The following is a 143148-nucleotide window of genomic DNA, read 5'->3' as shown; positions in this document are numbered from 1 at the left end:
CCATGAAAAAACCTCAACAAAAGGGTGTGTTTTTCTCTCAATGCTTTCTGTCTTTTCTATTTTTTTCAGAAGGCCAGCACACTAACAACTCAGCTAAGTGCAAGAAGTCCAAGAACATCCAATCTAGGACACAAAGCCTTTTGTATTTTGGGTATTTCAATGAAAAGCTCTGGCCCTCAGACCTTCATCATGGCAAATGTTTGACCAAGTGGAATCTCAGGGCTGTTAATGAGCACACAAACAGACCACACCTGTGCTGGATTACAGAAGCACACATGGGAAATGTGGTCCACGATTGTAGCTCCTGAAGGTATTACAACAAAAAATACATCAGTACAGAAAGAAGAAAACATATCAGAAGTCCTGCTCAGTGTTTTTGAACCTTGGGAACAACCCTGTGAACAACATTTCCCATGTAGCCTTGCATGAACACGCACAGGTGTGCTCTGTTTGGTGTCGTTAGCCTTGATGAACGTCTGAACACGGACACCTGGGCTTTTCTGATTGAACACCTGGTATTCGGACAAGGTTTCGGAGTCTTACTTATTAAATATTTGATGTTTTATTGTCCAAAAAACTAATAAAAACACATATATGAGCCATACTGTTAAGTATTTGCCTACGTTGAACACATCCATTGTAGTTTAATTTGATTCACTTCCACATACAGCCTGCCTTACATTGACCTATTACATTTAACAGTTCCGAACAAATTGACTATTTACTAATATTTTATCCTCTTTTGTTAGAACCTACAGCGTCCAGCTTTTATAGAATATTTCCAACCCTTTTTTAAATTGATATCTGAATAAAAATATAATTTACAACTATATGTACAGGCATGAATAAGCAAAGATGTGGACTATTTTATGGCATTTACAGTTAGAATATTGACTTGTAAGCAGGATATATGTCATGGCCATTTCTACTGATCATAATTCCATTGTTGAGGTATACTAAAATAGATTTATATTGTGCAATTTTTCAAACTCACATTGGTTTCTCATACAGCATCTCTGTAAAGTATGTGTATTCACCGGTATTCACTCTCTGTCCTAAACGGCTTGTTGGAGCTCCTGCCCCCCCCCCCTCGTGAGCCCAGTGTGCTCTGATTGGTCGTTGAGAGGCTCGTTGCTGTGATCTGCTGCGAGGAGCGGACAGGCTTCCGGGTCGGCGATACAGCGAGGACAAGCAAAACTCATCCTGAGCACACACAAACACTCACAGCCGAAGTAAAAACAATAAGTGTGGCTTGATATTGAGTAAGAAAAAGGTTTATAACGCTGTGAGAATGGGTCTGCGGAGAGTATTTCTCCACGATCCCAATGTAGCAGCCCGAAAAACGTTTACCCATTTAAACAGTCATGGTAGATACCTTGTTTGATTTAAACATCATAAATACACAAACAACAATGAATACTTACAGGTTGTGTACCCGAATCTCCCGCTGGTCCAAACAAAGTAGGAACAGCATCGTTCTTCAGTGCCCTACGCTGTACATATCCGGCATGAATCGCTGAAAGGTTTGGGAAGCTTTGTTACGTGAAATGCTGGCAGATGGTGTGGCCTCTGGGTATTCACACGTCACAGTACCCAGGAAGTAAACAATGGAAAATGAGAAATCTCCAACGAGGCGTTTTGGGGCAGCATAGACTGTGTTAGAGTTTTACTCGCTACAGGGTGTACTTTGAGGGTTTGTGACTCTGCAGACCGTTTACATGCAGAAAAACCTTCATAACACACAAGGGGACGGGTAATAACCGGAAAAGCATGACATGGGACCTTTAATGTTTTGCTTTGGTCTTTTCACAGGATGAATCTATAGCAAAATATATAATATTACCAATATTCCTGTACGAAAGCAGGAAATGGAGTCCTCCTTTCTATCTGGTTTTCCATTATTAAGTGACCTCTCAGTATCTGTCACTGCTGCTGTCATCCCAGTGACTCTCGGTCATCAATCCCCCTCACCCCGACTCCAGATAACAGCACAAAAGTTATTTTACAACAAGCTAATTTGTGGCACAACCTGCTGCGTGTTGAACGTGCACGGAGGCAAATAAAGAGCACTTGTGTGTCAGATTCCTCCGTGTTGTTTTATGAGGTCCATTAGGCAGCCGGCTGTAGAGTCCCCAAGGTGTGTGTGCACTCAGTTAACATGTTTGTTTTTCTCAAGGCTTTGTTGGAGTTAATGATGTCACGCTTAATTGTGGCACACACACACACTTCATCGTCTCAGAGGAATGGGTAGGACTGTATTTAATGAAGAAATATCCACCTTAAACAGGATTATGCTACTGATTCTTACTCTCTTAGACACATGAATCAGTGTGGTTATTAAACTGTACCTTTCCCCAAAAGAAAACTAAGTAGTCCACACTGTTTTTGAGAATTAGCTAATGTTTTCGCATTGGTTAAATATTAAAAATGTCTCCCAAGAAAGTGCATTTGATTCAGTGGTGAATGCTTAAATGACCTAGCCTAAAGAAAACACTAGTAGAGAATATCATTAGCTTAATATAGTAACATTTGTATAGCACTATCAATACAAAGTTACAAAGTGGCTCGCAGAAAAAGGTGAAATCATTAACAATGTCAAACCAAAAACAATAAAACCATAAATAAAAAGACCGGAATAAAGCAATCAATCGACTGTGAAAAAAACTTTGTATGAAATCTGTTTTGAGGCGTTATTTTAAAAAAGGTATTGCGTTTATTGTCCTAGTTTGTTCACACCAGACACAAAGCAATTTGTTCTCGAGCGAGTTTGACCACGCCCTTTTTTATGTTAGCATTAGCACTTATGCGTCACTCAAACAAAATAATTCCCTTGCTTGACTTTCTTTTCATCTCTTTTTGCTCAAAATACAAAGAAATGGCAAATTACACAAATGTCATATTATTTTCAAATTGGAAGAACGAAGTACTAAAACTTAAGCTACGTTTGCTTATGTCGAGAAGCTAGCAAGGGTGTGGTAAAAGTATCAAACATAAAAAAACAAGCCTAGTTTGGCCAGCCTATTCCTATTAAAGTAGCTAACAACACTAGCTCCTATTTCTGATACTTCTAGCAAGGAAGTTGCCAAGTAGCTACGCTAACAGCCCGTCCAAGGCTACGCTAACAGCCCGTCCAAGGCTACGCTAACAGCCCGTCCCATCAGGCCTCCCTTCACCAAAACCACACCCCCAAATTGATCAATTCGAACAGAGTTATCATAATTATGTGACAGCCTCAGATACTGCAGGTTTTTCTTTTTGTTGTCCTGAAGGAGAACTTCCACAAATATATATTAAAAAAAAAAAGAATATGACCCAGTAGTTACTTTTAGCCTATTGTACCGATTTTCTCTTCCGGGTTACCCTTTCCTTTACTTGACAGAAGCTCCACTATCACTGAAAACTCTACTCAGATTAGTGCATTGTGGCTTTTGGGAATTGTATTTTTCCCATTATAGAGGGAGCAAAAATAATCAAGGGTTTAAATCTTAACTAGCTAACTGTGCTCTTAATACCAGACCAACTAACTCCTGCTGTAACTGTGGTTAAGATATATTGTGTAAGCCGTTTTCCCTGGTGTAGACCATGTGATCAGAATGGAATAACACTGTTTGAGTTTAGGAAAGGTGGGCAGTGAGCCATTTGAGAAGGTCACTGCGTCTACAGGTCCTGTTGTAGTTCGAAAGGTGTTAAACATTGACTAGACTTCCTCCCTCTGGACCCAAATATTTCCCTTAAAAAAGAAAAAAAACTCTCCTCTGAGCCAGAGCTCCATCCTCCTGGCCGATATCCAGCGGCAAAGATAAGATGTAGGGCACTTAGCCTGGCATCGGCATGGGAACTGTCGCCTGGAGGCCTGAATAATTCACAGCCTCAGATAGATGTACTGCTTATGGAGTCATGCAAAAAGGACCGTACAGAGCTTTGTTATAATCTATGCCATTTCTTATGTGCATAGCTAATTTCCTCGTGGAATTCTTGTAGTCGCTCTAATGTAGTGTGAGAAACCTTTCATAGCACAGAGCAAGTAAACACGCAACTGGAACTGGAGTCAATATTTGCACCAGGTTATTTGTGCTGCCTATTCATGTCGTGCACTGTCAAGCGCCTCTGTTGGACAGGTTTAACACCCCAAAGCTATCCTGTGTGTGTGTGTGTGTAAAAGGCAGGTTTGCTTTGAGACTAAAGATATGGGTGGGGTCCATCACCTTGTGTGCTATCAGGGTTTATTTCCCACCGTATGTAAATGTTTCTTCCTCGCGTTCAACACTTCCCACCAGCAAGAAACCGCGTGTCACTCTTTTTTTAACACGTCACCCGAAATTAACCGATTTGTATCTTTTCTTGGACCGATCTATTGTCTCTTTAAGGTCAGAGACTTCCTGCTTGACTGATCTTGATAAGACTGAGAAGGTCAAGAAGAGACGAAAGTGTCAAGGATTGTTAATGCTGGAAACACCTCTCCGTCTCCGTCTCATCTCTATTACCTGAGAATAATATGATAGAGAGCCTGAGGTCGTCGGACTACCTACTCCAGATGAATAAGACAAATCATCTTTTTATTACGGCGGGGAAAAAGAAGGAGGGTGCAGAGATGAGGGAAGGAAATGAGAAAGAATAGAATATGAAGATGGATGGTTCGCTCAGGAGAGGGGGGGCTAGTGGTCAACAATAAAGAGACTTATTCCTTCATTGATATGTATTAGTCGTCTTTATTTTCTTCCTTATACAAAGATAAAAACACAGCAAACTGTCCCAAAATATGAATAACAACATGTATAAATATTTTTTTTTAAATGAGACACAATGAAATGACAATATGAAAGCATTCCTAAAATTATACTTTTTGATCATCTGTGAAAATTATATTGTTGGGTCCAAAAGGGCTTCTCTATTAATGTCATATCGTACTTCCATAAAGAACTCGTGTTTTAAAAAAGATTGATAAAACAGAAAGGCCGAGATTTACTGAACTTTGGTATCTTTTGTGGATTTAGTTTGCAAAAGACTTAATCCTACATTTACCATAATGCAGAAACTATTCCTGGTATTGTCGAGACCAAATCCAAGCTAAAAAAAAGTGCTGGACTTCCTCAGGGGGACATGCTCAATGTATGCTGTAAACAGGCACTCAGTCGCTAACACGTTAGCATAGACAACTTTATGAGCTGATAAAGAACACATAAATAAAAAAAACAATGGAGGTGGGTTTAAATCTTGAGTAATAGCTCTCTGACACATTCAAAAAATTACAAATGGAAAATCGAAACTGACCTGCCTGAGTATACAGACTTTAGGTTTTTTGGTAACGTAAACACACGCTGTCCCTTTAAGAAAAAAACACCAAGAAGGCAGCCATGTTGGATAAAGCTAATTTGTTGTTCAACACAGAATACTGCACTCTCTTCTTTAGTAGTAGAGTGTGTCACTACCCGATCTGTCCCCCTGCCCGATCTGTACTGCGCATGTGCGAGATGGTCCGCCATATTTGACAACTACATACGGCAACTCTAATAGGACACCTTACACAGTGGCTTTTGGCAAAGCAGAAAAAGAACCGAGAAAGATGAGTTATTGTTATTACAACGTGACTTCACTATTATTTAACAACTCTTTTTATTGGGTTCTTTTATTTGGGGTTAAATACATTGTCAGAATAATTGAGACATGGATTTAACTTCTGTTAGACAGCTATATGCCATACATTTTTGCATACATGCACAGTAAATGTTTATTCAGTATGATAGCTGTCTAACAGAAGTTAAATCCATGTCTCACTTATTCTGACAATGTATTTAACCCCAAATAAAAGAACCCAATAAAAAGAGTTCTTAAATAATAGTGAAGTCACGTTGTAATAACAATAACTCATCTCTCTCGGTTCTTTTTCTACTTTGCCAAAAGCCACTGTGTCAAGTGTCCTATTAGAGTTGCCGTATGTAGTTGTCAAATATGGCGGACCATCTCGCACATGCGCACTGCAGATAGGGCAGGGCTGCAGATCGGGTAGTGACAGCATGGAAGATAAGGCACGTCATGTTCACACCCGCTGCTAATCTACAGGCTACTTCCTGTTCCTGTGATGCTATCAGAGGTCGCTCCTACTTCCTGTTTGAGAATGGCGACCCGTAGTTAGGTCTTGGAATGGCTGTATCTGTTTTTTTGGGCTTATCCGTTATTTTCCTCCACTTACAACAACATAAGAACACACATGATCGGCGTATTGAGTCACCTTAGTTCATCGGGTTCATTCAGGGTCCCTTGACATTAAGCAGCCGCCCTGCTTAGACGCTCTTGCGCAAGGCACTATTTTGAAATCTTTTTTAAGAGGAAAGTGTATCACACATAGACACACCTTACCCCCTTTTCTCCTTGTAAAATGGGGCCACTCTTGCCACTGTGTCCACCATCAGCAGCTCTTTTGCCCCCCATGGAGCAGGAATGTGGGGGGGGGGACTCCCTGGTCCACTTGCCCCCCCCCCCAGCGCTGATGATTTATTGTTCTTTTTTAGGGTTTGGACCTGATGTTCTTCCTCCCCTGGATCCTGCTATCGGTTCTCTTTGTCCACGTCGTCCTTCTCCTCCTGTAGACGGTAATACGAGGGGGTTTAATACGGATAATAATCATGAATAATCTTCAGATTAGGCGTGTTCTGCCATCAGGTTTGTTTACTTTCTTGGGCTGAAGGCCGTTTTTCTTTCTCCCACAGTCAATACGGGAAAGCTAAGAGTCAATATGTGAGCTGAGAGCATGGAACGAGACAAACACGGATGTTAATGTGTTTTAAAGCTGTGATTGGATTCTTTGCATTTGTACCATCGATAGAACATGAGTGTTATGTTTCTCCAACTCAAGGTTGCCGAGTTCCTGTCTTGCTAAAAGGACTTGCTGAACAACAAAGCTTTGTGTTTTCTCCTAGATGTTTTGTTGTCCAAATTGTTCGAGCTGTTCTCATTTATGGAGTTTTGTTAAACATGTCATTTGAATATATTTGTCGAAGCCATGTTACAAAACTCATAAAATAAAGAAAGCGTCTAAATATGGTTTGAGAAAAAAAGACTTTCCTACGTTAACCAACTGTAGATATGTTTTATGTTTCCTTTCACAATAAAAGCCTAGCATGCTTTCACATTGTAACGGAGGTGATCTCTGGGGCCGTAGATCTCAGTCTCCGTTACGTAGGATATAGCTTCATTATTGGCGAAGCATATTAATTTGTTCCACGCTAAAACATTGCACAGGAAGCATGTGATTATATGTCATTTATGCATCTATTTGTCACGATCTGTCTGTTTTAGTTTGTCTGTCTGTTTCCTGTTTTAGTTTGAAAAGTGTTCCCCCTCCCGTCTTGTCTGTTGCTGGTGATTGCGTTCACCTGGGGCCCTGTGTTTTCTCCTCCCTCCCCACCTGTGTCTTGTTGGTTTGATTAGTCCTGTGTGTGTGTGTGTGTGTGTGAGAGAGTGTGAGTGTGAGTGTGAGTGTGAGTGTGTGTGTGTGTGTGTGTGTGTGTGTGTGTGTGTGAGAGAGAGATCCTTGTTGCTGGTGACTGTGTTCACATGAGACAGTAATATTGAGGCTGTGTCATGTACCACAAGGAGTAATAAATGCCCACACCGGGTTGTATTTGGACGTTCTGCCTCTGCCTCCTTGCTTGGTCGGGCCGCTCAATGGTCAGCTTCACAAGCATCATAGCATTCTCTACTGTATTTGATATAGTGTTATCTATAAAATAAGGTCATTAACCTCCAGCCAAAACTGTTTGTGTGAACATTAAACGTGATGAATATAAGTAAAGCACATCTGATGACTAATACTGAGGATATGTAAGCAATGAGAGCCTCATCTGTTTTTCAGTTTGGAGTGTTTAAAAGAACCTGAAAAGAAATCCTCCACAAGGACATTTTCATTGTTGTTCGATATCTGCGTCAACAGGAAGACACAACTCTTCGTCACGCTCTTATAAACGCTTTATAGTCACTGAGGGAAATTAAGCAAAGCTGTTCATGATCACCTTGAGAAGTTCCTGTGATGTAAAGTGCAAACAGAGAGGCTTATTATTTATGCGGTTTGATTTTACGTTACTCTTTAAAATGCTCTCTTTCTGATTTTAGGAGCCCATACAATACTAATATTAATCGATTGGTAGGCCAACAGAAAAGGACATTTTATTGATAATTGATTCATGTTTTTCATTTTTCAGGTAAATAAAATAATAATTTCCTTAAAATGTGAGGATTTGCTGCATTTCTTTTTCTTCAATGATAGTAAACTGAATGTTGGAGAGTTTTGTGTGAGAAAAACACATTTAAGGAATTCACATTGAGCTGTAGTATATTTCATAAAAGGCACTTTTCCGTAGTTTTTGGCATTTTATGGACTATTTAAATCAGCTGATTAAAAGATAATTGAGAAAGCATTTAGTTGCAGCTCTGACCCATTTAAACTATATTTCAAAAAGTTGTTTATGTGACGATTTATCCCAGAATGTCACCAAGAGCTTCTCACATCACCAAGAGAGCACAGAGAAGCGATGTACAGGAATAACTCTGCCTACATGAGCAACACTGGTGTAGAGCTCCATGGGAGAGAGAGAGAGAGAGCGGGTTGGGGAAGTTTCCCGGAACACACACCTGCTGGGACTCGGAGGTGGTCCGGCTCCTAGGCTCCGCCTCCGTTGGAGACGCAGGAAGGCTCCCGTTGGAGTCCGTGCTCAGCAGCGTCCGTCTCTCCCGGGGCGGCTTTTCACACTTCGTCACCCGGAACCTGAGAGGAGACAGGAAGGGGAAAAGGTTTTGAATGGTTTTTTTGACGTTTGGGGAAATGAGAAGTACGTTCTGCAGAGTTAGCTCATTAAGACGAACTCCTGGGAACCGCTGGAACAAATGTACAAAGACACATTTTTTCTAGGTCAAAATAAAATAAAACCTCTTTTTGCTAGTTGTTTTCTTTCATAGTGGGGTGGGGGGGGGGGTATATTTGATCTGCTTTTTGGCCGTCTGGTTGAAATGTGCACTGTTGCATCTACTGTATGTATCTGACTGCTAAATTAAATTCTGTATGATTTTTCTTTATAATGAAAACTGTCAAAAAAAAGAGTGTTAAAACAAATATATAACCTAGATGAAGTTGATTTGTTGTATATTCATAAAAGTAAATATAAATAACAAACAGAAAAAGGTCCTTTAATGGATAAACTCAGCGGGGATCGGCTATTCTCATTTGTGCCACAGCTGGTTTCCACACTTTTGCTAATAATACACACACAATTACACTCGCTGTGACCTCCGCTCTACTCCTCTTTCATCCTCCCACCCACTCAAAGGCACCTGTGCACACACACACACACACACACACACACACTCACACACACAAGCTTTAATTAAATCTGCAAATGAATATTCGTATCCAGGTCATGCTGACCCTGTGCGTACGCTGCCATTCATCTCGGAGTGTAAATGAAAAGCAAACCGCTCTGCATCCCGATCCATCGCAGCGGGAGGAGACTTTCCCGGTTCACTGGTGGACTCACAAATGTTCCTTTAAATTTGAATAAATCTGAGACACAGTTTGATAACTGTATAATATCACTATATGGCATAAGTATTGTATTTTCCTAAGTTTTAAAGGTGGCATGACGGTAAAGAGATGTACATTTGTATTGTTTCTTTACCCTCCAAGTCATTATATCCACATTACTGATGATTCTTTATGATTTTACTGTGTACATATTTTATATAAAAGAGATTTGAACAAAGAAAATATTGTAAGATTTGATTTTCTACATCTCATATCCATATTATATTGTAGTTTTTATTGTTAGAGGCCAAGTCCATGCCTCCCGTTTCTTTCGGTTTACTGTTATATCCCTTCTGCTGAATGAAGTCACTGCTAATGCAAACATCTTGGCAAACAACAACAACTGGCGAAACAGGCTTTTCTTTTGAAAATAAGGTAAAAAAGTAGGTACGTTTCAAATCTGTCAACAACAAGATGCTCCACTCTCACCTGACGCACATCACACACATTTATTTTCTGCTATCAGTCTGTTTTGGGAGAAATGTCCTATTGGCCTTGTTGCCATGGTGCAGCTCCACAACACAGGTTAACCACTGAGGCTTCTCCAAAAAAAAAACATAACCCAGGCTGAACCTGCCGCATCTATTTTCCCAGGGTTCCTCCTGACTGTCCACATGTTCCAGGTGGCTGGTCTGGGGTCAAAGTGCACAGGAATGTTAGTTGGTGTAATTAAGTGTGGACTTTTAAGGTTTAATGTTTGATGGCTAGTGTGTGAACTAAAACTGTGTTCATGTGTATCTATTCAGTAAAGCATTTTCTTTTAATAATTGAATACATGTAAAATAATCAATTTCTTCCAAAAAGGAAAAACCAAAGAATACAAAAATAAGTTAATGAAAAATAGTTGTCAACACATATGAATGCATCCCCACTCACACTAGCATGTACTTGCAAAACAACCCCACCTTCCGCAGAAATTCATCGTAACTCATCTAAAAGCAGCAAAACAACGCCCCCCCCCCCCCCCCTCTTCTACTTCCTGCCTCTCTGCCCCAGACACACACACACCTGCCCACCTGCCCACAGCGAGCACCGTGACCTCTCCTGATTGGCTGCGCCGCTGCTGCTCCGGCCTCCTCGCCGACAGCCTCCTCATCAGCGGCCACTTCTTCTGGCTGCAGCGGTTGCAGATGTTCTTGTGGCCCCCGAGGCCCCCGATGGTGTGCAGGTGGCTGCAGGTGTGCTTGGGGGCTCCTGGGGGGGCACCCGGGGATATGGGGGTCAGCGGGGGGGTGCCGGGAGAGGTTGGGGTGAGCGGAGGACTGGAAAACAGAGAATTTAGAAATTAAGAGAGAGGGTTTAAGGGTGATTTAACTACAGTAATGACCCAATTATTATGATAAATGATACATTACAGTACACAGTTGCACTTTAATTATGACGTGTGTAATCAAGATGATGCTGATTGGAAGCGGCACAGAATAAAACATAATTTAAATCAGTCCCAGAGCAGTTATTATGCAACAAAAGGGGAAAACAAGACATATTTAATAGGTCAGCAGATTGTTTAAGCACCATGCAACATATTAAGATGTAAAAAAAAGAAAATTAGGAGGGGGGGGTTCCAGTCAAAAGTGAGACCTTGCCCAGACGAACATCTGACCTACATTCAGTGCTACGTTTCCGTTTACAGGAATGAATTGTAGTGCGTCCTTTATGACACATTCATATCTTATGTCTTCAAACAAACACTGACCAGTCTTTGAGAATGATTTAAAAAGCAATAATGGAGTTTCTCTGTGACACGCTTCTCTCCACTTTCAGTGTTTATCTAGACGTGTGCGCACAAAGACTAATAAAAGGCGGATTAGGTGTTCGTTTGATCTCCACCCATCGTCTTCTTTGGTGAGAGGAACACGGTGTGCATGCTTCATCATGACCCTGGAGAGAAGCATTGTTTACACACAAAAGGGGAATACACAGTGTTTTCAGAACGTGTGTCGAGGGACGAAGGGAAAAATGAGTCACGTCTCCTTAATAAGGCGCGAGAGAAATGTACTTTTAATGTAAGAAAAAAGAAAAATAGTGATACTAAGTGGTGTGAGAAGAACTTTTACTTCAGTCAAAATAGTGATAACACAAAGTAGAAAATGCTGTACTGCAATTGAAAGGCTTGCAATCAAATTATTATTTAAAGGGGACCTATCATGCTAAATGCACTTTTGCACGTCTTTTATACATGAATATGTGTCCCCGGTGTTCCAGGGAACTCACCAAGTGTCAGAAAACACAACCCTCTCTATTTTCCTCCATACCCAAATCTCTAAAAAAGGGGCTGCAACGGATCTGATAAAGACTGATCCAGATTTGAACACTGTCCTGACGTCAGGACGGTGGCGCTACGGCTATTGGGCCAACTCCACCAATCAGGAGGAAACAGACACGGCCATTGCCGTTCGAAAGCGCTGGAGACGCTGTAGTACATATGCCAGGCCAGTAGATGGTGCTGTTCTCACTGAATCAGCCCAGAGCTAGAAATGGTCAAATTGAGCGAAATGAGGCATGACTGAAATGCATGATCTGTTTGGTATTTTGAAAAAAAAAAAAGTATAAATATGACTTGTATAGGTATGGTCCTACACTATATTATTCAAATATAGCATGATAGGTCCACTTTAAGTAAAAGTGTCATGAAAATACAATTAAAGCAATAATTACTGTTTGAGAATCTCGTACTATTGATGCATTAATGTGTTTATCTCCTAAATGTGTATACAGTACATGGACATCAGAAAATGACACCCATGAGATCCATTACAAAACCATGGGATTTATTGTGTTGCTACATCTTTTTGGAGGCTTTTCACCACACAACGCCAGAAACTACTTCCTAATATCCCCCGTAAGGTCACGCACATGTTGCTGTGTTTGTGTTTGACAAATGAATGACGCTCAGCAATGCAAATGGGTGGGGCAAACTGGAGAGCGGGAAGTTTTGTTGCTATCTGAGCTTAAATCAACTCAATTTGGTTCCTGGTTCCTCCATTTTTATCTTAACGACATATAAGGTAAAGTAATTCCAGTAGTGGCATTTTGTGGAGTGTAGTCACAGTAGCTCCATTACATTCTTCATTAATAAGTACTTCAACCTAGCGTCGGTGTTTATTAGAATAATAATAATAATGTGAATTGCAATAACGTCAAACCCCACATGAGTTGCAAGTTCAATTAGAATATACACATGATAGAAAAGGAGAATAATATTTCGGTTTTTGCTTCTTCTCTAATCTTTTACTGATCTTTTTAAGGCGGCACAGGATTTTTTTACTCCATAAAACAAAACAAGGGTGAAATAAATCCAGAAATAAGAACTGTTAGATGGGAAAGCACAAGGAGACATCGATTTGCTTTAAAGGTGGGGAACCAGTGGTGTAAACAATGTGTGACATGAATGTGAGAAGCAAAAATGGATGAGAAAATATGTATGTACAAGGTGAGGGTTCCTGAGGTATGAATCATGAGGGGGATAAACGCAGGACAGAGTGGAGATCAGCTGACGGAGGGATGGCGAGGGGAGGTTAAGCACTGAATCTGGAGCGGCAGATAGCGAGGCTTGGACACACTACAGTCACTCTCCTTCCTCTTCTTTTCTGCCTGTCTGTCTCTCTCTCCCCCGTTAAGTGTCCCATAAATTACCCCCGCCGATACCCCCCTTATTCCAGCATCTCTAAGTGATCCTCTGGCACTCTGCCCAACCTGGCTTCGGAGGAAGAAGAGCAACAGGAAGAAGAAGAGGGACAGAGAGCGATACCTAAACCTGTGCAGTATTAAAACCTACCCGTAACGCGTCTCCTCTCTTTATCTCGTTCCATTCCTTCCACGACAGCGGGAAGATGACAGGAGGAGAGACAGAGAGAAGGAAGCATACTCCGCTAACTCGATTTACTAACACTCCTCCTCTGTCACGGGCCCCTACTCCTCCAATCTGTCCCGTCAGCCCGTCTCCCTCTCTCCTTATCTCAGCGCTGAGGAAAGTGTAGACGTCTAATCTGGGCTCGTACCGTCAGCTCCTGCTCTTATGAAGGGGGGGGGGGTTGTATCCAAATGGCTAGCAGGCGGCCTTTGATTATAGATGTGAATGTCAAAATTGGAGGGAAATCAATTCGGAGGCAAATAGATGTTATGCTGGTAAAGGATGCTGGGCTTTAGATTCCTTTTAGGGCTGGAGCCAACTGCTAAAACTTCGCTAATGCACGTTAGCTTACTTAGCTTTCGGTTCTCACGATGTGCATATCTAACGATGTCTAAATGCATTTTCATTTCATTTCAAATGTAATTCTCCATCAATTCATCTTCAAATATTAAAGGTCACCTATTATGCAAAATCCACTTGTTCATGTATTTTCTACATAAACATGTGTCCCCTCTGTGGAAAGAGATTCTGAACGTTTCAGGAAAAAGATTCGCTCTCTTTTTGTCCTGATCCATTTATATAAAAACCTGTGCAATGCATGATCTGTTTGGTATTTCGAGCCAAACACTTCAGAGACATGTTTTGTATATAACTGAGAACTAGGGTAGGCGGCTGTGGCTCAGTGGGTAGAGTGCTGGACTTCGAATCAGGGGGTAGCAAGTTCGAGTCCCACTGCAGTCAGCATGTCGTTGTGTCCCTGGGCAAGACACTTCACCCCAAATTGCTCCTGTGGGGATTGTCCACAGTATTGAGTATGTAAGTTGCTTTGGATAAAAGCGTCTAACAAATGACATGTAATGTAACGTAATGTAACTATAATATATTGATGAAAAAGAGCACAATAGGGGACCTTTAAGTTCATATTTTGTTCTCTAAAATATCCAAAAATTATTCAATGTTGCAGAGAAGACGTATCAAAAGTAAACTGCTTGTTTTGTCTGACCAACAGTCTTATTGCCAAAGATTTGTAATTAACAACATATTTTATTTTAGAAGCTGGAACCAAAATATATTTGGTCTTTTTTCATGATAAAGCCTCTAGTGTTAAGCTTTTGTACCCCTACACTTACTTTCCTAAGTTGAGTCAGAGTCTGGCCAAAAATTCAAAAAAGTAAACAACTGTGCTCTTTAATAATCCAAAAACACTGATATATGGGGCAGTTGCATGGGGGAAATACCCCAGCTGTTTGCTCTAAATCAAACCGTGCCAATCTGGAAAGGTATCAGAGAGAATGTGGCCTGATTGGCTATCGGTCACTTCCTGCTCCTGGCCACTCTCACTTTTCAGCACCAACAGACTAACAGAGAGGCTTATGGTGCCATCTGCTGGTGGAGATGGGTAACACTCAACAGTTAAAAAAAGAACACACTCACCCATCAGAGTCGATGCTGGTTTCATGAACCATGGCTTTCAGCGCCTCTGAGTTTGCTGAAGAGGAAAACATAGACACGGTTATTTACACAGTTAGAACAAAGGAGAGAGAGAGAGGGGGGGGGGGGGTAAAAACACTGTTGGGGATTAGTGCAGAAAACGCTCCAGTGACTTCAAAAGCAAAGCGCTTATTGAAAGATAGCAGATAAACTCTCGAACACAATTAAATTGCAAATTAAATAAGCACAATGATCTCAGAGGAATTTAACAGATCAGAAAAAACCTTTATCAAAGCAACAAAAAACTCTGAATATGCCTTAAAGTTTTCTGGTTAATGGTCAGTAATTCGGCCTAAGGAAATGTCCTTACAGTGCACATGAACTATAAGTCTAACCAACTTCAGGCGAAGCAGCATCAACTCAAATATGGATTTACATAATTTCCTCCCAGAGACAGGATTCCCTAAGGCCTGGCTGTGATGCATTCACTGACTTCCCCTTGAGCATACGGATAAAGGAGGTTTTGCAGACCTTAGGATGAGCAGTACAGAGACACAGACATGACTCATGTTGGTAGACGGCGGTATTTTTAAGTTATGATTTCATATAAAGAAACCTCTGTCCTCCTGGTCACCCTGGATCATCCTCAGGAAATCTAGCACCGCAGGGGTTTTTACATCCTTAGTAGCTGCTAGATATGTTTAGCCTTTAAGTATTACAGACTTGCAAGTGTCATTTTATTGGTACAACGCTTCAAGACCTGTGTAACTGAGTGACTAAATGTAAGACCAGGTAGCAGTTTTGATTCATTACCAGCCGTGAGAATCAGTTAACTGTGACTTAACACATTTTACATGAGTTCTTCACCAGTTTTCTGTAAAAGTCAAAGTTACAACAGTTTAGTTTTTTTCACATGAGATACTTTTGTATTTTTGTCATTGCTTTTCTCAGTGGTTTGGTATAGACAGGGCTTAATTGCAAAAAGGCATTTTCACATGTTCTTGTGCGCCAATCAGACTTTAATCAATAATGTGGGATATGTAATTATTTAAAGAGGCCTCTTGTCAGTCGCAACTAAACAGACAAAACCGACACAATCACACAGTAAGACTTTGACCTTTTATTTTGGCTTGTTTTAGAACAAGAAAATATAACAACTATTTTTAACGTGCCATATATTTCTGGACACATTTAGTTATTTAAATTATTCCAACAGAAACCTGGCCAAATGCAGATTTAGCCAACTACATTAAACGTTCACTGCAGAAAATTGTTAACATTTTTAAATCTATTGCGTTTTTTCATCAGCTACAAAAAGTAAAATCACAAAATATATCCCTCCATCTATTGAGGGAATTACAAGAAAGCAAAAAGGGAGATGTCATTTATTCTTTAGGGGGATTTTATTTGCAGTTTTTAGTGTAATAATGCTACATGGACCTCCAATGAAAACAAGCAGCAGCACTGTGAGGCCTTTACTCTGAAGTCATCTGTAGATGGCAGCCTTCGCTCAACCATAGAGACGACTACTGCTCCTATAGACTTCTCCTTATATTTATTTATACACAAACTGCTGCTGAGAGTCACTTCCTGTTTTCCAGATAATGATTGCTATCGATCATTTTCTAGGTTGAATGTTGATTGGTTGAATAGATGTTTACTATATTAGCATAAGGACTATTTTTCGTTGTAGTTATTTTTAACCATGTCTTGCGGAGTGACGATGTGACGGTGAGTCACTCGCAGCTGACGGACAGATCTTCAAACACTGTCCTGATGAAAGCTGCGAGGAGTCCAAATCAACACAAGGTAATGATGGTCTGACACCAAAGCAGCACAATGCTGCCTTCAAGTGTCTCAAAGTAGGCTAGTCAGCTGGATAAGATGAAAGATGGATGGTAGTTCTTGTAGTTTAAAACATATTCAGGTAAATCATTTTAGCTCAACATGTGTATTACTGTTAATTAAATTGACGTCTATGATGATTTTTTTTTTAATTAAAGAAGACATTTAAACTGAAACAGCATGATGGTTTTTTGGGGGAATAACAAAATAAAAATCACCTTTAACAGAAAATACATGATTAATTGTTTATATAATATTTTTCAAAAATGTTTAGAGCAGAAATGTTTATTAATGTTGTTAAGGAAATTGTGCGATCAAATGTGTTAACTTTGCTAACCTCTGATTAGGTCATCGCTTTGGGAGTGAACCTTAAATGTATGTGTGATCAACAGACGTGTTTAGGGGGTGAGGTTTTGCATACTGTGTCTGAGGGGTATCTGTATATCCCATTGTCTTGTAGGGTGTGATGGTTTTGCATACAGTGCCAGAGGGGGTATCAGCTGGCCACCCAGAATGATGTTGTAATGTAAATCTGCTTTGATGTCCTCTTATAAAGAGAGCCTGTTTCACTCAGAACAGTACGTTCTCTTTGGAGGAGACGTCATACTTGCAAGTATAAAGATCCTTATTGCTTTTAATACGAATATTGTGTTGCTGTACGTTTGTTACCTAACTGATTATTCTCTCTAGACCACAGCTGATTTTAAAGCTGCCACGACATTGTGTATAGTTTCTCCTACGAAGACATATTTTATATTTTTACAATGGTTTATGATACCAAGAACTAAACACTTTAAAACACCTACAACATCTTTTAATTTAATGTTTATATACTGTGGAAAAACATGCTACACAGAGTGAAGGGGCGTTACTGTAAACATGCGTTCACTATGGTTGGAAAAGGGTGTTGCACTACACCACGTAACCTAAACAGGTGTGGCAGGGATAAAGTCGCAGTATAAACTTTTACAGTGTAATTGTTTCCCACTCCTTACAATGCTGTCTGTCTGCCTGCCTCTGAACCACAGACTGTATCAACTCTGGAAAGAAAAACGCTTTTTCTGCACAGCCAAAAAACCCACGTTCAGTCCGAGATCACCTGATGTCACATATTCAGACTTAAGTTCATCTCTAGGGCTGAAACTAACTATTATTTTCATTTAAATAAATCTTTTGACTCATTATTTTCTTTAATCAAAAGGTTTTCGCTCTATAAAATGTCAGAAAAAGTGAATCAGTGTCTCCAAAAGCCTCATTGTCTCGTTTTATCCAAGAACATTGAAAAACGATTAAATAAAGTAATACAAATTAATCTAATGCTTGAACCTGCAGGACATCTGATAACAAAACAAACTCTGTTCCTTTTTCAACAAAAGCATTGTTTACCTGAAACAGCAGTTCCTCTCTTTCACTAAAGTATCCATCAGCAAGGTGCCTACCTACTAACCGCATTAACAGCTGTTTCAATAGAACCGGTGTAATCTGCACTGCCAGTAAGGCATGTGTTCATTATGAAGCGGACACAATACTAGCATTGATCCTTATCTTTCCTGTCGCCACTTGTAAACTCAGCAGAACAAAGAACTACAATAACTTGCATTGAAGAGTTATTATGAATTCACCTTCATGTTTCACCTCAAGGAAATAGTTTCAATTTAGACGAATCATGCCATCAAATAGCAGCTTAGACATCGTGGGAATTCAATGGAAAACAGTGACGTTCCTGATAGTTAAAGGGGCCATATTATGCTCATTTTAAGGTCTCATAATTGTATGTTGTGCCTATACTGTGACATGTGTACATGCTTTAATGTTCAAAAAGCTCTTATTTTCTCTCATAGCCGATCTGATTGGTTAGCTGGCCGGATCTGTTATGATTCGTCAGACCTTTAAAGATGTCTCGCCCCTAAGCCTATCACGTACAATGTGTTGGAGCGCTAGCCAATGTGATGTCACTATGTTGAGGAAGTAAACAAAGGACTACGATCGAGGTGTTTTAGCCTTTGGGATTTAAGCTATTGCAGACCATTTACATGCACAAAAAAAAACCTATAAAACATATTACAGGAAAGGGAAAACCCCAAAAAGCATAAAAGGGCCTCTTTAACCACAGTCATTTTCCTTGAAATGCCTATGAATGACACACACACACACACACACACACACACACACACACACACACACACACACACACACACACACACACACACACACACACACACACACACACACACACACACACACACACACACACACACACACACACACACACACACCACACACACACACACACACACACACACACACACACACACACACACACACACACACACACACACACACACACACACACACACACACACACACACACACACACACACACACACACACACACACACACACCACACACACACACACACACACACACACACACACACACACACACACACACACACACACACACACACACACACACACACACACACACACACACACACACACACACACACACACACACACACACACACAATGTACTTCCTAATGATTTATGAGCTGCTGTAATGAGTTCATGGAAGAGGCGGAAACATCCAAACAAAGTCAAATGACAATGCGTTATCTACAGCCAGGTTTATACAAGTGGCAAAAGGGATTTATTTAGTGTTGTTGTTGGACACATACCTTCATTTTTCATGATGTAGTGGACAATCTGCCCCACTGTGTCGTTGTTTTCACTGAGGGTGTCATTCATGTCTGGAGGAAAAGCAGAAAAATACACCACATCAAATTTGAATTATAATGTATTTAGTAAGCATTTGAAATAACAGTATCCTCAAGCAGCATGTAAAAAGGAAGTCATAAATATTTAGGCAGCATATTTCCGAGTGCAGTACAGTTAAACAAACCGTATAGCCTCAAGTGTTTTGAGAGGCAGACCCTCCGGCGTAGCTTAAGGCCCCTTTAAAAAGGGTAAATGCTTAACATGCCACCCATAAATCAGAATTCAAGAGCCCTTGTTAGTATTACAACTTGACTGTACTCCCAAAGGCTGGACTGTTTAACTGGAGCAGGAATGCAGTTCATAATTAAAAATGGAAACTATGCTGCATGATGGTATGAGATAAATAAACAGAGATAAGTGAGCTAAGGTCTGCCTTTGGGCTGCTGTCAGTAGTCACTTAAATATAACAAATTGCTTCCAAAAAGAAAGACAACAATTTCCAGTGTTCACCATTATACTGAACACCAAAAAAATTATCAGCGCAGATGTAAGGCAAACAAATAATAAGTAGGCTGAGAAATTAAATAAAATAGGAAAGCACACGTGAAATAAAAACAAAAAAGGCAAAATAATGGTAGAAAATGAGTAGCAGTAGAATAAAAGTGAATCAACTTGCAGCCAGTTATACAATAATAAGCAGTAATATTGCACCTGGACAGAGTTATTGCATTAAAAAACATATTACACATATCGTAAAGTTATAGAGATATATTCAAGTATTTTGGGACTTGTCTACTGCGCACTTTTAAGTGGCATTTTTTGCAACCCTATTGTAATTCAACACATGCAACAGAAGCTTGTGTTTGTCTATTACCCAGATAAAACAAATCGCAATTATATATATCATTTAAATATTGTGACATGTTAGCAGGATCTTACCTAGTTGCCTAGGATCAATATAATATGGGATTGTTTGAGTCCTAAACTTGCAATAAGGGGCTACTTGGGGGCAGCTAATCAACCCATAAACACACACATTCTTTTAAATAAAATTGGGATATTGTCACTAGCGAATGCATTGTATATAAAGGTGACAAATATTGCTATTTTATTAGGTCAACATCAGTCGACTCAGCCAGTGATCACCATACACTCATATCCTTTAAATGAGCAATCCTAACTGACTCAACAGAAACAGAAAATCCCTGCAGCACACTCCCCCGTGAGGCACTTCCTACAACTTCCTGTTGACCACTTCCTGTTTTTATTTATGATAGTGTTACACAGATTTATGAGAGACTTCTGGCTGCTTACGACTGAGAAAAAGAGGCGGAGAATGAATAGGGGAAACCCGATCCTTACGTAACAAGAGGAGACCGGGTGTACTGAATGACACAAGCAATGTTTTCAGATGTTTGTGTTTTTTTCCATACTCTTTTGTTGCGACGTATGAGAGAGAAAGGGTTGGGCACTCCGCAGAAAGACAGCACGGGGAAAACCAGAACGCACTTATTTATTTACATTTATCCTATTTCAATACACTTGAGGTCAAAATCAACATGATTCAAGGGCGGTTTAGGCTTTTGGTCAACATTGGGAAATGATGTTCCCCATGTTGATGCCAGGAGGAGAAATGTGCAGGTCTGTAGTACAATAACAGATAAGTTAAAAAAAAAAGGCATTACGCATGGACACGAACAAATCTGGAAAGCATGACGTAAACACTTCCTTCTTTCCATAACAATCTCATGCCTGTGATTTATGACCCATGGTAGGAAAAGGCAGAGTGCTAACATTCCCTCTCTCCGTGTGGATGAGCGTAAAGTGACACAACAGAGACGAATTCAAGCCAAGGAAACTTTCTTTCAAGTTTGGAAGGTCAACTACATTCTTCGAGAGGCGGGAAAACTCAAACACAGTCGTCATCGCTATTAAGAATGATCCGCAGATTTCAAGGGAAATTAAATTAGCGCTGTGCAGAGAATGTCTTTGCCTCGCCTCGCTGCTCAACACACCCCAGTGTTGAGTCAGAGCATGAATGGTGAGAATGCCAAAACGTCTTCCTGGTTACTACCGGCCTCCACTCCTTGAAAAGACGCAATAGAGGAACTGGGTTTAGATAAGAATCAACAAGACAATGGAGAAAGAGATGGTGATGATGACTTACTGTAAATGTTAATAGGGTTTCTGAGCTGTGATTACACATGGTTTCCAGGCACAAAGGTTGAAAAACACCACTTTAAGGTCCCCTATTATACTGTTTTTCATCAATATATTATAGGTGTCAGATATATACAAAACATGTCTCTGAAGTGTTTGGCTCCAAACACCAAACAGATCATTGCAGCATCCCATAATCCCCTCTGTTTCAGCCCTGTTTCAAAAGTGCTGATTCTCTGTCTGTTACTTTAGATCAGGGGTGTCAAACTCAATTTCATCGTGGGCCACATCAGCATTATGGTTGCACTCAAAGGGCCGGTTGTAACTTTCAATCTCAATCCCAATCTTTATTTATTTATATAGCACATTTACAATACACAATAAGAGTAAAATAATAAAACAATAATTAAAAACTAGATAAAAAGCACAATAACTAGAAAGTGTTCAACTTGTATTAAAAGCCAGTGCAAAAACTTTAAGACTATATATAAATACATATATAAATATATCATATATATAAAATAATGTATTATATTACATTATTGCCTCTGCATTGGATTATTATCAGATCGGGTAATAACTTCATAATTAACTACGTCTGAAAAGCAGAAGTCTGGGGCAAATAATTGCAAGTCTCTGCAGTGTGCATGTCACAAAATAAGATGCATTGTGGGACATGTAGTTTATGGGCAACGTGCTTCTGTAAAGCGGCATTCAACCGTATAATAAACATATTATATTCTTTGCAAGCTCTTGCGGGGCCACATTAAATGAAGTCGAGGGCCAGATTTGGCCCCCGGCCCTTGAGTTTGACACCCCTGCTTTAGATGAAAATAAGGAGCCCCTCCCCACGCCCCTCTGAGAGATATTTGGTTAGAAAGAACACAATGGTGCTCTAGGAGGAGATTCAGGTGATAAGGTGGTGGGGGGTTACCTTGGTTGGTGATTGGCTAATGGTTACACAAGCCAAAACATCGTTATGACATCATAAAGTGGCCAAAATCTGATCAGCTCATTTTCAGACAGGTTTTTATATAAATGGATCAGGACAAAAAGAGAGAGAATCTTTGTTCCTGAAACTTTCAGAGTCTCTTTACACAGCGGGGACACATGTTGATGTATAAAATACATGAAAAAGTGGATTTTGCATAATAGGTGACCTTTAAATGATGGTGTGTAAAACAAACCACTACTCCTTTTATTGACATGTTCTAGTATTATGTCATTTTCTACTAGTTTTCCCAAAGACAGACGGCATATCAACATCCCTCTGCACCTTCAGTACCTGGCACACAAAACTCATTAGATTCAGGATTCAGGAATGTGGAACCAGCCTGTGAGTCCTGGAGGGAAGGTGGGAGCATCCAGTGATGTTACTGTGATATTGCTAACCTTGAATTTCACCATCACATGACAGGAAGATGGAAACCATGCAGACCAATGAGTAATTCGGAAAACCACTGAAAATAACTTGCTTCTTCTGCATTTTTCTTCCATTTAAACGCGACAGCATTAATCGTGTGACTGAACAGAAAAGGATTTGGGTTGATATTGAGAATATGTTAATGATGAACTTGAATTGTTATGTTTATTTGCTTCGGTTGTAAAGCAACGAACGAGACGAGGCGAAAAATGTATGAACCTTAAAATTGTCCTTTAATCAAATCCCTTTTTTAAATAAGTAGTTGGCATTTTTCTGCAAAAGTAATCCATGTTTGAGCCAAAAATAGATTTTTGTATAAATGTAATGTATGGTTAAACAAAATAATATAAAATATTTTTTAATTAATGTTGACTTTTTGGACATTGGATTAAAAGAATTTCTGGATGGCACAAGTCTGAAACAGCTCTACACAGCCACCACTGGAATCTTATGATATACACTTAATTAACATTCATGTAATATTAGCGTAGTCTAATCTTTATTTAATTTTGTAACCGGGCAGAAATACCAGATTTAAACAGGATGGAAAATAAGAAGAAAAGCTGCGTAGCATTAGAATGTAGATCGGGAATTTAAATATCAATGCTATAAAAAAAGCTTCAAACTGTAAAGTTATTTTGTATAACCATTGTTGCCATACATTACGTTTTAGGGAAAAAATAATAATCCTAAAAGCACATCAACATAAAATGATGTGACCTGGTTTGTTATCTTAACCATTAGCTACCAATTTATTTTTATTTGTATCTTTTCAACTTCCTTTCCTCACTGTCTACTGAGATATATATATATGATTCTGGATGAGCAATAAAAGTGGGTGTGTACTGCAATGGAAGATGGATGCCTTCAAACAATGTGCACAGCGATGCAATAAACACATAAATCTGATCAGACAGTGTCATATGTCGGACATTGCCTCATCTCCCTCCCCCCTTCATTCAGACTCCCTTACCTCCGCCCAGCTCAGGATCCTTCTCCTCCTCCTCACACTCCTCCCCATCATTGGCCTCAGTGGTGCAGCGGTAGCCCTTGCTCTTCAACACGTGGCAGATCACCACCCCCAACAGGCCCAAGAGGAAGAAAACAGGCACGAGAACGAAGGCAATGTAGTCCGTGTGAGTCGTCCCTTCTTCACCGTCTTCTTTCCCAAAAGTTGTAGTCTGACCATCTGAAGGAAGAAAGAGAGATCATGTTTAAATGTTGTTGGAACGGGACACAGTAGAACAGAGCGCCCCTGATGGCAACCTGATATCCAAAGTGAGTCTGAGGGCACATTTTGGGCCGAGCAGCTGAAAGGATTTAAATGCTCTGAACATGACAGAGATTTCATGTTCCCTTCATGGGTCAATCCAACCTGCTGCTGTCTCTGGACTCGAACTGTGTGATTTGGTGCAAGCTGTGCCACTTTTACAGCTTTGAGGACTAACTTGATTTCAATAAATAAAAATGTATGCTAATTTTCAGGTTTATATTTGTATGTTGTGCCTCTACTACTGTGACATGTTTCCATGCTTTAATGGTTAAAAGATGATTCATTTTTCTCATACTGCCTGTGCTGCATACAGCCCCTCTTTTCACCCTGTGTCTGGAACCAGAGCCCAGTCTGCTCTGATTGGTTAGCTGTCGGCTCTGTTGTGATCGGTCAACTGCTTAGACCTTAGATTATGACGTACAATGTGTTGGAGCGCTAGCCAATAGAAGCGCATGTTAGGGCTGCTCGATTATGGCAAAAAACATAATCTCGATTATTTGGGTCAATAATTGATATCACGATTATTAAAAAACGATTATCCATTTACTTTGAAAACATACATTTATTGGAGAATTTTTTTTTGAACAGTATGTTTTTAACAGTTGATTACCATGAACTTTAAGTTTAATTCAACTGAAAAACCAATACAAAAAAAAAAGTATTTCAAAAAAGAAAAAGAAAAAGTAATAATATTAATAAAAAAATAATCGTTTTATTTCGATTACGTTGTTTTCGTAATCGTGGCAAGCCATAATCGTAATTGCGATTAAAATACGATTAATTGAGCAGCCCTAGCGCATGTGTTACATATTGATGTCTTTATATTACAGAGTAATCAAAGGAGACCAGTAGAGGCGTTTCAAGCAGGTGTGTGGGAGAGAAACTCCCTCAGGGATTTTAGCCTCTGCAGACCATTTACATGAAACCTATATAACACACTGCAGGAGGGGGGAAACCGAAATGAGGCCCCTTAGCAATAAGGGTTGCAGCAGGGTTATCGATTTGTATAGTAAGTGACAGCAGTTAGCAAAAGGACCATAAAGTTTACCACTATAGCTCGAGCTATCCTCTCCCACTCCCATCTGCCCACCGGACTTTAGACCCATCAAGGTGCCACATGGCTGGGGAGGATGCTGAACTCCAAATATTGTACTTTTAATTCAACTTAAGACCATTATTTAACAGTACAAAATGTCATTTACTTTGTTTTATCTTATCATATTGTTTTAACATTTACTTCTGCCCCTTTCACACCAACGCAACTCCGGTTCAAGCTCCGTGCTAGAGCTTTTCTGGTTCAGAACCGGTTCTTCGGTTTAGCGCCGGCTCTTTTCACACCGCTCAGAGCCCGACTGGTGCTGCCGCTGCTGCGTCATGACGTCACAGTTTACGTCGCTGAGTTTCTCCCCAACGCCGGAGCTCACCTCACAACAACGGGCCGGGGACTGCGTTGCTTTTAATCATACGAAGCCAGATTAAATTAAATAACGACTTCTCCAACCTTATACTTTTCTCCAGAGTGCCGTGGTTCATTGTTTATTAATGTGTTTCAGCGGCATTTACCGACCGCTGCAGTGCTGGCCAGCTGCTCTTCCACGAGTGTATTCTCCCGTTAGCTCCGGGTTAGCTCACACGGCTCTAAAGTATTCACTGTCTGACTGTCACACAAGCAGCTGATACATATCCCCAGTTCCCCTTAAGTGAATGTGTGTCAGTCTGAATTGACGCTGTTTGGCATCACAACGCTGTTATGAAAGTTTCTCTGGTATAACATGGGTGATGTTAGCATAGCAACCGAAGCTAAACTGACTACTTGCTAAGCAGTTTTCTACAGGCACTTTTTACCGACGTATTTTTCATTATGATTCTACTTGTGATAGTCGGACATGACAACCTGTGCAGCCCATGTATTGATTCCATCCGATAGCTGCTATAATAACAAACAAAACGTCTGCCTGCTCTCCACAATGATCAATAACAGCGAACGGATGGTCAAAGTAAACAGAATCACACGAAGCCTGGTTAGTGTTGCCTGACTTTATAAAGTGTGTTTTTTTTAACAAGTGTGTGGTTGCGTTCTAGTCACTTTGCTCAGCACTACTGCTTGTTACAACTTGTATTTTGCCGTACTCGCCTTAAGTGTTAGCTCAGGTTAATCTCGCCCCCCTCCGACGTAAGCGTGACGTATGCGGTTCTTGCTTCTAGACGGACAACTTTTTGGTGCTCGAAACGAACCGGATTCCGGAGCTATGACGCTGCTCCGCTGCGGTGTGAACAGGAAAACCCGGTGCTTTTCAAGCACCAGCACCGAACCGGCCCTGAAACACCGTTGGTGTGAAAGGGGTATTAGTGTACTTATTCCTGCATTTTTACATTTTTTACAGTGTATTTTACATAATTCTTTCCTTTTTGTCTTGAGTATCTTGTGTGTTGCACTGTTAAAGGAGCTGACTGATTTCCTTGTTTAGGACTCATTTCTTGCTCCACTTTATGTCTTGGCACAGGATCAGGTCAAAGGTCAGAGAGTAGACAGTGACCTGTGCTCAGCTATAGGCTAACGCTCTCCTGGTTCCTGCAGTTGGAAACCTCGTGATGCATTCCAGCCTAAAACACTGCGGGCTTTGTCTGACTTCCTGTGCGGTGTGTGTGAGACAGAGACACACACATTAGGAGTCAGAGAAAGACACACAGAGACAGAAATGGAAGGTCGAATCTAATCACATGTTCATGGCGTATTGAAACGTACCACCACTGTGTGTATAGGCGTGTTTTTGCATACCTAACCAGGCCTCCTGATGCACACAGGCCTCCGAGCTGTCCCTTTGTCCCGCTGTCCCGATAAATACACACTGATAAAGACCTTTGTCTGCTCATGGACCGTCCTGTGTCCTATACTGTTGGGAGCTTTTACACCAGCTGGCTGCCTCACTCCCATCCCTCTCCAAATGACTCAGAATCATCCACAGGCCAATTAGCGGATTGCATTCAAAAGCATTGAAAAGAGACTAAAAGGGTTGAATAGAGTCCTTAAGGAGGATTTAGTGTTGAGTCATGAAAATCTCTTAGCAACAGCTGGTGTCGTGATGAAAGTCCTCGCAGGGACAGCCAAAAGATATCTGAGAAACACGCACCCACATGAACGGATTCACATAGTCATTATGTTGATTTATACAGTGCCAGGGATGTACTCAATTGCAATACTTTGAGTATAGATCAAAGCGAGAACAGAAGGTCACAATCAAATCACAGACTGCAACTGCAAATCAGAGCAAGGTGACGCAGACAGCCATCTTTTTTAATGCCAAAAAATAATAGAAATGTTTAAAACATGAACCAATAATGTTGGCACTTTAGCTTGATTGTTTGTTGTCGTTCGTTCACTACAGAAATTCTTAGTTGACTGACACTTGAGATGATTTTGTGGATTCATTGATTTCAATACAACTAATCATTAAAAGCACCTTTTAAAAATCTTGTATTTACCATAAATGTGCTCACAACTATCATAGAAACAAGTTGTTTAGCATGAAAAAGTATTCAAAACATACAAATCCACAGAAGTAATCTTAGTAGACCAAGACAAAAAACGACTGATTCATTCGCTAATCGACTAATGTCGCGTTTCCACTACACGGCCTCGCTCGGCCCCGCTCGGTATGGCTGGGCCTCGTTAGGACTGGCTCACTTTATGGCGCATTTCCATTACAGTTTAGGAACTGGGGCAGTATCTATAGTAACGCAGCGTAGGCGGAGCCGTGACGTGATCTTCAGAGGACCCCAGAAAAACAACACAGCCGTTAGCTGTTAGCACTCAGAGCTCACAGCTCCTTATATATGTTCAGAAACTAGACAAAAGTTAAACAAGTACAAACCACAGACTGCCTGTGTCATGGTGAATACAGTCGCTGCTTTATTTATGTCTGTATAGGCCGTTGTTGTGAGTGTGGACGGTCGGGGCATATACTGCGTTAGCTTAGCCAATCTCCATCTAGAAAAACACGAATTTTAAAAGGTTTTTCGCCTGCCGTCTGTCTGCAGACTTGACAAAGCATTAATTCATGGTTTTTACTAACCGGTATCAGTATGTTGTTACTTCGGCATCATTTTGAAACGTGTATTACAATTAAATCACGGTCAAATATGTCCATCTTGTTGTAGTTGTTGCCCCCTTGCCAGCGACGCTCTCTCTAGTTTAGCATACTCAGCCTGACTCAGCCTCGTTGTCTCTGGCCCTGGCCCCACGATTTTATGAGGCCAGAAAAACTGTGAATTAGGACCCGCCGGCCGGTACTAGGCCAAGTGGAAACGCAACCAAAGACGGGCCGCTGACGTCACAGCCCTCTTAAACCGGGCTGCGGGCTGTAGTGGAAACGCGCCATAAGATGGTAGAGCCTTTGTCAGCTTTTATCGAAATGGATAATCTTTAACTGTCTGTCATTACATTTCTGTCCATCAACTTTCTATCTTTTAGTGACTGGTTGTTTCAGCAGCAATCAATTGTTGTCAGATTTCATACATATATCATCTTTTGATTAAAGGTGGGGTAGGTAAGTTTGAGAAACCGGCTCGAGATACACTTTTTGTTATATTCCATGGAATGCTCTTAACATCCCGATAGCAATGAATATCTTAAGTGCTTTGACAAAAAATCCATAAAAAAATGTCATCTGTGGAAGCCGTAGTACTGTAAAAAGCACGACCAATCATTTTAGCCGGCCCGGCTAAAATAACTGGATGGCCTACCTGCCTGTCAGCCTTCCATCTGTGCACAAACTTATCTCGTGCCCTCATTGGTCATGTGCGCGTTCGTGTGTGTTGGAGGAGGGGCTCTGTAAGGAAGTGGCAGATTTTCTCCGGTTGTGTATTTTCAAATTCTAGCGCACTCAAGCTGGTTTCTCCGAAATTACCTACCCCACCTTTAACCTATTTATTTAAATAAATAGTGTTTTTCAGTAATGTTTCGTGTAGTCCTACTTTTAGTTAACAACTCTAAACACTGCTGTCGTTGAGAAGTTTGACTCTTTCTATTAAATGAACACACTAGTCAGGTTTATTATCAATCAAAATAACAGCGTCTACAAATAAACTGGAGAAGAAAAGTGTTCATCATGACATTTGGATGAAATATGAGAAGTGATTCTGGCAGTAAGAAAATATGTTTGACAAGAGAAAACAATATTACTCCACTTCCTCACTCTGGAGAAAAGTATATCCTGCTACAATATCAAATCCTTGAACTGAAACATCCTCTGCAGCTGAGCGCAGAAGGATAGGTCAGCATTACTCTTCTGATAGTTTCATTTCCTGCAGCTTTACGGAGGATTTACCCTGTACCCGGTTATCGACGTCTCTGCTGCCACGGCTTCTTTCACAAATTGATGTTAAGTCAATCTCTGCAAAAACACACAAAAGAGAACAATTCGTCACGTCTTTGCCTTTCCCCTCTTGAACTTTAGATGCACAAATGGTAAGCTACTTTAGCTATTAATAAAGACAAAGTGAATTGCAACACTGCTGGTGCGTACTAGGATATTTGAATCTTGAACTTTATACGACTTCTGCTCTTTCTTTGCACAAGACCATCACTCATTAGCTACAGTATCAGTGGATACAGCTATTGATCCGCAGCCTAAAGCCAAAGGTCCTCTCAGAAAAGAGGATGTGTCTTACTGCTGAGACTAGCAGACAAGACCTCCAGACTCTATAGAACCACATGCGTGTGTTTCCTGACCTTAATTCCCGTTTCATTTGAAGTTTCGGATCATTGCAAATTGCACTTCTTGGTCATGTCTTAACAAGATCAGGAGATCAGAAATGAGAGTTTGACCCTTTAATCATCGACCCCTCAGCTCCTTCCAGTCAGTAATCCGATCCTCAACTAAATATAACTGCATTATTCTCCTCCATTCACTCGTCAGAGAGAGCGGAAATGGAAACGGTTCGATTTCCTCCCCATTGACCACTTTTTGGCTGGTTAACAACATCAACGTTTCCAACTACTTTATCTACGTCAAACTTTGAGGACTTCAACCACATCTCAAGAGTCAGCCATAATGCACAATGTTGTAGCGTTGACAATTGGTCCTTTTATTAAAATGATGCACACAACGCAATCTTTTATACATAATCATCAGTAAGGAAGATATAATGTCTAAGTGGGCAAATGATTGAAATTTGAAAATGACATCAATTTAGCGTTTAGTATATAGCAATGATATTGTAAAATAACCAAAATCTAAGACAATATTCAGTCTCATTTAACAATATCGATACATTATCAATATATTGCCATGCCCTATAAGTGAACATATATCGCCAGACAAGGCTCTTAATTCTTATCTGGTCATGGAAAGAAAATGATTGGTCAATTAAAAGGTGTAACTGAAAAGCTGTAACAACTAAATATGAACTGCTGAAAAAAATACAAGATACAGTCAAATGTTAATCCCATAAAGAGTTTGTGGCCTTTTGCTCTGCACTGAATATGTATGGGTTAAAAGGCTCTTCGTGGCTTACCATTTCCTCCCATTCAGGAACTCATGAGCAACTAAGAAAGCAAATCTGAGACCCTCTGACATAAACTAACCCCATCTCTTTTCAAATTACATGACGGAGCGGTCTTTCATGGTTCGTTATCCATTTAGTCTATTAAGTGATCTGAAGTCGACACGAAACCTCTCTCGAAACTGGGAGAGAAGCCAAGATCTCATTAGGCGAAATATTCCTCTTGTGCTAGCTGCTAATGGCTAAACCAAAGATCTTTCCAAAGAACTTCTACAGCTCTGCATATTAGGAAGTGTGCACTTGTTTGAAGAGTTGTTCAACTGGACACTGGAGACTGATCAGTGAGTAGAAATTCTAATTCAACTTGAGGGATGAGATATGTACTGCATCCTTTTTGAAAGGATCCAGTTTCATGCAGGTATTCAAATAAACAATCGAGAATTAGGTCAGTGGTCTACATCATGTGACCGTCTACAAAACGGTCACATGATCACACTGTCTTTATTATTGAGTAATCTGCTGGTTATTTTCACAACAGATAAAGTGAAGACAATTTTTGTTGTCAATAATATAATGTGAGAACATAGTGAAAAACTATTTCCTTAAGCCAGAGGTGACATCTTTGATTCACAAAGCTAATAAAAAGCAGCTAATCATCACAATTGGGAAGTTATAAGTAGGGGAATCTTTTGCTTTTAATAATAATAATAATAATAATAATAATAATAATAATAATAATAATAATAATAATAATAATAATAATAAATTAAACTTGTATAGCGCTTTTTTTTTTTTGGCTAAACAAATAAGTGTAAGAGAAATGTTTATTTTTAAAGATTCTTGTTTTGGTTTTTATTATAGAGATAAATAAACTGTAAAGTGGGAGAGGGGTAGGGCCGTAGGGGTGACGAGAGGCAGCAGAGGGCCGCAGTTCAGATTTGAAATGTTTGTTTCCTTTTGTATTCCTTTTGCAACCTTTTTCTCTAGACCTTTATGGGGGTCCCGAACCCAGGTTGGGAACCACTGACCTAAAATACAACATGTGCCTCATTGCGAGTGTCAAGATCACTTTTAGAAGCACTCAGGGTGTGTATGATGCTGCGGATTAGACAGCTGGAAAATAGAGTTTGCTCACACTGTGTATACAGAGCACACACATTTGGAGTGTATTTTTAATACTAAACCTACGTGCTGGATAACTGGGTCTAATTGAATGAGCACGAGAATTCAGCCTTGCCCTTTTGCAAGTCAAAGACTCCTGCGGACTCTCCATGGAAAATTGAAACAGGCCCGGAATGTTACAGGTTAGGAAAAGACACAATATGGAATAAAAGAGACTGCTGACTTGAGTATTTGTTGATGCAGAGACACATACAGTATTCTTCTCTGACATATAAATACTTTGAATATCTCTTGTACTAGTAATGGTTTAAACAGGCACGTGCACTGTCAACATCTGTTACGAAGTTCATATGAAAAGTAGATTCATTCTACACCAAGGTCCTGTAATAAAAATGGTATTAAATATTTTTACTTTTTCTGCATGTAAACGGTCTGCAAAGTCACAAACCCTCAAAGAACACCCTGTAGCGAGTAAAACTCTAACAGAAAAGACCTGTCTATGCTGCCCCAGAACGCCTCGTTGGAGATTTCTCTTTTTCTTCCTGGGTACAGTGACGTGACCATACCCAAATGGACCCATTGGTCGAAATGGACCAATCCGTGGAGCTCCTCACACACACACACTCTCTCAGCGGCGAAACTGTGACGCGCTGGGGTGGGGGGGGTGCTAGTGGAGCCTTGCAGCAGCGAAACTGTGGCGTGCTTACACTGTAGGTTTAAATCCTATCTCTCTGACAGACATCAATTAATCTCCATTAACAACTCCAAATCCTCCACAGCCTTATTCCACCTAGCTTAGCACTTTCTACTTTTGTTTTTATTTTGTTTTACTTGCATGTAAGCGCTTTGAGCACCAGGAAAAGCGCTTTATAAATGTAATGTATTGTTATTATTATTAGGTGCGACGCGTTTGGGGGTGTGGGTGCTAGTGGAGCCTCGCAGATGGGGGTGCTGCAGCCCCCTCAGCACCCCCCCCTTCCCGCGTCCATGGTGCTCAGGCTGAGTTCAGGCTGAGTTTCGCGATGTCTCGCTGTCTCGCAGACCCCATGCAGCAACCAGGAAACGACACCAGTAATATAGCTCACACTGTCCCCTCCTCACAGCAGCGAGCCGCGCAACGTCCCGCCAACACGGCACCCAGACCCCACGCAGCATTCTCACCAGTTTGTCCTTACTGGTGTCATTTTCTGGTTGCTATTGTAACACATAATCACTGATGTTCCGCTGTAACGGTGGTGGACTCATCAGAACAGAGTGGGCAAGCTGACCAATCAGAGCACACTGGGCTCACAGGGAGGGGGGGGGCAGGAGCTCCAACAAGCCGTGTAGGACAGAGAGTGAATACACATACTATACAGAGATGCTATTAGATATTGTTACTATGCAAGGACAAGTACTATAAGTGGTTGCCTGTTATAAATACCTAGGTATCTGGCTTGATGATTGTCTTACTTTTAAACTTCATGTCAATAACCTGCTTAAAAAGCTGAGGGTTAGACTAGGTTTCTTTTTCAGAAACAAGTCCTGTTTCTCACTTGAGGCCAGGAAAAGGCTAGTCACTGTGACCTTTTTACCTGTGCTGGACTATGGTGACTTGTTGTATATGAATGCACCTGCCCATTGCCTGAACAAGTTAGATGCCGCCTATCACAGCGCACTGAGATTTGTCACAAATTGTGAAGCACTTACACATCACTGTACCCTGTATGCCAAGGCAGGTTTGCCATCACTTACTGTACGGAGGCTCAGTCATTGGTACACGTTTATTTATAAAGCTTTGTTGGGTAAACTCCCGTATTATATCTGCTCTCTGATAACACAGAGAGTTGCAAGCAGCTATTGTCTGAGATCGCATGATGTAGTATTGTTAGATGTGCCAAGAACAAGGACTGTCTTAGGTAAGACAGCTTTTATGTGCGCAGCTCCACTTGCTTGGAACAATCTTCAGCAAGAATTGAAACTGAGCAATTTCATTCCTCTGCATGTTTTTAAAGCTAGGCTAAATGAAATGCTCGTTGATACTATGGGTACTTGTAAATGTCTATAACTATGTAAATGTATCCTGTAAATATAATGTATGATGACCTTTATTGTTTTATGTTTCATGTGGAACCTATATGCTGCAGGTCTCCCTTGAAAAAGAGATATATGATCTCAATGGGACCAATCTGGTTAAATAAAGGTTTGAAATGAATGCTGTATGAGAAACCAATGTGAGTTTGGAAAATTGCACAATATAAATATATTCTAGTAGACCTCAACAATGGAATTATGATCAGTAGAAATGGCCATGACATGGGACCTTTAAGTTTGAACTTTGAACAATGTAATGAGGTTTTTTTTAGTTTAACAGGTTTAGTACACAGAAATTACAGGTTTATGAGTAGTAAAACTACACTATAAGTTAGGGTGAAATAAAGCCTGTATAAAACATCTGTTGGATAAATTATAATCTTAGAAAAAAATTGTAATTTCGTGTATAAAGCAACACTTGAACTGTGTTTAAATGAAACCACCATAATGCTACATAAATGGAACAACAGAATCATGCCTTAAAAGGTTAATTAAAGTCATTACATATCTTTATAATGTGCTTTGTTCAATGTGGCATTTTTAGGCAGTTTATCAATTTGTCTTTTTCCACATCTTCCTACACACTGACCCCATGATGACATCTTGAAGTTTGGGCTGATACGCAGCAACTTTGTACAGTAGATTTTTTTCAGGACATTTGATTTAACTTTGTATGCTAATGTTAGTGGTCAGATTTTCAAGAAGCATTTGCATTGGCAGCAACACACGGGTGCCCTTATTACGTTAATTGAATAAACTCAGACTATTTTAAATGGGAAAAAAAACATTCTGAGTAAAACATGACGGCTTTGCCTGTGCAGCACTGCTTCAACTTTTCCACACAAGAGAAAAAAGCTTGCAAACTTACGCGTATTGGCTGTAGTATCGGCCATTGATGGACAGAAGCTAACCGGAGGGCTGCTGCTGATGTTTTGGACAGCCGGCCGTTGTCGTGGTCAAACTAAACCAAACTGAAAGGAGGGACTTTCTGCAAACATCCACGTATTTCCTGATTCCCAAAGAGTGCATATACGCCCTAATCTTAAAGTGGTACTCCCCAACTCCATCTATCAAAGAGTAATACACAGGCAGCGGGAACGAGAGGGTTCACTCATGCTACTTCCCTCTTGGTTTGTTGTTCATAAAAAAGGCAGTTTTTGGGCTGAAAAGCAAACTGCAGGCAGTTTGCTTTTCAGCCCAACTGTATACTGTTTATCTCAGACGCGGAGGGATACTGAGTTGTTGTGAAAAGTAACTTACAATTCTACCCGTGGTATACGCTCAGTATACCACGGCTAAGAACCAATCAGATTGCTTGATTTTACTTGTCCGTTTTATAAATGTAAATAGACTAAGATATACAAGAACGGAATGTAAAATAAAATGTTCTACAGTTAAAGGTGGGGTAGGTACATTTGAGAAACCGGCTCGAGATACACTTTTTGTTATATTCCATGGAATGCTCTTAACATCCCGATAGCAATTAATATCTTAAGTGCTTTGACAAAAAATCCATAAAAAAATGTCATCTGTGGAAGCCGTAGTACTGTAAAAAGCACGACCAATTATTTTAGCCGGGCCTACCTGCCTGTGCACAAACGTATCTCGTGCCCTCATTGGTCATGTGCGCGTTCGTGTGTGTTGGAGGAGGGGCTCTATAAGGAAGTGGCAGATTTTCTCCGGTTGTGTATTTTCAAATTCTAGCGATCTCGAGCCGGTTTCTCAAATTTACCTACCCTACCTTTAAGTAAATACTGCAATAAACACTAACTGCAATTAAACAAGTAATATTCAAACGAGCTCAACATTGACTACAAGTCATACCACATCATTTGGACATTATGTTGTATTAGCCTTGAGTAAAATGAATGTAAGTGTTTTGCATAATTCTCTAGATTAAGGCGCCATCTACAGTATGCAAAGCACCTGTGTCACAGTTGTTTAAAATGTCATTTCAGAATTGTAGGCTAGTACAGAGAGAGATGATTCCTACAGTATGCTTTTCTTAAGATGCAAAGCTCTAATTCAGTTTTCTGAAACAGGATGTGAAATCTTCATATAGGCCTTTTTCAGCCAAGTGTATGCACATTGAAATATGTTGCCTCAATTTAAGAGACTTTCTTCTTTGGGAACTGCACTTTAAAACCCCTTAGGCATCAAGAGGAATCAAAACAGGAGAAAGACACAACACATTGCGCAGAAAACCCTGAAGAAGTATCACTGCACCCGCCTGAGGAATGTTCTGATTATGGGAGACCTATGACACAAATGGAGGAGTCTCAACTGCCCGTCACCCCCCCTGTCAACGCCTTTGAGGATACTCTTCATTCATCCCCCAGCTCTCTCTACTCTCCGCTCACCCTTTCACCCTCGCCCTCCCCCCTGGAGTTCGATGACCGCATGAAGGCGAGATGCAGGGTTGGCAGCATGTCCTTTACCCCCGCCCCTCAACGACGCCCACCAAAATCACCGAAGACAAGCCTACGTCAACCACCTCCCCCCCTGGCAGCATCTCCTTTACCCCCGCCCTTCCACAACGCCCACCAAAATCACAGCAGAGACGCGCACCATCTCCCCCGTCTTCATCACCGTGCCTACGTCAACCACCTCCCATCCCTTCAAGAAAGCATCTGCAGTCTCCGAAGCCTGATAAGGATGTGTGTGTACAAAACGCAACAAACTTTTACTGATATGTGCTGGGTCCAGGCTCAAGGGCATATGGCACTCTCAACTCTTTCCAGCACATGCCGGGGCCCTGCCTGCCAGTAGCTTTGCCGATATCTGTGTTGATAGGTAATAGATTAAGAGCGGTAAATCAGCTTAGAAACAGGAAGTGCTCAAACGTTTGTGTGAGGTTATCAAATTTAGCAGTGATTCCATGTCAGCCACAGCTTGTCACAACATTTTTTACTGATAGTGTATTTAACAAACTTAAACTAGCTTTATTAAATGTCAGGTCTTTGGCAGGAAAAACATTTTTAATCAATGATTTTATCACTGAGCACAATCTCGATTTTATGTTTTTAACGGAAACTTGGATTGAACAAAATAACAGTGCAGCTGTTCTTATCGAATCAACCCCTCCCAACTTTAGTTTTATGAGTCAGGAAAGAATGCATAAGAAAGGGGGTGGAGTTGCTATTTTGTTCAATGATTCCATTCAATGCAGGAAGACATCTTATGGGGACTTTGCTTCTTTTGAATATGTGGCCCTTCAGCTGAAATGCTCCTCTCGAGCTCTGTTCCTAAATATCTATAGACCACCCAAATACTGTGCAAGCTTTTTTGATGATTTTACTGAACTGCTGTCTATAGTGTGTATTGACTTTGACCGTTTAGTCATTGTTGGTGATTTTAACATCCATGTTGACAACCCCCAGGACAGAGGGGCTAAAGAACTGTTTTGTGTTCTTGATAACTATGGACTGACTCAGCATGTGGCGGAGCCCACGCACAATAAGGGGCATACTCTGGACTTAATTATCTCAAAGGGTCTGAATATCTCAAAGGTTGTGGTGACTGATGTTGCACTCTCTGATCATACCTGTGTTTTCTTTGAGAGCTCTATTTCTGTTCACAAAAATGTTCAGAAAGAGGTAACCACAAAGCGATATTTAACAGAAAATACTAGGGAAATGTTTACTCCGAATTTTTCATCCACACTTGCCCCTGCTAACATCTCAGTAAATGAGCTAGTAGATCATTTTAATTCAAAAATTAAAAATGTTATAGATACCATTGCTCCAACTAAGGTAAAGGAAGTGATTAGCAAGAAAATATCTCCATGGAGAAAGGCCATGACCGTGAGAACAGAAAAAAGAGAGTGTCGAAAAGCTGAACGTAGGTGGCGAAAAACAAATCTCCAGGTTCACTTTGAAATCTATAAAGAGAGACTTGGCCTTTATAATTTGGAATTGAAAAACGCACGACAGTCTTTCTTCTCTGACATCATTACCAAAAACAAAAACAACGCACGTGCCTTGTTTGCTACCGTCGACAGACTAACTAACCCCCCAGTGTCAGTAGCATCTGAATTTCTATCCACCAGGGCGTGCAATGATTTTGCCTCCTTCTTCACTGACAAAATTCAGAAAATTAGACAAGCAGTCAGTGCCTCTACATCAGGTACAGCAAATGTTTTGTCCCTATGTCCACCTAATATCAATTCAAACACCATGACACAATTCCATCAGATTAATGGTAAAAACTTAGAGGACATTATTCAACTTCTGAAATCCTCCTCCTGCTGCCTTGATATTATTCCAACAGGATTTTTCAAAGATGTTTTTCCTTGCATGGCCTCAGATCTACTTCATATAGTAAACACATCTCTTCACTCAGGTATTTTTCCAGAGGCCCTGAAAACTGCAGTCATTAAACCGCTCTTAAAAAAGAATAATCTAGATGCCTCAGTAATGAACAATTACAGGCCAATATCAAACCTGCCATTTCTAGGTAAAATCATTGAAAAAGTTGTATTTCAACAGTTGAGTAACTTCTTGCATTTAAATAACTGTTTGGATGTGTTCCAGTCAGGATTTCGTCCAAACCACAGCACTGAGACTGCTCTTGTAAAGGTCTTCAATGACATCCACTTAAACACAGACAGTGGCAGAACTTCAGTGTTAGTATTATTAGATCTCAGTGCTGCGTTTGACACTGTTGACCACAACATATTACTAGACCGACTAGAAAACTGGGTGGGACTTTCGGCAACAGTTCTAAATTGGTTTGAGTCCTACTTAAAGGACAGAAAAAACTTTGTTTCTATAGGTAAATACACATCTGAGTTGACAAATATGACATGTGGGGTACCTCAAGGCTCCATCTTGGGGCCTCTTCTCTTTAACATCTACATGCTACCACTGGCTCAGATAATGAAAAACAACAAAATAAGTTACCATAGCTATGCGGATGACACACAAATTTACGTGACAATTTCACCAGGAGATTATGCTCCAATTCAAACACTGAGTAAGTGCATTGAACAAATCAATGACTGGATGTGTCAGAACTTTCTCCAATTAAACAAAGATAAAACTGAGGTAATGGTTTTTGGAGCCAAGGCAGAACGTGTGGGAGTTGGCGCTGAGCTTCAGTCTGCAATGTTCAAAACAACAGATAAAGCCAGAAATCTAGGTGTAGTCATGGACTCTGACCTGAGTTTCAACTGTCACATTAAAACAGTTACTAAATCAGCCTACTATCACCTAAAGAACATATCTAGGATTAAAGGACTAATGTCACAGCAGGATTTGGAAAAACTTGTCCATGCTTTTATCTTCAGTAGACTCGACTACTGCAATGGTGTCTTTACAGGCCTCACTAAAAAATCTATTAGAAAGCTGCAGCTAATTCAGAACGCCGCTGCTCGAGTCCTCACTAACACTAAGAAAGTGGATCACATCACTCCTGTTCTGAAGTCCTTACACTGGCTTCCTGTGTGTCAAAGAATAGATTTCAAAATATTGTTGCTGGTTTATAAAGCTTTGAATGGTTTAGGCCCAAAATACATGTCTGACCTACTGCTAAATTATGAACCATCCAGAACTCTCAGGTCTTCAGGGACTGGTCAGCTTTCTGTCCCCAGAGTCAGAACTAAACATGGTAAAGCAGCATTCAGTTATTATGCTCCAAATATCTGGAACAAACTCCCAGAAACCTGCAGGTCCGCTGCAACTCTTACTACTTTTAAATCCAGGCTGAAGACTTTTCTTTTTGCCGCTGCTTTTAATTGAACTATTCACATCTTAAACTGAACTGTAACTTTTAACTTTTATCCATGTATTTTTTCTTTTAATGTTTATTTTATTATCTTTTTTTTTTAATGACTGATTTTAAATGCCATTTTTAAAATGTCTTCCATTTTTGTAAAGCACTTTGAATTACCTTGTGTTGAAAGGTGCTATATAAATAAACTTGCCTTGCCTTGCCTTGCCTTAGGCAAAGGTGACATATGTGATCTTGGGATATTAAGATAACTCTTCAGTGATTAAAGAACCTCTGTTTAAGATAGTCCAAACAACATCAGCAATAAAGATCTGTGAAGCAAAAATCTAACAAGAAATGTTCATGTGGTCAACTTTTTAAAAAAAAATCAATATAAAATGCTGTAAATATCTGTTGACAATGAGTAGTGTTAAAAAAAAGCACTGTCAGCAGGATTATGTGCAAAAAAAGGTTTTAATTTACAAAAATATGTTTGGAAAAAGGCAAAAGGTTAAAAAAATAAGCTGAGAAAGACCCTGCTGCCTCACTCCAAGCTGCCACGTATTTCCTTTTACTGTAACCCAGTAAAATAGTTTTCCCATTACTTCCAAAATTGGCAGAGACCTCCGTGACGTCACTCAAAGTTTAGAAAAGCTGATGACACTAACCTGCGTCTTCACTATCTATTAATAGCAGATGATCTGATACCAAAGAAAGGTTTAGCCCGTTAGATGCTAATCTTGGGAAGCACAAATAAAACTAATAAGAATACAAATAAATCAATACCTAATGTCATTTTTAAGTTACATTTATTACTAGCATTTTCAAGTTTTATTGCACCATAGTGTTTTCCCTCCTACGAAGTTAATGTTATGCAATGCTGCCTTCTACTGGACACACTCATGCTTACATTTGGATCTGCATGCCTACTTGCAGTATGAATTATATTACATTTAATCTAGCTGATGCTTTTTCTCTAAAGCAACATACAATAAGAACAATAAACCATTAAGATACAAACTTAAACTGCAAGAATCATGCAGGTTTATTCTCTTAAAGTGAGCCACACCATTGTTGGTGCATGTGCATTAGCTTTAAATAGGCTTAACTTTGTAAGTGCTATTAAAGGTGGGGTAGGTAATTTTGGAGAAACCAGCTCGAGTGCGCTAGAATTTGAAAATATACAACCAGAAAAAATCTGCCACTTCCTTAAAGAGCCCCTCCTCCAACACACACGAACGCGCACATGACCAATGAGGGCACGAGATAAGTTTGTGCACAGATGGAAGGCTGACAGGCAGTAGACCATCCAGTTATTTTAGCCGGGCCGGCTAAAATTATTGGTCGTGCTTTTTACAGCGCTACGGCTTCCACAAATGACATTTTTTTATGTATTTATTGTCAAAGCATTTAATATATTCATTGCTATCGGGATGTTAAGAGCATTCCATGGAATATAACAAAAAGTGTTTCTGAAATAAATTACATACCCCACCTTTAAACCTAACAAAAAGACATAGGCTATTCTATAGTATAGAATATGTCTTTTTGTTTAATAGCCAAGTTGCGGGGAAAACAGGTGGGTTATAAATATGAATGTATGCATGATTTAGCATGCAAATGTATGCACTGTGCAAGATGTGAAAAACATAGTTGACATTAAATGATTTCACACGTCAAATGTGAAGTTCACATGGATTGGGTTTCACAAACACGTGACTTACATTTAATGGTATGATTTATTTGTAGCATGTATTATTGCCTTTGTAGCCTGTCTATTACTTTAAATTAGGTACCTTTAGAGTGGTTAACATGATTGTGGTTAACATGTTTGCAACAAGAAGTGGACTCAAGCACATGTTGGCACCTGGTGCAAAACACCAGACAGACAGAGATCAACGAATGAAAAGCTGCAAATCAAAATGAACAGGACACACAGATGAAAACCCACATCAACATAATCATGACTCAAACATCAGAAAATCTGCCGAGCATGATATTATTTTTTGTTTTGCACTTCTCCTTTGGAGTAAATTGATTCCTTCTCAACAAAGGGTTAATGTTGTATTATACATTGGTAATATATTATTAACAGTATACACTCTAGTCAGACCTGTACTAGTGAGTAAACCTGCAGATATATGCAGCTGTACAAAAACCCAGTGGTTAAGTCTCCCTGCAACTTCCAGTAAATAAACTCAGAGAGATGCACGTCAACAAATAGCAGAAAGACCAAATAACAGTTAAATCTGAAGAAAGTAGCACATTTGGACAAAGGCGTAAAGAACAGTCTTAATGTGGGGCTCACGTGGCACTATGAAGGGACAGATAGAGTTGTGCATGCATAAGAATATGTATGTTATTTTGAATAATTTTCCAACTCAGTCAGTAGGCAAATACCAGTTTTCACTCGACTGCTTTACTTACCGTGCAGGGATAAATGATAATATAACATGTAATTACGTTATAAATGATAATGTATCTTTGTGGATTAAGCCACCTGGCAGTACATAACGATTACCTGCAACATATGTGATGCTTACGCAGATATATGCATCAATAATTACAAACCAATAACATACTGTAGGCATAATATATTATTCCCAAATGGACCATTCTGCAGGATGAGGACTCTTCCTACCACTGACTATACATTAGTTTAATGCAAAGATATATAATGAATGTTCTTTATGCAGTGTTTATTCTACTGTTATCATGATCAAATATTGATTGACAAAATAATCTCAACCAAGATAAGAAGATGTATTCATGCTGATATGTTGATATAGTCTTTATAGTGATAGGTGTGTATTTTTTGTTTTATGTGCTTTGGGACACAGTAAATATGCTCCCATTAAATACTAGAGTGCGTTATTGTAGTAATTGTTATTTACCCCCTTGCATGTGCGCTATATCTTCACTGTTTACAGCCTCTCACCAACCACACCGCCAGCCTCGTGCCTTTTGAGAGGGCATGCAGAGCAAACGACGTCACCATCCAGCAGCACGTTGAAATGTGCATGCCGAGGCTTTGCCGCAGCCGTAAAGACGAGGCAAGCGCTCAGCAGGAATATTCCCCTCGTGGATCTGTGCATGTGTAGAGAGACACAACCCAGACTGAAAGCTTTTCTCTGGAGTTTAAACAGAATCCTAACGTTTGTCAATCATCTTTGCTTAGTTTATTCTGAATAAGATTATAAATGCACGTTTCCAAGATCAATAATACACGTACAATGATGATGATGATGATGATGATGATGATGATGATGATGATGATGATGATGATGATGATGATGATGATGATGATGATTATTATTATTATCATCATCATTATCAATTTTATCTGCAGCTTATTTAAAAATGAAATCCAAAAACGTAATATACCTCCATTTATGACATATAAACATGTTTAACACACTTCACATATTTTATTCCAATTCTATTTCAATGTAAATACTGCTAAATTAACATTTATTTTAATTGTAATGTTATTATAGTTTTCTTAAAATAGTTTTCTATCTGTGTTTTAACTTCTTTTTTTTACTTTTATTTATGCACCACAATACCAAATCAAATTCCTCGTAGGCCTATGTGTCAACCTACCTGGTAATAAACCTGTTTCTGAATAATTAAACGCTACTCTTTGATTATACTTATCATAGTAACTACAGTATACTACAGTATAACAACATAAGGTGTCTCTACATGAAATTACACTACGATGGTATTACCCGTATATTACAGTCAACCAAGTAGGCCACATGTGTGGAGAGGGATCCGCCCTCTCATGTCTGTTTGGAACCTATGGTTTGGAACTAAACTCAGGACCAGACACTCTGCAACGTGATCTCAGAGCCCCGTGCTACAAGCCACGCCCCTATCAGCCAATCAGAACGCGCAGGGGCGGGTCTGGGCGGGGACATAAACTCAATCTGTCCAATCACGGTGGCGATTCAATATTACTTGCTAGACCTTCCACTGGCACGTGTGTCCCTGCGTGTAAACTACTGTAGGGGGGTCGAGCAAAAATGTTTAGAGCATATGCAGACCAGTGAGCAAAGGCGGTCGGGGCTACAAGGAGTGCTGATGCTTCTTATTGACTTTCACACACCTTACCCAGGAATATCAAATCTGGTGTCGTTTTGAAACATATCTACGGTAAGCTGGTCGTTGTAATATTAATGTCTGTCACTCTTGCCTTCAAGCTAACGTTAGCTTTCTAGCTGTCACTTCGCACTGCCCACATAATGTTTTCCCTTAATTTGACGGCTTAATTAAGTAGATAGAACAATAGATACATGTGTTTGGATTTATGAGGTGATTAAGCTATTCAGACAATCTACTGAGAAAGCTGTCTTTAACGCTTTACTGTCGCTGACACGATAACAACACGTTTATAACGTTATCTCTTTAAGGTAGAAGAAGACAACACCACTAATGACAAAGCCTGCAAATATCAGATTCCTCCACATTTCATGACCTTTTTATTCTTTGACATAGTAAACTTTTCAGTTTGAGTTTTTATGGTGTTGACACGCATGTGCAAATTGCAAAATATATTTACTTATCAGTATCAGGGCTGCTAAATGCACTACATGCCTCCTACTGTGCAGCATGTACGTTATGCTTGCAAACGATAACGTTAGACATGTTGTGTTGATGCACATCATGCATTTGCATTAGTGAGAATGCACATGGGGCGTATACAGTTCTGCAAGAGGGCTGCATGGATGCTCTGTGTGTCGACAAATGTGCTGCTGTAAATGCACCATAATTATCTGTCATTGCATAGTTATTGACACCAAAAGCACACGATGGACGTCTGCAAGGGTATCTGCAGGTCCTTGCAGATATCTCACAATATAATGTCCAAGTGCGCAACGCAGCTTCACAGCAACATCCAACAAGTTTGCATGTGCCAGGTATTGTAGTAAACAGAAGATAACAAAGAAAGGTGAAGTAACCTTTCTTCACTTAATGTTCAAACTAAGCTTCAAATATAGATGGTTCAGCGTGTGCAAAGACCAAGAACATGACACTTTTCCCACCAACAAGTATTATTGTGCATCGATGGCAGGTAGTGGCACAGGTGGTGCAATCTGCATGTTAACTGTATGATCACATGTTTGTTAAGGACTGACTCATCATTTGAAACAGGACAACTAAACAGTTTACAGTTTTCCATCACCGTGATACTTTAATATGGGAATGACTCACCAGCAGTACCTTGTTTGGACTTAGATGGTTGTTGCAACGCAATTGTTGTTTGAACATTGTTTGTCCTGTTTTTGATCACAAACTAAGACACTTAGCTTTTCACATATTTTCTAATCCACTATAAATGTGACCAAATTGCCTTTGAAGACGGTGGAAAACAAAAAATGTAAGACTACAAAGGACAGAGAGTGAGATATTTAGGGAGATTAGTTAGGTAGCAGTGGGAGACCAATGACACTAATGCAAAGTGAGTACTGTGGATTGAATTTGATATAATATTTTCATTTGAAATCTTTAAATTAGTGTACATTCCTGTTCATAGTAATGTCATTAATATATTTTAATGTTATTCCTACTAAGAAGTCATGGCCATGAGGTCCCCTAACTGATCGTGAATCAGTTGAGTATCTTGCTATCCTTCCATATTACAATATTAAAACTGGAGGCTGAGCTGAGACCAGTATCTGGCAGTCAGCCAATAAGCAGCCCAGCCTCTGCGTGGCTCTCTCTCTGATTGGTCCGGCTAATAAAATATGTCAACCAATCAGAAGCCGCCAATGCTTGCTGAGCGCACCGCCGCGGACACGTGCAGCATGTACACAGAGAGCTGTGCTGGCAGAGTGATGATAGTCACTGGAAATTGCAATGTGAATTTATTCCCCGAATAGTAAGAAGGAAATAAAAACGATTTTCTTAATGTTTTTGAATAATGTGAGCATGTCGTGATGATGTGAAGGGCGGGGGTAGATCCCACATGTTCTCGCACGGAGCTACGCCACACCTTCCTGCAGCCCTCAATGCAGTGAGGATGTGAAAGTTTCATTATCTACGAGAACAGGTCATGTGACCCCTGTTCTGTACAAGTTGTATCTTTATTGTATCGCTTGTAATCATCTGATGGGCTTGCTGAATGACTCAGTGATTGTACATCATGTTGTTCATTTTAAATGACAGGCTCATGCAAAGAACACTGTCTTTGATGCTGTCTATTATCTGATTAAATGAGAGTTTCTTTGTTTGTTCTGATAAAGAAGTGCCCCTTGATCAAAATGAATATGTTAGAACCTTTCTATAAATAAGGAACATATAAACACACATGTGATAATTATAAAATTTAAATTTAAATTTAAAATGTTCTCACATTTGAGAAACGTGAAGAGAGGCCTGTTGAAAGTCTTTTGCTAATGGTTGACCTAACCCTTCGCCTATACATTTTGAGCTTTTTTTCTTTCTTCAACATTTGTATAAGAGTGATGATGCATTTGCCTTCCCACACAAAAATAGACACATCCTGATATAATCATAGATTGGTCTTAATGAGTGCATTTCCTGTGAATAATTTGAACAATCAGGTGGCATTAAGCCTCAGTGGTTCGCATTATTACCTCACACTGTCGTGGTTTCCTGCATGTCAGTGTGAGGTTTTCATGGCCACCCCGTGTTTCTGTGTTTTTTTTACCATGTGCTTTGGATTCTTCCCTGCTTAGCAAGACATGCATGTTAGGTACACTGGAAGCAAAATCGATGTGTCTTGCTCGATTGAATTTGAGGATGCACCCTATAACCAAATAGCCCACTACAGCTAACATAGCAAGTGTACAGCTGCATGTGAGCAGCCTGTACACTGTTCCCCACCAACACTTCCACCTCCACTACCACCTCTACCCACCTCCACCACCTCTACCCACCTCCACCACCGTGTGGTTTTTCCATCACCTGTCGAGGTGTGAGTTGATGCCAGCCTACATCGACGCCTACTCACGCCCTGCTTGCATATTTCACGATCATTATTTCTCCTTCCCTCGCCAATTTCAGCCATAGCTCAGTTTGTCACGTGTATCAACCAAACATATGCTAATTTGAATGTAGCATCATATGAATTTGTCAAACTGAATACTTGCAGTTGTTTACCATTATCCACTCCAAGTTGTTACGTTTGCTTTGGTTATGTCCGTATAATGAGTCATATTTGTCATTAGCGGTTTGCACCTGTTATCCTCTGTTCAGATGTAATGAGCAATCTCCGGCTGGTGGGGGGTCACTGTCCACTCAGCCATGTTGTGTTAGTGAATCAGAACAGGAAGCGTTGAATCAGTGCAGGGACATAAATAATTAAACAAGTCCTGATCCAATTCTGCACTTAAAACATCACTGCACACCGAAAGGAGCAGGTAAAGCTGGTGTGGGGAAGATAGGTGTAGACATTTGTAAGGATTGAGGACAGGGCCTGCGTGTTCTCCCGGCTTAAAGGATTACGGGGCGTATTCTTTGCACAAGGAATAAACAGCAATCATTTTAAACTTGTATAGGTAGTGGCCTGATGTTAACTTTTAAATTACTATTACACTGTATTATTGTAATAACCCTTTTATACTAAGCTTTGTTTCGCCCCCCCTGGTGTTCTGTTGTGACTGTCCTCTGGGTGAAATTGGATTAAGCTTTGGCGATTAACAAATGTAATTTCGTCATTAGCACTTGTAGACCAGTGCTAAATTTAGATGCATACGCACTTGCTGCATGCTAATGGGGATTATTGTCATTTTGTGTTTAAGATGGGGTGGTGTTTTTATTCGAGATAATCTGAGTAAAAAATGCTAACAGCTGGGGCTCTGTGCTGCCACAACAACCACAAACACTTCTGAAAAACATACATTTTCCAAACCAAGGCTGTGACAGCGGCCCATGGCCACATTTGAAGCTTTGAGGCCAGCAAGATAAACTCATCATAAGCGCTCCATTTTGTCTCTTCATAGCTGTAAGACTTGAACATTATAAACATTTTGTCATCATGCAGCTAATTTGACTAATTCTTTACTCTTTCCATCTATGTCCTTTCTCCACAATCTCAGATGACCTTCATCTGAAGCATCACATCTCTGAAGAGGCAAGAAGACGAGATACAGAGTGTTCTCAGCTCTCACCAAGAGCTGTTCTCCCACTCTCCCTCACAATCTCTCATCCCATCTGTTGGAGCCCAGTTGCCAAGGCTGTTTCGTAAACAGAAATTCATCTCTTATCTGCATCACTTGAGTGACCTTTCAAGATAATTGCACAGTTTTGGAAGGGCAGCCTTCGCTTTTTGGTCATTTGCTAAATTATTACAACCATTTGAACATCTGCACTTTTTAAAAACCTTAAAGGGAGGGCCCAAACTCTCTGATTTACCGTTTTTTTTGCACCAAAAACAATGTGTTTCTCTGTTAACGACAAGCCAATAAGTTAGTTATTGCTGTTTTCACCTTGGCTGATACCTTAAAAAAAGCTGCTCCAGCCTCATCCTACTCTAGTATGAGTTATGACAACTCTAATTCATTGCCCAGCAGCAGCCCTAGAGGGCGAGTGGCAAGGGCCGACAAGAAAGAAAATGAACAGGAAGCAGAATCAGAAGGGTTAAACTCTCTGAAAACGAGCAGCGTTAAGCCCAGTGCTAATGGCACCTCTAGAGGTGGCTCAACTGGCGGCTCATCTCCCAGTGTGGGGTCGGCGTCTGGAGGCTCGTCCCGAGACCGTAGGGGACCCAACTCAGATGATATGGACGGACACTCCAGCGGAAACGACTCTGGGGAGAGGGAGAGCGAAGGCGGGATGGAGAGAGACGGCGGGTCGCGCGGGCGCCAGTCCGTACGCAGCTCCCACAGCTCGTCCAATGGAAAGGACTCTGGCATGATGCTGGAAAACACTGAGAGCAACAAGAGGTAAGAGAAAGAGAAGCTAAGTGACAAAAATAACATTTGAAAAAATATCCATAGCAACAGTCTTTATGCCAAAAGGCTCTTCTTGCATCACTTGCTAACACATGCTAATTCCACATCTGATCCAGCATGTAACGTTCACCATAATCATCTCTGTCTCTTCTTCCCCAGCACCAACTCCCAGAGCCTCTCTCCTCCCAGCAGCTCCCTGGCCTACAGCCTGCTGTCCACCAGCTCTGAGCACGACCCCCCCTCCACCTCGGGCTGCAGCAGCAACCAGTCGGCGAGGGTGCAGACCCAGAAGGATCTGATGAAGGCCATCAAGGAGCTGAAGCTCCGCCTACCAACGGAGCGCAAGGCCAAGGGTCACACCAGCACACTAAATGCACTCAAATACGCACTGCAGTGTGTCAAACAAGTCCGAGGTGAGGGGGTAGCTTCTTAAAAATGCCAAATGTGACAATTTTGTGGTGATCAATGTTTTTAAGTCTTTTTTGAATAACTCTTGAAGCTATAATGTTTTAGTTTCTGCCATTTGCATTAGGCTTACTACAATATAAAAACAATTCTTTACCTATATACCCATCCTGACTCATTTATTGTGATTTTTTTACAGCCAACAAGGAGTACTATCACCAGTGGAGCGTAGAGGAGTGTCAGGGCTGCAGTCTGGACCTGTCGGCCTTCACTATTGAGGAGCTTGACAACATCACATCAGAGTACACACTCAAAAACACAGTACGTTCATATAAAATACTCCAGCACTCAAGAAGTTTATCTAATAAAAAGTATTTGTTTAAAGTGATTTTATTCTAAGCTTTCCTCCTACAATTTTCCTTTCAGGACACTTTCACCATGGGCGTGTCATTCCTGTCAGGGAAGGTGGTGTACGTATCGCCTCAGGGCTCTTCCCTGTTGCGCACTAAGCCCGAACGTCTCCAGGGGGCGATGTTCTCTGAACTTTTGGCCCCGCAGGACGTCAGCACTTTCTACAGCGGTACAGCACCCTGCCGTCTGCCAAACTGGGCCTCTTGCATCGGGTCAGGTGAGCGGAAAAAAAGATCACATTTTGGAAAGAGGGGTTAGAAAAAGGGATATGAAAATAGTTGTGATTCCAGACAGAAATGATGCTCAATGTCTGACTTGTTCTCCAACTCTCTTTCCTCTCAGCTTCTTTTCCAGTGGACTGCACTCAGGAGAAGTCCATGTTCTGCCGGATAAGTGCCGACCGGACGCATGGCGGCGAGATGCGCTACTACCCGTTCCGCCTCACGCCGTACCAGCTCACCATCAGAGACTCAGACGACTCTGAGCCACAGCCCTGCTGCCTGCTCATCGCCGAGAGGGTCCACTCCGGATACGAAGGTATTTGTCATTTTACTACAGCTACTCTCTACTATAGCTAAAGTCACAACGTATTTGAAGCTTAAAACTGATTCTTCTTGCATAAAATGTGTAATTTTCAATTGAGCAGCTCTCCACATGATGATGACCATTACTCACTGTGTAATTTAAAACTAGTTCAACTCAATCTTGAAATGATCTGTGTGTGGGAGAGAAGAGAACAATAGCAGACACATTGAAAACCATTCTCCTCTGAATATGGATTATATCATAGACACCAAATGATTGGGTCTAAATAGCAGTTAAAGCTTTTTATTATATGTATAGTCTTATGTACTTATTTCTCATCTGTTATATCTTCTTCCTCTGTTCCTCTCAGCTCCTCGTATCCCTCCAGACAAGAGGATCTTCACTACAAGTCACACTCCGAGCTGCATCTTCCAGGAAATTGACGAGAGGTCAGTTATTCATCACTTTCCATCTGTGATTATTGAATTGTAAACTGATCTGTTAGTCTAGGACGTAATCAAACATTGTATTAACAGTGTGTAAATACATTTTGTGTTTGCAGGGCAGTGCCATTGTTAGGATACCTGCCTCAGGACTTGGTGGGAACCCCCATCCTGCTCTACATTCACCCTGAAGACAGGCACATAATGGTGGCTATACATGAGAAGAGTGAGTTTATTTAGCACTGCACATACTGTAACTTCTGCTCACATTAGTCATACACTTATATGACTGAGTTAGGTCTCAAAATCTTCAAGTCGTTGCGGGTTCCAGAAATGATCAGTTTTAGTATTTTATCCTCATATGTCTGCACTTTTGTCTCTTCAGTCCTTCAGTTTGCAGGGCAGCCGTTTGACTATTCGCCTTTGAGGATGTGTACCAGAAACGGGGAATATGTGACCATCGACACCAGCTGGTCGTCCTTTGTCAACCCCTGGAGCCGGAAGGTGGCATTCATCGTAGGGCGCCACAAAGTCAGAACGTAAGATCAATAATTCACTCAATTAAAAAACTAAACTCCCAAGAGCCTTCAATATTAAAAGTATTAACAAAGGAAAGTGAATGAAAGGAAATATGGTTGATTGTGACATTCATAGAGATTAAGAATCTTATAATAGACTGTTTGTTAAAAGACCAAAGCTCAACCCCTGCCATAGCAACGTCTACACTCAGGTGTCTTCCTAGTGTGCTTAGATTTTCTCTTTCCCCCGTTTCCAGGAGCCCTCTGAATGAAGACATGTTCACGGCACCTCAAGGCTGTGAGACTTGGACCACCACCCCCGACGTGGTGCAGCTGAGCGAGCAGATCCACCGGCTCCTGGTGCAGCCGGTGCACAGCGGCAGCTCCCAGGGCTACAGCTCGCTGGGCTCCAGCGGCTCCCGAGGCTCCCGGCGCTCCCACCAGCAGCACCTCAGCGCCGCCTCGTCCAGCGACAGCAACGGCCCCGCCATCGACAAAGCTGCCGTCGCCGTCGCTCTGCGCAAACCTGTGAGTCTGAGCAGCTAGGGCTTGTAGATGTAGCTACATTTTTGTCTCAAGAGTGTAACAGTAAATGAAATACAATGTAAGAGGAATGTTCGTCTAACGTGTTTGGTGCCGTTATTTTTCTAGATGACTTTCCAGCAGATCTGCAAAGATGTCCACATGGTCAAGACGAACGGACAGCAGGTTTTCATCGAGTCTCGCCACAGGCCACTACCCAGGAAAACCAGCAGCACAGGTAAATTAAAAGCACCGTTACACAGTATAGGGTTGGAACTCAAAAAAGGGAGAATAATCAAACTGTGGCTTTTCGTTGTCATAAGTAGATGGGGTTCCAAGTGATATTCCTCACATGTAACGTCAAAAAGACTCCATTTAAATGCTTCCTGTTCCTCTCTTTTCTCCGTCCAGGCGCAACAAGCATCAGAGCAATCAGCAGCGACCCAATCAGAGGCTTGATCGCCGACATGACGATACCCCCCAAAGCTTTGCTCCCTGCTCCCCTCGTACCAAAGGAGCCTCCTACTGGCTACTCCTACCAGCAGATCAACTGTCTGGACAGCATCATAAGGTGTGTGTGCAAGCATAAAGCCATTCTGTATCTATCTTAGCATTTCTTTAAGGGTTATGACTTCACTAATCCAACATCTCTCTTACTCTACGCAGGTACTTGGACGGCTGTAACATTCCTAACACGGTCAAAAGGAAGTGCGGCTCTTCCTCCTACACGTCTGACGAGGACAAGCAGCAAGATGGCGCCTACAACACAGGTATTTTTCTTTTGCCTCGTTATGTTGGTGTGTAGTTTGGTGTTTTAACTTAAATACTCAGATCCACTTATTTAAGTTAATTTCTTTTGTTTTGGTCAGCGTGTATTTACCAACAAAATTACCTATGGAACATCTTTTTGTTGTTGAATGTGGATTTTCGTTTTGTCTTGTGAACCGCCTCCTTGATTAAGATGAAGCATGCTCTGTTGGTGTGTCTTGTCTGTGCTTTTGTGGACGATACACGATCACTTACAGCAACTTGTTGGACTTGTTTTCCTCAGCAGGTGGTTCAGTTAACCTTGTAAGTGAACCACCTCCTCTGCCTCCCCTGACCATGGCCACAAAGGCAGAGAGTGTAGCCTCAGTCACGTCGCAGTGTAGCTTCAGCAGCACCATCGTGCATGTGGGAGACAAGAAGCCTCTTGAGTCAGGTGGGAATCCTCAACACTCACACTCTCTGAACTCTGCAAGTCTGGTCACTCAGCAGCTTGCTTCTTTCATATAACGATACGGAGTCGTTGCATGCCTTGAATTTCCTTTAATAGCCTTCAATATGATTTAGCTTTTCATTTGAGATCCTTTCTTTTCATTATTATTTTTGCCTTCCTTTCTTGTTTTGCAAAGACATTGACCAAAAAGTGTTAAGTATGATGTTGCAGAAACCTGGTTAAAACTGCAGATTTTGCAGATTTTTGCCTTTGTTTCTCCTTTTGGTTAATTTCTCTTCATTTCCTGTTTGTCGTCTCTTCTGCCGTTTGCTTTTTTTTCTTTTGTTTTACAGTTTCTGCTATCTTTCTTGTCTTTGCAAAGTGACCATATAGCCATTTAACACACTACTGCATATCTACTACTGTCTTTAACTTAAGTTTGCTAACATTAGCCATCATAAGCTAATGGTCGTACCAGACCAAGTATGGCTGTATCAACTAAATCCACCATTGTATTTAATGTATTTAACTTTTCATTTGTCAGAAGATGTTGTTTTTTCAGAAGTCACATCGCCTCACTTGACTGTGCTAACACCCCTCATCGTTTTTCCCATGATCACAGACATCATCATGGAGGAGGCACCCACTACTCCCACTCCTGCTCCTTCTACCTCAACAGCGACGCCTCTCACAGCCATCGCCTTTCCTCCTCTCCCTCCCCCTCAAGCCTCTCAGCTAGAGAGGTACAGACGGAGAAGTGGCAGTTTAGGAGGAGGGGGCCGTATGGGGCTCACAAAGGAGGTGCTATCCGCCCACACCCAGCAGGAGGAGCAGGTGTTCCTCGACCGCTTCAAGGACCTCAGCAAGCTGCGTGTTTTCGATCAGACGGCTTCGTCCACTCTGCACTGTCAGAACCCGGCTGCCAACCCTCTGTCGCGAGGTACTAACCCTAACCCTCTGTCATGTGTTTATTACACATTCATTGTTAATTTAGTTAAAATTGCTAACATTGAGCGTCTTCTTCTCTCTCCCAGGAGTGCGTTGTTCCCGGGATTACCCCGCCGCCGGCAGCAGCACCAGCCACCGGCGAGGTCGAGGCGGGAAGAGACTGAAGCACCAGGAGTCGTCTGAGCAGCACAGGTCTCTGCGCCTCAGTGGGAGGCGCCATGACCCCCGAACCAGCACCGCTCTCATGCCTCTCACCATGCCTCTCACCATGCCTCTCACCATGCCTCTCACCATGCCTCTCAACATGCCCATCGGACCCCCGACAAACTCCTCCTCCTGGCCATCTGTCGTCTCCCAGGCCAGCATTCCCGCCGCGCCATTCGCTCCTGGAATGCTTCCAATCTACCCCGTCTACCCACCAATGGCACAAACCTTACCCGTTCCAGATCCATCCCGTTTCCCCCCCGCCCAGATGGTTCCTCCCATGGTGGCCCTCGTTCTGCCCAACTACATGTTCCCCCAGATGGGAACCCCCATCTCTCAGCCGGCCCCCAACCCCGGACACTTCTTCAACCCTAACTTCACGTACCCCACCCAAGTCGTCCCCACCATTATTTCCAACTCAGTGCCAATCCCAGTCACCTGCGCCCCGTCCCACAGCAGCACCCCCCAGTCCTACAGCCAGATCCCCCCAGAGTCCCCCCTCTTCCAGTCCAGATGCTCCTCGCCTCTCAACCTGTTGCAGCTGGACGAAACAACGAGCAACCGGCTGGAGGTCGCCACGGCGCTGGCAGCATCACAGCAAGCCCCGCCCTCTGTTCAGGGGGCAACGACCGGTCAGAGCTTAGCCAATCAGAGGAGCTCTGATGAAACTTCCAAGGAGAATGAGAATGTAAGGACACTATAGGCTTTAGAAACCTTTGCATATGATATCATTTCAATTGTGTCGTGGAATATTTGTTCTAACCTTTTCTTCCCCATTAGGGTGAGGCTAATGAGTCCAACAACGATGCCATGTCCACCTCCAGCGACCTGCTGGACATGCTGCCACAGGAAGACGCTCGCTCAGGCTCTGGTACCGGCTCCAACGGCTGCAGCTCTTTTGGCACCAGTGGCATGAGTGAGTAGTCTTAATGTACCATCTCAGAGGTTACCAAAATAGATGTAAAAGTTTCAGAATGCATGGTTTAAAGCATGTACTGCAAACGAAAATGATTTTGTTGACTAGTGTACTCCGTTTTTCTCCATTCAGGCAGCAGCCAGGGCAGCCACACCAGCAAGTACTTTGGTAGCATCGACTCGTCAGAGAACGATCATTCCCGCAAGCAGCCAGCAGGGGGCAGCAGCAGTGCGGGTGGAGATGGTGGAGAGGAGCAGTTCATCAAGTGTGTCCTGCAGGACCCCATCTGGCTCCTGATGGCCAACACCGACCACAAGGTCATGATGAACTATCAGCTGCCTGTCAGGTACGACGCTGGGCAAAATGTGCCCAAACTCAACAGCTTATTCACAGTTTGACACCTGCTGTGATTTAATACACTGACTTATATTGACTCTTTTTCTTTGTTCCCGTTCAACAGAGACATTGAGACTGTGCTGCGAGAAGACCGCGAGGCGTTGAGGAACATGCAGAAACAGCAGCCACGCTTCAGCGAGGACCAGAAGAGGGAGCTGTGCCAGGTTCACCCCTGGATCCGCACAGGACGCCTGCCCCGAGCCATCAACATCTCTGTAAGCACACAACCCTGAGCTAGACAGTAGTGTTTGGATACAACACCATGTAGAAATGATTGGTAACAATGTCTTTCTGTCTTTCTTGTAGGGCTGTACAGGCTGCAAGTCCCCCCCTTCTGAGCCTCGCACGGCTCCGTTCGATGTTGTGATTCACGAGATGGAGATGTGCAGCGTGCTAAAAGCTTAAGGAGATGGTGCCGGCAAGGGCATTACAGTTCCTTCAGAGACAGCCATGGATGAAGCTCACCCAGAGGAAGAAGAGAAAAGAACCAAAACGCAAGCCAGAAATCAGGAGATGACAGCCGAGGCGCCGAGAGCGGCCTCAGAAGCTGTGAAAGAAAGGTCTCAAATGACTCACTGAGGAGGTGGCCAAAGATGATGAACACTATCAAGACGTTTCCGCGCCGATGTGCAGAAGACATGCACCTTCCCGAACTTCCTGTGCCCAAATAAAAAAAATCACTACACAGAGTTAAGTTGTTCAAATGGGAGGAGAAAAAGGTGCACACTGATCGAGACAACTTCCGTTATTGCTGGACAGGACACTAGTTCATTCTTCATGAAGATGACAGCACAACACGCACGTCGCAAGACTGCATATTACAATGCCTTGGGAACCACAGGACATGAGCACTTTCCTTGATCTTGACATATTTATTTAAGCTGTAAAATAGTCAGAAAGGACATGGATGAATGTGTATCAAAAAGGCGCCTTATGTATAGATGCCCTCGACTGAAAAGAAGGGAGCTCTCTGAGACTTTTCTTCTTGTTGAATGTTTTCCAGGTGGTCTGGAATCCTAATCCAATCCTGTTTCACTCAAAGAGTTCATTTTGTCCCATTTTTTTATGTAAAAAGTTGGCCTTGAAAAAAATATAGAGCGACAACCAGTGTATTTTGTAAACAATGTGTATATTTTTATACTATTTGCCACTGCGAATTGTGATAGGATAAATGTCTTAAAGAGTGTGTCCTGTTCAGTCTTCAAACAGAGATGGTGTTTCTTGTGACACTTGTTGCTTTCCTCCTCGAGTGAATGTGTGGGACAGCGTGGCAATGTGTGACTGACTTGGACTTTAAGGTCTCTCCTCGGCCGGGTATTAGTATGTGCATTGGGGTGACATCCCCACAGTGAGAAATGGACAATATCTCTCTGAGAAATGATGACAGTATTTCCTAAAAGGAGCTCTGAATCCTGGAAAGGGAGAGTTCCTGTGTAGCAAGCGCTTGCACACGGTGGTAAGAAGATAGGAAAGAGGTGGACGACGTTTCTCTCTAAAAAGTCTCGAGAGATTGGAATGTTAACTATGTTTTTTCCTCTCTGTCCCTATCGCTCTCTCTGTGACACTGTTCTGGTCATGTGATATCCTTTTTGCTTCAGTCAGTGGTGTCCGCAAGAGTTTCTAAATATTTTTGTGAAATTCTTTGTACGAAAAAAGACAATAAAACGACTGGAAAATCCTTTAAAATGTAAAGATTTTTATTTATTTTTTTACTGCAGTTTTTGTTTTATGATTACATCTCTTTGCAGTCTATTTCAGTCGTTGGGTGTTTTGTTGCCGTTGGCCTGGATATGTCCTGAATGAACTGGAAGCAGAGAGCGGATCATGGCTGCTGCTTTCCTCAGCGAACCACAGTCTCCCTCTATTCAGCTGTGGTTTCTACCCAGAGTGGTCACCGCAGCTTAAAAAAGACAAAGACATGCCCTCGTTCACTTCATCATTATGACAATGAAAGAAATTATTGTGATGTACGTGGGTCATTTTGTGAGAGAGCTGATGTTAATAAACTAGCTCACTTAAAGTCTAAAATAAAACAACTTCCAACAAGATACAACACGCAGTAGGATTCAGAAAATGTCTTTCATGTTTACTATACAAGCCAACTGCACTGAATTTCCACTACTGTGAAAGGAATATAATCAACATAATAACCCTCAATTGCAGAGTAAATGGGGTTTATTTCCCAAGGTAGCTTTCAAAAAGCAGTATTTTAATTGGCTTCAAATTAACTCCCCATGTGCTGGCAATGGTTTTCAGCATCTAATAGGTAACACAAAGCAGCTCAGACTGATAGGAATGTCTTTGGTTTTATCACTAAGTATCTGCATCACAGACAAATTAAAAGTTCAGTTTAAATAATGAATCCAAGGGGGCAACAACTACGCTAGCAATAACAATTTTAAATAGAGAGAAAAACACACAAGACAGTCGGCCACTGACAGGATGTGACACGTAAGCAAACTTGTAATGATCTCCTGACATTTTATAAGGGGGTGCATGAATGTAACAAATGTCATGGCAAAACTAGAAATGCCAACCTCATTGTGGTGGCACTTGAGGAAAATTGAGAGGAACTCCAAAGTCTAGCTGTATTCAAACGAAGCAACAAAAATGTCACTTCACATAATTTTCAAAAAATTGTGATTGACAATTTGTTACAATCTGTGGTTTGAGTTATTTACGGCTTTTTCTTACAACTTTAACCCTTTCATAGTGGGATTCAGTTTTAGTCCATTCAAGATTTTTCTTAGCGCTCCATTATAAGCTGTACCCTCTTTTGTTGTTTCTGTTTGCAAAAAACAAGATGGCGATGGCGAAAAACCAATATGGCGGGTGCCATCATTGTACAAAACCAATAAGTGACATCACAATGACTATGTCCACTTCTTACACACAGTCTACATCAGAAATGTCTTGTATTGCGTTGTGTTTTAACCTATATATACAGTCTATGGTTTTAACACCGTAGGATTAATCTTTTCAGGACCATGAACGTTCAAGATCTTGCCAATCCATAGGCCTACTTGAGTAGATATACAGTATATTTCATAGGATAAGAGGAAATTCTGACACTAGAGGCAAGGTCAGAGGACCCACAAACTCATTAAGATTCGTCCTCTGGGGACCATGAATATCTGTGCACATTTTTACGACAAACCATCCAGTGGTTTTTGTGATATATCTGTATGGACCCAAGTGGTGGACCGACCGACCGACCGACCGACCGACCGACCGACCGACCGACCGACCGACCAACCGACCGACCAACCAACCGACCGACCAACCGACAGACCAACCAACCAACCGACAGACCAGCCAACCAACCGACAGACCAACCAACCAACCGACAGACCAACCAACCAACCGACAGACCAGCCAACCAACCAACCGACAGACCAACCAACCAACCAACCGACAGACCGACCGACCAACCGACCGACCAACCGACCGACCAACCAACCGACCGACCAACCGACAGACCAACCAACCAACCGACAGACCAGCCAACCAACCAACCGACAGACCAACCAACCAACCGACAGACCAGCCAACCAACCAACCGACAGACCAACCAACCAACCAACCGACAGACCGACAGACCGACAGACCGACAGACCGACAGACCGACAGACCGACAGACTGACATGCAGATGCTTGTGAATAGGTGCAGTGAATACTTAAACACACACACACTAAACAGTGGTACTCTGTCCATCAGCACACACCTGCAGAAACATACTTCCCATATATTCCATTTCCCAGTTAAACAACAACACAGAGCAGGAGCATAACAAGCCCACTGTACTCTGAACTGTACATAGTATACGTTGCTTTTGGCCATGGGTTAGTGTAATTAATGTTGTCCTTGTTAACCTGTATCAAACAGCCTTCTGTCCTCTCCAAAAACACATTTATTCCCCCTTTCCTTTCTTCTCCTTCCTTCCATAACACACCTCCTCCTCCTCACCCATCGCTCCTCTTCCTCTCCTCCCTCCTCCCTCCTCCTTTTCAACCTTGCTTCTCTCCACGCCCCTACTCTGATTTTGCCTCCTTCCTCCTTTTCTCCTCTCTTGCTTTCCCTAACCTCTGAGGACAGCAGGATGGAGGACAGGGTGTGGATTGTGTGCCTTCTTGTCATTCTGACGCTGGGATGGACTGAGGCTCAAAGTCAGGACAACTTCACCAGGTACACTGAGAGATTTTACACTTAATGTCTCAAGGTATGTGTGTCAACTCCACAGCTATCAATGTTCTTCTTGTGCATTGGTTGCCTTGCCCTCATCCTGCTTGTGCACATGTGGCATGCCATTTTCAAGCCCACATCTGTCTAGAACTGTGTGTTTTTTCCTCTCCTGGTAGCAGTATTATGATTACAGAAAGCACAGTAGTAATGTAAGGTTGCAGTGTTAGGAAGATGTGGCTGGCGTCACATAAACATGCATGCTGTAATTGATGTAGTAATTAAACCGGTAGTTTGTCATCATGTTTTTGTCAAACCTGGAAATATATTCTGACTGAATATTCTTTTAGAGATGCTTGTTGAACCTTGTGTTTGCACTGCTATGGCTTCTTCCACACACGGCGTGTAAATTGAACATGAGATAAACAAATGCCTGTGGGTTGTTCAGCTCCAGATGGTCCAGAAGGGAGGGACTCCACAGCTACTGTTTTTTTTTTTCTGGCCAAATTTGGCTTTAGACAAACAAAGTAGACAAACAACTTATGCCTGACAAACATGACAGAACCGAAGATGGACTACAAATCATATTGATTGTTCCCGCAATGTCAAAGATGATTAATTTTGCTGCCAAGAAAAAAGCACAGTACAACCAAAATTGAGCTACAGAGTTGAGTTTGATGTTAAAACGCAGCAGAGAAAAACTGACAAGAAGCCAGAAAAGCAAACATCTAGATTAACGAGCCTGCTGCAAAATTAAAGGTTGAGGCCTTCCCCTCTTTGATCTGTGTTTATCAAAGTGTGTGGGACCTACTCCCCGTGAGTGGGCAACTTTCCTGTGGTACAGCAAGTGTGTAGAGAAAGCTCACAGCACATATACTATATATTGACAGTCTTCCTGGCTTGGTTTTAAGAAGAAAACACAAACTAGGAGAGTTCATTTGGAACCTCCCCAGACTCTGAGAACAGAGGCGGACTGTGCCCCTGTGGTTTTCAGCGTGTATGTAAAAGTATGTGTGTGTGTGTGTGTGTGTGTGTGTGTGTGTGTGTGTGTGTGTGTGTGTGTGTGTGTGTGTGTGTGTGTGTGTGTGTGTGTGTGTGTGTGTGTGTGTGTGTGTGTGTGTGTGTGTGTGTGTGTGTGTGTGTGTTTTCTACATCAATACTCAGTAAAGCCGTTTTTTTCTTTCAATGCAGCAAGTTAAATGCAGTTGATGGTGGTTGTGTGATACTTTTTAGGCCCGTCTTCCTCTGCGGAGGCCACCTGGTCACAGACTCTGGCATCGTGGCCAGTGAAGGATTCCCCAGTGCATACAAACCCAACACCAAATGCACCTGGTACATTACTGTGAGTCATTTTAAATCACTACACCAGTACATTAACCAAAACACTCACAACAGTTCGTCCAATATCATCATATGACCAGTTCGAGTCAGATTATGTATTGATTTAATGTGTTGTTGGTAGCACGTACAAAAGCTGATGAACAAAAGTACTGTATAAATATGAATAGAATATGCAAGACGAAGCAAAACACCTGACAAATCGTGGGTATCCCCCAGTTCAGATGAAGACACACAAACAAAATAGTTCAAAATAGAACTGAATTCTAACAACAACAAAAAATAGTTTTAAAACAAAAAAAGTACTTATCATGGGAAGAAAGTCTTGGAAGGCTAAAATTGTAATTTGTTCACTGTGGCTTTGTTGGACTTGCCACGGTGAATGAATAACACTTTCATCATCTTACTAGTGCATGAGGTTTGTCGTACATTCATAGTCAGCAAACTAACTCATGTTAGCTACACAAGCAGCAGCTAAGTAACACAGCAACTATGTCAAATGTTTGCTAACATTAGCCACCATTAGCTGCTGGTCATAGCAAGCAAGACAGTAGCAAGAAAAGATTATTGAACTAACCATAGACAAATTGTTTGGCTTATAAGCTCAATGTTTCACTTATATATATTAAATGTTTATTTTTGTCTTTTGGACATTACAGTGTGGCATAAGGGGCCTTTTTTCTCATTCATGCCTCCAGCGATAAATGGCTAGTGAGACTTTTTCTAGGCTGCACTCAGTTTCAGTTTTGGATTATTCCATTTGTTCTAAATGAACATACAGGATGTGGACAGGGACTAAATATTAAATGTATGTTTAGTTCTATTTTATTTAAATCCCTTTCCCAGCTTCATAGTTAGAAGAATAAGCTTAACAAACAAACACACACACAAAGGGCAAGGCCAACAGCAAACTGCCTGTGACACATCATTGAAGGCATTTTATCATCTTAGTTGGAACATACCATCTGCCAAGGTAAACGTAGGGGAAGCTGGACTGATACAAAGTTCTGGTAGTACCTATTAACAAAGAAAGTATTAATTTGATATTTCTTAATATCTGCTGACAGTCAAAATGTATATTTCGCCACACACACACCAACTTTAACAGAAAGACATTTACAGATGAAGAGTTTTGCCCCTTTTCCCACAATTACGCATTGCCCCGTCACTCACTGCTGAGAGTGCCTAATGAGACACACCTGCAGGACCACAAACAACTATCCCCTTTTAACCCTTTTCACAGATAATAATTTAATTAAAAATGTTTGTATTTGGTTACCTAGATAAATTAACAGGTTAAGTCAAACATTGGATTTTAAATTAATTTGTATACACACTCAATATTAATTTTTGGAAATATATATAAGCAACCTTTTTGAAATCATGACTCCAAGCATTTTATAGCAGCTCAATTACACAATTTTTTTTTTTTAATCTTGTTTTGTGCATTACGTTTTACATATTTCCCTCAAAATCAGTCTGACATAACTGGTATATTTGGCAACTTGCAAAAAATAAAAGAGTTTATTAAATCTAAAACCTATCTTAACAAAAATTGTGATCATGACGGCGGCTAAAGCTAACTTTTTTAGCGGTCTTTCCTCAAAGTGTTTCCTGTTGCTCCCTACAGGTCCCCGAGGGTCATGTCGTCATGCTGTCTTTCCGCCTCTACGACATGGAGGCCGACCCTACCTGTCGCTACGACTACCTGGACGTCTACAACGGTCACACCCGATTGGTGCAAAAGCTGGGTCGTTTCTGTGGGACGTTCAGGCCCGGCGCAATCATCTCCACCTCCAACACCATGATGTTGGATATGGTGTCCGACGAATCGAATGGAGGAAGAGGCTTTATTGCTTACTTCAGCGCGGGGAAGCCACATATGGAAGGTGTTGACGCGTAACACCACACAATCTGCTCTAGGATAAACAAATCACAAAAATCTGTAAAAATGACATCATTAAAATAAAAACATTTTGCACATAGTTTAGGTATATATGTTTGGTTTACCCCAAATGCAGAACCACAGTGAAGAACCAACCCTCATTCCCTTTTTGATAAAGGTCAAAGTGTGGTGTATCAGCATTTCCTCTTCTTTATTCCCAAAGAACACCAGTTCTGTGGAGGACGTCTGACGAAATCGCAGGGCTCTGTCAAGACGCCCAACTGGCCCAACTCTAATTACCCAGCAGGCATCAGCTGTTCCTGGCACATCTCCGTAGAACCAAGTAATGTAAGCAAAACAAAAATGGAAGTAGCCTAAATGTGGGGAGGGTTTTAATGCATGTACGCGTAATCGTTCCCTAACCATCAACGGACCTTACGCCAGCCAAGCTAACGAGCTAACAAATGCTAATTGTTGGAAAGGCGCAAATGTCTTAAAACACATTTTTTAGGCTAGCTAGCTAGTTTTGTCTCCTAGCTTCCATCTTCAAAGTGGAAAACTAACTTAACAGCACAATATGCCATCTCAAATTTTGAATGCTGTTAGGGTACAGAAGGTTTGAATCTGGTCATCGAAAGTGCCGTGCAGCTTGTTGCAAAAGGGAAAAGAAAATGTCTTGTAAGGTGATTTTCATCCTAGGTGTGTTATGAAGGAGGGGAAGGAGAAATACAAATAGTAGTAAAGGGGCCCATCAAAAGGAAATGTTCAACTTCAGGTCCCTGAGTGTGTTGGGGTCTGTGACAGCGGTCTTATGACGGATTTCAAATGAAAGACTTCATTGAGTGCCTGAAGGTGTGTTCATGTGTGCCAAGAGATTGAACGCAAGGAAAGAGGGAAAGAAGTGAGAGCGAGGGAGAGAGTAAATGCCCTTTCTGTATTTCAGAATTCAGCCCCTTCTCCTCCTACACCACCACTACTTACTGTATGTCTGCACTGTGCTGGATTCATGAAAATAAACCAGGTCACATCAACCATTCCCCGTCATATATTTCATAGTTTGTGCTGGCATGTTTTGTGTTTATTCCCACCTCTTCCCCAGGTGATCGAGGTGAAGTTTGTGAAGCTGGACTTGGAGCCTGACACGTACTGTCGCTACGACTATGTGGCATTGTTTAACGGGGGAGAGAAGGATAACACGCGACGAATTGGGAAGTTCTGCGGAGACAGGCCTCCAGGGTGAGAATACTGGATGTTTAAAGGGGCAAAAAACATGCTTAAAGTTGCTTTTTCGAAGAGTGAACCCAATATTTGTTCTGCATTTTCACGCCTTTCCCCTTTACTATTCCTCCTCATGTCATTCCCTACATGTTTTCTGTCTGTATTTCCTCATCCTTTATACAGAACAATAGTGACAAAGGGGAATGAGCTCCTGGTCCAGTTTGTCTCTGACCTCAGTGTGACCTCAGATGGTTTCATGGCCCACTACTCCAGTGTGCCCCGCGGGTCGAGGACACCAACCGCAGGGGGAGACTTCATCCATCGCCCTCAGACCACATCACCACCACAACGAACAGTCTTGGCGCCAAGCAAACCCACCAAACCAACCCCTAAACCTAGACCCACCCTCAGGCCTAAACCCACCAAAAAAACAGGCAAAAGACCACTGGTAAAGAAACCGCTGAAACCTCCGTCACGTAAACCTACCATCAAGCCTGCAGTCAAGCCCACGGCTAAACCCAAACCAGCTAGACCCACACCTAAAGCACCTGTGAAAAAGCCTGCACCTAAACCTAGAACCAAACCAACAACCAAGCCTAAGATTATTAAGCCAACGCTCAAACCAAGCATCAAGGTTAAACCCATACGAAAGCCTACACTGAAGACCAAACCCACCTTAAAACCTAGAGTAAAACCATTAAAGCCAACCCCTAAGGGTGGAGTTAAGCCAACAGCCAAACCCAAGATTAAGCCTAAAGCTACGCCCAAACCTCGAGTTATCAAGAAAGTAACAAAGAAGCCTGCTGTGAGCAAGAAACGTAAGTGAAAGTAATTGTTTAAGCTATCAATCTGCACTCTGCTTTTATGTATGTAGTCTACAGTATATGTGCACACCTGTGATGAGAAGCAAATGAATGTGCTTATGTTGTGTTTGTTGACTTGTGTGTTTTCTTTAGCTTTACCACTGAACCCACTGTGTACACAAGCCTGTAAGAGGACAGGAACTCTCCAATCCAGCTTCTGCCCTCATGACTTTGGTAAGCCACATAAACTGCCCCCCTATTCTTCACATCCCCACAACAACACAAGCATAACTTATTGTAATATAATTGTTTTGGGTGTGCCTTTTGTAAAGCAAATCTCATACAAACGCCTTTTCTCTTTTGGATTTTTCTCTTATTTCGCCTTATTTTAGTGATTACGGGTAAGATCACTTCTTTGACCACTGGTCCCAGGGGCTCATCGACAGTGGAGGTGTCCATAATCAAGGCCTATAAGGCAGGACGCCTGAACATCGCCAAATCAGGGCCCCTCATGTCGGTCACACTGACCTCCACCTGCAAGAGATGCCCCGGACTCCTCAAAGGTATAGTAGATTTACATATAGTACTTTCTATACTGTCCGTTTGTGTATATAACACACATTCAGGCAACATTTTTACAGACTATAATGTGACCCTCAACTGTCAAGTATTCAAAGTTGATATCAAATGGTAAAACTTGACTAGTCAACTGATGAGGATTCTGCATTAGCCCTATAAGTCATACAGAGGATACGAAATCAATGACTGTGCATTAAACCATGTATAATCTGTACTTAATGTTGTAAAAAATGATATCAATTAAACCCTACATGACACCAATTCTTCAAATAAAGTAAAAAAAAATCAGCTTAACTGTTAGAAACTTAGATATAGCTTGTAGTGCATAAAGTTAAGAAATAAAGTAAATGCTGATATATTGAATCTCTTAACGGGGAATATGATGATTTTGGCTTATAAATTAAAGAGCACAAAGTCTCACTCTATGCAGACAATGTGATTTTTTATTTAGCCAATATATCCCAATCATAAATGGTATTCATAGAAAATGAGGAATATTGTGATGTGGCTGAGAATAACCTGGTTTGTGACACATTCTGACAATTATTTCCTCCTGTTCAGGCCGGAACTACGTGTTGATGGGAAAAGTGGACGCACAGGGCAGCGGCCTCCTCAGCCCCTCCAGCTTCACCCTCCTCTATAAACCCATCCACGCCAGAGCATTGGCCAACCTCGCGAGCAAACCCTGCTGACATCACAGCCCATCCAACCAATCAGATGGACAGCCCTGACTATCTCTCTGAAAACATGTAGCTTGTGTGAAAATATGATGAGTTATACCCGAAACAATTTTTTTACATGATGCATGAACAGTTATTATAAAACAGTACATGTGCATAAGTGTTATATTTTGTATTTTGTATGTAAATTATATTATTTCTGTGATAAAAGATGCACATCGCTGAATCATGTAGTTTTGGTGCTTGAGGTGATTTTTATATCTCGTTTCTAGTATTTTCCTTTATACATGAAGTAGTAACCCACAGTTAAAATGTATATAAAACACAAATGAAAACGCACAGATGATATATTAATGTCATTAAATACACAAACCACCCCAGTTCTTTGAGTCCGATCTAACTTTATTTATCCCTGCAAGGTAGTTTGTGATTTGTCATCGTCGTCGGTCGTCGTCGTCGTCGTCATCATCATCATCATCCATAAAATAAGTTCAACTTAAGTCCAATAGGACACAGTTCAAGTTAGTGGTCACCATAACAGACAAGTAGAGTATCTGGTAGCTGGGGTCATAAATAGAGAAATGTTCACACATTACCACATTGTCAGTTTTGATAATAATATCAAATGAGAGCAATAATTAGATATTGTAATTCATTTGAATAAACAGCCATTATTCTCGATTTAAAGCAAACCGACTCTGTTGACACTGACACTCAACAACACAACACCCATCAAGACCTTAATGAAAAAGTATTTTTCTACTGTTCCAACAATCAACAATTGGTCGGAAAATACTCTTAATTTAATGATGAATGTAGCTTCCTTTAAATGAAGCCATTTAAGGATAATTCCTTGACTTTGAGAAAGACCCTCTGTTGAGTAAAATAATGCCTTCTTCAAGAGTCTGCTCATGATTTTAGACATTATTATATAATTTATGTTATATGCCACTCTCACTGCCACACCCTCTTTTTGACAAGAACACAAACGCTCCCACACATTTACACCCGTGGTGGTAAAAAAGGTTTTTAAAAAAAAACTGTTTATGCTAATTTGTTAAAGGTCCCCTATTATACTGTTTTTCATCAATATATTATAAGTCTCAGATATATACTGAACATGTCTCTGAAGTGTTTGGCTCCAAACACCAAACAGATCATTGCAGCATCCCATAATCCCCTCTGTTTCAGCCCTGGTTCAAAAGTGCTGATTCTCTGTCTGTTACTTTAGATGAAAATAAGGAGCCCCTCCCCACGCCCCTCTGAGAGATATTTGGTTACAAAGAACACAATGGTGCTCTAGGAGGAGATTCAGGTGATAAGGGGGGGGGGGGGGGGGGGGGGGTTACCTTGGTTGGTGATTGGCTAATGGTTACACAAGCCAACAAATCGTTATGACATCATAAAGTGGCCAAAATCTGATCAGCTCATTTTCAGACAGGTTTGTATATAAATGGATCAGGACAGAAAGTGAGAGAATCTTTTTTCCTGAATGTTTCAGAATCTCTTTACACAGAGGGGACATGTTGATGTGTAAACATTTGACATAAAAAAAGTGGATTTGGCATAATAGGTGTCCTTCAATGTAATTCCCTGCAACAACAGCAAAAGTAATCATTGATGATCACTCTACAGACAGGAGTGTTTTCTTTCTTCTCAATTACCTATCTGCAATATAGCAATTAAGTGATATTTCAAATATACTTTCACATTGTAAAAAATAGATAACTCACAGACTATTTCAGGACTTATGTTAACGTTGTGTGGTAAAACAGCAACAACAATATACTATTTGATTTAACCAAACAAAGAGTAGATGTTATACTCGAGACCTAATGGGATAAATTGAGTTGTTTGGACCTGATTTGAAAGCATACATTTGTTTGTCTCACATGTGACAATAAATAAATACATTTTTCTCACTTTATTGGTTTTCCTGTAAAGAGTAATGCCTCCTTCAAGAGAAACAACCATGACCTAGAGGTCACAAATAGAAATTTGGTCTCAATAGCCACGTTCACACCAAGTACTTTGCCGTACTCAGTGCCCCGGCACTTATTACCCCAGGGCATTTAGTACAGATCGCGTTCACACCGGAATAAATTCCCTGAGGGAAGATTACGCAAATGAGCCGCTGACGTCACTTCGTCTTCTTCTGCTTTGGGTTTACTGGCAGGCCGCAAACAACTTCACGGCGTATACTGCCACCCGGAGTCCCCGGCCGGAAGTCCCCGGCCGGAAGTCCCCGGAGTTGGGGACTGGCTTCAGTAGACGCTGCTGGGACTCCCAGCAGCGTCTACTGAAGCCTTCCGAGTAAATCGCCAGAACACCGACACCTCCTCATCTCCACCGCTCCCATGTTTTATTTTGTGTTGCCATAAGTTAGTCTCTCTGCGTTTGGGTGAATGCTAATGCTAATAATGCTAATGCGAGGATAATAAAATGGCGGCTCTACAAAACATTTCAGAGTTTTACGGGGCGTGGTTTGCAATTCGCCCAGCCAATCAGAACTGGGGCACTTTTTTCCCCCAGGAAAGTACCATCTCTCAGCAGGCACTAAAAATGGGGGTAAAAGTTCCCGGGATGAAGTGCTCTTTTTGGTGTGAACGCGACATAAGGGGTACTAACGGAACTAAAAGCGAAAAGTACGGTGAAAAGTACTCCGGTGTGAACACGGCTAATGTTGGGAGCATTACTTCCTGTAAAAGCATTAGGCTGACATCTAGTGGTGTGTTGAAGTTATTGCAGTGTGTGAAGTCCTACATGTGCAAGTCATGAGCAAGTCTCAAGTCTTGACCTACAAGTATCAAGCAAGTCTCAAGTCACTGTGGTGAGAGTCAAGCAAGTCAAGTCAAGTCATTGCTCAGGTCAAGCAAGTCAAGTCAAGTCATACAAAATGTTGATGAATAAGCCCAGTTTCCCCATTTAAATCAGTTAAAAGACAGTGGTTATGAAAATGGATTCAACCCACACTATGATCTTCATTACATACACAGTTAATCATTTGAAATCTAATTTAGACCGATGACAATCATATTAGATCAATATTAACCTTAGAACTGCAGACAATATACTGTAGCTAGGACTCAATCAAAAAGTCTGTTCAAAAAGGCAGGATTCCAGGTAAGAAAATCGTATATGGCATTTGTCATTAAACATATTTAATTTAAATGTATGTTAACACTAGAACCACCAACAGCGTCAGCACCTACATAGATATCATTTTCAAATCATTTAATTTGTTCCTCTTCATAATTTCCTTATAAACTAAGTAGGACGATTTAAAACTCAGTTAATTGGGTTAATTTTGAAATTGCTTCAGTTTATCATCATAACAGATCAAAAAGTTCAGATTCATTTTTACAATAAATCAAGGAATGATGCACTTCTACAAACAAAAACAACATAATTAAAACATTTAAACAACAACTAAAAGTAGATGAACTACATTATTCAACAGTTTACAGTAACTTCTGATAATAACACAGGTATTGGTAGTATGTTTCGTGCCTGCAACACGTCTTTTTGTCCGGTCGGGTCTTGGAAGACCGGAAGCTGTGTGGTTCATAAAAACATTTTCTTACTCAATATCTTACCCTAAGCCTAACCCTATCCCTTTTCTTTTAAATTGTATAATGTCAGAGTTTTTTTGCCGTCCGCAAGGAAAAGAAATGGGGCTCAGAGCCTGAATACTGAAATCTGTATTTTTTGTCATCTTTTTTTTCTTCTAATTTGTTATTATTTGGTGCAGGCACGAAACATACTACCAATAGAAATACATTGCTTCTAAAATCGTTCTGTGTCAGAATACTGAAATCTGTATTTTTTTTTATCTGTTTTTCCTTCTAATTTGTTATTATTTACATTGCTTTTAAAATCGTTCTGTGTGACACGAAAAGAATGGCGAAATCGTGTTGGTGAACACGAATCAATAGATTAATTTCGTGACTATAACACGACATGCCGTGAGACTGTGTTGGCCTCATAGCTACATCTGCATTTACCTGAGCAGACAAAGCAGACGCCCAAAATGAAGATGATGTAGACTAGGGTGGTGGTCGAGAAAGCAAACAGGTACGGTGTCCTGTCGCAGTACGGATCCACATCTGTTGAATTCTTGTTGTAGTTTGGCTGATAAATAGAGTATATCCACACATTACCTAGAGAGAGAAAATAGAATAAATAAAGTGTATATAAGTATTTGACATTTGTGTTGTTTTTCTGATCACTGTGTTCCTATTGTCCTCCTGGTCTGGTTTAACTGTTGTATGAAGCAGCATTAAATATAATAAGGGGAGTATTGTCTGTATTGCCATTGTGGAACTAACTACCAAATCTAGCAGCATCAACACAGGTAGGGAGTGGTTAAGTAGTAAAGCCCGCCTCTCACTTGATGCAATTGGCTACTTCTGCCAAGTCTGCATTGCCAAGCTGTGTGACGCTAAAAAGTTGTAAATATCAAACTAGATATATAATTGTATGCATGTGGAGAAACCCTCTGTGGGTCTAACCTTTTAGCTTCAACTTTTAAGAGTTGGAGCATTTTTCTTTTATTTCATCTAAGGTAGAAAGTGAAGTGAAAATCTGTGACTTTAAGAGGACTGTAGGAAAAAAGGCTGAACCTGTTTGCATGTGCAGCTGTGCCAATTTAAAGGGGACCTATCATGCAAAATGCACTTTTGTACGTCTTTTATACATGAATATGTGTCCCCGGTGTTCCAGGGAACTCACCAAGTGTCAGAAAACACAACCCTCTCCATTTTCCTCCATACCCAAATCTCTAAAAACGGGGCTGCAACGGATCTGATAAAAACTGATCCAGATTTGAACACTGTCCTGACGTCAGGACGGTGGCGCTACGGCTATTGGGCCAACTCTCCACCTATCAGGGGAATGTGGGGTTGGGCCACGGCCGGCCATTGCCGCTCGAAAGCGCTGGAGACGCTGTAGTACATATATCAGTAAACTGCGAACAGGTGCTTTCTTTCTGTGGTAACTATGATTTAGATTGTGGTTGTTTTTAGTAGTGAATTATGCATTTCATTTTTTTGTAATTAACGTAATTTGTTGTGTTTGCATTGTTGTATGTTGTTTGGTTGGGTCAAATTCATTAGCTCAGCTATAAACATCCAGCCCTCTGTCACACCTCTGCTTTATTGTTTTCCAGGGTTTTCAGGGCTGTTATCAACATTGACGTCTTTTGTGGTTAAACAAGTATGATAGTTGGTCAAAAATTAGCTTCCCTTCTCTGAGCCTCACCCTATTGGACGGTGATATGATGCTAATTTTGACTGGATGTCACTATATGTCACTCATTTGTCCGGGCAAGGCTATTTAAACTCACCTGCAATAAACCAGCAGAAGAGAAATAAAGATGTCAAGCAGTTCCACATCGTGCAGATTAGATTGAGCAGGCTGATGCTTCCATCTTCGGGGGTTTTGGTACAGGGCAGGCAGGAGAACAGCGAGAGCATCAGGCCAAAGACCCCCACCACTATCAGATAGATGGGGATGTAGTGTTTCCTCGGACAGTCATGCAGATGAACAGCACCTGGAGGATACACGGGTGGCATTGCATTTATCCACATTCTTAACAGACATTGAAAATATAATATCAGTTAAACAAAATCTGTAAAATGAATCGCTCACTTACCAATTGCAATCTGAGCAATGGCTATGATACAGAAAAACAACTTTGAAACAGCTGCAAAAGAAAGAATAGATTAAAACACATTTAAAGCGTCTTCACTGTACACAATCTGAGTCAAATGAACCGATGACAGGCGTGCACGTGGTCTCACCGAGTACGGGGGTTGAGGGTTGAGGAGTGCAGCGGATGCGACTAATAAGGCCTAAGTTCGACATGTTCAGTGGTGATGGTTCTGAAATAAAGAAGAAAGGATAAAAACTGAGCAGACAGTTGTGTTGATTGTTAAAAAGCAGAAGTCTGGATGCTGACAGTGATATTCTATCAGCCAGCAGAAAAAAAGGCTCAAATGACCGAAAGTACAAAACCCCAAATATATTTGTGCGAAACCAGGAACTTAAGAAGCTGAAACCAGGGAATATTTGACATTCTTGCTTGACAAATATAATATATATACATCATTAATATATAATTTCTAGTCTTAACGATGGAGACAACTGGTTTTGAAAAAGAAGAATGCATTGAATTAAGGAAATATATATATTTTGTACTTTCCATCGCCACTCTAACAGTGTTAAAAGAGTTCCAATGCCGGTGTGACGAGTACTTTCTTCACTAGAGAATGCAATTCCTGAATAAATTGCTCATGGGAATGCTTTATGCTGAAAAGCTGACGCTGAACTGCTATGCTGAAATGTAATGTGTAAGAAGAAAGTGAAGAATTTAGATTGAAATGATACATGAACACTGGGGGCTTGAATGTGTGATAAGAGAAGAAAATAAAGTAAAAATGCTTGGAAAAGCAGCAGAATATTTGAACTGCAAACTTTTGAACTAACTTGATGGTGAATTATCTGTCGCCATGGCAACGGCATTTGATGACACCCCATAATACACTTAGATGTGTTGATGGCTACATCGTTACCAAACCTGTGAAGTTTTGGGCCGTTTGGAGCATTTTCACTGAAGTTATGAGAAAACCGTGTTTCATGGCAAGCATTGTGTTGCCATGGCAACGGCATTTGAAGAAATCTCAAAACTGTCCTGTAGATGTCTTCACGGCTGGACTGTTAGCACACATGTGAAGTTTGAGCACTTTTTTAACCTTTTCATAGGAGTTATACATTACATTAGGAGGTTACATTACTCGCTCTCTTCTCTTGATCGCCCTCTCTCTCTTCTCTTGATCGCCCTCTCTCTCTTCTCTTGATCACCCTCTCACTCTTCTATCACCCTCTCTCTCTTCTCTTGATCGCCCTCTCTCTCCTCTTGATCACCCTCTCTCTCTTCTCTTGATCGCCCTCTCTCTCTTCTCTTGATCGCCCTCTCTCTCTCCTCTTGATCACCCTCTCTCTCTTCTCTTGATCACCCTCTCACTCTTCTATCACCCTCTCTCTCTTCTCTTGATCGCCCTCTCTCTCTTCTCTTGATCGCCCTCTCTCTCTTCTCTTGATCACCCTCTCACTTTTCTATCGCCCTCTCTCTCTTCTCTTGATCACCCTCTCACTTTTCTATCACCCTCTCTCCCTTCTCTTGATCGCCCTCTCTCTTTTCTTGATCTTGTGTGTGTGTGTGTGTGCGTGCGTGTGTGTGTGTGTGTAATTCTTACAGCTCAAATGCATTGCAATGACTTCCATGTTAAAAAAAGACTTTAAAAAGCTGAATGTTTTAAAAAGTATAACATATTTTGAAAAAGTTGAAAGTTTCCCATCATGTGCTGAAAAGGCTGAATAGTTTGATATTTGAATGGTTCCTGCAGCTGAAATTAGGCTGAAGGAGTTAAATAAAGATATTAAATGTAAGTAGTAGTGAATGAATGTTTACAAACACCTGTGTGTGTAAACCCAGAGATCAAAGGTTACCATGGTGACAATTTATGACGATTTACCAACTGCAGCACTGAGTCCCATTAAGAATGCATTGAGGATTATATCTGACAATTTTGCCACCTGTTCAAAAACGATGGCTCCTATCAAAAGATTACCAGACCGTGAGCATCAGGGAACCCCAATGAACTGATATATGTTGTTTTTTTTGGTTTTGTGTGTAAAATGTGGAGATGGGAGCAGTTTGTCTAAAGTGTACTTCTCTCTGTTCTGAAGAAGGTTCCGGAAAAATGTAACATGGGAATCAATTGGGAGCTGGGTGGACTTTTTGTCTCTTCATGCCCTCAAGAGGCATTTTGTTTAATATTTTTTCTTAATTTCTTTTTATCTTCCAACCTAGGAGAGGTTTTCCTACGTTTTTATATAAAAAATATGTCTGAGGAGTGTAGGGTTTGGGAATTATGGCAAGTTTAAAATAAATTTTTGGAGAATTTCAAGCACTCCTGCACTCTGTTTTGAGATCAAAGCACTCTAGAGCTGCTCCATCCACACTAATGTTAAAATCTGAAAAAGGCCTCTCTACCAAGCTCTAAACTAAGTTAAATATCTAAGTAAAAAATATCAATTTTGAATAGCTGAAGGTCTTGTGATCATTTTAAAGTTGGAATGAAGTGTCTAGCTGAAAGTATGTGGAAGGAGTAGCATTTGGCGCAAAGTGTAGGAAAAGAGCATTTGAAGGCATTGACTTCCATGTTAAAAAAAGAGTTTAAAAAGCTGAATATTTCAAAAGGTATAAAATATTTTTTTAAAGTTGAAGGTTTCCCATCGATTCCTGAAAAGGCTGAATAGTTTAATATTTGAATGGTTTCTGTAGCTGAAAATAAGCTGAAGTTATGGAGAGCCAAAGTATTGGCTGAAATAATAATAAGGGGAAGAATAAAGAATCGAAGAACTATAGTGGTATGCTGTAAACAGCATTTGCACTAAAGACAGCTATGTGGTTTGACTGGATTCATATGAAAGCCAGTTGGACCAGCAACAAGGAACAACCTGTGCACAAACTACAACATTAAAGCAGACAACGGAGAGGAAATGTAGTATGACAATTAGACAAAATATGTGAAGCTGAAATATAACAGTCCAATTTAGGATAGTTAACTGATTAGATTTACTATTTGATGTCAACATTGCCTCTACAACAGTAAAGTCGACCCTGAACACTTTCTATTTCGGTTTCACTTGTTTTGCCTCACACGTCCAAAACTTTGGCAAAGGTTACGCAGCCTGATAAATAAATGCTGTCAAAACCGAAAATATAACGTCTAGCTGTGGCCTCACCTTTTATTTCTCAGTAAAAGTTCAATGTAACCTGCCACACCCCGCAAACACACCGGCATAAAGTGAACTTCTAACGACAGATAATGAGTTTCAACTGCGGAATAACCGCGTAAAGTGTCAACGTAGTAATGTAATGCAACAAAGTGACAGCTTGTTTTCTTATAAGACACTTACCCTGTTAGTCAGTCTGCCTCCTTCCCGCAATCTGCAGCTGTGAGTCTGACAGCGCATCGTGAGCTGCAGGAACTCCACCTCTCAGGAGCGCGCATGCCCAGAGCGGCATTCACGCAATCGTTATGACATCATAAAGTGGCCAAAATCTGATCAGCTCATTTTCAGACAGGTTTTTATATAAATGGATAAGGACAAAAAGCAAAAAATATTTTTTTCTGAAACTTTCAGAATCTATTTACACAGAGGGGACACATATTTATGTATAAAGACAGAGACAAAGTGGATTTGTTATTGACCATTGTTCATCATGTTTTGATAGCAATAGCTCTGGTTGTCTGAGATTTCAAAAGATGCTTTGATTTGCTTACCCACTATTTGAGCAATGGGCATGATGCCGATCAAAAACTGGGCCCAAACTAAGGAAAGACAGACAATATGAAGACATGTGGGCATAACTTTTCAACAACTCTCTTCTTCAATGACTTATCAACTACTGTTGTAGCTCTTACGTAATATGGCTGCTGGAGGTGCTGGATTGTGCTGAGGCATGGCTCTCATCTTCACAAGGAGGAATTAGTGGACTTTATTTTCTGCTAAAAATCCATGAAACAAATGCAACAAAACTAATATTATTTAAGTTAAAAGATAAGGGCAGTACATGAAAAAAAGAAAAATCACAACCTAATCAAAACAGGTCATGTTATAGCCTACTTTTCTGTGAGTAAGAGGAAGAAAACATTTATAAAAAGGTTATTTTATTTGTACCCTTGTAGATTTGGTTTGCAGACACGGTATCCACTGTGACACACGTTTAAAACACAGAAAACGGGCAAATCTTTTTTTCTTTTTTTTTTAAAAACAGATCCACTCCTTAGTTGGGAAGGTGACTTCTTAAACTATAGGCTAATTCACACAGACAGTCGGAAATGTTGCTTCCTGCACTTTGCTGCTGCATTTTAGCCTGGATTATGTGGTTAATTTAATACGTATTTGTCTGATATTAAAGTTGAATATTCTTTTGTAAAACATGACGCTGTCAGTATTCTTGTCCATGTTTGAAAACAGGCTTATCATCAGAATAAAAAGGCACGAGTTGATTTACCGAGTTGATAACCAGCAGTGTAGGACCGCTGAACAGTTAATAAAGTTGGTTAACCCGGATAAAATAAAGATACGATGCGTAGTTTAGGCCTTTGACGTCTTCCTCTCAGTCTGACGTTTTCTCTTCAGACCACATGCTCAAAAAGGCCATAACCACTACCATTCTTTCTTTGAATCCTTGACTAAATAGACCATATTTTTGATTGAATCGTGGTTATATACTCTATGCTATCTTAATGCTTGGCAAACAAGTTATACATGTCGAACTCATGTGGTAGTTTGAGCTGCATTAAGATAAATCATAGTAGAAATTCTGATGGAAACGTTGTGATTAGATTAGCTTGCACTGCAGGATACCACAGAATATAGCAGCTGAAGCATGGTGTATTTCCCCAATGCTGGGTTTACAAGATAAATCAAAAATCAAATCAAAATTCATTATAGCCCCAAATCACAAGAAATGCTTCAAAGGGCTGTACAAAGCAAAGGCAAAACCAAGATACAAACGTCATAGCATAAAAATTATAAAAACATTGTACAACATTATACCTCAACATTAGTATTGCCATGGGATAAAAGCAAGTGGTTGAAGTGATGCAAGTGTGACCAAATATTTCTCTACCTATAATCTGTATGTGTGAGGACAATATTGGATCAAACCAGAAAACATCCTTACCCATCAAAAGTCACGTAGATATTTTGGGTGACTTGCTGTCTTTTCTACGGGAAGACATTAAGTGGAATATGCCATTATGTAAGACAAAGTGCCAACATAAATGCTGGTTCCCCCTGAAAACAAACCACTGCATACAGAAACTTAAAGTATTTAGTGTAGGCTTAGTTATTAACTGTAATAAAGAACAAGACGAGAAAGATATAAAGTATTGGTTATCCAGGTTTTATTGAGGGCCTTCTTGCCACAAATGATCAACAAACACAAGCTTTACAGTACAAAAAAATCAACTCAAAGATCAGACATTTTATCTTATTATCCTGGACAGTTTAAGCCCAGTTTCTGGATCAACGTGTACAAAAAAAGCATCTCAGTTATACTGCAAACAGGATGTGAGTAAAGATTCCTAGAAAGCAGAATCAGTTTTAAGTAGAAAAAGCTCAGCATAGAGAAAACACTTACAGGCATTATTAGTGATCAGTGATCAAATCTACAGCATCTCAGATTTAAGAATGTATAATATGGTTGTCAAAGGCTGTGTCACTATGAGACAGATAGAGCGGTGCAGGGCTGAACTTTCCTGTGGGATGTTGTCATTGGATTCTCGTGAGTTGTAGAAAATGTACTCCCTGGCAAACATGAATATGAAGCTTACCCATTTTTTAAGCAGCATAATAAATGCTAACGTTAGTCTTAAACAAACTAAACCACTGTCACATGACTTCATGTCACAAACAACAAGCTATAGACGGGCTCTGGTGTGATGACGTTTGGTAGTTCGGTTAGCCACACTGCCGATTTTAAGACACAAGCTCAAGAAGCGTATCACTGGCGTATTTACTGATATATATTTGAACAAAATGATCAAATCTATTAAGCTTGTCATAACCACAGTATTACTTCAGGTATCTAACAAAAAACCTTTGAACAAAAACCTAATGACTTTGAGACGAGGGAACCAAAAGTGCCAAAATGCTAACTAATTTCCGGGTTTTAAGACTCATTCCTGCACCGCTCTACTGGTCTCTTGTTGCAATGTATGATTTGTTAACGTTAATAGCATCAGCAGCAAAATCTCCTCCTGTCTCCTTATTGGTTGGTTTGTCCCTAGGGATTGTCATCGGCGTCCGCATGGCCACACAGGTACAGACAGATGCAGACAAAGCAGCCGCCCAACATGAACACCCCCAGGAGGATGTAGACTAGGGTGGTGGTCCAGAAAGCAAACAGGTACAGTGTCCTGTCGCAGTACAGATCCACATTTGTTGAATTCTTGTTGTAGTTTGGCTGATAAATAGAGTATATCCACACATTACCTAGAGAAAGAAAAAGGATAAGTAAACTGTATATAACTATTAACCTTTGTATTGTCTTTCTGGTCACTGTGAACATTTAGTCCTCCCAGTTTACCTGTATTAACGGTTGTATGAAGCAGCATTAAATGTAATAGGCACTCTCACTACCACATCTAGCAGCATCAACACACAGATAGGGAGTGGTTAAGTAGTAAAGCCCGCCTCTCGCTTGATGCAATTGGCTACTTCTGCCAAGTGAATTTCCAAGCTGTGTGACTTTGAGCCTTACGCTAAAAAGTTGTAAATATCAAACTAGATATAGAATTGTATGCATGTGGAAAAACCCTCTGTGGGTCTTACTTTTTAGTTTCAACTTTTAGCAATTTTAGTTTTTAAGAAGAGCAGTGTAATTTATTTAATGTAAGGTAGAAAGTGAAGTGAAAATCAGACCATAATATGCAACATAAGCTTACTCAACCTCAGCTGACTGGCTACCTAAACTGTGACATTAAGGACTGTAGGCTGAACCTGTTTGCATGTGCAGCTGTGCCAATTTAAAAAAGGGAGGGGATCTCTGAGACATAGATGGACATCTAGTGGCCAATATATGTTACTACAGCAGGTGCAACTAAGGAGAATTTAGACAGGAGAACCTCAAAGTAGCAGGAGATAATGGCCACTAGTCAAAGAAAAAAGGAGGCTGTGTGAAAAGCCATGTATATTGTTTTAAAGTTAGATTAGCTTAACCAGAGATACTTAACATAACAAGTTGTAGTGCAATGGTTACCTGCAGTTTTATACACTGTTTTTATTAGGTACACATATCCACTTGTCCAGCAACACCCTGAGGATAAGGATAAGGCTAAGGCTGTCAGTAAGCCGCGAGCTGTTGTTTTCTTTTTGTAGTAACTATGATTTATATTGTGGTTGCTTTTAGTAGTGAATTATGCATTTCATTTTTTTTTTTTATTAACGTAAATTGTTGTGTGGAATGTTTGTAACCTGAAGTTCAATGATGTAAAAGTAGCATATTCACCCGGCATTGTTTAAGCTTGTTTTCCTGGAGCCTACTTAGCTATTTGTTGTTGTTTGGTTGGGTCAAATTCATTAGCTCAGCTATGAACATCCAGCCCTCTGTCACACCCCATGTACAAAAAGGATGCTGAGCTCATCGAGAAAATACAGAGAAGGGCAACGAAGCTGGTTCCAGAACTAAAAGGACCTACCATATCAAGAACGACTGCAAAGTCTTAAGATCCCGAGTATGTATTATAGAAGGGCGAGGGGAGATATGATCGAAGTTTTCAAATATCTCCACAACATCTACAAAACATCATGCCCACTACAATGGGATTATAACACCAGGGGGCTATACTACGAATCAAGATTTTCGTTTAGCAAGCTAACTTCAGGGGTTTCCGGTCCTACAAAGCTGGTTCACTTTTTAGCAGGCTAGATAACTTATTCTGAACGGCTATCCTCCGGAGCAGGATAGGTTGCAGGATAAAAGTACTGCCTGCTGACCAATCAGAGCTCAGTGTGCGGAGTTTAAAGCGATCAATTCATATGACAGGAGGAGAAAGGAAATACAGTTTAAACTGCCGTTGCAGGAAAGACAGCCGGCCAAAATCACCGACTGTGTGAACGTGAAAATGAATAGAATATCACCTCCCATCTTCAGAGTAATCTGACTATTATAACATTAGCGTTAAGAAAGCTTACTTAAATATCTGCCACAACATAAGTAACCTACAGTCCGCGGCACTGTGAGTGCAGACGTACCCCATTATCATTCATATCACATGATATCACATCATAATGTATCATATATTTCCTTATCTGAGTCAGCTTCTTGAGCCGTATCTGGCCGTGCAACACTCACAGTGTCACATACTGTATGCAGAAGTATTATTTTAAGCAACACATTAAGTTGACGAAACACTCGAGTCAAATGTAATTAAAGTCAGATCCACTCGTGTCTTGGACGGGGCAGCAGTGATATCATAAAACTGTTAATGAACGTATTCAAACACTTTTTCTTTTACCAGCTGTATTCACCTTGCAGCTGCAACTATGTGGCTTTTATCCTGGATAAAGTGTTTAAGTCATGGATGTTTAAAGTTTAACGTCTTCATATTTGTCTAATATTAGTTGACTTTTCATTCAGGAAATATATGACGCGCTGCGCTGTCAGTACACGGCTTGTCCATGTTTGTGATTGGTCGAATGCTCCAAATACCACCCCTTTTATGTGAACGCGCACCTAACTAGATAGGACACGGCTGGCTTGCGGTCGAGGTGATAGCCAGCGTCGTAGGACAGTTTAGCGAGAGCGTTTTTTTTTTTTTGGATTTAGTCAGCCGGATAACTCAAAACATATCCAGGATATGTTGAACTAGATTCGTAGTATACCCCCCTGGACTCGTGGACACTGCCTCAAGTTGAAGAAACAGTACTCAAGACTGGCTATCCGCCGCAACTTTTTCAGCCTGCGTGTGGTTGACTTGTGGAATGATCTGCCAGAAAGCGTTGTCACATCCAAGACGGTTAACTGTCTCAAGTCCCGCCTCGACCATTACTGGTCAAACATCACCTTCACTTTGGACTATGTGACTGTTGCCAGCATCCATAGTATATAAAGAACAGTGTACTTATTTATGAGCGACTAAAAGGCCTTAGGCCTATTACAGCCGTATCCTATTGATATTGATTGATTGACACCTCTGCTTTATTGTTTTCCAGGGTTTTCAGGGCTGTTATCAACATTGACGTCTTTTGTGGTAAAACAAGTATGATAGTTGGTCAAAAATTAGCTTCCCTTCCCTGAGCCTCAGCCTATGGGACGGTGATACGATGCTAATTTGCATGGATGTCACTATATGTCACTCATTTGTCCGTGCAAGGCTATTTAAACTCACCTGCAATAAACCAGCAGAAGAGAAATAACGATGTCAAGGAGTTCCACATCGTGCAGATTCGACTGAGCGGGCTGGTGTCTCCATCTTCGGGGGTTTTGGCGCAGGGCAGGCAGGAGAGCAGCGAGAGCACCAGGCCAAAGAACCCCACCACTATCAGATAGATGGGGATGTAGTGTTTCCTCGGACAGTCATGCAGATGAACAGCACCTGGAGGACACATGGGTGGCATTGCATTTATCCACATTCTTAACAGACATTACAAATATAATATCACTTAAACAAAATCTGTAAAATGAATCGCTCACTTACCAATTGCAATCTGAGCAATGGGTATGATACAGAAAAACAACTTTGAAACAGCTGTAAAAGAAAGAATAGATTAAAACACATTTAAAGCGTCTTCACTGTACACAATCAGAGTCAAATGAACCGATGACAGGCGTGCACGTGGGCTCACCGAGTACGGGGGTTGGGGGTTGAGGAGTGCTGCGGATTCGGCGAATAAGGCCTACGTTCGACATGTTCAGTGGTGAGGGTTCTGAAATAAAGAAGAAAGGATCAAAACTGAGCAGACAGTTGTGTTAATTGTTAAAAAGTACAAGTCTAGACGCTGACAGTGATATTCTATTAGCCAGCCCAAAAACAAAAAACCAGGAACTTAAGAAGCTGAAATCAGGGAATATTCTGCATTTTTGTTTGACAAATATAATATATATACATCATTAATATATAATTTCTAGTCTTAACGATGTAGACAACTGGTTTTGAAAAAGAAGAATGCATTGAATTAAGGAAATATATATATTTTGTACTTTCCATTGTCACTGACAGTGTTAAAGAATTCCAATGCCGGTGTGAGGAGTACTTTCTTAATTAATACGTTATGTTAAGCAGTCAATATGTCCTTTTCACATTACAATTAATTTCCCACAATGCAACGAAGCGTCTTCAATTAGACCAATGATGACGATGCCTCTTGATGGTCTGTTTCTTTGTAAATGCACACCTGAAACATGATAAGGTTTTTTTCAATGGCTCCTGTTTGAGTCATATACAACCTTATCTCTTATCACAATCCCAAGTTAACTGATTAGGATGTAAAATCAGTGGCAATCCCTTTAGGCATTTAGGGAAATTACTCATGAAAGGATCCTAGATTTTAAATTGTGTTTCTGTTACACATAAGTTAAAGAAATTGTGAGTTGTTAGGGTAAGAGAATACATTATACATGCATGTTGCTGCTCATTACAGTGATTTAATCAGGTCAGTTGATTTATCCCAGAATAAATTCAATTTAGTTTTCCTAAATAAAATGTGATGACATGAATTGCGTACAGTTTTGTTTGTTGTTGATGTCCACAAATGTACAATACATGTGTTCAGGAAGAGTAAGCCAAATGACAGCTACAGTAAGTGGTTTGACTGGTTTCATATGAAAGCCAGTTGGACCAGCAACAAGAGACAACCTGTGCACAAAAACTACAACATTAAAGCAGACAACGAAGAAGAAATGTAGTATGACAATTAGACAAAATATGTGAAGCTGAAATATAACTTTAGTCCAATTTAGGATAGTTAACTGATATTAAATTAGATTTAGTATGTGATGTCAACATTGCCTCTACAACATTTAAGTCGACTGACCACTTTCTATTTTGGTTTCACTTCACATGTCCAAAACTTTGGCAAAGGTTACGCAGCCTGATAAATAAATGCGGTCAAAGCCGGAAATATAACGTCTATCTGTGGCCTCACCTTTTATTTCTGAGTAAAAGTTAAATGTAACCTGCCACACCCCGCTAACACACCGGCATAAAGTTAACTTCTAACACCAGATAATGGGTTTCAACTGCGGAATAACCGCGTAAAGTGTCAACGTAATATTGTAATGCAAAAAAGTGACGAATTGTTTTGTTATAGGACACTTACCCTGCTGTTAGTCAGTCTGCCTCCTTCCCGCAATCTGCACAGCTGTGAGTCTGACATCGCCTCGTGAGCTGAAGTAACTCCACCTCTCGGGAGCGCGCATGCCCATCAGCTGACTGTAGACCTAAAAACGATAGGCCTGTTTCTCAGTAGAGGGATAAGTATGTATGTATATCCTCTAATTCAGTAAAAGCAGCAATATCACAGTGTAAAAAACACACTAGTGGAAATAAAAAACATAATTAGTAAAAGTATTATGCAACAGAATGGCAACAGCAATTATTCTTACAATTACATTACTCCTATTGTTGTCAGGATGGAGCTAATTATAAATACCATACCTAATATACTATTTGGTAGTTCAACACTTAATTATCATTTTAGAAACTCATGATTTTCTGTTCAAAAGTTGCAATCTAAAAAGAGTAGAAAGTCAAAGCTATGCAAGTAATATATAGTATAGTATCATAGTATAGTATCACAGCATAGAATGTAAAAAATTAACACTTGTTAATAGTACAGCATTTTGAAACTCAACTTAGAGCAACATAAAACAAACCACATTTCAACACTTCAAACAGGCTCGGGATATACAAATACTGTCAAATGAGTACAGTTAAAGGTTGACCAAGCCTTAGCCTTTAATCTTAGATTTGGAGTTTGCATTTGGAACAGAGGTGTGGCCACATTCAGTAGCACACAGTAGTTTTCCTAAGCGATATAAGCTCCAGTAATGCTGCAGTTTATCTCGGTCATTTACATGTAATCAAAACGGAGGAAAATAGGAAAAACGTTTAATAAATGTTCATGCTTAGTCTCACACAGTGTGTTGTTTCCGATTCTGTTTGCAGTCCTGCAAAAAAAAATTCATTCAGTTTTGCTGACTTCAGATGGCCTCCTATCTTTACCTGATTAAACAAGACTCAATCAATAGTTGGACTGCACCAAAGTTTTAGTTTTCATTGCAAGCAGCCCAAAATGTATCTCATATCCATCCATGTTAAAACATTCACTCTCACCAGGGTGCACTTTAATCGTTCCCATTGTCCGGCTACTGATTTCAGTCTTGTCTAATCAAGTCAGATATGAGACCATGTGAAATCAGCAAAACTGTATGAAGAGACTGCAACATGTTGTGTTGCAACACATGGCTCTGGGCTAAAAGCTGAAGTGAAAGTTTTCCCTCAAAATATTACTTCAATAATTTGAATACTGCTGCAAATGAAATAAACTGACTCGTCAGTACACTCTAAAAAGTGTTAATTATTTAATCATAGGAAAAAAAATCAAAACACAAATGCAAATATAGTTTTCTACATTGACATTCAAACATATTAACAACATAAATAATTGTAAAAATACAACCACAACAGCAACAAAACAACAGTTCTTACGATTAATTAAATATAATACCACACAGAGGAAATATTTTGGCCGCAGTTCATTCTTTTGCATGGACTGCTTGAGTCGTGAAAGATGGTCACCCTAACATCCGACCTGCAGATCACCACAGAGTACAGAATACACCCCGGGTGCAAATAGCATTTTTAGTCACCTGGGTGTAAATAGCATTCTTCACTATACTCACCCAGGTATAAATAGCATTTTTGACTATAGTCACCCGGGTACAAATAGCATTTTTGACTATAGTCACCCGGGTACAAATAGCATTTTTGACTATAGTCACCCAGGTACAAATAGCATTTTTGACTATAGTCACCCGGGTGCAAATAGCATTTTTGACTATAGTCACCCGGGTGCAAATAGCATTTTTGACTATAGTCACCCGGGTACAAATAGCATTTTTGACTATAGTCACCCGGGTACAAATAGCATTTTTGACTATAGTCACCCGGGTGCAAATAGCATTTTTGACTATAGTCACCCGGGTACAAATAGCATTCTTGACTATATAAACCCAGGTGTAAATAGCATTCTTCACTATACTCACCCAGGTGCAAATAGCATTACTGACTATATACACCCAGGTGCAACTAGCATCTGCCTTAAATACATCTTTAATTACAAAATGTATCAGCGGTTTAGTTGTTTAACACAGTCTAACTTTAGTTCATCAAAACTTCTGTTTGTCCATCCACTTCCACCAGAGAGGAAGACACTTGCCATGTCAGGGAATAGTAACCAGGGCAACGCAGGATGCTGTCACAAGTCTGTGAGGCAGACGCTGGAGGAGGTCTCGACGTAGACGCACCCTCGGTACCCGGACCGGGATTGGCCGCCTCGCAGATCGATCACATGACTCCGACTTCTCTCTGACTCGGCCGTCTGGAGCCGAGCCTCTCCCAGCATGGAGTCCCACAGCCACCCTCTGCTCCACAACTGCACACAGCAAGACAGGATTGACTGTGTGTGCAAACGCTGTGTGTGTGTGAGAAAGAATATATAAATAAGTCAAACCTCGATAGAGATGTGTGTGCTGGGGTATCTCCTGTAGAAGATGGCTCTGAGGTTGAACTCTGGGTTTCCCTCCGCCTTGAAAACATGTGTCCTGATGGTGTCGTTCTCACACCGCACTATGGCATAAACATCTGGAGCTGTGGAACATAATGGACAATACAACAAAATGTTAAGAAACATGGTATATTTTCCTCTGCTATCCCTTATAGGAGATGCAGTGGTTCTGTGGTACGCAACCTTTTTGTTTGGGGGGGTGAAGTCCTGATGCCCTTCGGAGGTAGACAGTGGTCACCAATGTTGGTTGAGGTAGAAAACAGTGGAAGACAGAGGGGGACAGCAAATCCTCCTTCAATTCCCTATCCAAAAAAATTAAGATATAACAGATTAAATCCACCGAAGACAGAGAAAATTGAGTTAAGCCTGTAAGGCCCACAGTTGTAATTTTACAACATTACTTTAAGCTATCCTAAAAAAGTCACATAAGCTGATTTTGAGCAGCTTATGTCTTTGTTGTAATATTACAACACTGGGTCAGTGTGGTACTCAAAATAGCATAAGCACCTGTCATGGACCCTGCCCTTCTTACATGTTCACATATGGAAATAAAACACTAATAGAAATATAATGTCTTTGATAATTCACTATAACTAAGTTCTAAATGTGTCCTCTGTTAAGATTTTGAATTCAGACCAGAATTGAATAAATTAATACATTATTTCTGATAAAAGTATGTGAAATTATCTGTAGCAATATTTTAAACTCTACTTGTATCTTATCAGTTAATTAGTTACAAAAATACATTTAACTCTGGTTCTGGCAGAAACAATTCTTTCTGAAATTTGTTGGGACACTTGGATGTATCCCTTTTAGTATGACAATTAGCCTATTATCATTAGCCAGACATCATTGTGTGACTTGTTGAACTGGTTTACCTGCATGTGTGGGTGTAGGTATTCCTTTGATTATGATAATAGGCAGGATTGTGTGACTTGTTGAACTGGTTTACCTGCATGTATGGGTGTAGAGAAGACGCCGACGTGTCGCACTTTTGTCACATCATTCATATCACATCATCTATCAGATTACAAATGTAGCTAACCCCGCCTCTTTCCCGTGAACGCGCTCTCAGCTGGAGAGAGAAACCCTGGCTTGATTTACCGAGTTGATAACCAGCGTCGTAGGACCGCTTAGCGAGATCTCGTTTGTTAGGGTTAGTTAAGATAACTCAAACATATCCAGGGTATGTTGAACTGGCTTCGTAGTACAGGGCACAGGTGGCTGCATAGCAGCGCTAATGTCAAAGACAAAAAAATTAAAATATAATGTTTGTGTATTTGACATTAGCGCTGCTATGCAGCCACCAGTGCCCTGTACCAGGGCCGTCCCTCCCTACAGGCAGATCATGCAGACTGCGTGGGGCCTCACCTCGCGGAGGGGGCCTCATCTTGCGGAGGGAGCCTCAACTAAGACGCAAATGCGGCGCACCTACACAGGAAATATTGGTGAGTATTTTTTCCAGAGTAATTACTATTTTGCTCTGAAATAGTGATATTTAATCATTTTGGAGTTTATTTATTACTCATAGCTTCTAGAGTGCGATCAAAAATGCAGAGTCAATTCTATTGGAGTTAAACCATGACCACGCTGTAACGGAGGTGATCTCTGGGGCCATAGATCTCGCTCTCCGTTATGGATTATATAGCTTCATTATTGGCGAAATATATTCATTTGTTCCACGCTAAAACATTGCACAGGAAGCATGTGATTATATGTCATTTATGCATATATTTGTCACAATCTGTCTATGTTTTAGTTTGTCTGTCTCTGTTTCCTGTTTTAGTTTGAAAAGTGTTCCCCCTCCCGTCTTGTCTGTTGCTGGTGATTGTGTTCACCTGGTGCCCTGTGTTTCTCCTCCCTCCTCACCTGTGTCTTGTTGGTTTGATTAGTCCTGTGTGTATTTAGGTTCTGTTTTCCTGTTAGTGTGTGTGTGAGGTGGCTGGTGACTGTGTTCACGTGAGACAGTCATATTGAGGCTGTGTATCCTGTACCACAAAGAGGAATAAATGCCCACACCGGGTTGTATTTGAACTCTCTGCCTCTGCCTCCTTGCTTGGTCGGGCCGCTCAATGGCCAGCTTCACACACGCCCACTCATGTTCCTTAAGCACTTTGGTTTATTGACCTTTTTTATTGTAAAGATCATTATGGTTCATTTATTCTATTCTGAGTAAAATTACCTTCTATTGGGAGTAAAATTACCTTCTAGTTGGAGTGAAATGACGTTCGATTGGGAGTAAAATTACCTTCTATTATGAGTAAAATGGCAGTAGAGTTGTTTTTAATATACACTACATAGAGTAAATAACCATTAAGCAGAGTCAAATCTAAGCACATAATAGAGTAAAATGAACTCTAAAAATACAACTCTGAACAAAGAGTACATTTTACTCTATATAGGTTGGAACCAAATGTTATATTTTTAGAGTAAAATGTTCATCAATTTGAGTCAACTTTACTCCGAGAAATTTACTGTGTATGCGCTTAGTTGTTCAATATATTTATTCAGACTATGTGAATAGAAATACAGGAATTCTGCTCCCACCTAAGCCCAACGTTGCAATATTACAACATTTCCCTAAAAACGTACCAAAATGCCCCCCTACGACAACATCTGAAAGGTCAAAACAATACATTCTAATGTTTTTCTATATTTGGGCTTTACAGGGTTAAATATGAGAGCAAACAAAGTCCTCTCACTAAACTGCATTCACTTGCTATCTAAGCTTGCATTGAAAAATAATACACCAAAAGATTGCTTATTTAAAACGATTTTTGCACCAACTTTTGGGTGCCAATACATCCTTATTTTGGAGTTTTTTTGTTTGTGGGGATTTGTTTTATTTTCTGTGTATTTGTTTCATTTTATTTTTACTTTCCTAGCCATTTAGTTTATTGACGTTCTTTTCTGGGTTTCTTTTTCACAGAAAAAAATCAACCCTAAATCGAAATCCATTTACTACGCAAACTCATATTACACAATACATTATTTATTTTACTTTAAATCTATGAATGGTTGACTTTTTTAGCTTAATTTGAGCTCAAATCCTCTGGGAGGCTCATAAAGCACTTTCAGTTGGAACAAAAGCAAGGATCTAAGTTGGGTTCACCCAATATTTTCCAAATGTTCTGATCCTACAGTATGAAACAATTTGCGATTATCCCATGCACACACACATTTCCTGTCACAGACCTGAGAGGGATGTGGGAGTGGGAGAAGAGGCGTAGCAGGAAGCGTCCTGTTGCTCCTGGCAGGAAGGTGGTGGGCAGCACCACGTACCGCCCCGGGGTCAGAGCCCCCCTCAGGGTCACACTGCGGGAGTCCATGTAGACGGAGCTGGCCGCCTGCTCCACCACACACTGCACCCGGCTGCCACGGTTCACCTCCACCTGGGCCACGGTAAGGCAGCGTTATTTGTTTTTGTGAGACCTGAACACATTTTGGTCCCTGAACTGCTCACCTTCAGCACTTCAAAGCCAATAGGCAGGTTTTCTCCTCCTCCATCCTTCCTCTGTATCCTCCTGTCCTCCTGCTGCAGACAGATTAACATCTCCTCCTCTTTGCCTCTCACCTCAAACATGAACTAGAAACAGAAATTAAAGTTAAGAATTTCACGCATCTTTGAAAATACTTAGTATCCTTCTCAGTTTTACCTGTGGATTGTGCAGGAAAGTGTCTCTGTGGTTGATGCACCCTCCACACCGACTCCTCTTGTCCATCTGTGCCTCCCATCCTCCCACCTCTGCACCACCCTCTTCCTTTTTCAGTTTTTTCACAGCCTTATCTTGCTCACGCTTCCCTCCTTTGCCTCCCTTCGGCTCCCCAAGTCTGGCCTCCTTTCTGTTACCTCGCTGCTTAGTCTCTCCAGGTTTGGCGTTGGTCTTTCCCAAGCTCAGCGTGTTGTTGCTGGGATAGACGGTGGACGGAGGGGAATTAGGAGCTGAAGCCCACTCCCCATAGCAGCGTACTTCCCTCCAGTGAGAGCTGGGCCACAGCAGAGAGCTCTCCACCATCCGGCACACCACCACGTCTGTGAAGTACTGACAGAAATCCTCAAAATCTATCCTGGGGAACAGGAAAGGAAATACATTAGCAGGAGAAGACCTGGAAATTCTCCATTGTTTTTTCTTTGCTCTGGAAACCAAACTAATAATACAAAATGTAAAAATATTATAATATTAAAGTTTTCAAGACTTACTTTAAACCCCTGAAAACCCCCACTATCAGTCGGTGGCTAAAAAACGACCTCAATGTCTTGCCTTATAGAAATTAACCTTTGCTATTAAGGAAAGGCCTACCATACCCGTTATAGAATTTGATGGAAATTCCTTAATAAAAACAAATATATTGTCGAGTTAGTATGAAATATATAACTGGATAGTAGCTTGTTTACTAGCTTTGTAACTAACTCACTGTTAAAACCTGCTATTAACACGTTCACATGTCCATTCCAATTTTTTTTTTTTATTTCAATATTTGTTTTGAATTCTCTTGAATTAGTTTTCATTATAGTTTACTACTAATATTTGTATATTTTTGTATATGTGATGTTTACGTTTCACTTGGTTTACGATAACAATGTCTGTTAAATTCATAAATGTGATATCTTTTTTTTGTCCAAATCAAAATGCCAATAAATAAACTTGAAACCCTGACAATTACCAGAACTCCCCAACGTCTCGAACAACCAGGCCCATTTTCTCCCTCTCTGCACGACTCATCTGTTGCCACTCCTGCGACCTGCAGGGGGCGTTCAAGGACAATCGTAAACAAACAAAAAATAGGCTGCAAGGTTCAACACACTGGAAATGACATGTGAAAAGTACAAGTAGCGTTTCAACTTCTGGAAACCTTTATAGGTCCATTTTGGCCATTTACAGAGATTCTCAGACCTCCATAATGTGAACGGCAGATGTCCCCTTGTAAAACATGTCCAACACTATTGTAAAATGTAGGAAATTGTGATTATGAAATGTTGTAAAGCAGCCTGACACTGTTAAATGTCAGCGGAGGTTTTTTATTCCCGCAGCTCCAGCAAAGTGTGTGATGTACTCAGCAGTCGGACATGTGGCAGATGAAGTCAGTGTGGAGTTCAGAAGACCCTCACCCTTGACTCCAGGCACCCGTCCAGTCCGTGGTCCCCCATGGGTTCCTCATGCGCACCATGAAGAGTCGGGACATCCAACCCATCTCCCCCAGCCTCATCTTCCTCACTGCTGTGATCCCATAGGCGTGTCCTCGCACCAGGCCACAGTCCAACACCGACTCCACTGTCTCCCCCTCTGCTGGCTGAGGAATAAGAATACCGTTTTTTTGTCTTAGCCTGAGTTCTCTTTTGTTCAAAGATACTCAGAGGTGCTAAGCCCTACCCGTATGGAGCAGGTGATGAGGGCTTTACGTTCATGAGCCTTAGCCAATGTCTGGAAGAAGGCCCTCCTCTGGTCGCTGTGCTGGCTGAGGGCCTCACGATCCAGGCTTAGGGGCTCCGAAACCCCTCCAGTGAAGTCGATCAGGGCCTCCGTGGTGTTTCCTCCCTCCAGGGCCTCATAGCAGCCGTTTAGCCTACAGAGTGACCAGATATATTCACTGAATGATAAATGGCTGAGCCCCTCTTCTTACTTTCAATTTTCCACTCACAGGTTTTTCTGTTTGTAGAACTATGATGTTTTACATTGGTGCATCTATGAGTTGTTGCATATATAGGTAAGGAGGCAGTTTCAGACATGTTAGAATGTGCATAGCCTACTAGGTGTTTATGAAGAGAGTGTGCTAGCAGGTTGCTACTGTATGGTGGTTGCTTGTGTGCTTATGTGTGGTTCCTTTGCTGGATGATGATAGTTATAATGGCAACTCAAGGTGCATAGGTGTTTTTCTTTTACTATAAGAACATCAACCTGACTACAGCTAAACCTCTAATGGACTCGTTATTTTTTGATGAACTCAAAACCATCAAATGGTTGGGTTTGAAACGTTGGACCCCGTTAACTCTCAATGGTCTCCATCTTGGCAATGTCACAGCAATAGCAAATGTGTGGAAATGGGGTCTGAGGACGCTACAGCTGTTGCGTTAGCTCCGGATTACAATTTTTATAATTGTCAAGTGAGCAAATGTTTGCATGGGGACCAATACCGAATGTTGCCGTGGTCCAGAGATTTATTTGTTTAAAAAGACAAGGAAGAATCTGTCAAATGTTGTGATCTGGACATAAATGAGGTACAGAATCATGTTGATGAATTAAGTTGGGAGACTGTTTTATTTTTGCCAGGATGTACTGTATATTTGTAGATGTTATAGTAGTAGATAACAATAGGGTAAGTGAGGGTAGACTGGATCCTGAAGAAGGGAGAAAAACTACAAGACCCTGGTCCTTACTTGGCGTAGGCCTTCTCCAATAGAGCGCTCCAAAACTCCCGTGGAGTGGCCGAGCGACAGAAGAGCAGCACTCCATCACTGCTGACCGGCAGACGGTCGTCCACGACAACATCCGTCCAACGGCCGAGTCTCCAGAACCGGAAATGGAAGATGCCGGCGTACAGGTTGGGACGCTTCGGGTTCCACTCCTGGTCCACATGGTCTGGGATAACCTGTGAGGAGGAGTTATGAGATGAAGCCATGGAGGTAGGGAAAGTGGAAGGAAGCAATAAACAAAGGATGACACAAATACCTTCTTCCACAGAGATGGCTCAGATGCTAAGCAGGAAATGGCAGCCACCATCCAACAGTTACCCAGACTGCCTTGGTGCAAGTCACGAGTACTGATGCCGTCAACAAACAGACGAGGGTCTTTACATATCTCCTGGTGTTTGATTGGAAAACAAGAGATGTCAAGTTAGAAGAGACACATTCAATCTGCATTCATTGCATGTTTGGCCACTTGGGGCAGCAACGGTTCCTTTTGTAATCAGACACATAGCAACATTAGCATTTATGTGAAACCATACCCTTGATATTCACTTTCCTTTTAGCTATTTTTTGTTCGCCACCCCAAATGCCGCAGTACATTTGCAAGCTATTCACTAACTTGTTCAAGCAGGTAACACAATGTTAATCGTGTTGAAACAGATAACGAGCGCTGATTGAAAAAGAAGTTAAATGAAGCCTGTGAGTGTTGGAGCACTGCTGAGGAGACAGATCCTGTCCTGATCTGTGGATATCAGTTTGAACAGGGTCGGGTAACAGTAGAGGTGCTGCTGGACACACACACACACACACACACACACACACACACACACACACATCTTGATTATAGCAGCTTATATTAAGTATAAGGCCAAAAGGGTTGTGAAGAAGACAATATGTGTGTGTGTGTGTGTGCGTGCGTGTGTGTGTGTCAGCAGAGAGAGGGGACAGATGTCTTCCTATCATCCGACTCTCAGTGGTACACGCTTAAAATACCTGAGCCGAGCATTAGGAACACAATACCATTAACCCTTTATCTTCTGCCATGGATCAGCAAAATCATTTATTTTCTTTAAGAATTCCATAGAAAGTATTTTTTTGAATAATGTTATTCAGGTCCAGTTTTCGATAGTAATTGTTCTTAACAATGTGTAGTTCTTAAGTATGACACGTATGACTTTGAAAACAATTATTTTAAATGAAATCACATCATTATTTTGTTTACAGTCCAAAACAAATACTGTTTGTCTAATCCATTCGATTAAAAGACCTTGCATAATTTATTAAATTGGTGTTTGGACCATTGACTCTGGACAATAAATAATTTAACCTTGACTCCAACCTCCCATTTCCAACGACCATTAAACGCTGCTTGTCTTGCTTTAGCCACAATAAACACCTACGCTTATACACTGCTGCACCCATGTCAACACTGAGCTAAAAACACCTGGGCTATTTCTTTATCTAAACTTAACTGTATATACACACACACACACACACACGCACCAATAGATCAGTCCATCGACAGCACGCGCCACTCGCTCCCTGAGGGCTTGGGTTTCTCTGCCTGACGCCTCTCCTATAATAGCAGGTGCTTTAATTAACTTATCTAACGGAAATGGGACATGCTGATCATTTTTAGATATGGGAGGGGAGGAGATATATTTGTCAAATAACTCTTTGTTGTTGTTCAAATTGGTTTAAACTAGTAGCAATGACCGATTTAGAGCTTCTCAGATTCAGAATACTGTCCATTAAATACCCATAAAATGGAAATGTGTGTCTGGCACTGGCAAATAAGTTGCAACAACTCTCACCATACACAGTATAACATGCAGTTCATACATACAAAAAGAGCAACATTGGCCTTCTTGTTCTTCCACTTCTCCCTGCTCTTCACACTCACCCTCGGCCTCTTCCAGGTCAGTCCCGGCGGGGGCTTCCTCCTGTAGAATAAGGACTGGGGGGTGGCGGGGAACAGAGGGTCCTGAAAGAGGGCACCTCGCCTCAGGCAGGCCCGCCTCAGCTTGTGGAAGCTCTGACCCTGGAAATGGTTCACTTGTTCGGGCATTGTGGCCGGAGAGGAAGGGCTTTGGACCAGAAGAAGAGACGTGGGACAGATGAAGGGTTCATATAGAACTTTCCATGCAGCAGTATTGGGTTACACTTTCAGAATAATAAATGGGTTGTATTTATAAGACATCCCTACTGGTTAGAACCTTGAGTGTGTATTTATATACATTTCAAAATAAAACAGCAATGCCAAACATCTGTCAGTTAGTTTCCCTTGCTTTACTCAAGGAAATAGATTTTAAAAACCCTTAAAATCATGAAAGGTGATGCAAATGTTACCTTAGAGACTTGTGTGAGAAACAAGTAAACAACATGGTAGTCTATTATGGCAAAACTACGTTTAAATAAACAACCTGTGGGAATTAATACCGAATCCAAGTTGTTTACATATCTAGTCTATAAGAACATTTACATGAATGATGCTGATAATATGTAATGTAGTTATACATATAAACATTATAAAACACCTGGCAACATTGTAATAAACCCAAAAATGCAATAAAGCTTTTTAAATATGTTATATTAAATGAGTTGGTCCAAGTAAAGTTCCACAAATGTTTGAGATGTGAGTTCCACAAATGTTTGAGATGTGAGATCCTACACAAAAATACGTAATTAAAAAGTGCATTTGTTAAACACTACTGCAAATATGAATATCTATTGACTTCTCAAAGGTTACATAGCTCCTGCCAGTTAGCAGGGGGTCCAGCAGGGTCAGTGTGTGTGTGTGTGTGTGTGTGTGTGTGTGTGTGTGTGTGTGTGTGTGTGTGTGTGTGTGTGTGTGTGTGTGTGTGTGTGTGTTTGTCTCTTGGGGGGGTTAGGACAGCGCTAACGTATTAGTACCGTTTTAGTCGTCAGTGATATGAACTGCTGGGGTCCCTGAGTCAGCAGCATGTGTGTGTCATCGAGAGTATGCCAGGTGTGTGTGTGCGTATGTGTGTGTGTGTGTGTTGGGGGTCAGCTCGGGGTCTTGCTGTACGGAGAAGAGCGAGGTGATCGGGTACACCACACCGGTTAATGTCATTAATTATCAGTGAGGTTTTGTTTTTCCTGTATCAGATTAATGCAGATAGACACAAAAACACGAGAAAAACATATAACGGTAGCACTGTCCATGAACATTTTGCACATAACAAATGTATGACTTATCATGTTTTAATGAAGGCAGCAACGAAATGCAGATACACATCAGGAACTCCTGTGCCTCGATATTATTATTTAATCACATAAAACCTAATATATAAACCTTCATAGACAACGATCAATCAATTATGAACAATAGTTGTAAATATATATATATATGGAATTACATTTGTTGTGAACATATGAGGCTAAAAGTGTCACTGTCATTGGATGTGTTGGTTTGTTTTGGTTCAAATAAAGAAGTTATTTGCGTGTGTGTTCATTCAAGTAGTTTTCTTTATTCATGTTTTGTCTCTTTTTACTTTGACAATAAAGACTAAACTATGTCAATATATTTATTTGAACATGTAAATATAACTGTGTTTGTTGTTGCAAAGGGCTCGGGAATAACTTGAATCCACACATTTTGTATTTATAATAAAGATTCAAATATAAATAAATAAAATATGAATTGACTTTACTTTACATTCACAACTGATACTTAGATAATTTATAATAAATTAAGCATAGTCTGTATTAAATATAATCTTATGCTTTATATTAAAAGCTTTTCATATTTTTGACGTACAATGAGTTATATTATTATCTAGTATTAAATTGTCATATTCTATAGTCATTTTGGGTCATTCCACAATCTACATGCATCAGATTAGATCAGTGTCAACAGTATGAACTGCAGGTACATTGTTTTACCTTTAAGACGTTTCTCCCGTTGCTTTCCTGACATGAAACGATTCCCTGATCTCAGTCAGAGGATCCAGGAATATGACCTCCTTTGGTCATTTAGGGAACGGTAATATTTCAGAGGCAATCATGTGTTGCGACGTGTATCCAGCAATGGTCATCTCTTGCCTCTTCTCTGTCCCACTGTCAGCTGACACTTTCTTATTCCTTCCTCTGAAAGTGTTGGGAGAGTAAGACTCATCTCCTCCAGATACTCAACTCATTGGACCTAGTTGGAAAGAACATCAGAAAATGAAATGCAAAAACCAAAAGTATGATGCTGCAGTTTTAGAGAACCGCTTGTTGTGAGTGCTGCAAGTTCCCTGACACCATGTCTTATGAGTGTGTGTAACAGCCTGTAGAGCTGATGCGAGTGTGTGTGTGTGTGTGTGTGTGTGTGTGTGTGTGTGTGTGTGTGTGTGTGTCTGTGTCTGCATATGGCCGTGACATACAGGGCAGGGTGACACTGCTGGAGCCGGGTGTCTGTGTAACTCTATCTCCCTCCACACAGACAATACACACACATTCATCCCCCTTGGTGACATAACACACAGTTATAGCCATAGAAGCTTCACTTCCCACCAGTAAAACACTACAGTCACTATTGAGTTTCAGATATTCAAGATGAACACTTGATCCTCTGCTGCAAACTGTTCTGCAGCTGGAGAACATAAACATACTTTTTTTTCTTGGAGTGTGTGTTAGTGTGTGTGTGTGTGTGTGTCACTCACTTCTGGTTGGTGACTAAGCAGATTCTGTCTTCTTCTCTTCCTCCACTCGATGAGTTTCACTGCTTTTCTCTTCCGTCCTCATATTAACACAGTTCTCGGTTCCCTCTCTTCTCGTTTTCCGCCTTATCTTTTTGCTCTCTTCTCCTCTTCCCTCCTCTCCTCTCTATCTTCTCCCTCACACACTCTTGGGGTATCTGTTGCTGTCGACTGTGTTGCCCCTGACACCTGAGATACCAAGAGGCGAGCGCCTTCTATTTTAACCACCTCACTGCCAAATAACAGACTAATTATCCCCCATTCCTATGTGACCAACCTGGAGCATCAACTCAGAGCTCATAACAAATATAATGTCTTTTAATAATTGGGAAACTGTTCACATAGCAGCACATACATTAAGGTAAATAGCACAATTTGCACCAAAACCTTACCTGCCTTATTTTCCAATTAGGCTTTGTTCTATGATATCCTTGCTTAAATATGTGAGCATATTTGAAAATAGGGTTGTTTCTTTTTTTGATAAATTAGCTTTTGGGCACTGCAAAATAAGCTTTAAACTGCATACCATTGATTGTATACTTTTAATAAGTAAGTACATTGAAGGCCTATCTTTTTAAATTTTGCTTTTATTTATAGTTGTATCACTGTTCATGGTTGTTTCTGTAAAGCACTTTGGGCTGCATCTTAATGCAGTGCTATATAAATAAAGTGTATTATTATATAAATACAATTTAATATACATCATAAATCAGATTTCCATAATCAAAAACTGTGTATCCAGGAAATGTTTCTTTATAAATGTAGATTTCAAAGTGTGCAAATATTAAAGAAATAGCAGACGACAAAATAAATAGAAATAGTAAAAATAAAAATAAATAAATACAATTATATATGCTCAAAACAAAAACAATTATGATATGTTAGAAATAAGTGAAGAGCGGCGGTAGAAAATATAATGTAATTAAATAAATAATTACATTTCTTGTGATGCGAGTTTCTTCTTTCGACTAACTTCCTTGAAATCTTACCATCAGGCATCTGCTAGTCGTGTCTGTTAGGATGTACTACGCATGCGCAGATCGGAGAAACTGCCGATGTGGCTGCTGAACTTTTTATTAAGCCGTAAGAACCGAAAACTGTTGACATGAAACTTTTTATACTGACTTTCTTTGTCCTCTGCTGCTCCGTTACAGCAGAGCAAGACGAAAGACTGCCGAACAAATGCGAAGGTAGGATTTTAAAAAAGTGACACTAGCTTTTAATGCTATGTATGTGGCTTTATAACAGCAGTATGGCTTGTGTTTACATAGTTGATGTCCAGGAGTGTGTGCCTTTGACATGAACATGCTTATAAAACGTTTTTAAATATCTGTTTCTCCTGTCTGTCAGTGTGTAAGTTTCTGTCAGTAGAGCTGCAGGATGCTCTGGAGAAAAGTGGTCGATCCAAAGAAGTCCTGGAGCTGGGAGAGGTGCTGGACTCAGGCAGGAGGAGAAGGAAGATCAAATACAACACCTCGTGAGTAAACTCTGGGGAATGTCACTTTAAATATACCTGAGAGTGCAGACAGTATCTAATACTACTTTACTTTGACTTGCTCCTATCTTAATTACAAGCTACTGTACAACTAACTATGTGTATGTGTTCATACTGCATACTTACTGAGAATATTAATATATTTTAAATTTGTATTTTATGTATTTTATTCAACTTTTAGGTCGTTTTGTTATTCTTGTAGATTGTCAAAATGCTGCTGTGACAAAATAATTTCTAGACTTGGGATGAATAAAGTATCTATTGTCAATCTATTTTTTAGTTAGACAATTAAACTACTGTAACACAATCTGTAGTAACTTTGACACAAACACTTTTATTTCCACTTCTGTTATCTGGATGCTATCACACTACTTCTACATGCTACACTCGTTTTATTTTTGAAAAATACTATTACTGTACTTTTTGTTTTCCACCTGGATGGGTACTGTAGATTGTAATTTGTGTAATGTCCTTCTCTAATGTTTAATGCATGCCTATTAATACATTGTTTTTCCTCTTTCCTTTTGCTGTAACAATGTTAACTTCCCCTCTGAGGGATTAATACGTGTATTCTGATTCTGATACTTTACACATTGCATTGTTAGACTGCTAGAAAACCTGCATCTTTGTATGTTTGTGTGTAACATCACCATCTAACCCTGTATTCTGACAATAGGGAAACCCGTCTGACTGAGGCTCTGGACAACATATGTGAGCGCGTCCTGCAGTATAATGTTCACGCAGAGAGGCCAGGCAGCCTCCGATACGCCAAGGTCAGGTTTACTAATCTGCTTTTAACCTCTCATCTGTTGCATTACACAGGTATTAGTAGCTTTTTTTTAAGCAGGTGTTTTAAGGTCCATCTTGGATTAAAGAAATGCATTTGACATTTATAGGTGACATGTTTATTATGCAGTATGTTCCATGTGAAAAGACAAATTTAACCTAAAAACTTGCTCTGTAAAATGTTATATAAATAAACTGTTTTGTATATAATGCAGGGGGCCAGTCAGACCATGACGACTCTGAAGAACCTGGTCCACAAAGGGGTCAAAGTGGATTTGGGTCTGCCATTTGAGCTGTGGGACGAACCCTCCGTAGAGGTGTCAGACATGAAGAAACGGGTAGGAGGATGTGTGGTTCAGTGTATTAATATAAAGGGATTTTACAACCTTACACTTGTATTTTAAAGTGTGAGGAAGGTATCTGTGCTAGATATAGACAATTGCCTTTGTTAACACTACAATAAAAGTGTTTACAGTAATATTATTTGTGTGTTGTTCAGTGTGAGACGATGCTGGAGGAGTATGAGGAGGTCGTGGAGGACTGGTACTTCAATCATCAGGAGAAGAGGCTGGAGAGCTTCCTCTGTCAGAACCAAGTCCTCAAGACATCAGAGCAAGGTGATTAAGTGATGCCGTCGGGTTATAATCTAATGCTGCTTTCAGTGTGTTTAGATGAATTCAGGTTGAGAGCACATCGACTGAAGTCTCATCTGACATTCATGCTAAACAGACGCATACTATTATCTATTATATGAGAAATGAGGAACAACTGTCAGGTGAGATGTACAAAGCTTTCTGTCCCTGATTAGTCAAGCTAGGTCAAAAAAGGGGAGTTAGTTCACTTGACCCAAAGATGTCGGAATAGGTATTTAATATTCACCATTTATTTATAGAGAGTAATAAGGTGTACGCAAACTCACTGAACATAACACAAGTGAGCTAGCTCTTCTCTCTGCAGATAACAAAGTATGTAGCTTAAACCTCCTTGAGTATTTTGTTTTTTCTCTCCCTCAGAGTGCATAAAGGAAATGTGGAAAGGAGACATGAGAATCAAAAGTGAGGCCAAGGAGGCAGAAAGCCACGGCGCAGAAGAGGAGAGGAAAACCCATGATGCTGGAGAGCTATGAGGGGGAAAATATATAAAAGTGAAACGCAAAAGAAACCTCAAATTTCCCTGCCAATAGTAAAAAAATATATATGTATTTTGACACAAACATGTTTTTATTATATTTCTACTGCCAAATCTTGGCAGTCTTGGGAGTCATAATCATGTGTGCTTTTGGACTTTAACACTACGTTTCTCCCGTTGTTTTTATATGAACTGTCGCACATTTTAGTTGAATGAGGTTCCAAGCTTTTGCCATTCATATTTTAGACCTTCTCAGTGTTATATGATGTTTACACGCTGTTACATCTCCTAATGCCAACACTATATGGTACAAAGCAGCATGTTTACAGCCTTATAATGCAATATGTACAGTTTTTTCAGTGTGAATAAAATGCCTTTTATAACACTTTTGGATATTTTAGTTTTTTCTACATTTCTATCAGTTTTCAATGAAACATCACCATTTCTTTAACTTCTCTATAGTTCCTTTATATGTACCCTGTCTAAATTACGAACAATAGTAGCTAAACTGGTGAGCTTCTCAAAAATTAAAATATAACCTTGTTTTTCTTTTACCATAGAACTTGTTTATTTTATAAGAGCAAGAAAAACACATTTTAGTGCAACTCATTCTCCCTATGCAACCAGCTGGATCGTTGCTAAATGCTGCCCCCTAGTGGTTTCATATTGACACTGACACAGATTTGGCAGTGTCCTATTGTGTTGAGGGATGTTCCTATTTCATACCAGTGTGAATATGGAAGGTGCATTTACAGACACAATATTCATGGCTGTGTATGTATGAATTTCAACTTCATTGTCTATAATTCCACACTTAATATTTATACTTTCTTGTTACTGTGGTCATTTCTCCTCTTGTCCAGCCCTGAAGTGATGCTATTTAAATATAAGCAATGGATTTAACCCTTAGATGCACGAGTGACTGGACCCTACACTCTTCCATAAGTGGGTCAAAAAGGACCCGTATTAGAATAATATGTGTTTTTATGCCATTTTTGTCATTTTGGTTAAGAAAAATCACTTGTATAATATTTAGTATTATATTTTGGTTCACACCAGAAATATTTTATATTTAATTTTTCACTATTTATAATTTTAGACATTTTTTTTACATTTTGAAAATAAAATGAAATTCCAAAGAAAATGCATGCGGGTCATTTTTGACCCACTTATGGAAGCTTGGGGTAGTAATACAAAAACTACAATTTTTTTTTATTAAAATTTAAAATTTGAATGGCATGATATCCAAAACATGTTTTTTGAGGAATAGCTGGAATTTGAAATGATAAAAAAATGTAATTACAAAGATACTTCAAGAAAACCACCTCACCGGGTCAAAAAAGACCCACTTATGCATCTAAGGGTTTAAACGGACTGAGGCCAGAGGGCAGATCCTCTCCTTAAAGGTGACCATGTAATGCCTTGCATATTTAGAATTCATACAAAAATATGTATATTGTTTTCACATTAAACGTGGGAGAATTCACAGCACATCATACTTTTCCAAAAAAATGTGAACTCACTTTCACTTGCAGTTTTTTTGTTACTCCAATCAAGTCATTTGCTTTGAATTAGGCACTTTATTTGGGATAACTCACCCTTTACTCTGATAAATAAATGTTCTATGCTCCTGAATGGACCATACAACTTAGTTTTTCCCATGTCTTATCATTCCTTGGATGACTGCATCATCGAGAGAAAGCCCTCATTTAACTTCCTCTGTGAAGGATGTGAACTCTTACCCCAGATACCCCTTCATAGACCACCAGGGCCTTTGCATCCTTTTAATGTCTACAGTGGTTCCTGCAATTAATTTACAAATTAAAACGACTTCCTTTGATTGCATTTTGGTGGCCCGCATAGCCTGTAATAATACTGTATCCCATTGTTATAATGCACCCTAATTACTGGTTGAATCTGATAAGGATATGTTCTTTGCAGATGTTTCACAGACTCACAGCTGGACGGCTCCAGTTTCCTGCCCAGAGACCTCCTGCAGATTCAACTCGAACCTTTCCTCTCCAGCAGCACCGCGGACAGCTGTCAGCGCTGCTTTCACATGTTTGTTTAATACCTACAGTGTAAAGAAAAATGCCTCAGCGTGTGTCATATTGTTGTCTTTGGAAATATACAACATGTTACTTGGAAGCAGAGCCCACTTTAAACAAGGATCCAGTGAGAGAGGCTTGTTCGTTCACGAGTAGGAGGTCTGTTTTGGTTGTATCCCTCTTTTTTGTGTCCACCATTAAAAAATGAATGCTGAACTTATTAACATTTAAATGATACACTCACATATATTTCCTAGTGTCAGGTGGAGGTCAGTGGATGGTGATGAGGTCTGAAGGATTAAGGAGACTGGATTCAAAATCCAACCACAAGAGGGCACTGAGGAGCAGAACAAAGCACAGGCAGACTGGTAATGCTTTGAATACTTGTACTACTCAAACTGTATTGAATAAAATGTATATATAAAAGCTTGTGATTCATAAAACAATAAAATTATTCAAATAACCTTTATTGTCCATTTTGGGTCCCATTATGTTTCTCCTCTGAAAACAAACATACAATATGTGTATTGAACTGAGTTAATACCAATATTTAAAGGTAGGGTAGGTAAGTTTGAGAAACCGGCTCGAGATACACTTTTTGTTATATTCCATGGAATGCTCTTAACATCCCGATAGCAATGAATATCTTAAGTGCTTTGACAAAAAATCCATAAAAAAAATGTAATCTGTGGAAGCCGTAGTAGGCTACTGTAAAAAGTACGACCAATCATTTTAGCCGGCCTGGCTAAAATAACTGGATGGCCTACCTGCCTGTCAGCCTTCCATCTGTGCACAAACTTATCTCGTGCCCTCATTGGTCATGTGCGCGTTCGTGTGTGTTGGAGGAGGGGCTCTGTAAGGAAGTGGCAGATTTTCTCCAGTTGTGTATTTTCAAATTCTAGCGATCTCGAGCCGGTTTCTCAAATGTACCTACCCTACCTTTAAGTGCCTGTGACCTTTTATGTGTTAATGTGCAAACCAGAGAGGGGGTCCTGGCACCATTTAAACCTCTTTTACAATACATAATAATACACTATGTTTATAAAGCATTATCAAAGAAAGTGCTTCTCGTGGTTTCCGCCATAAATGATTCAAGACTGCAATGAGGCAATCAAATAATAGAAAATAAAAATAGTTTTATATAGTGTTGCTGGAGCTTTTATCCTCTTGTTATTTGCAGTCTAGTCCCGATGATGCCTGTCAATGTGCTAGCGTCATTTATTTGTAATATAGTGTTGTAATGAAACACAGCTGAATACTGGAGTATTTGCCCAATTAGATCTTCCATATAACAATTGAATAAAGTGTTTCCAGGTGTAATGATAACAGTCTCAGAATAACATTTTTGAGGATTCTACGCTTTTATTTTGCATTTACTTGTTCATTTAAACTGCTTGGCTTCTCTTTGATGCTTTTACCAGTATGTGCATGCCATTACATTAACCAATATCCAATATTTAAGACCATACTACTTGTGTTGTCGTTTGTAGCTCTCACTTTACCATTATCTATTGGAAAAATATTTGTTCATTCTATTTAAGAAACTGCAGTTGCTCCATTTGTTTCTGAGACAACTGAAAAATAACAAAAGGAACTGGGAACATTTTTGCAATCAGAGGACTTAGATGTGTGTGCTATTACTGAATGTGTAAAGGTGGAACAAACAGGTGGTTGTTCTTGGCTAACATAGAAGAAGCTCAGACCTTTAGGCTACCAGGATGCTCCACCACGATAAATGCGTGACCTGATAAATGCTTCTTGGAATGTCTGGACTTCTAGCTTCTTCACACTGATCTTTTCTCCTGAACTCTGATCCTTAAATGCAGCAGGTTAATTTGCAGTTTATTGCAGAACAACAGTCTCCATCCAGCACTTGCCAACTCTCGTGTCAAAGACGAAATGGGGGAAGCTTGGAAAAACAAAAACATTGCATTTGGTTCATGGCAACAGGGATAATTTTCCAATCAGCTTGTTTTGCCAACCATGTTTTAGAGCCAAAGCCTGAGATGTATCTTGTTGCGTTAAAACCAAATCATCATAGTTACCACCGCGAAAATGCTACGTGCAGATATTTGAAGAAGATTGGCATTTCTGTGTGTTTTTATTGCTAAATGTCAGAGTTGATAACCTGGATAAAAGTCTAAAAGAGTTGCAAACGTCTGTCCATTATTTCCTTCCTCTCCATGCGTCTGTATACATCGGAGAATGTCAGAGGGGAGGCAACATGATCTGCGTAGATGACGGGGGGCGACCCCTGAAATGGACAGGATATTTGAGATACATCCCCATGTTAATAAAAGATCTTCTTACAGCCTCTGAACCTTGATATCCAGTAAGTAAAACACACTGTGAATTGTACTAATTTATTTACACTATTAACCTCTGACATGGATGGCATGCTTTTTGTTCGGTTGGTTAGATTACCCTAACCCTAACCCTGTTTTTTTAGCAGGCCTGATTTTCATTAACCCAGGTGAAAGGGTGCAGCCTGGGCCGAGGCATAACTCATCAATCTTTGGAGTAGATCCGAAACGCGGGGTGAATACACAACTTATTTTTCACTTATGGAAACAGACTTGGTCTTTTATCCACTATCATGCAATCACATAGTCTTACCCTTTTACCCATAATTTAGCTTTATTTGTAGAAGGTTTTTTCAAATGTTTAAACAGTGTCATCAGCATACATTCAATTATTACTGTTACATATAGGGAGTAAATTGTAGGGGGCCAAACACTGTTCTTTGTGGAACACCATTAATTAATATTTTCTTTGTTCTGAGTTGAACATTTGGGCCGATCCTTTATGTTCTTCAAAATAAATGTACTGTCAAACAGATTTTTCCAAACACAGGTTTCAATAACATTCTTTCTTAAGCCTTTTTAAAATCCACATTTGTATCTATGTCATTGTTTTTCAGAGGGTAGATCACTTTGCACTTGTCTGCCTTATTTTACTTTACATTTCTCCCTTACAGAAGGAAATTGACTTAGTAATAGTTATATTTCAGATCATAAGATAGCACATAATCACATTTGAGCTACCAAAACAAGCATTTAAGGTTTTTTTCCTCTGTAAATGTTAAATAAAACTACAGTGTATGCAATAAACAGCTTTTCGATGTTTTGCCTGTGAACACTGTTATCTGATTATTCAACCACAAAGCACAATGCCATTATTGTTGCACTTTAAAAGATAATCCATCAACTCGACACCCATGTATTGGGAAATCTGCTCTTATTCTGTCACAGTGGCTTAATGTTGACTTTTATAATTACACCTCCATGGTATTTTGTTTATTATGATATGACTGTTAGCACACTCTTAGCTGCAGGGTGCAAAGTTTGGCAGCACAAGGCACCTGTCAAGGACCACCTGAAGTGTTGTATTAAGATGTCAAACATTTTCATCCTTTTTAGTGATGATTTCTGTTATCAATTTGCGTATTTTTGAAGGTTCCCATCAATGGTGCCAATGTATTCCACCTCCATCCTCTCTGAAATCTCTTGTGCCCTTGTGTTTACGTGGCCAAAGTGCAATATCTGATGCAAAAACGTGCTATTTCACCCCTCAATTTACTTTATTGCACTTGTCCTGCGTCCAAGGATAGCATTTCTTAACTGCACTGTAACTATTCGACACACACACACTCACACACACAAAGCACACCTGGGGAAACATTCCTCGGGGGAAGTCATCAATCAGTTTTATGGCTTTCTCTGGGAAAGTTTCCTCCTCTCCAATCAAGCGTCTTCCCTCCCTCCACCCTCCGTCTCGATTCTCCTTCTTATATTTCCATCTGTATCAGTTTTGGTTCACATCTGAGAACGATCCTCTCCAGCCAATTAACTTCAACCGTTTTTCTTCGTCCACCGAGGGATAATCGGAGCAAACTGCAGAGTGAGGTCTTTGCCTGGACGATATACAAGATAAGACTATTACAACTGGATTTCCTCTGTGTACTCAATTTGCCCGCCAGTGGGAATAAATGTAAATTTAGAGGATCTCCAGAAGGTAAATAAAAGAAGTTCACAACAAGACTTTAAATGTTGAACAAAGTCTTACAATTCTAGTTTTATTTCAAAGAGCAATAACTGCCTTTCAAGTAGAAGAATCCACTTGTCTCTAAATCAGAGGGACTTGTTTGAGGAACTGTTTCCCCTCAAGTGTGTAGAAACAACAAATACAGATAAATGATAGAATTGTTTATTTTCAAATGAACTAAGGTTGCCATCAATGGATTTGAATGTGGAAGGAGTATGTATTGGTACTTAAAGACCCTGAAAACCAATTAACTTCTCATCATGTGTAACAGGATCCTACAAGAACATAACATTTTCAGCCAAAGATTTATTTTCTTAATTGAGAGCTGTTGATTTTGTAAAATATATTTCTGTCTGAACTATTCTAGCTAATTTTAGATGCATCAGTGCCTTTAGGGTCATTGGAATTGCATTACATTTCAGATAAAGCTGCTATAGAATTAAGCATTGTTTCTCCAAACTTTAAATTATTTATATTAGTTAAATATTGTATATACTTGTTATTTCCAGGGGCTTCAAATAAAAGCAGCTATTAAACAGACTGCAATACTAGTACTGTGAAAATGTATGGAAGTATTTAAAGAAAATGTGCAAAATAATTTACTTCAGATTGATACATGATTATTGTTTTATTATGTTGACCATTATTGTTATTTGTATGTTTTAATCATTAGAGCAAAAGTAGAAAATGTTGGCTGACGATAATTTAGCCTGTTGAAAATTGACTGTGTGATATTCAACATGGAGTGGTGGTCAAAGTGACATTATCAATACAAAATAACCTGGCAATGAAATTAAAATGCTTAATACTTAACAATGGCCTCTGTAATCGTTTTTCTTATTTTCTCTTTTATTTTAATATGATTTTTTGAAAGCCATAAAATCACAATATATAGAGTAACTTTTTAGCCTAGACTCAGTTTGAAAAAAAACCCTCCTTGTTTGAGTTTGATACATGTTGCCATGTTTGGCAGAGGTGCTCTGCAGGATGTGACTCCTCTGGAGGTGGGAGCACTTGGCTCACTTCAGTTATACTTTCAGCTACTATAAGAAGAGACGCACCTCCCAGCTGATCCCGTTCATTTATCTTCCTCCTCCCTCCCCCTCCTCCTCCCCCCCCCCCCCCCCCCACTGCCCGGTGTGTTGCCCCCTCTCTCTCTCGGTAGTTTCTGTCTTCAGCTCTTCTCCGCAGACGCGCTGGAGCTGGATGTCCGGACACTTGCTGCTGCGCTTCTCTAAATGATCCGGAGAAGTGAGGAGAAGGAGAATCACTGGGACGCACATGGTGAGCTCATTTTGTCCTCCCTCTTTCAACAAAAGTGTAATTGCTTTTGCAGTTGTGGGTACTTGAGGGGTTTGTAAAGTTTGATCTGACGTTAAAGTCGCACGTAATGAGTCGTGCGTAAAATGTGACCTTCCGTTTTTTGACACCGAGTGTAAAATACAAGGCATGAATAACAGAAATGTATTTGCAAAACCTTAATATATTCACATTTATCAGCATACAAATCAATGTATCATTTGTATTTTGAGTCTGACGTATCAATAATTTTCAACAGGGACCAAGCAGCCTGATGTTTGTTTTCTTAAATTAACTAAGAAATCCAGCCGATATGCATCTGTCTTTTTTTATTCTACGTTATTATATATTATAAAAACATAAATATTTGGTTGTTTACATTTATACTACTTTAATAGCCTCTTCAAGCGCTTAGCCATAGTAGAAAAAGAGGATATTATACGTTTCCTGTACTTATATTTTATACATTGTAATAATACATTTAAAGATGACCCTTTACTTTAAAAATAAGGACTGCATTTCCTTTGAACTCCTTTATTTTAATAACTTTCCTGTACACGTTGTTAATTCACGTGGCCTTAGCACAATAAATCAATTTTAAAAAGCAATTATCAACCAAATAGTTTGACGTTTTTTGTACTGTTGCGAAATGAATAAAGAAAGTCACGTGAAAAACATAAAAGAAAAATAGTATTGTTATTTTAAACAAGTTAGACTTTAACTTTGCAAATAAAGCCCTAACGCTAAACAAATACAAGCCTATCAAGATGTAAAAAAAGAACATCTGCTAAGTTTTCAGATCAAACTGCGATAGCGTAACTCTGTAAATATTAGTGTTCCTCTCTGCGAGATAAAGCTAAATTGACTGCAGCCAATTTGTGGCTAACAAGTGCAATTAGCTGCAGAATGAAAGCAATTACACTGCGGGCTGCACTGTTGGCTCCTGCCAAAGTAATCAGCCTAAATATGATAAACATTCATGTCTAATGAACCGTGGGCAAGTGAATCATTATTCTCAGGTCTAATCAATGAAACGCCCGCAAAGTGCGTGTGACTGCGGGCTGTTTTTCTTCTGAGGTCCGGCTGTAGTTGATTAACTTTCCTAAAATCCCTCTGCATCACTTGTATCAAGAGAAATATATTTGCTTTAATAGACCCCGTTCTCCTTTTCTAATGCAGTTTTATAGTTGGGCCTGGGTGGTTATAATTTAACATTTAATTCAAAGCAGGCATTTCCTTTTTCTAATGTTTCAATGATAAATTAGCCAACAAAAATCATGGGTGCTTTTTATTTGTTTTTGTGCTCATAAAGGGGGCAGAGTATTTTGGTGTTTCCTTTTTCCTCTTTATTAACCCCCTGTATGACATTTTGTGGATTTAATTGCCACGCAATTACAGCCAGGGGCCTTACTTTTATTTCTATCATGCCCGGGGTTGTCTTTGGCGTGACTGCAACATGAAATCACAGTGATTTCATTTCCATCTGTTTTTCAATATCAACATGTGAAGCTAGATCTGCCGGAGAGCGGCTTGCCAACTTGTATGAGGCCGTAAAGGGGAGGGGGAGGATTGACAGGAAACTTTTAAATATCAAGTGGGTAACATGTGTTTTTTTATTCAAAAATGAAGTGAGCAGTGGCTTATGGGTCGATGAAGAGGTAGAGACACCCTGTATGTGTGTGTGGAGTTGGCTCCTGGGGGCCTCGCACATCCACTGGGTGTTTCGTTGGAGGTGCAAACGTGAAGGACAGAGGCCTTTAGCTACAAGCAGTGATAATCCATTTTGTGCTGTCTGACGCTTTCACCTCCTGGGCTGCCCCACTAAAATTAGATTATTACACCTAAAACAGAACTCGTGGAATCCGCTCCGTGTGGAATAACACACAGATGGGCTTCAACTGTGCAGGCAGGAATGCGGTTTGAGAATACAGACCGCATACGTAGCCTTTCTCTTCTCACCCCGAAAGCCCAGTGTTGTATTTCTGACCGGCTGAGGACAATTGCAAATTAACAAAGGTGTCAGTTTGGTAACATGCCCCGACAGGTGCCTCGGTTCAGCTTCAAACATGTAGGCTATAAGAGAGAGGGCTTATATAATTGATCATATTTATTTAAAGGATGTGTGTCTTAGAGCAGAGATCCAATGAAGAACCCTGGGTAATCTTCCTGGTGACTCCATCAGTCAGATGAAACTGTCTCTGTGTTTATTTGTGGAAACCACAATTAGGCGTTTGAAACTCACCACAGAGCAGGAAAGCGATTTGAATTGAACATGTTTGCCTCCGTCCTGCTGGCCAGTGCTGCTTGCCCATGACGAGGAATGTTAAATTGTGTGAGACAGGCCAAATGCAGCTCATCTGCGCACCAGAGCAGCTCCAGACCCAGACAGGCCCACAGCTCCAAAGTGTGAACAGGCCAAAGAGTTAACAGGTAGCACGAGAGAATACCACACACACAACAGGTTTCCTCGCTCTATTTTCATAAAGCCCTAATTTAGCTAAATCCCAAAAGATGAAAAGGATTGAGAAAGTGAAAATGTAGTCCAAACACAGAAAGAAAGTCTATATTTTCTCTTTTATGATGTTCCAATTAGAAAAACACTTATCCCATAACAACAGCAATTATCAATTAACCCTAAGTTGGAGACCATAGGGTATACAGCCAAATAAAAATCTCCTTCTTGGTCTTTCTCCAATTTCCGTTCATTCTTATCTCCACCCCGGACGTTAGAGAACGTTTTCTGTTGGTTTATTTGTTGGCAGAAAGATAAGGGAAAAACTACAGGCCAGATTTTTATGAAACTTTGTGGAAGGTTGTAGCATCGGTCAAGAAAGAACCCATAAAATGTTGAAGCGGGGTGGATACACGCTCCATTTTTCTCCGAAGGAAACGGCCTTGGTGGAAGTATATGCTCTCCGATTGCCCTTCTAGTTCTCATGGGAATCAAATTTCCATCCAACAACCCCACCATAAAAATATAGTACAAGTAGTATAGTATCGACTCCAACAAGTATTTTATATCTGCAATTAATCTAGATCACTTTGCTACGGTATGGTTTCACTTTGATATCCACAAAAAAAATCTGTGTCAAAAAAGCTCCATAAAATCAAATTTGATCCAAGCTGTAATTCAATGAATCATGTCAACTTCCAATAGGTTGAATATTTATGGCCACTTTCTATGCATACATTTATTTTAGTTTTCAGCCTTTACCAATCCATAAAAGATTAGTTTCTCCTCCAGACATTTATCTCAGCTTCATAAAGAATAGAAATAGAGTGGTATTAGGAAAGAGGGACTAGAGAGCACGAACATGAGCGCCGCTCTCTCAGCTCTCCTCTGTTCGACTATGCTGTAAACATGCCCTCAGGTTGTCAGCAAGTATTTTTCCAGCCCCTTGCCAGCCAAGCATAGCTGCTTCTAAAGATCACCCGCCGGAGATGTTGATCTCATCTTACCACTATTTTGGCTGTTTAAGCTTTTTTTAAACATAGAGATTGCTGCCAAGTCACTTCACAACGTAATGTTATTTTCAAATGGAAGCATATATGTTTTGTAAATTACACCTCAATTTGAGTTCTTGAGAAAAGAAAAAGGGGTTGATGGCCTCTTTCAAACACGTGCTATTTGTAGTCAATATGCAGAAGAATAGGTGGGAAATATCAAACAGGTCTTTACAAGTAATAAAGCAGGTCTTCAACATGTTCTTCCGACACCCTGGCCGTGTGAATTTATTGAAAGCGGCAGAGAAAAAACGTTGAAACCATATCCGGTGGGTTACAGTGCGGTTCCAGACAGATGATCTAGTTACGGCAGAAGAGAAAGTCCTAGCCTGGAGGGGCGCATTAAAAACCTCAGGGGCCTCTCTGGGATGAGCATCCATTTATCAAAGTGGTTGTAATGGGCCTATGTTTAATTAGTCATGTAATGTGACAAAGACAAGAGCAAGTGCATGTCATGGGAATGTTAAACAACCACCCCCTTTCTACACGTCCAAACCCTGAACCTCGCCTACGCCCTGTCATCATTCCTCATCCAGAGCGAATCCTTCCACCACGTCCCAGAATCCTCTCATAACCTATACCCTGCTCATAATCTTTGACACTGTCTTGTCTTAGTATACAGCCAGAGCATTGACACTGAGTGAAACCAGAGACCTAATTAATCATCAGATCAACTGATCCCTAAGTCCTGCTTTTTATCAGTGCGTTCAGGTTCCCATGGGGCATGTCTTGACACGTCAGGAATGACCGGCCGAGGCATTTCGGACCCCAGGAATGTGGCTCGTTGGCACCAAGGTCACAGTCAGACAGCTCATCGCGACGTTCGTAGCTTGTAGCGTTTCCTGTAGCAACACCACAAAAAAGGGTCGCCCGATATGCCTGATCTTGGCTTTTGTCCTCACTGGGTTTGGCAGATCAACTTTCTAGCAAGTCTTTGCTTCGGGAGGTCAGGAGCGGAGGAGTTTGTCCAAAGCAGCTGAGGGAGTGCCACGGCCTCCTCGCAGGCCCCTCAGAGCTGTGTGGTCCCTGAGGGAAGCCTCATATTTCGGTCGTTGGCTAATTGAGCGGGATGACGAGGCCGGAGAGGCTCTCAGCCCTGTCCTCTCCTACGGGTTTGGTTTATGCAGCCCTGCTGACTTTGCTGTCAGTGTCAAACGCTTGTTAGGACATCATCAATCTCACAGCAGTTAAGAATATTCCCAGAGCAGAATGAAGGGGCCAGGTGATAAATTGACAGGAAGACGTAAGAGCAGAAGTAAAATAGTTTGGAACCCTAACCCTAGTTATCGATGAGAAAAGGACAGTCCTCTCAAGAGAGAAAATAATCAATGATCGATTATCAAATGAGTGAAAAGCAGCAGGTGTTGAACTGTCTTTGCAAGAAACAAATAGCCCTTGTTGGGAATGTGCCTCAGGGCTTCATGTGAGCGGTAAAAACAATGAATCACTTGTTCCAGAGAAAGCTAATGCATTGTTCGTTTTGTCATGCCAAAATTAACGCTCTAGGGTATCAAATCTTGACAGAGCAATAAATTACACTCATCACCAGTTGTAAGAGACGGGAAGGGATTTGTTCTAGGATTGGACGTATACAAGTCCGTGTTTGTCTTAACCACGGAAGTATCCATGTAGGGGCTTAAGCCGAACACACATTTAAAATCTATAAATCATTTCTTACCATCCTCAAGACTAATCTCCAGCTCCTCCTCTTCCCTTCCCTCATTTCATTCTGTCTTTTTTCTCATTCCCTCTTTGCTACCCTTCACACAGCTCATGCTCAGGCCCCTTCCTCGCCTGCAGCACTGACCGACGGTAAAATGATTTGAAAAGGAGAGCCATAAACGTGATGGATGTGGTCCAGCTCAGGGTTTAGCCCCAGCTGTCGGGCATGTTTTTTGTCATTTCAGACAGACCCGCTGGGTGTGCGTCCTTCTTCAACCACTCTTCCCCGGGGTTGAGGGGAGTTTAAAGACAAATATGTTCTTAAAAGTTGTCATGGTCACGGGTTCAAACCAGTGGCCCACACTACTGTGAAGATGAGAGATTACATTTTTATGGGATGAGGTCTTTACTGGCATCTACCGAAAGCCTATAAGGTGCCGTTGAAGTGGTGCAGTGAGCTGGTATCGTGTGTTTTCAATAAAGGCACAGGTGGTCTATCTTAAATTTCCCTCTTTGGATTTAAAGCAATTTATATAAATCAATCAGTTTGCATTTTTTTGTTTTATGATCTAGCTCCCATGGGTTCCTCCTAAAATATATATTTTTTTAAATCTTCCACAGGCTCGATGACATGATGTTCCTGTCCTTTTCCCCTCCCCCTTCCACTTCCACTCCTTTCTTCCCTGTTTTCCTTCTGCTCCTTCTTTTCCTTCCTTCGTCCCTCGTCTCCTCTTCCCTTTCCCACACCCCGTTGAGCTGGACCTCGCCTCATGACCCCTGCTACTACCTTGACGGTCGACCGCGACACTGCCTGTCTGAGTTCATCAACGCCGCCTATGGAATCCCCGCCGATGCTAGCCACTCGCTACAAGCACATGACCACGACAGCAACATCTCCAGCTTAACGGACCTCCACAACCCCCACAACCTCACCTGCTGGATGGCTCGCGGAGGACCTGACACCGGAGAATGGGCCATCACGCTACCTCTGGGCCGCCGCTTTGAGATTACCTACATAAGTTTGCAGTTTTGCCAACACGGGGAGCCATCGGACCCAATCTCTATCTCGATCCTGAAGTCCATGGACCACGGGCGCTCCTGGAGGCCGATGCAGCACTACTCCAACGACTGCCTTGGGAACTTTGGGTTGCCCTCCCAGACAGTGGCCCAGACGAGGCAGCAAGAGACGGAGCCCCTCTGCTCAGACCCTCGTCCTTTACAAAAGCAGAGGGGTGGCATGGTGTTAGCCTTCTCCACCCTGGACGGACGGCCATCTTCTTCTGACTTTGACTACAGCCACACCCTCCAGGACTGGGTGACGGCCACAGACATCCGAGTGGTCTTCCACCAGGTGTCCAAAGCACCCAAGATAGTCAACTCTGATAAGAAAGGGGAAGTGCGATGGCGGGATAGTGTAGAAGATGACAGAGGGACTGGGCTTCTGAGGTGGAGACCGGGCTACAAGGGGCGCACTGGAGATCAGGTGGACAAGTTAAGCACAGACAATACACTGGGAATTTTCGACGGAGATATAAGGGGGAGGAACAAAGGGGAGAAAGTGGACAAACACCCAAGGAGGGGTCATTATAAAGAATCAGGGCAAGACGAAGATGGACACAATGTGACCAGCAAAGAAGGTGAGGATAGTTTCAGCACGGACACGCTCACTTCTTCAAAGAAAGGCGGGAAAGCCAGAGGGCGTGGCCGCAAGAAGGAAAACAATCCTTGGCTACCTTGCCCCAATGGAGGTTGTACTTGGACAGTTGAGGGGCGGAGCAGGAACAACAGGGGGAGGGAACTGAGGAAGAGGAGGAACAATAACCTCAACGCAAAACAAAGCTCCAGGAATCTGCAGTTGGCCCCACCCTCTGCTCTCCGACCTCCTCTGGCGCTTTCGGACCTGCAAGTTGGCGGCAGGTGTAAATGCAACGGACACGCTTCCAAGTGTCGCCGTGACGACACCGGAAAGGCAGTGTGTGTGTGCGAGCATCACACAGCAGGACCCGACTGTGATGTGTGTGAGGATTTCTACTGCGACCGACCGTGGCATCGAGCTACACCCACGCACCCAAACCCCTGCGTTGGTGAGTCCTGCACCCTGTTGCTAAACTATGAAAAATGATGAAAACTATGAATTCTGACAAATAAACTGAAAATAAAACCAAGGCTACAAGAAAAACAACCAAAAAGCATAGGGTAGTATGATAATGTAAGTGTGACATGTAGGTTATACTTCTTATTTGTTTCCTTTTCCCAAATACTTAAAAGGTATAGCAATAAGAATATCCAGAAATATATTGAAAAAACATTCAAAAAATCATAACAGATCTCACATTTCCCATAATTCAACTGGATAGGGTCTTCAGGTGGACCCTCACTTGGAGTTAAACACTCATGTCGGTCAATCTCAACTCTGACAATTTGTAACGCAAGCTTTCTGTTTTATATGAGCCCTCTCTCAATTCAAGGTTAGATGACATCATTGGGGTTATAGTACTCCTCAAGACAAATATGAATGACTTCTGATTATGTATGCTTGCATTTCTTTTCTGTTTTAAAACCCTTGAACCCTCCAAACAGTGGATGTGATACCTTGTGATTTCCTTCCTTTTCCAGCCTGTGAGTGTAACGGCCACTCAACCAAGTGCCGCTTCAGCATGGAGGTGTTTCAGCAGTCGGGCCGGCACAGTGGAGGTGTGTGTCAGAAGTGTCGGCACCACACGGCCGGACGACACTGCCAATACTGCCAGAACGGATACACCCGCGACCAGAGCGTACCAATGAGCCACCGCAAGGCCTGCCAACGTAAGTCACCAAGTGTGTGTGTGTGAGTGTGTGTTTACTGGCTTAATGGGAAGAAGGGAGTGTATTCTTGTTTGTGCATCTGTGCATATCCATGGGGTGAATAACTTAAATTACTAACTGCATTCCTGGTAGATGAAAAGCAAATCGTAGTGTGAGCGACAGTGTTTATGTCCGACTGACTGAATGCATGTAGCTGTGTGTGTGTGTGTGTGTGTGTGTGTGTGTGTGTGTGTGTGTGTGTGTGTTTACATGCAAACTGTCTATGTGTGCGAGCGTACAGAAGTGTTTATGGCGTGGTTACATTGTGAGAGCCTGCAGCTATTCCTGTTAGCGATACGTACGAAAAAAACACACAAACCCCGCTGAGCTGCCACCTGTATCCCCATCGTTACCACTGGTTGGCATCTGCTGTGACCCCTGACCTTTGACTGGTCACATGTCCTAAGTGACTGTGACACTCTGGCATGCTGCATTGAACACAAGCCCAATATATCCAAAGTTAATGGGCTCTCTTTGAGCTTGACACACGAACAGGGATGAAGAAAAATATGAGCTATGATTGAATATCAACATATTCTAGCACTTTGTATACATGAAACAATAGCAAATTCATATCCTCCCACTCACAGGCTTACATCTCAGCTTTAATTTATCGAAGATATGTTTCACCGAGTTACCCTTGAGAGGCCTATTACTCATTTTCCCCAGTCAGGTTATTTGGACTCATTGTAAGGATTTGTGTAAATATTACCAGAGCGTGAACAGATCTGCTGAAGTGTGGCTTCCTCTCTCTCATCTGTCTTGTCTCATTGGGCCTCATCCCATGATAGTGGTGGTAAATAAAAAGCTTTGCAATGTGAACCACGGCAAATCGAGGCAGAAATCATTATACAGCATCACATAAGCCAACATTAGGAGACAAAATATGACAAAATATTAAGACAAAGGATATTGGTATTCATCTATATGCTAAAATGCATAACCAAACAAATCATGCCGTTGTGTGACATCCATGATGAAAGCTCTATGGAGGAATTAGCATGTGTTTACCCAACAAGAAAGCTACAAAATAGCCATGGTGTTAGTTAAGGTATTTGCTCAAGGACATTCCCTTAGGACAGATGCTGTCAAGCAGGATTAAACTCGGGTCCTGTCACTGATGGATGGTCTTCTTAATCCTGTTTACTGTCCTTTGTGCAACAGTCACAGATGTGTTAGCTTAATATATATTTAACTTGCTTCCTTGTTGTTGAAACCTGATGCACGATGCTCTACAATGCCAGGGCAACCTAACCAAAAAGCTTGCTTATATCCTTGCCTACTTCAAATGTCTACAAATGAAACATATTCGCATGTGGAAACTCCCCAGTGCAATTTCATTCCTTTACGATTGGCCTCTGAAAGCCTTTTCTTGGTATCTGAAGCAACCACAAAACTACTTCTAAGAATCTGCACTAAACAATATTGAAAAATGTCAAAAATGGCTCAAATCACAAGGCAAAATGTGAGAGGCATCCCTCGTAGTGACAAACCCATCTTTAACAAAGTAAATATTGATTTACAGCTGTGAGAACGAGTCAACACATGCTTATATTGCTGCATGTCTGTTAATGCTTGATAAAACTTATTTTTGCTAACATGTCACCTCCATTTTGAGTATGTTTTGCTGTGCCAAAGTGGCCAAAAAAAAAACTAACAATTGTTGCTGTATCCACCTTCAGAATACTTTTTTACTTTACTTCCTATTTTTGTAATTCCCTAATCACCTTGTTCTGCCTTTCAGCATGTGAGTGCCATCCTTTGGGAGCAGTGGGTCGATGGTGTAACCAGACATCAGGTCAATGTCTATGTCGAGAAGGGGTGACCGCCCCCCGGTGTAACCGCTGTGCTCCGGGATACAAACAGGGCAAGTCCCCTCTGCGGCCCTGCATACGTAAGTCACCTATCAGTAATAATATATGACAATCATATGGTAGTTGTCTCTGTGAAGCACCAACAGCTTTTGGAGAAGAGGGCCCCCGAATTCTGGGGCACAACAGCAAACATATCGTCGTAGGAATACCGAGTACTTTTATTATATATGGATTTTGAGTCTTAACTTCTCTACAAACAATGTTGTCTCTGCCATTGATGCATGCCACCCTGCTCAAATGAATCACAGACTTGTAATAGCTTGATGTCACTCATAATTAAGTGACCTCTTTAATTTCTCCTTCAAACTCATTTGCTTGTGGCCTAAATGGATTAAACCTCCTATCAAGCTCTCTAAACCTTTATCGAGTGGTAGCTCAATATAAAAGGGGCCGCTGCTGTCCAGACTAATTTGGCCCAATCCCCCAGCGTGTCCCCTTGTCATCATCCCTAGAGACGGTCTCTATAGCAGCGTTAACTTGAGCTGACCGCTACAGGGAAACCTCATCTCCAGCTGATGTGGGATCAGCGTCAGATCAAGTGGATTGTTTCTACTCATATCTCTGTGCCTGGCTAGCACCGAACTTCAGCCATGAGCGCTAATCCACGTGTACTTCCCTGGCTAATCGCGTGAGTGCCGACAACTACACAGGCACTGCGGTGTGTAAGCCCCAATCAGGTGACATAGGAAGCCAGCAGGGCGAGCTTCACACCTGTTGTACAGCTCAAAAAGCCCCCCATCACAGGGCCCAGACTCATAACTCTCCCAGTGAAAGGAGTGTGTGAAAGAAAACCTTGTTTGTTTTTACTGCCAGACCATCTCAGGCTATGTATAGCATCCCTTACCCCCTACCACCACCTTTAACACCCCGCCTCTCATCAGACAGACCAAAAGGCACGCAACCAACAGGCCAAACTGTAAAGTTAGCCCCCGCTGAACCAAGTCTGCACAGCATGGACATTATTGCGATATGACCAATGTTGGCAAATTAACTCAAACACGTTTTGCAACAACTTTTTTGCTGCTTGATACAAGAGAAATGCTTGCTTTCCATGAGAGCATTTAATTACCGTACTATGTGGGTCTGAATTGTCTGCAGTCAACATCATTGATATCACTTCAACCAATAAGTACAAATGAATTGAGCACGAAATCTGTTATTGTATTTGTTTTCCCCAAGTTGCAATATGAATAAATATCACAATGTCAGATTTTCCAATATGGCAAAGCCCAACAATGAACCTGTCATAAGGGGTGAGTAAGGCAATGCAGTATAAAGGAAAGGAGGCATGTTTAAAGTAAGAACAAAAAGCTTCAATAAACTAAAGCTGCTACCAACAAAAACACAAAATCTTAAAGAGCAGGCCAGGTCAAACAAATGGAAAGTAGCAAACAAAAGTGAGGAACAAACCAGGATGACACAACAAAGAGCTAAATCCAAAGCTAGGAGATCACACACAGGTGGAAAGAATCAGGGCGGGGCTACTAATTACAAAGGAGGGAAAAACACAAAGACAGGAATATAAAAACAAGAAAATACATTTCAAAATAAAACAGGAAACATTTAACACAAAAACCAAGATCATGACAGAACATCTGTAGCCTATCCATACTTAAAGGTGGGGTAGGTAAGTTTGAGAAACCGGCTCGAGATACACTTTTTGTTATATTCCATGGAATGCTCTTAACATCCCGATAGCAATGAATATCTTAAGTGCTTTGACAAAAAATCCATAAAAAAACGTCATCTGTGGAAGCCGTAATACTGTAAAAAGCACGACCAATCATTTTAGCTGGCCCGGCTAAAATAACTGGATGGCCTACCTGCCTGTCAGCCTTCCATCTGTGCACAAACTTATCTCGTGCCCTCATTGGTCATGTGCGCGTTCGTGTGTGTTGGAGGAGGGGCTCTGTAAGGAAGTGGCAGATTTTCTCCGGTTGTGTATTTTCAAATTCTAGCGATCTCGAGCCGGTTTCTCAAACTTACCTACCCCACCTTTAAGAAGCTTACAGAATAATATATATTATCAAGATGAAGAAAAAAGAAAGGCAAACTAGCCAGCCAAGGAGAGGGAATTAATTAAGGTAAAGCCAGCTGGTGAGATAGCCATTGCTAGCTTTAGCTGAAGCTAAAACAAAATGTGCTTTTTACTTACTGTTATCTGTAAAACAAAAATATCAGTTTTGATCTTGATAATTCAGCAATTAATTTTACAGAAAAACATTAATGGAGCTTTATCTATATAAAACAATGAAGGAAGTAAACCCCAGGTGAAGGTATTAAACATAATGTTAGCTAGCTCATGTTAATGTAGCATTCCAGGCAAGCTGAAATAGATTGCAAAACACTTATATTTAATTCTTATCACTCAAAATGACATTTATTTTATGAATCAAAGTGATTACCATGGGTAATATTTAAGCTGTATATTAACACATGTAAAAAACACTGCATTTTCTCTGATGATTACGTCTGAGTGCAGTTTTCACATTTGGTCTTGTTGTCTTGTATACAGATATTTCCTAGATGTATCATAATTTTTACATTTTTATACTGTATTTTTAAGGCAATAATTAGTAGGCTACCGTAAAGATCTTAAACAATTCAAACCGCGCTGCTGACACATGTATTCTGCATTTACCTAATAATGACCCTTCACATACTGTAGGCCTATGTAATTAGACATACAAACACACAGCAGCTTCCTGTCTTTTAAAAGTGGGGGTGTAGGGTGTCACTGTCCCAGTTGTGTCAGAGAGGACAGGACGTGGACGGGGGAACGGAGTGTGAGCTTTGTAAAATATGGCCGCACTGTCACACACACACACTTTTACAAGAGGCCTGGATAATACACGTATGGTCCAGTTCAGCGTCAAACGCACAGTCAAAGCCACACTCTGTTCAACGTTTGAGACAAAACCATGCAAAAAGTGATGGCTTGACCTTATTAAAATACATAAAGTCAAGTTTGTGGCTGTGTTTAAGTGTGTTCTCCTTGGCCGTAAAAGGACCACACACACACGTTTTTGACACTTGCTTATCTTCTGTGCAGACATGCCCCACGTACCGAGAGGCATTCAAGCATAGCACACATAACACACACTCGCTCTGCAACAACCTGACAGCTCATGTGGGAATGCTGAAGCTTCTCTGTGTATCTTTTCCTGTCACCTGTCTGAAGCTTTGTTTATGTTTGCAGGAATTCAAGAGGTCGCTCCGACACCAGTGTTTCAACCTCAGTACAGCATAGGTGAGCAGATCTACAGGCTTAGTCCTCTGGTTGTATTTGGTATTTTATTCTGACTGTCCATATTTATTTTAGTCATGCTTTGGGTTATTTTACCTTGGAACAACTACTTTAAAAGGTGCTAGAATAAATGTGTCACCTTCCACTGTCATAATAACAAATGTATTCAATGTCCAATCTTTCTTTTTAACAAATTTGATGTCACCTCATGTACAGCATACACATTTTTCATACATCAAAACAAATCCCCCCCGCTCTAACTCTTTATGCAGCAGCTTACCACTCCCTCCTAGCGGCGGCTTGAGGAATGTCCCACCTGCTGCAGTGGGGGTCATCTGTTAGTCACAGGATACTGTGATGACAAATAGAAGCAGCCATATTGTAATTAGGGGGAAAAGACATGTGCTGATATGCTTGCTATGAAATGATACCCTTTCATTTGATGCATTCTCTCTCTCTCTCTCTCTCTCTCCCCCCCTCTCTGTTGTAGCGGAGGAGTGTGTTTCATACTGCCAGCCTTCTCAGGGCAAAGTCAGAATGAACTTGGAGACCTATTGTCTGAAGGACTTCGGTTGGTGTCATGTTTTTTTATTTGTTAACGTGTCAAAAATGAGCTATAATGTACTGTTTTTCCTTCTTCACTTTGCTTCCTTTTTTTAACCCACTGTAAATCTCATGAGTGAAACCACATTTGGGTCACAACAACACACACACAATAATATTAAAAGTAAGTATAAATTGCATTTCTGTCTTTCTCAGTGCTGAAGGTGCAGGTGCGTGGGATGGAGCGTTCAGGTCCCTGGTGGCAGTTCTCCATCTCGGTCCAAACCGTCTTCCGGGCAGGGTCCAAATCCCGCATCCGAAAGGGCCAGCAGTCCCTCTGGGTCCCCGACCGAGACCTGGGCTGCGGCTGCCCCTCCCTCCACGTGGGTCGGACCTTCCTGCTGATCGGTGCGGAGGAGGGGGAGCGGGGCTTGGGCCCGGAGGAGAGTCGCCTGGTGGCGGACCGCTCCACCCTGGCCCTCCAGTGGCGGGAACACTGGAGCCCCAAACTGAGGGGCTTCCGGGGGCAGGACAAGAGGGGCCACTGCCCGCCGAAATCCCCCCACGAGCACCACCATCACAGGGAGCGAACAAACCCCCAGTCTGGGTACATCCCCCCTCACCTGCTGACTGAGAAACAAAGAGAGGACACACACGTGGACACACACATAGAGGACACTCAAACATCAGTGGTGCCACACACACAGGTGAAACACACAGAGGAGACCCCATCGCCTACCCCCACTCTAGTTTGCTCCACTCAAGGTCCTGTTCACAGAGAGACATAAAAACAAGAAATGCACGGCTTCAGAGTTTTATATTTTTACAGAAAGTTTCAGGAGGCATGACTTTTGCTTCCTCAGCCTGGACAAACTCCCCTTCACATATACACACACACACACACACACACACACACACACGCACACACAATAACAGCTGTAATATGACGTTCAAATTAATATCTAAAGCTGTGAAGAGACAGTGGCTATATGTATGTGGGTTTTATTGGAGGGTATTTGCCAACTGATCAAAATACACACAACTTGTGCCATGTGAAATATATATGTAAGAATGTTCATATTTTATACAAAAATTATTATTGAAAATGAAAGACGGACACATTTTTCCGACTGTAATAGAGGGCTGTTTTCGTCTAATAAAGATTTTTTTTTAAAAGATTGTTTTAATCATATTTATGTATCGTGTAGCACAAACACAAATAAGAGATAACTGAATAAATAAATTAAATAAATACAAATAAAAGTGACAAATGCAGTCAATGCTGATTCATTACTGTGATGTTTTCTTTTTCAAATAAAATAATAAATGAAGAAAAGTGGCCATGTTTTTTATATAGCATTTTATTTAATTTGTTGATATAAGTCGTACAACAGAAGAAACATTACAAATATAAAATTGTACTGAAATAGCTTTGCAATATTTCCAAACTCATTTTGAATATTGGTTCGTCTTTTTTAGGTTTTTCCTTCTTCATGTGTGTGTTAGTAGTCGGTCAAATATGTACGTACGTACACACACACACACACACACACACACACACACACACACACACACACACACACACACACACACACACACACACACACACACACACACACACACACACACACACACACACACACACACACACACACACACACACACACACACACACACACACACACACACAACCTTTAATTCACACTATACATTATTTGAGAAATGTGACACTATCTACAATCTGCCCCTAATTGGACAGCTGACAAAGAGACCAAACAAACTTCAGCCTTATTTTCTCATCAGATAGGCCTTGAGGAGCCCAGATATGAATCTAAAAAGCATCAGACCAACCTGTCGTCATGACTTCTGTTGCCATTTGGGAGATATGGCGTCATAGCCCAGGGGGAATGGTGGTGTTGAGGGTATATTAAGACAGATGGAGGAGCGCCCATTTGTTGAGCAGCCATGTTGTTTTGGTAGCAGCGGTGTCAGCGATTGGCTGTGCCACCGTGTTGAAGCTGTGAATGAAAATACAAAGTGAAAAATAGACTCGCTGACTGATGAACGCTTAGGACTGAACACGCAGTACACTCACTGCCTGTGTTTACTTTTTATACCCATGAGGTCCAAACATCTTCACCATGTTCTTTCAGCAGCTTCTTGGGGCCAACATAAACCAAGGGAGACCCTAGAAACTATACAGAAAAACAATTGTTTTAAGAATATTATTGTGATTATGTCATTTTGTTTCCTCAGGGCCCCCGAAATAAGTTAAAGCTAGTTTTGCAAGTAAATCACCAGCAAAATCCTCCAATATTAACACATTTATGACCTGTGGTCCATTTAGCTTTACAAAGTATTTTAGCGTCTATAAGCTAATTGTTTTGGTTCTCTCAGATAAACTAATCACTTTACTTTACATTAATCTGCTTTAAGGGGAAAATCTGGCTACATTTGAGTATCATAAACTTGCTGCGAAAATCCCAAATCCAAGGAAAATATCTTACTTTTTTCAAGGGAAAGTTATACTAACTTCTGGGTTAGCCTACAGCAGCACTCCATGTCAACGATGCAAACTCCTAAACATTCAAATAATTGAGAGAATTTATTTTATTTACTTTAACAGCCGTGACAAAGATATCCAAATAAAAAAACATGTTAACAGTACGACGCAGTAGCTGTAACAGTCATCATTTACGGTACACTGCAGCGTTACAGCTCACATCCGCACTTATATACAAACTTGGTGTGTTGGAGGGAGTAATGGGGGGTAGGGACTGACAGAGTGTGTGTGTCAGTACATGCACAATCATGTCTTGGAGGCCCTTGGAGTGTGTGTTTGTGTGTGAGTGTGTACGAAGCACCTGCTGCGTTGCTGCAGGAAGCACCTGTCAGCGGTCGTCTCCTCAGCCTCTGTCGACATGAGGGTTTGATCCTGAAACTCCCCAAACACACACACTTACACAGACACTAACAGACAACTTAAGCTAGCGGCGTGTTCTGCTGCGAAGCGCAATACACACTTTTCCAAGACACTGTGGACAAAGAAGCCAGGGCTTGCTGTGTTGGGGGCCATATTGAAAAGGGGGATCTTCTTCTTCTGAGTGTGTGGTATTATGTTTACAACCTGCTGAGGGTAGGTTTTACGAGAGGTGACTCCTCCCGCACTGCAGCCAGAGCCAAAGTTCAACTAGCCCTCTCGCAAACACAGTTTTATTTTTATCCTTTCATTTCCTTATTTTTTACTCTCACACGCACACACACTGCTAAATTCACTTCACTTTCAAAACTCTTTCTTCATACACAATTCAAAGTTTCTCATCCGAGATCTCAAGTCCAAGTTCAGCCGGTTTCACCGTCACACCGTTTTTCACGAGACACACACACACACGCACACACACATAGGGCTTCTGTTAACCTGAGAGGCAGAGGGTCAATCCCTGTGATCCGCAGCCTGCATGCCTTCCATACAGACACGCCGCCGACACAGCAACCCGACTCCCAGCTAGATTAGTGCTAATCAAGCATGGCACAGCTCCGGGCAGCGACACCATCACACACACATACGGTATACATGCTGCACTACAAACATGTGCACACCAGCGGTTCGACATTTTGCACAAATGATTGCTGTTTTTGCATCTACAAACAGTTTAAATGTAGATAATATACATCCCAAACAATCATTCATTGGGAACTCTGATCAGCTTGTGTGTACAAACTGTGAAAAGACTGTAATTATAGGAAACATTTCACTGAGAATTTCAAGATAATGAAAAAAACGTACTTACAGTCAGCTCCACCGGAGGAGGGTCAGTATGATATACTGTATACATTTTATTTAGAGCGCTTTTCAAGATACTCAAAGACACGTTACAGGGTAAAAATTCATAGAAATATAATTTAAAGAACACACTTAACATATATAAAACTCAATATGGTATATATAGGGTTTACTTATGCTTTATCTAAACTAAATTCCAAACCATTTAGGTAGCATTTGGACAAGTAAGAGCCATGATAAACACAGGTCAAAAGTGTAAGTAAAATAGATGCTGAAAAGTGTCATTATTCAGGATAAAATTAAACATTGTTGAAGGGCTGTGAGTTTCTTTAATGGCATTTAAAAGTTCACAAATGTCTTGTTAGCTGAGGAAAGAGATTCAAAAAAGGCACATGGTCGGCTGAAAAACAATCCCAGTTTCTAAAAAAGAATAATTTTGGGTTCACCTGATCTTAAACCTAAAGAAATCTAGGTTAAATGTTGGTCTGTTAGGTCTATCTCCAAAATACGTGTATACAAATGACTCTACCACCATATGTTTCAAAGAATTTCCACATAAATAACATGGCTGTATAATCTCTGTAGACGAGACAGTCAGTGTGTGTGACTGTATGGAACAAGTGCTGTCCAGAAACTGACGTCTCCTGTAAAAATGTTCCCAGCAGCCCCAGGTGTGGACCAGTCGTCTGGTCCCGTCGTTGGTCACAAACGTCTGGGACGTCTCAGGCCTTCCTGGGCTTTGTAGTCTGTAGCCTGAACCTCATTTTGTCTTTGTAGTCGCCGGGCGGAACTTTATTTTGGCAGCCAGCGTGTTAGAGGGGACAGGTGATTTATGACTCTGAGGGCAGCAAGGGTGAGCCACCATTTTCTTTCGGTTTGTTCTGGATGTTGTTATGGCGTCCAGGCAGAGTCTATTAGTGCTGGAGAGCTGGAGTCGGGCTGCAGGATTAGTGATCAAAAGAGCGAGGGGGGGTAAAAGGTTGAGGGGTAACACAAGCCCGGCCTGCCCAGGTGGTGCGGTTGAAAAGAGACGCCCCATCTGTGGTGTGGATGGGTCGAACATGGGCCGTGAACATGTGTGTGTTGGCTTCCAGTACGGTGTGTGTGTGTGTGTGTGTGTGTGTGTGTGTGTGTGTGTGTGTGTGTGTGTGTGTGTGTGTGTGTGTGTGTGTGTGTGTGTGTGTGAGTGACTTTTATGGGCCGTGCACTTCGTGGTGAACTCCGTCTAGTTGGATTTGAACCGTAACCGATTGGTTTTCAGGCTCGGGGAGGTGACCCCTGACCCTTTTTTTACAACATCTGCATCCCTGACTTTTCCTCCACCACATTTTAACTTCACGTTACTCCCCGTGCCACCTAGTCAATCTGCCGTATAATGAAAGTTACACCACAGTAACACAGAAGACATATTGGGATTCATTACCATGTTGTTTTTTACCTAATATGAACTTATTTTTAACTATTTGTTTATCCTTGCCAATTCTACATTTGACTGGTAAAATCCTCAAAATAAAGGTAAGAAAATCGACTTTATTTTTTCCAATTGTTTTGTTTTTGTAGTTTCTTTTCAAGTATGCTGGTATTTAGAAATCATATTTATTCACTTAAAATGAACTTTTATAGAAAATAATAACGCTTAAAATGTACATTATTGGACTTTGATCTTCAAAATGTATCTGACATAGGATTTTGTATAATTAAATGTGATTTGGTTTAAATCAGTAAAACAGAGATTGAAAGCCTCTTACTAGCTGGTTTGTGAGAATGAATGCAGCATATAAAAGAAGTGTATATATATATATATATATATATATATATATATATATATATATATATATATATCTGTGACTAATGATACTGCACTAAATCAAAATGATTTAATTACATTTCAAATTGTCACCCTTCGGGTTTAAAACACTGACAAAATAGACACAGTGCATATTTATATCAATAAATAATTTTATTGTGTTAAGAGTTTGCTGATACTTCTTCACACGCAGTATTTGACACTGGTGGTGGTCTCACATGTGGGTGGTCTCATCTTCAGAGTCTGTGTCATGTGGCAGAGAGGTCTGGGCTTCAGGGAGGTTGTTGCACTGCAGGTAGCAGAAAACCACTTGGACCTGACACACACACACACACACACACACACACACACACACACACACACACACACACACACACACACACACACACACACACACACACACACACACACACACACACACACACACACACACACACACACACACACACACACACACACACACACACACACACACACACACACACACACACACACACACACACACAGGTTTTGTAAAGTATTCTTCAACATGCACGCGGAGACTTTTTCACGGGACTTGTGAAATTAAAAAATGTGTTTTTCCCAAACCCCTTTTTATCTAAATACAAGTCAATTATTATTTTACATATTCATTATAATTTATTTTCGAATAGCTCTTTTTTTTAGTCTAGCTGTAGCAACCTTTAAATACTGTAGTCATGTCCTTTATAAATCTATTCTAATAGTTTTAGCAATTGGTTGATATGTTATAGGTGACTCCAGTATTTCCGGTTAAACAACAAAAGACTATTCTGCATTTCTTTATGAATACTCTATTCTGTCGAGAAGCTTCAAAAATAGCATTCAAATCGTCATGTAACAAATTAAACATTACAACTAACTGATGAAATAAATATAAAATGACTCATTTGTGAACTATTGTTGACAGTATTTTTTCTAATACAAACAGAAAACCAAAAAATCCTCAAATGCAATTGTTTAGAAAACAAAGCCCATATGTTGCTAGAGAATGTGTTGAACTGTGTTTAGACCCAACATCAATCATCTCCTCTATTCAGCCCTCCTTCTCCTGCTACATTCCCACCTGCAGCACCACCTCCACAGAGATATCCATGGAGGAGCCGATGGGTCCCAGTGCCGCCACAGGGAGGCGTAAGAGGCTGGGACCGAATATCGTAGCCAGGTTCATCAGAGTCATCTTGTTGGTGTCTTGCTTCTCAGAAACTCTGGAGAGAAAATGTTACAAATAATGAAAGATATATTCAAGTCAGGAGTCTTTTGATGCTGTGTGATTGTTGTCAGACCTCTGGAGGTGGTGCAGGACGAACAGGAAGGTGTTGCGGTTGGGGGCGGGACAGGAGTGCAGCACGGAGAACATGGAGACCAGCCGGGAGTCTACGTCTTGAATCTCTAAAGGACAGAGAAATCTGTGAAGTTCAGAGCACTTCAAGTTTAGTTTACTTGGTTTAAACAACAACAGGGTTAGAGTTACTCTATGAAATAATACGGGAATAATTTAAAGCCGTTGTAATCAACATTTACAAGCTACAAATTGTAGCCAACATCAAAAAACATGGATATTGCATTTGAATTTCTACCAATTATTTTGTTGAGGGATTGCATTTCAGGCGATTGACAGGATTTAGAATGTTTACTAGTCTATATGAAAATAAACATTTAATCGCCTCAAACTGAATCGAGAATAAACACCGGTTTAAATAGAGACATGTTATTGTCACGTTTCCTACCCAGCGACCTGGCCAGGCTCTGAAACTTGTCGGCGGGGATGAGGGGCTCCGGCAGCTCTCTGAAGTACAGTTTGAGGACACCAGAGACCACGTTCACTTCCGCCCTCCTCAGCCTGGTTACAGCGTCACGCAGATCTGAGCATGCCAGAGACATGATGATTGTTATCAATGTTACTGCAACTTTTCAGGTCACACACTTCCTTCTTTGTGACCTCAAGAGAAAACGTTTAGTCAGAGTGCTAAGAAACAGCAGCTGGTTATCGGCAGCATGGGTCAGAATGACTTGGTTTTTACAGGAGGATTTGAAATGTGTAGCAAACATGAGATATTTTGACATTTCCACATGATTGTCATTTGGTAAAGACTGCTGTAACAACTGTAAATATGCTCATGGTCCCCAGAGGTTGATCCTTAAATGAATTTGGGTGATCCCCTGACTTTTCCTGCAAAGCCAATTGAAGGTGTTTGGGTTAACAGTGGAAATATCTAGATTACTATTGAATGGATGCAGTGATATTTTGTGCATGGTCCCCAGAGGATAAACTCTCCAAATTATCCAGAGATCCTCATTCCGTCATCAACATCACTAAATTATCATTTGAGATAAAAAAAACTCACCAAACTTCTGACATTCAAACCAGCATCAGTTGTGATTTCTAATAACCAAATAAATGTTAGCATTTAACCGGCTAAACTCACATGGAAAACAATAAACCCACTAAACGTTAGCATATTAGCATACTGGTGTGAGTGAGTAGACTGTCAGAGCTGCTAGCATGGTCTTCACATCTGCAGGAAGCTGAGGTCTGTGTGAACCAGTGCCAGGTTTACAAAAACAGAAGGACTGTCTGAATGACAACTGAAACTGAAACTTGAATGATTCTTACTGCTGTTGAAGACAGTCTTCAGCGTGTTGATGTCACTGGAGGATCCGGAAATCCTGTAGATCCCCACCTCCGCCAGGCCTCTCCTCTCCACCTCCTCCGCGCAGCAGCGCACCACGTGGGGCACCATCACTCCTTCCTGTCTGCCAAGCAATAGAAAGTATAAGGACGAAAATCCCACTTCAGATATTTCATATGTAAGCGTCGCTTCATTTCAGATTCCTCTCTTGCTACACTTCTGCTTCTCTTCAGCCCACTCTACCACACAACAAACCACTCACTTCTTCAAAGTAGCTGAGGGAAATCAAACTCTAGACTGAAGTGCAGCTATCAAGCCTTTGAAACAACCTCATTAGCCCAGACGGGTTCAGCTACAACCCATTTTGTATTTCAAGGACTTACTGAGTAACAATTTCAATGGGGACGCAGAAGACAGGATGTAGAGGAGCTGTAGCGCTGGGGGGTTCAAGAGGGTGGGGGGAGAACTTCAGGGAGACGGTCACATCCACCTGGCCGAGGTGTAGCGTCTGTCTCCTCCATCGCTCATTCAGGGTTTTAGATTCCAACTGAAAGTCCACATCAAAAATGAAGAAAAACAACATTTAGTTATATCTTAAAAAGGAGCATTAGTTGTTTTTTCATGCACTTTTGGGCAGAAGAACATGGACATATAGTGTGAAATAACAACAATTGCTTATAAATACATCCTGAAGTTATGGAGCAACATTCAGAGACTTGATTTTGCTCGATGTAAGAGGAATATTTACTCTCTGTTTTGGTCTCCACCACCTATAAGGGAAATATCTTGCTCTTATAAACGCTCTTAAGAATTACCTAGCTAGTACCAACTTTAACTGCTAACCTTTCATATAGCATCATCTGTCACATTTTGTATATAAAACATTGATGAGATTACATAGCTTTTGGTGCACTTCTGAGCTGTATGCTAAATGTCTGATTTCAAGAAGATGTTTTTCCTTATAATAAAGCCAAAGCCCAGTGTACGTCATACCTTTACAGAAGTTTTTCCCAAGACAGTATCATTCTTTCCATCAGCCTGACTCACACAGAGCAGCCTCAGCTCCTGAGCCGCGTCCACCTGGAACTCCAGCTCCTGTGTGACAGACACAACGTGGTGTTAACACTACAGCCACAACAGGAGCATTCATGTCTTATTTGAAAGCCTTTTGATCCTGGCTACCAGTTGGATTTGGTGCACATTTTACTGCCACTGATCATGTTCAAAGCGTAGCACGGTCTGACCGTACTGCGACTTTTAAATCCTCCCGAAGACATCATGTCAGATGCTGTCTAGACATGAAGAAGTCTTATCCCGCCCTGGTCTGGCGGTCGAATCATCTGCATTTCATATCAGTTTTAATTCCTTTTTTTCATGTGAAAGGCTAATAAACATTTTGAACTCACCTGGTCCCAATGTGGGTTGAGGCTGTGGATTGATGAGTGTGTCGTGGCTTGTTTATCATAGAACTCATATCCATCCACTTCCACACACACGTATACAGCTAAAATAAAAAGAGAACTGATAACTAAGTGACCTCTGATTCACCTTCTGACATAATCCCTTCAACTGGGGGCACATTTATATATGTATTATTGTGATTCATTGTAATAGTAATTCCCATACAGGCTGGTTGCTGCAGGCCACAGGCAGAGTGCACGGCCACACTCAGAGTCCCACACAGAGACATCTCGCCCTCTACTGCTGAGAGACAAAGACATAAATAACCAGAAGCTCTTTGGATTTAATCGTCCCGACCGAGTGAAACTGAGCAAGACGAGAAAGACATACAGAAAGTGTTGAAAAGGTTTGAAAGCCAGCACTAAAAGATCAAAAGCGTCGAGCTCACAGTCGGTGTATTGCGTTTCAGATACAGGATGTGAGTCTGAGGAGAGGGGACGAGGACGAGGACGAGGACGGGGGGGGGGGGGACAGAGATGGTGGTCGTACCGGCGTTGGTGCTGTGAAGTGGCGGCTGCTGCGTCATTCTCAGTTTCACACATGCACTGGTGAGGGTGAGCAGGTCGGGGGGGACGGTCTCTATGTCTGAGGAACACACAGCAAATATAGGCTCCAGTCAGCTGACTGAACACACACACAAGCTAATGGAGAATAGTGCTAGTGAGGCTTTGGTTACTTGAAATGTGAATTACTTGGCTTTCATTTTCATTGTTCCCATTCGAATGCAATTTAATGCATTTGATAGAATGTGTTTGAACTGGTTTACAGAGTTATTATTTCCATTAAAAATGTAATTATACAAAAAAAAGTATGTATTTTATCATTGCGAATCACCTTTAATAGTCATTGGCAAGGATGATAAAACACACATATTTTCTATGTCATACAGTATTTTTAAACCCAAATAAAGCCTATTTTTCACGCTAGCTTCGTTAAGACTGAGGCTATTGTTTATTGTCACTACTTTTTATATGACGCTTGTTTCCTTATTAAATGGTAATAAAACCACATTTTGCCATCTTAAGAAAAATCCTTTAAACTGCTTGCTTTGTCCATCCAACAATTAAAAACAAAAAATATTTGGTTAACAATGCTTTGATAAACTTCAAAGTTAAGATGCTGATTTGGTGATGATGCACTATGCAGACTTGTGTTTCTTAGCATCATTGTTCCTTAGTGTATGTAGTAAGAACCCATGCAATGACACTGGTGTGTGTGTATGTGACCTGAGAGAACGATGTTTGGGTCCACGGGATTTTTCAAATGTGTTTATCCCCTATGCACACTGACTCACAGCACCTTCTCCCTTAACTAACACTTCGTACTTCTCAATAACCACCATAGTGTTGACACGTCTCCAGTAATGCTTGCTAATAAATGTATTGATTTCCAACAACTGTTAGTAAGCTCTAGACCCCAAAAAACGTTAAATAAAATCTTGTGGCAGATTGGTGTGAAAGAAACTGGACTTACTGTCTGTAGTGACTTTGTGAATGGCTTCCCTCCATTCTTCAAGCTCATACAGCGAGGAGAGGAGGAGAGTATGACTCTGTAGGGAGGTAAAACAGATGTTTTTAAATTGTAGTTTGAATGATTATTATATAAAACTGCAATGTGAGTGATAATGTGTGTATACCTTGCCGCTGGGGCTGTGCAGCTCCAGTGTGTAAACCGGGGAGTGTGTGAGCAGCATCAGCTCCGCCTGCTCCAGTTTCTTTCTGCTACGAGCTGCAAAAGCCAAACCCTTGGACCCCTGCTTTACACAAACACATTAAATAAATTAACCAGCTGTTAAAAAACACTGCCCATACTCTTCTCGCTGTGTCAAAACATACTGCGTGTTGTCGTAGCTGCTGACGTAGGAGGTGCATCTTTGTTCTTATGGTGTGTAGGCGAAGCTGTGCGTCTGGAGAACGATGTTGATCTGCGATCCAGCGAAGTTTGAGGCCAGCGAGGGGCAGAAACCAGCCGAACCTGTACTGGTCCTGCTTCCTGGAAGATTACATGCAGTGTTATAAACTGCTGGTTTCTTTAAAGGTCCCCTATTATACTGTTTTTCATCAATATATTATAGGTGTCAGATATATACAAAACATGTCTCTGAAGTGTTTGGCTCCAAATACCAATCAGATCATTGCAGCATCCCATAATCCCCTCTGTTTCAGCCCTGTTTCAAAAGTGCTGATTCTCTGTCTGTTACTTTAGATGAAAATAAGGAGCCCCTCCCCACGCCCCTCTGAGAGATATTTGGTTTAAAAGAACACACTGGTGATCTAGGAGGAGATTCAGGTGATAAGGTGGTACCTTGGTTGGTTATTGGCTAATGGTTACACAAGCCAAAAAATCGTTATGACCCCAACGGTTTCTCTTTCTGCGCTCACCCTCTGGTTGCATGTTTGAATCTGGTGCACAGCAGGAGGTCGGTGTAGAGGAAGAGGTGACGAATGTGGCGTTCCCCCTCGCTCGCGTCCACCACAAAGCCGTCACGCATCAGCTTACGTCTCTGGAGTCACACACAAACACAACATGTTCTGGGGTAAAGTATCAACGACTTTTTCATAACAATCTTGGCCAGATTTTGCCCAGTGTATGCCTCACCATGCCGTGACTGAGCGTGACCCCTCGTTTGCTCTGTGAACTCTCGTTGACACCAGACAGGAAGCTGCGGGACAATCTGAGAGCTTCCTGTAACAGTGCGTAGTCTTGGTGGGTTTCTGGAGTCGTCTTCAGGAGGTCCTACAGGATCACAGAGAGGATGCTGAGTCAGAAAGTGTGGGAAAAAGTAGGATACGGCTATTTCCTGGTACTGGAGTTGGTTGGAAAGATGAGCGTAATCAGAACAGTAGAAGCTATGGGAGGTTTGGGAATTAATGATTATCTCACAAGCAGCACAAGTGTGGTCTTGGTGACTCTGTCCAAAGGCTTGTATAGTAGCGCTGCAATGACAAAAACAGCAATCAGACACCGTGTCCGCCAATAAGTTATACAAAAACCACACATTTAGATTCTGTACCTTCAAATGTGTATTTGGTACGAGTTTTGTCCGAGCCGATGTTGGACATCATGCTCTGGAGAGACGAAAGAAAAGGTGAGGTTAGGATACTTTTTAACACAACATGTCCCAGTACATGCTCCTCTGGAGGTTTGTGGTACCTGTGCCAGGGTCCGGAAGCGAGGGTCCGACTGTGTGCACTTGCGAACGACTTGAACAGCTTCCTCATAGTTTCCAATGAAACCACCGTACAGACCAAGCTGGTTAACCTGCAGACGCAGAATATCAGATAGATGACTGGGGGAGGTGGGACGAGGGGACGGGGGGGGAACACGTTCAAAATGCAAATCATTGTTCTAATATTGTCTTCCAGAATATAAAGACGTCAAATACTTCTTGTAGCTCATAGTTTATTCGCTAAATCTGTTCCCACTGCACTTTTCGGTGTTACACGTCGTTTGTGGACACTTCAGGTCATTTCTCATGTTTCTGGGTGTAAGGAGTGATTTTGAGGGGGATGCTGAGTCTGCATGGATTGGGACTCTGATTCCAGTGTTTTCAAACTCATTCAGACCAGATTCAAAACACAGGTTTGTTTTCTGGTCATCTGTATACATTCATTGCTTTCATCTTAGCTCCAATAATGTTACTATCAGCCTCAGTAGCGTTCATAATAAGAGAGGTTAGCATAGCAACATGTGCCTGATGATGAGCTCTGATGTAAGCCCCTTAACAAACACACACATTGCCACACACCCTCATGTAGAGAACTATCAATGTCTTTATGTCCCCATTAGCACTAGCATGAGCATTGGCTATTCTTCCTGGGGTCCTCACACACACAAAACATACATAAACATACATACAACAAAATTAAAACTCATAATTTCATGCAATTTACAGTGCTGTATGAAGTGAAAACTAAAATGGTCATCCAATTATCGCCATCCTAAGGCCAAACAAAAGTAAATACAAATAAGGGTACATAATAATATATGCATACATAGCCACAGACACAGTTCAAATTTACTTTATAATACTTAAATAATTTTTTAGCAACCTTTTGAACTGTACTTGAGAATTTTCCTGAATGATGTGGACCGGTAAAGAGTTCCAGCTGACCATGGCTCTGTACAGCATGACTGTTTTCTGTCCCATATTTGATTTAGATTTGGGTAATACAAACCTTCCTTCTATTGTATGTCGTGTTTGATAGTTATGTTGTGCATATTGCGCTATAAACCTTTGTGATAATATATCTGGTGAGTGAGTCACTGTAATATTTCTGACAAAATGTAACAAAATATAAGTTGACCTCTGTCTGACAGTTAACCATTTCAGTGTCTCCAGCATTTCAGTGACTCTGGTTCTGTAGGAGCACTGCAGTGCACATCGTGCTGCCTTATTTTGTGCTACTTGTAGTTTGTTTAAATCTTTTTCAGCAGCACTAGACCATATAACCAAACAATAATCAAGCTGCGACAGAACCAAAGCATCCAAAACTTGTCTACTGACATCCATTGGCAAATATTTTACAATTCTTGACACATCCCTTCCCATTTTACATACAACATTATCAATTTGTTTAGACCAAGATAATTTATGATCCAGGGTTATACCTAGCAATTTTGTCTCCTTGACCTGTTCAATTTCAATATGGTTTAAATGTAGTTGCAATTTTGGTTCACCTTTTAACTGATGATTTGATCCTATTAATAACGATTTTGTTTTTCCCGCATTAAAGGTGGGGTAGGTAAGTTTGAGAAACCGGCTCGAGATACACTTTTTGTTATATTCCATGGAATGCTCTTAACATCCCGATAGCAATGAATATCTTAAGTGCTTTGACAAAAAATCCATAAAAAAATGTCATCTGTGGAAGCCGTAATACTGTAAAAAGCACGACCAATCATTTTAGCCGGGCCGGCTAAAATGATTGGATGGCCTACCTGCCTGTCAGCCTTCCATCTGTGCACAAACTTATCTCGTGCCCTCATTGGTCATGTGCGCGTTCGTGTGTGTTGGAGGGGCTCTATAAGGAAGTGGCAGATTTTTTCCGGCTGTGTATTTTCAAATTCTAGCGCACTCGAGCTGGTTTCTCCAAAATTACCTACCCCACCTTTAAGTACCAACTTATTATTTATGACCCACTCTGATATCAGTAGTAGATCTTTATTCATAACATTTGTCAACTCTCTTGTAGTTGATGCTGCATAATATATTGTTGAGTCATCTGCATACATTACAATTTTAGCTTTTTCTAACACTAATGGTAGGTCATTTGTAAAAATAGAAAATAAAAGTGGTCCCAAACAACTACCCTGAGGTTCTCCACAAGTGACTGTTTTCATCTTTGAGAGACTTCCATTAAAAAAAACAGTTTGACTTTGATTTGTCAGGTAACTTTCTAACCACCTCAGCGTTTCAAAATTAAAACCATATTGTTCCAGCTTGTGCAACAACAAAGAATGGTCAATGACATCAAAAGCAGAACTAAAATCAAGAACACTTCTTCTTCTTCTCTTTTTAATGGCGGATCGCAAACAGCTTTTGGTTGCATACCGCCACCTAATGTACACGAGTGTGTATCATCATGTCACCCCTCTAATAAAACCAGCATATCGAAAACTAAGAAACCATAAAATAAATTAAACAAAACAAAAAACTATCCCAATTTCCCTCAAAAAGGTGAACAGTGCCTTTCTGGTAGCTCTTACTCCTTCTCCTTCTGTTCCCAGAATACCAGCTACATTCCTCTCCCTCTCTGCCTCTAAAACTTTATCCCTTAACTTTCCTCTTTCAACTCTAGAGGTGACACAATGTAATAAAATATGTTCCACATTTTCCCTAACTCCACAGTTCCCACATTTGTCACTGTCACTTTTCCCCATGACATACAGCGTACCATTCAATGCAGTGTGATTTATTCTGAGCCTAGCTATCATGATTTCCTCCCTTCTGTTTCTTTCTTTATAAATATTAATTGTGATTGTCTTTTGCACTTGATGATAGTCTTTGCCTTTCTGGTCTTTCTCCCACCTTTTCTGCCAGATCTCCATCCCTTTTTTCTTAATTACTGCTTTTCCTTCTCCTTTTCCAAGTTTAACTGGTAATGTGATTTCCTTTTGTAGTGCACTTTTTGCTAAGCACACTCGTTCCCTTTCACCCCCTCATGAGCAGGCACCCAGCAGAACTGCAGATCTATGCCGCTTCTGTGAAGTCTTAACAGGCTGTGATTGATTTCTATGAGTATGTCTTCTCTGGCAGTTGTTGTTGACTGTATGCTTTGTAAACTGGATAATGAATCTGTGCATATCACCACCCTATCTGGTCTGACCTCTTCCACCCACTGTAATCCCATTTCTGCTGTGTACACTGAAAGTTGGTCTGACGCTCTTTTTGATTATCAAGAACACTATGCAAGCACAAGTGTTTTCTAGACTCTCATCAAGGTGGGGCCAGGTTAACAGGTGTGTACACTGGCCCTCCCCAAAGCAGGAGAGACACAGGTGGAACAGATCACACTAAAGAGGGCTGCACACAGCTGGCTCTCTGACAGGCTTCACTGTGGAGCCCTCGTTAGCATCATTAGTTACACCTGTGCTGAGACAGGCAAACATGTATGTTTTTTTAAATGTTGGTTTGGTTTTATTCTTATTAAAACAATACATACATACCATTTTGTTCTTGTAAAAATGAACACAATCCAAAAAGGTTATATGGATGTGTGAATACTAAAAACTGTATTCAAATTAAATTAAATAATATTAACTATAAATCATTGATAGCAAGAAAGAAAACTGGATATTAGTTTTGAGATTTAATGGGAGCAGTATTGATTGACTGTTTAGCCACTTGGAGCAACAGAAAGTGTTTTAACAAAAACAATGACAATGGCTTACAGTTAAACGTAAAAAAAAAACGTTTTTAAACGGAGCAGAATTAGAACTAGTCTCCCACTTCAAGTATCTTGGAGTCATATTGGACTCGAACTTGACTTTTAAGAAACATATCAAGAAAGTATCCAATACCGTTAAATTCAACTTCCAAAATGTTAAACAAATCATACCTCCACTGTATGATTCTATCCCACATTGAATACTGTTTTACAAACTGGTCGTTTGCTTGTGCCTCAACCCTTAAACCAAAAGAACAGCTGTACAAGAGAGCTATCAAGGTGTTTGACAGAAAGCCATATTCATATCACCAAAAAGACTCACAATTTTAAGTCTTTTAAAAGTATGTGCTTTTTTTATAAATGTTTACATGGACTGCCCCCCCCCTCCCCCCCTCAGGGGAATTCATCCACAAAAAACACACCGGACGCTGCACTAGGTCAGACACCAGAGGAGACTGAAGGTCAACTCAAAGAATGGTTGAGAAACAACCAGACGTGTAATCACCGCTAACTGCACTTTAATACAGGGGTATCTTCTCTTGCACTTTATGTATCTCTCGTATCTTATCTTGCACTTTATATGTCGTTGCTGCTAGATTGTATTGCCACGTGTGTGCTGCTCTTGCTCTTTTGCACCTTTTGCATATCATGTATTTGTTTTTGCTATGTGTATAATTGTCATGTTCTTAAATGTTTTATGTGATGGAAATTAGCTCAAAGCTCAAATCCGGCATATTTACACTATTTGCATTTTTTAGTTTGAAGTGTTCATTAATGTGCATTGTCCCTGCTAAATAAACGATTAAATGGAAATGAAATGAAAATGAATTGAAAATATAAATGAGGTGAATGAATGTAACACAATAGACGACTCACCATTTTCAGGAACAGGTCCCCCACCACCAGCTCGAAGCCGGTGTAGCTCATCTGCCCGTCCTCCCCGGGGCCGGGCTCGGAGCGGCAGTGTGCGCTCAGACGCTCCTTCAGGCCCGAGAAGAAGCTCTGGTGCATGTCTCTGATCTCCGGCACCTGGTAGAACACAGTCTGGACCTGCTGACCGGACAGAACCGGCTTGGACGTCCCGGCTGAGGCGCGCAGGGCCTTCATGGGCTACAGGGAAATAAAAAGAAGGGGAATAATTGAGCCGTACAAGCAGAGATGCAAAGTGTGAACATACTGAATCAAGAGTTCAGCCCCCAAAGCTTCATTTAGGTGCGTTTGAGCAGCCTCTCAACTTTAGCACTGCTGAATAACAGCAAACACACACAGTCTGTTGTAAGAAATATACACACCCACAACTCTGAGCACGTTTATTTGGGTCAAATGAGTCACGTTGTGTAAGAACGCATACAGGCAGTTGCTTTAAATAGCAGAAGAAAATAAGAAATGTGGTGTATTTGTTCTTGCACCATCACGTCCTGCATCTTGCAGAAGTTAAAGGTCACCTATTATGCTAAATCCCCTTGTTCATGTCCATCCATCCATTTATATAAAAACCTGTCTGAAAATGAGCTGATCAGATTTTGGCCACTTTATGATGTCATAACGATGTGTTGGCTTGTGTAACCATTAGCCAATCACCAACCAAGGTAACCCCCCCCCCCCCCCCCTTATCACCTGAATCTCCTCCTAGAGCACCATTGTGTTCTGTTTAACCAAATATCTCTCATGCGGCTTTCACACCAGCGTTTTTTCCCTTTCTAGCTCCTAGCGAGAGCTTTTCTGGTTCAGCTCCGGTTTCCCTTTTCAGCTCCCGCTCTGTTCACACCGCCCAGAGCTGCCGCTGCTGCGTCATGACGTCACAGTTTACGTCGCTGATTTTCTCCCACAACAACAACGGGCCGGGGACTGCGTCGGGTCGATGATCGTGTTGCTTTTAATCATACGAAGCCAGATTAAATTAAATAACGACTTCTCCAACCTTATACTTTTCTCCAGAGTGCCGTGGTTCATTGTTTATTAATGTGTTTCAGCGGCATTTACCGACCGCTGCAGTGGCTGCTCTTCAACGGGAGTGTATTCTCCCGTTAGCTCCGGGTTAGCTCACACGGCTCTAAAGTATTCACTGTCTGACTGTCACACAAGCAGCTGATACATATCCCCAGTTCCCCTTAAGTGAATGTGTGTCAGTCTGAATTGACGCTGTTTGGCATCACAACGCTGTTATGAAAGTTTCTCTGGTATAACATGGGTGATGTTAGCATAGCAACCGAAGCTAAACTGACTACTTGCTAAGCCGTTTTCTACAGGCACATTTTACCGGCGTATTTTTCATTATGATTCTACTTGTGATAGTCGGACATGACAACCTGTGCAGCCCATGTATTAATTCCATCCGATAGCTGCTATAATAACAAACAAAACGTCTGCCTGCTCTCCACAATGATCAATAACAGCGGATGGTCAAAGTAAGGTTTCCTGCACGCCTCGACGTAAGAGACGCCGCGTCATAGCTCCGAAGCTCTTGCCTCTGGACCGACAATTTTTTGGAGCTGGAAGTGAACCGCATTCTGGAGCTATGACGCGCCGCCGCTGCGGTGTGAACAGGAAAAAACTGCGCTTTTCCAGCTCCCAGCAGGAGCTGGAAAAGCGCCGGTGTGAAAGGGGCATCAGAGGGGCGTGGGGAGTGGCTCCTTATTTTCAACTAAAGTAACAGACAGAGAATCAGCACTTTTGAAACAGGGCTGAAACAGAAGGGATTATGGGATGCTGCAATGATCTGTTTGGTATTTGGAGCCAAACACTTCAGAGACATGTTTAGTATATATCTGACACCTATAATATATTGATGAAAAACAGTATAATAGGGGACCTTTAAATTAGATAATTGATACTTCTCTCAAATGTGTTCATAAGCTACAGTAAGCATGTTGTTATCTAAGCTAGCCACCTGCTACCCGTAGCTTCATATTAACTTTATGCATGAGAGGGGTATCAATCTTTTAAGATAAATAAAAGGGGAACCTCGTCTCTGGTGGAGAACAAAGTGTTGTTAAACAAGGAAGCTATGAGGACACTCATAATGTTGTATGAAACAACGCTAACCACACCCTACAGCAGCTCATACTCAGATACAGTATACACACAGAAAACAAACCAAGGACTTCCTTACGTTCATGTAATGTCAAATTGGACTCAAAATAAAAGTAATTTGCTGATTCTCCTGCAGGCTACATTATATAAAGAGCTGTTTTCTCCTTTTTGGTGACAGCAGAATAACAAAGGGGAAGTTTAACTGTAATTTTAAACGGGGTTATTCCTCTTTTTTGCAAAAATAGAATAGACCAGAGAATAGCATGAGTTGACAGCATGTTTTGATGCTAAAATAAGATAATTATTTGAATGTGTTTGTTACCATCAGCAGGGCCTCCAGCTCTCTGAGATAAACCTCCTCACTCTCCAGGATGCCTTTCAGGACCATGAGCCTCCTCTCTAGCATTTCCTCGGGGCTGGATAACGTCTGGAATCACAGACATGCAACAAATATTACCAAAGTCAGTGTTGGGACATTTTAAATACAAGTAAATACAATTAGGCTGAATCAGATTAATAATTGATAGTCATAAAACAGGAAATATGTCTATGTCAATGTAAACAGGTTACTTCTTCAATACTTTTATACACACTGAGGTTTGGAAAAAGGAAGTAAATCCAACAAAACACAACGATAACATTTAATGATTATTGTTTTTACTTCCCTGTCTTTTTAAAATACATTTTCTGATAGGGACAGAAAAGGTCTGAAGTCAGTTGGACGTGGAGGCAAACATGAATTCACGTATTGTTTTTGTACTCTGTTGTATTCTGCAAAATTAACAAATACGGTAATGAAATGTACATAAAGTCTTCCCCCACTTAAACCTCATGTTTTCCTCTTCCTTAACAACTGGTACAATAAAAACAAACTATAATAAGCAGCTCAAAGTCGTCGCAAGTTTGCATTTGTTTGTACCGAAAAAGTGAATCACTTCATTCAAGACATTGTGTGCAAAATCCAAAATGTGCATATTCATTCTTGAGTTTTGTGAGGTGAAAATGATCTTGAATCTTGTCTACGTAACAAAAGATTGTGCCAAATGTAAAGAAATAATAAAAAGGTTTTGAATCTTCAAACATTAAAACGTACCGGGGTGTCGGGGAAGTCTACGCTCTCAGGATGAAAAGGAGAGAGAGAACAGGAATCTGCTTCCTCCTGGAACACATCCTCCTCCATGACCTCAGTCTCCGTTTGGACTACAGCTGACACACAAACACACGATGCATAAGTAGTATGTGGGGGCAATATTTTGTAAGTTCCCTTATCTGCTTCCCATCTTCGTGAAGTTGTTCCTTAAAAGATCAATGATGAGATTGTGCTGTAGACAAATGCATGCATTCTCAACAAAATAATGACTACATTTCGGGTTTGGGTTATTTCAGTTTTGTTGTTAAAACAGTATGTATAATGCATTATAAATGAACTTTTTCTTATAAAACATGTCTTCCCGTCTCACCTGGTACATGCTGTGACTTGAGATATCCTACAGCCTCCTGGTAGACGTCCATCGGAGGTCTCCTCGTCGCGGTGCAGTCGCAGCATGTGAACACACGCAGTGGGAGGCACTAAACTTCCTCATTCTGGTAAGTGTGCTCAACAAAGTTAAAAAAAAACACAGCTTCCGGTCCATCTGGTGAATAAACGATGAGAACTGCCACCTGTTTGTAAAGCATTCAGTTGCACTTCACTTCCTGACAATTTGTTGATTTCACCATACTCGCTGCACAGTATTTATTAATCAAATCTTCAAAGTTCCTTGATTAGTTACTGAAATGATGACTAATTGTTTTGATCTGTACCTAGTTGCTATATTATTACAGCACATTCAAGTGACACAGTTTACACACATATCTGTTGATACAAAGGTGAAACATAACGCAAAATAAAATGCCATCTTGATTTAGAATTGTAACAACTGAGAGTGGAGTAACAACCAGTCATTAATAGGTTACTAACAGGAGCTTATTAACAAATTAACCATAAGTAGTATCAAGTTCCTTTCAAATTTCTTCATAAAAAGCAAATAAAATTTTGTTTTCTAGCATAGTATACAACATTAACCTGTGAAAATTAAGCATTCAACCCTAGTAAGAACAAATATACTATCAGCCCCTTTTATAAATTATATTATTATGAACTAACAGAGAGGGGAAATACATGTTATGTGATATTTTCTTGCAATAGTGTCCAATAAGTCTCCTTTGATGGTGCAACACTGCCCTCTACAGGTAAACAGATGTTAATACAGCTGCTGCTTTTATTCTAGTGTTTGAACGTGTCGTTGATAGAGTTCATATGTCTATTGTCTTTATTTTCTCTCTGACTGGACTGACGTGATAAATGTAACACCACCACACCACTGAGCCACTCTGATATTTCCTGTTTGGGTGTTTAAACACTGGTGGCGGTCATTTGCTGCTGCTCGTGGTGGTTTGTAGTTTCATATCTTCGTGTTCACCGTTTTGCAGTAAAGTTAAGATTGTTTACCATTGATTTACAGTTTAAGCAAACCAATATGTTATTCCTGACCACAATATTAACATATTTGTGTCATATGTATTTTGTGCTTCATCCATTATGAATACAAATACACCTTTTTACTTATGTTCCCTGACAAGTTTCATCTGTAACTTGATTGTGTGTGTTTGGTGTTTATTTAAATATCTGTCAGTCAAGTGTTAGTTCAAGTTTTGTGTTTGTATTTTTGGTGATGGGTTTAAGATTTAGTTTATTATATTTATGGCCACTGGGGGGCAAAACATATCATCACCATTTCAGTTGATGTGTA

The 143148-nt window shown here is 40.8% G+C and overlaps 8 protein-coding genes and 1 long non-coding RNA gene across 19 annotated transcripts; 4 read left to right on the top strand and 5 right to left on the bottom strand.

Moving 5' to 3' along the window:
- Positions 1 to 5940: 5940 nt before the first annotated feature.
- Positions 5941 to 34973, bottom strand: rell1 (RELT like 1). Of its 3 annotated transcripts, none has more exons than XM_034136984.1 (8): positions 34846 to 34973; positions 29606 to 29671; positions 23979 to 24194; positions 19383 to 19454; positions 14862 to 14916; positions 10591 to 10836; positions 8629 to 8761; positions 5941 to 6581 (listed from the first exon to the last, which is right to left on the bottom strand). In XM_034136984.1, the coding sequence occupies exons 1-8, from the start codon at positions 34868 to 34870 to the stop codon at positions 6546 to 6548; spliced, it is 849 nt and encodes a 282-aa protein (XP_033992875.1). In that variant the 5' UTR covers positions 34871 to 34973; the 3' UTR covers positions 5941 to 6545. The 3 variants fall into 3 exon arrangements, 2 of the variants coding, with proteins under 2 accessions (XP_033992875.1, XP_033992876.1); XR_004556511.1 differs by having other exon boundaries at positions 6565 to 6581; positions 10583 to 10836; XM_034136985.1 differs by lacking the exon at positions 29606 to 29671.
- Positions 34974 to 43709: 8736 nt separating this feature from the next.
- Positions 43710 to 56779, top strand: per1b (period circadian clock 1b). The gene is made up of 20 exons (XM_034136817.1): positions 43710 to 43844; positions 47753 to 48598; positions 48767 to 49020; positions 49212 to 49333; positions 49439 to 49640; positions 49766 to 49960; positions 50319 to 50397; positions 50511 to 50617; positions 50777 to 50930; positions 51167 to 51437; positions 51561 to 51669; positions 51843 to 52002; positions 52098 to 52201; positions 52483 to 52632; positions 53252 to 53569; positions 53664 to 54469; positions 54562 to 54697; positions 54830 to 55043; positions 55158 to 55308; positions 55400 to 56779. Exons 2-20 carry the CDS (start codon positions 48192 to 48194, stop codon positions 55496 to 55498), a joined length of 4038 nt encoding a protein of 1345 aa, XP_033992708.1. The 5' UTR covers positions 43710 to 43844; positions 47753 to 48191; the 3' UTR covers positions 55499 to 56779.
- Positions 56780 to 56816: 37 nt separating this feature from the next.
- Positions 56817 to 82807, bottom strand: LOC117488084 (transmembrane protein 272-like). Of its 6 annotated transcripts, none has more exons than XM_034136823.1 (6): positions 74762 to 74825; positions 71578 to 71658; positions 71430 to 71480; positions 71121 to 71327; positions 69781 to 69936; positions 56817 to 56993 (listed from the first exon to the last, which is right to left on the bottom strand). In XM_034136823.1, exons 2-6 carry the CDS (start codon positions 71639 to 71641, stop codon positions 56959 to 56961), a joined length of 513 nt encoding a protein of 170 aa, XP_033992714.1. In that variant the 5' UTR covers positions 71642 to 71658; positions 74762 to 74825; the 3' UTR covers positions 56817 to 56958. The 6 variants fall into 6 exon arrangements, with proteins under 6 accessions (XP_033992714.1, XP_033992716.1, XP_033992711.1 ...); XM_034136825.1 differs by lacking the exon at positions 56817 to 56993 and adding an exon at positions 66226 to 66337; XM_034136820.1 differs by lacking the exons at positions 56817 to 56993; positions 74762 to 74825 and adding an exon at positions 82085 to 82663 and having other exon boundaries at positions 69682 to 69936.
- Positions 59194 to 66161, top strand: pcolceb (procollagen C-endopeptidase enhancer b). The gene is made up of 9 exons (XM_034136818.1): positions 59194 to 59279; positions 60507 to 60615; positions 62242 to 62500; positions 62720 to 62844; positions 63596 to 63732; positions 63898 to 64532; positions 64671 to 64751; positions 64910 to 65080; positions 65658 to 66161. The coding sequence occupies exons 1-9, from the start codon at positions 59194 to 59196 to the stop codon at positions 65786 to 65788; spliced, it is 1734 nt and encodes a 577-aa protein (XP_033992709.1). The 3' UTR covers positions 65789 to 66161.
- A 1801-nt stretch (positions 82808 to 84608) lies between the features above and the next one.
- LOC117488143 (calpain-5-like) lies at positions 84609 to 96280 on the bottom strand. The gene is made up of 14 exons (XM_034136928.1): positions 96221 to 96280; positions 95460 to 95718; positions 93457 to 93640; positions 91816 to 91947; positions 91524 to 91735; positions 90520 to 90712; positions 90258 to 90439; positions 89813 to 89890; positions 88804 to 89215; positions 88611 to 88733; positions 88343 to 88539; positions 85331 to 85449; positions 85094 to 85230; positions 84609 to 85015 (listed from the first exon to the last, which is right to left on the bottom strand). The coding sequence occupies exons 3-14, from the start codon at positions 93619 to 93621 to the stop codon at positions 84839 to 84841; spliced, it is 2127 nt and encodes a 708-aa protein (XP_033992819.1). The 5' UTR covers positions 93622 to 93640; positions 95460 to 95718; positions 96221 to 96280; the 3' UTR covers positions 84609 to 84838.
- Positions 96281 to 97278: 998 nt separating this feature from the next.
- cnpy4 (canopy FGF signaling regulator 4) lies at positions 97279 to 100050 on the top strand. The gene is made up of 6 exons (XM_034136900.1): positions 97279 to 97446; positions 97607 to 97733; positions 98428 to 98524; positions 98753 to 98875; positions 99037 to 99154; positions 99551 to 100050. Exons 1-6 carry the CDS (start codon positions 97362 to 97364, stop codon positions 99661 to 99663), a joined length of 663 nt encoding a protein of 220 aa, XP_033992791.1. The 5' UTR covers positions 97279 to 97361; the 3' UTR covers positions 99664 to 100050.
- Positions 100051 to 105554: 5504 nt separating this feature from the next.
- On the top strand, positions 105555 to 121944 carry ntn5 (netrin 5). 2 transcript variants are annotated; one of them, XM_034136789.1, is made up of 8 exons: positions 105555 to 105727; positions 106923 to 107041; positions 112844 to 114306; positions 114839 to 115027; positions 116811 to 116960; positions 120140 to 120190; positions 120678 to 120758; positions 120947 to 121944. In XM_034136789.1, exons 3-8 carry the CDS (start codon positions 112854 to 112856, stop codon positions 121516 to 121518), a joined length of 2496 nt encoding a protein of 831 aa, XP_033992680.1. In that variant the 5' UTR covers positions 105555 to 105727; positions 106923 to 107041; positions 112844 to 112853; the 3' UTR covers positions 121519 to 121944. The 2 variants fall into 2 exon arrangements, with proteins under 2 accessions (XP_033992680.1, XP_033992681.1); XM_034136790.1 differs by lacking the exons at positions 105555 to 105727; positions 106923 to 107041 and adding an exon at positions 112627 to 112711.
- Positions 121457 to 123808, bottom strand: LOC117488060. The gene is made up of 3 exons (XR_004556498.1): positions 123595 to 123808; positions 122582 to 122748; positions 121457 to 121498 (listed from the first exon to the last, which is right to left on the bottom strand). It is a non-coding gene; the product is annotated as an uncharacterized LOC117488060 (long non-coding RNA).
- A 2643-nt stretch (positions 123809 to 126451) lies between these two features.
- si:dkey-33c9.6 (breakpoint cluster region protein) lies at positions 126452 to 141935 on the bottom strand. Of its 3 annotated transcripts, none has more exons than XM_034136968.1 (22): positions 141817 to 141935; positions 141450 to 141562; positions 140679 to 140783; positions 138200 to 138433; positions 133587 to 133694; positions 133447 to 133501; positions 133317 to 133369; positions 133032 to 133169; positions 132815 to 132936; positions 132269 to 132425; positions 132070 to 132189; positions 131907 to 131982; positions 130923 to 131018; positions 130599 to 130676; positions 130379 to 130476; positions 129966 to 130067; positions 129356 to 129519; positions 128957 to 129096; positions 128070 to 128204; positions 127626 to 127731; positions 127406 to 127547; positions 126452 to 126637 (listed from the first exon to the last, which is right to left on the bottom strand). In XM_034136968.1, the coding sequence occupies exons 1-22, from the start codon at positions 141866 to 141868 to the stop codon at positions 126536 to 126538; spliced, it is 2496 nt and encodes an 831-aa protein (XP_033992859.1). In that variant the 5' UTR covers positions 141869 to 141935; the 3' UTR covers positions 126452 to 126535. The 3 variants fall into 3 exon arrangements, with proteins under 3 accessions (XP_033992859.1, XP_033992862.1, XP_033992861.1); XM_034136971.1 differs by having other exon boundaries at positions 132070 to 132186; XM_034136970.1 differs by having other exon boundaries at positions 130599 to 130673; positions 141817 to 141928.
- Between the last annotated feature and the right edge of the window lie 1213 nt (positions 141936 to 143148).

The sequence above is a fragment of the Trematomus bernacchii genome, unplaced genomic scaffold (assembly GCF_902827165.1).
Source record: "Trematomus bernacchii unplaced genomic scaffold, fTreBer1.1, whole genome shotgun sequence".
Classification (NCBI taxonomy): Eukaryota; Metazoa; Chordata; class Actinopteri; order Perciformes; family Nototheniidae; genus Trematomus; species Trematomus bernacchii.
The sequence above is the reverse complement of the archived record's forward strand: the minus strand, read 5'-3'. Positions and strand labels throughout refer to the sequence as shown.

Excerpts from the sequence above, each read along its gene's own strand:
- LOC117488084 (XM_034136820.1), bottom strand. The coding sequence starts at position 71,641 with ATGTCGAACTTAGGCCTTATTAGTCGCATCCGCTGCACTCCTCAACCC. Across the intron at positions 71,328-71,429 it reads CATTGCTCAGATTGCAATTG|GTGCTGTTCATCTGCATGAC; the intron begins GTAAGTGAGCGA and ends TGTATCCTCCAG. Across the intron at positions 69,937-71,120 it reads CTTCTGCTGGTTTATTGCAG|GTAATGTGTGGATATACTCT; the intron begins GTGAGTTTAAAT and ends TTCTCTCTCTAG.
- pcolceb (XM_034136818.1), top strand. The coding sequence starts at position 59,194 with ATGGAGGACAGGGTGTGGATTGTGTGCCTTCTTGTCATTCTGACGCTG. Across the intron at positions 62,501-62,719 it reads GGGGAAGCCACATATGGAAG|AACACCAGTTCTGTGGAGGA; the intron begins GTGTTGACGCGT and ends TTATTCCCAAAG. Across the intron at positions 65,081-65,657 it reads ATGCCCCGGACTCCTCAAAG|GCCGGAACTACGTGTTGATG; the intron begins GTATAGTAGATT and ends CCTCCTGTTCAG.
- cnpy4 (XM_034136900.1), top strand. The coding sequence starts at position 97,362 with ATGAAACTTTTTATACTGACTTTCTTTGTCCTCTGCTGCTCCGTTACA. Across the intron at positions 98,525-98,752 it reads GCAGCCTCCGATACGCCAAG|GGGGCCAGTCAGACCATGAC; the intron begins GTCAGGTTTACT and ends TATATAATGCAG. Across the intron at positions 98,876-99,036 it reads TGTCAGACATGAAGAAACGG|TGTGAGACGATGCTGGAGGA; the intron begins GTAGGAGGATGT and ends TGTGTTGTTCAG.
- rell1 (XM_034136984.1), bottom strand. The coding sequence starts at position 34,870 with ATGGCCGATACTACAGCCAATACGC. Across the intron at positions 19,455-23,978 it reads GGATCCTGAGCTGGGCGGAG|ACATGAATGACACCCTCAGT; the intron begins GTAAGGGAGTCT and ends CTTTTCCTCCAG. Across the intron at positions 6,582-8,628 it reads CCACCTCCGAGTCCCAGCAG|GAGGAGAAGGACGACGTGGA; the intron begins GTGTGTGTTCCG and ends TACCGTCTACAG.
- LOC117488143 (XM_034136928.1), bottom strand. The coding sequence starts at position 93,621 with ATGCCCGAACAAGTGAACCATTTCCAGGGTCAGAGCTTCCACAAGCTG. Across the intron at positions 91,948-93,456 it reads TGACCTGGAAGAGGCCGAGG|GAGATATGTAAAGACCCTCG; the intron begins GTGAGTGTGAAG and ends ATCAAACACCAG. Across the intron at positions 89,891-90,257 it reads ACGGGTGCCTGGAGTCAAGG|GTCGCAGGAGTGGCAACAGA; the intron begins GTGAGGGTCTTC and ends CGCCCCCTGCAG.
- per1b (XM_034136817.1), top strand. The coding sequence starts at position 48,192 with ATGAGTTATGACAACTCTAATTCATTGCCCAGCAGCAGCCCTAGAGGG. Across the intron at positions 52,202-52,482 it reads AGATGGCGCCTACAACACAG|CAGGTGGTTCAGTTAACCTT; the intron begins GTATTTTTCTTT and ends TGTTTTCCTCAG. Across the intron at positions 53,570-53,663 it reads TGCCAACCCTCTGTCGCGAG|GAGTGCGTTGTTCCCGGGAT; the intron begins GTACTAACCCTA and ends TCTCTCTCCCAG.
- ntn5 (XM_034136789.1), top strand. The coding sequence starts at position 112,854 with ATGATGTTCCTGTCCTTTTCCCCTCCCCCTTCCACTTCCACTCCTTTC. Across the intron at positions 116,961-120,139 it reads CCCTCTGCGGCCCTGCATAC|GAATTCAAGAGGTCGCTCCG; the intron begins GTAAGTCACCTA and ends TTATGTTTGCAG. Across the intron at positions 120,759-120,946 it reads CTATTGTCTGAAGGACTTCG|TGCTGAAGGTGCAGGTGCGT; the intron begins GTTGGTGTCATG and ends TGTCTTTCTCAG.
- si:dkey-33c9.6 (XM_034136968.1), bottom strand. The coding sequence starts at position 141,868 with ATGGACGTCTACCAGGAGGCTGTAGGATATCTCAAGTCACAGCATGTA. Across the intron at positions 131,019-131,906 it reads TCACAAAGTCACTACAGACA|ACATAGAGACCGTCCCCCCC; the intron begins GTAAGTCCAGTT and ends TGTGTTCCTCAG. Across the intron at positions 127,732-128,069 it reads GAGCCTGGCCAGGTCGCTGG|AGATTCAAGACGTAGACTCC; the intron begins GTAGGAAACGTG and ends TCTGTCCTTTAG.